Source organism: Embiotoca jacksoni, unplaced genomic scaffold (genome assembly GCF_022577435.1).
Source record: "Embiotoca jacksoni isolate LCO1_2020_lvr unplaced genomic scaffold, fEmbJac1.0.p SCAF_48, whole genome shotgun sequence".
NCBI classification, from domain to species: Eukaryota; Metazoa; Chordata; class Actinopteri; family Embiotocidae; genus Embiotoca; species Embiotoca jacksoni.
In genome coordinates this window covers 928,371-1,072,549 of record NW_027185401.1, presented here as the reverse complement: position 1 = coordinate 1,072,549, position 144,179 = coordinate 928,371, and the positions used below count along the sequence as shown (strand labels likewise).

Genomic DNA, 144,179 nt, shown 5'->3' with positions numbered 1-144,179 from the left:
GCAAAATCATTTGATCGCGTAAATGTATGCACTTAAGAGGTTCAAGTGCAATTTAAATTCTATGTTTCAACACGTTTCCCTTGAAACATGTTTTTTTTAACTGAAAGGCCCTTGGGGATTTTTGTTGTATTTATCAAATATCTTGTTTCCGTGTTAATCCCGAACGCGAGTGAGTCATCGGTGCCCTCGCTGCTGGTTCTGCATTTGGTTCCCTTTTAAACAGCTTGTTTGCATGTGAAGGTTTTCTGTACTCTGTCACAACACTTAAACATCTTCAGACGCACTGCTCTATTCAGCATGGACACACATACATATATATATATATATATATATATATATACATATATATATATATATATATATATATATATACATATATATATATATATATATATGTGTGTGTGTGTGTGTGTGTGTTTGTCATATTTTGGGGGGATATACAGTACATGAATTGTTTAAAATCAGCAGAAGGCTGCGATACATTATGCAGCTTAATGTAGTTTGATAAAGGTACTTTCTTTTCTCCTCGCTGTCTTTCATGAACTCCTAAAATGTATAATATATAATTCATGTTATTATTTTTGACGGAACATTTCCATGTAATGAGTCTGCAAAAATTGTTGAATCTCTACAAAAGACCTCGAGAGAGACAGATAGGCTGATTCTTTATCGTCATAAATGCACGACGACATTTTGCTTGGCAGCAGTCCTCTCTGCAACATAAAAATAAGCAGAAATATAATATAAATAAAATATAAGAATATAATAAGATATGCCTGTCTCTGGATAGAAACCTTAAACACAAAAAAATATTATTTCTTTTAGTTGTTTTTTTTATTTATCTTCGAAAACATTAAGGAGAACGTCCCCTCAAATAGTTGGACATTGGCAGTTTTATACCAACATTATGTTTTTTTTATTGATGATACACATAAAATACATACTTATGCTTTTACTTTCTTTTATTTTGGCGGCGTGTTCTTCTCTGTCGGTTTCCTATCAATTTAAGTGTATCTAGGTACGTAGGTGGCGGTTGGGAGGAGGTCTGTTCCCGTCAGGCCCATGAAAAGTAACTGGAGTGTGAAACAGAATTACAGGATCAGTTCTGCTAATGCATCAATCAGAATAAATGACTTTGCCGTTCTGTTTGGGTTTGTCGCTGTATTTACAGGTGCTTAAAATAAATGTGTCCCACCAAAAATACGTTGTTTTTTTTTTTTATTATTTTTTTATGGCATGTGAAGGAAAATAACTACCGCCTGAAAGAACATCACCTGAAAGGAAATTAAATGGTTCTTAAAAGCGACTTCATTACCACAGACAACAGGAATATACAAGACCCCAATAACGTCGGGAAAACCATTAGTCCTCCTCCGGCTTAATTAAGTAACGGTGATCATTTCTTAAGCTCCATTCAGACCGGATTTATTTCACTCGGGTCATTTTAACATCACCTGCGCCGGTCGGTTATTTTTAATTAACTTGGTGTGGAAATGGACGTTTGTGTGAAAATATATAGAAGTCAAATATGTTTCTGCTAATTGGAAAAACATACTAAAACCAACAAATGGGTCCAAAGTCCATTATATGGGCTGGTGCAGTCAGTTATAGGTATGTTCTATCGTACATTTGTTTGACATTTTGGCAATATGTACTCAACTTGTCGGTCCCTCCGAGACTTTTTATTTTTTTTATTTTTGTGAATATTCCGATTAAAACTTTTCTATTGACGGTTGGAGCAGGAGTTTTCAAAAAAGTAGCTATCCTCTTTTATGCAGCTCTCTTTTACATAATCTAATTAGTCCATTTTTGATTTATTTGTTCACATTTGATGATATATTGAGACATTCGTTCGACTTTGTCAATGGGCGTCGCCGTGACGATGCGGCAAAGTTTGACATCTCGCCGTGACACAGGAAGTTGATGTTTAAGGTCAAAGGATGCTTGAAACCTCACGAAACGTGTCACATACATCCGGCGTGGTGAGACGATACATGTGATATGTGTTTTGCGAGTGGGTGTGGCCAAACGGCTAGAAAGCGCCCCCTAAAGAGATGCCCCGGCGGCCACATTTACCTAAATTCACGAAAACCGGTGGACACGTGTATCACACCTAGATGCACAAAAAAGTTACATTGCACCATTACGTCAACTCAACATGAAGTCCGCCATTTTTTAATTTAGTTGCCATTTTTGGCGATTCGCACATGTTGTACTTTAACAAACTCCTCCTTCAAATTTTATCGGACTGACTTGAAATTGAGTCTGTGCCCTCTTAACATGTTTGGAAGTAAAAGTTATCATAGGAATTTGTTTTCGTCGATCGGTGTGCCCGTGGCGTGGCGGCCAAAAAGTGACCCAAAAGTCATACGGTAGCATGTCGTCCAAAATATGATATAAAAGTCATACTATAGCATGTCATCCAAAAAGTGACCCAAAAATAGCTTTTAGGTGACTTTTTGCTGTAGTATGACTTTTTTTTTTTCATAATTTGGATGATTTTTTTTTAAAGTCATTTCAAAGGGGGGAATCGATCCCCAAACCTCTTACTGAGAGGCAACAGTGCTAACCATTACACCACCAATCTTCCCAGGTGATGGTCTGCATTGTGACAAATCTTTGGCTCACTGCAACCTATAACTCCACCGTCCACAAATATTCATTCAAATGCAACCAAAATTGCCGCAGACATTCTTTGGATAGTAGATATACGTGTTTTCAAGGGGGTCTGCAGTAATATTAAATATCTTCCTGTAATGTGTAGTGTATGCAAAACTTTTTCAATTTCTCCAAACGTTTTAACTTCACTAAAAATTGAATCACCATCAACAGGCCAAGGTGGAATCTGAACCATTAATAACAACCTTGGTGAAGTAGAATTTTTTACCTGTTGAGTTAACCAGACTGTCGGTTGAGTCGCTGGAAGCTCTGAGTGAACTCCGTGAAACTCTTTCTCCTACCGCGGCTCCTCCTCCGGCGCCGAAGATAGTCCAGTGGTCTACAACACCGACTCCAAGCTGGAAACGACCTCATGAAGACACGGGTTCGAGCCCCGCCGAGGTAATACAACACACATGGTTCACGGTTTACCCGCCGAGGTAACACTCACAAGGTTCACGGTTTACCCGCCGAGGTAACACACAAGGTTCACGGTTTACCCGCCGAGGTAACACACAAGGTTTACCCGCCGAGGTAACACTCACAAGGTTCACGGTTTACCCGCCGAGGTAACACACAAGGTTTACCCGCCGAGGTAACACACAAGGTTCACGGTTTACCCGCCGAGGTAACACAAGGTTCACGGTTTACTGAGGGCCCCTTAATACGATTCACGGAGAGCAAATCCCTCTAAGGGTAAGCCACGTGGTTCAGTTTTGTACATGCAGTCATACTAATACCAAACCAAAGGTCAACAGTACAAAACAACAACAAATAAAGTCCAAAAGTGACTTCTTTTTTTTTCATGTTTCGGACATGATATAGTATATGACACAGTGGTGTTAGAGCAGTTGCTCAGTGAGAAGTAACTTGAGGCATGCATGTCCGTTCAGAAAATGGTTATACTCCAAAAAGTCATGAAAAGTCATCCAAAATATCCAAAATATGTTGTCCAAAATATTCAAAGAAAAGTCATACTATAGCATGTCGTCCAAAAAGTGACCCAAAATTCATTTTTGTATAGAGTATAGAGTATATAGTATATAGTATAGCCAGGGCGATGCGACTAAGTTTGATGTTTCGCAGTGACACAAGAAGTTGATGTTTAAGGTCGAACGATGCTCCAAACCTCATGAAACTTGCGTCAGGCACCAACTTTCATGAGTTTTTAAAGATGTTAAAGCCGCCAAAAAAAAAGCCTTTTTTTTTTAAATTTTTTTTTAAGAAGAATAAGGAACAAGATCGAGAAAAAAATAAAACTGCAAGCGGGAATATGCCAACCCTCGCATGCTGCACGTCGGGGAGCCGGCAGCCCCGACCTGCTGGATCCCCGACATACAGCTGCGAGGGCCCGCATATCACTGCTTGCAGTTTTAATTTTTAATTACGTTTTATGTTTGACAATTTCCTGCGGTTTGTTATATATATTGTATTTTTTAAAAGCTGAATGATCTCCCATTTACTGTTAAGAGTTCTTACTAGCTTGAGTCAGGCTTGAGTGTGTGTGCACTGCAGTCACCTCGTCGGTAACCACACCTGATGGGACTTTTCCTTAACGACACACACCTGCATCCGTTTAACTCACTCAGCTCAAGAAGTAGAAATCTCAGTTTTTAATTCAGTCGACACCTCACTGTTTGCTGGTTTATTTAAATCACAGTAATTTCTAGAATTAAGCAGATACCAACAATGCTTCTTTTTAAATTGAAATGATTAAAGTTGTAATGCAAAAAAAAAAATGCAAAAAAAATATATATGACAAACACATTCACATCAAAAAGTGTCTTTGTTACTAATCAGATTTTCTCTTCAGTTAAGCTCCATTAAAGTCCCGCTCGTTATTTCAGAATTCATGGTGGACCAAACTTGTACTTAAAAATGTGTCAACCTTGATTTAAAAAAAAATAAAAAAAAAAAAGTTCCAAACTCTGCTCAAGAGTTTCCGTGACTTTCAGCTCATCATAAATTCAGTTCATCGTCCTGCTGACCGGTTTGATAAAGCAGAGAGGCGAACGAGCACAAATCCCCGATGCTGATGGAGATATACCAGGTCACCGTCTATTTCTGTACGCACGACCAGAGCCGGGTGTCTAGACAGTCCACTGACCCAGCTCCTCTCGCACCAAAACCAAAATAACACCTCCACCGCTCATTCACATTCAGCACAAGTCCTGCGGCGAAGAAGGTTTTCGGCCCGTTTTTCTCATTCAATCTCCACTAAATTCGTGAAAATAATGACTGAGAAGTAAAACAGGACTTTAGACATCAGCCGTTGGACATCTTCACGTCTACAGGAAGCAAACAAAAAGTGACTTTGGATGGAAAGTAAGATAAGTTTACCCACCCGCTGTATCTACGAGGCTATTATTTAAATTATGTAGACAAACTCTACGTGACTAAAATGACTATATATTAGCTGAACACCCAACGATAAAAATATACTTCCACGGCCTCTAACATTTCCGAAAACGTGAGCAAACAGAACAGCGAAGTCGAGGCTTTGTAGAAAATGTTCGGGTTCCGACATCGCGAACACCACAAGAGGGCGCCGTTCGTACGCACTCTTCTCGCGTTCACGTTAAATACGACCCCATTTGGAGCGCAGCGTACGTAACTTACAGGGTCAGTTAGCTAAAGTGTAACTTTGAAAGTGATTTGAGGAGAGCGGTGAGACAGTAATACATTACTTTGGCAGGGAAACTTAACGTCCGTGTTTACCGGGAATTCAACTCTTGATATTCTCCACGGCTGAAGATCAGAGAATATAAACAGGAGGTTGGAACTGCTGCTCGACGAGGATTCGAACGCCACTTTTTGATGCGGCGGTCGTTCTCCGTACAGGAAATGAAGGCGGGTTTGATGAAGCGAGCGAGGCAGACGCACATTTTAATTCATTAAACCGACGATTAAAGCTGCATTAGGACACGGTCGGCTGCTCCACATCACTTCACCAAAAAAAAAAAAAAAAAATCCTGTGATTCGCTTCTGTAGATCTGAGCACCGAAACAAGATGGATTTCTTTTTATTTTTCTCTTCAAGGCGGCGGTTCTTAACACTCTGCAGTGACAGCTGACTGTGAACCCAGGATCCGGTCCAGAGTCAATATTTACAGGTGCGACCTTGGTTTTCGTGTCGATTTATTCAGCGGAGGACACACTCGGCGTGTGCTGCCGCATAACAACACACAACTCATCACGACAAGTCTGTGCGGCCTGAAGCAAAGGTTTTGATGAAGGCCAACAGGTAATAGATGAGGGTTGATGATGAAGATGTACTGCTAATAAAAAAAATAAAAAAATGGTTGCCTGCATATAGCTAGTCTTAACTTGATTTAAGCGTTCGCTTCAGAAAGATTTCGAGCCAATCACCAGAGTCACTACTCGCCGACTGGGTCGGATGAGGTCGCAGTTGCTATAAATAAGCTTACCCGTTTGATCTGTATTTCATCAGGTGACAGCTGAATAAATCTGTTTAAATATTTATGGTATAATATACAATCAGATTCCAGCACTTTATCATCCATGAAGGAAACTCAAGTCGGCTAAATGATTAATGAATTTCATCCTACTCAGACTCTTTCACTGCTGCGTTTTTTTTTAGTTTTTTTTTTTAGATAAATGACAATACATACTGAATTAAAATGGAGGCTGTACTCTTTAGTCACCTGTTTCCTAAAGCTTCGCCTCCCTGTTTAGCTGTCTGGTTGACAAATTCAGTGTTTCAGCTCACTTTGCACTTTGTTGCTAATAGGAGTTGGTAGAAAGTATGTATTTAATTAGCCTTAAATAAATTGGTCTTTCATGAAAGAAAGTACAATATTTCATATTTAATCATCCTTTTGCATGCAACAAAAACAACAAAAACAGCTTACTCTAATTTACTCAATAAATTTGCTTCTTTCCAATCACAGATAAATAACTTATATTTTATAAATTATGCCTGAATGGTGTGTTTAAACAGAGTGTGACAAATCCATTTACAGTAATGCTTCACAGGTTTTAACCATCTGAATGACACTTACTTACATACCTAAAATACATAAATGTCACATAAAAAAAAAAAAACTGCTTTTATTCCTTTTCACAGCTTATTTTGAAAATCAGCATTCCTGTGTAAACAGCTAATTTATTTTGGTGAACAAATTTCATAACTCAAACTTGTTTAAATTGTGCGGATGGAGCCGTGTTCAGGGTGGCGACGTGTTATCGAGGTCGCTCACCTTGACAGTGATCACCTGAGCGGTGAGGGAATGAGCCCCGTCAGCCGACGGGAGTAAAAAGGTCAGCAGTAAATGATGCCTGTAATTACAGGTAGTGTGACGGCATGATTATCAATTGAGTCGGTTATTCCCGTAAATTTGAGATGGCTTGTTTCTGCCCCCTTTTTAATGAAAATGTTTGCCGTTAAATTCGCCTAAATTTGCATGCACGTCTGCCTGCAAATTTTGGATTTAGCCAACATCCATCCACAACACATTTTCTGTTATTACGAGATGTCTTGCAAAACACTAACAATAAACACTGCATATTTTCGCCAATAAATATTTTCCTAATACAAAAAAATAAATAAAAATAACAGACTTCAGTCTGCAGAGAGCCTAAACCAGCCTTCATCCTCATGGTTTATTTCTCAGGCTGCTGACTGTGCGTCTGATTCTCCCTCAGCTGCTCTGGCACATTGTTCCTCGTGCAGCCGAAGCCGATAATTATGGCAGCCGGTTCACAGTTTCGATAGCAGTGCTTTGGCGCCGCGCGACATCCCAACTGTCAGTTTAATCATAGAGCGGGGGTCGACGACACCGACCACGCCGGGCCTGGCTCTGCCTCGCCTCATCCAACGCTACAAAAAATATCCATCAAGACAAGTCGCTGCAGCTGCTCCCTCTCAACCTCTTTGACTTCTTTGGTCTGAAAGTAGAATTTAACACAAAATGAAGCTTAAAGTGCGACTCTGAGGTGAACGGCGGGACAAGCAGATGGAGAGATTGTCAGATATAATTGCAGCTGACATTTGAAACATAGCATACAGTTTGCCATCAGGCCGTCAACTCTTAAGCGAAGGTGGATGATTTTAGGCAGATGAAACCATCTTTTATCGACTTTACTGCTTGAAATTCATGCAGATCGTAAAGTTGGAGAAGAAAGCTAAGTTTTCCCTGTTGTGGATTTTGCAAACGGAGCTAGAACTACACATTATTAGAGGTTTTGAAAGCACAATTATGGTAAAGTATGGTTCTCCTTTTAATTTTACTTGCAGCGGCTCATTAGGTAATGTTCTGCTCTGCAAATATCTCCATCTTATTGAGTAATTTCTGTCTATAATTGAGGCTTATATATGTTAAATTGCTTTTGCAAATCAAAATTGAATTGTCGGAATCTTGAAATATGAAAATAATACGGCGGTTTGCTGCTTTGAAAAAAAGAAATAAAATCAACAAAGTTTACTTTTGTTTTAATACCGTGCAGTGAATTTAGATTTCAGCCTCATGAAGATTTGTGTTTAATTTAAGAGCAATGGCTAAAGCAGACTCTTCTTACAGTGTGGAGGATATACCACCAAGTCATTTCATCCGGTGGGGTTCAACCAACTATCAGTAAAATTTATAACATTTGCTCCACAAATTAGCATCGATCTCGTCTGTAGACTGGCGCAACTCTACGTGACGTGGCCGGCACTATTTATTGATAAAGTTTCACGATCACTTTTAGCAGCGAGCTGCTTATCATGTTTAAAATAAATTAAAAAAAAAAATTGGAATTGAAACACTTTTTTTTTTTTACACAGCTTTGTGATGGATTGAAGATTTAAAGCTAAAAGTCTGTTCTGTTTGTTTTTTGTGGGTTTTTTTTTGTAGATTTGCCTGTCATTTTTTTTATCGTTAAACTCATCAAATCAATGTCTCGGATCTTCAAACACAATTTTTCAAAGAAGTTCAGAATTTATTTGTCACTCATTGGATTTTTTTTTGGAGCCAGTGACCATATTTGGATGAGCAAATGGGCGCCAGCCTCAGTGGTATTGCACTTTAAGGCATTTTCCACACTGGCTTTCCTTTTCAGACCAGGAGTGTACGTCTATTTTTATGTTCAGTCTACGGGTCAAACTGAAAGCGAGCACACCTGAAATTCGAAATGTTGAAGTGGGAATTCCTCCTCCCATTTTTTTTTTTTTTTACATTCACCTGTAAGATGTCACAAATTATAATAAAACTACCAAAACCAAGACCTGTTTTAATAAACTGGTATTACAGCAGACAGTACGGGGCTTTTGGGTGTTTATTTCTGAACAGTGGACTGTACACTGTGTTATTAAAGCGTTTTCCGTCATCTGCGGCAGCCACTTGAGGGGAAAGATGTGAGTAAAGATGCTAAAACGAGCTGAGAGCGTCATGTGAGATCAGACTGCAGCTCTTTCCCTTCGCAATGAATCCTGGTTGCTTTTTTTAAATTGCAGTTGGTGTTCAAAGGGGGCTCACCGTTCCTGGTTTTACACCGAGGGCTTTCTTACACACACACACACACACACACACACACACACACACACACACACACACACACACACAGCAGCAGCAGCAGCAGCAGCATGCCCAGTGACACATCAGAAGTGCTGTCTGAATTTCGAAGGCTCATTAATGGTCCGTTTCTGTCTGTGTTGATTTGATGGGTGTCACCCACCGCCGTGTAGTCACAGCAAATACAACATCCTGTCCTGGAGAGGGTCGAAAATAGCTGCTCATTAACTGGCTTCTCCTCCACACATCCACACACGCACACACACACACACACACACACACGCACACACACACACACACAGACACACACACACACACACACACACACACACACACACAGAGGCAAAGACATATACACGAAGCTGCATGTACCCACACTTAAAGACACATGTTTATTTTTAGTGTTTATATTAGATGTTGGGCGTAGTGACACGTGCATCGATAATGCATCTGGATTTGTACACACACACACGCTGTTTTTTTTTACCACACAGATGTGACTCATCATTCAAAAACAAGGAACCTTGACTTGTCAATAACCATCCATCCATTATCTTTACCTGCTTTAGGAAAAGGAGCAAGAAGTGGATCTGCCTGAGAATCCGAAAACACTATGCTCCCGCCCACCTATATCGAAACCCTGACCGCCCCCCAGGAATGTCAATCCAACCAGACAAGCCCTCAAACATAGCTCTCAATGATGGAATTACTTTCAGAAGAACCATCACAAATCTGATCAGAGGGAGGGACTTCAACTAACGACACCACAACAACATGTGCAAACAAGACTTCATTCAATCTGTTCGAAACTGAAATAACGTTATCATCCCAAAAGCGGCACTTTTAGATTACAGAAATATTCTTAAAATAAATCTATTTATTTATTTTAGGGACCATTTTTCATGTTGTTGCTTCAGTTTGTCTTCGACCCCTCCATTTGGAGCCCGCATCTGAAAACACTTTGTTTGGAACCGCCAATTAAAGGCTAAGATGACCTCTACCCCTCGATCACTAAAACAAAATGGGACAGAAGAATCGTGATTGGGCCTAAATCTGTACCCACAGACACTTAGGGTAGCCGAGTCTCTTGCTTTTGTAGTAAACCTTCATTGATTTGGCAGCAGGAAGCTGCAGACCAGCGGCGAAACACAGTCACAGTCGGGGGGGCACTGATGTCACTTTGGAAGACGACGTGTTTTGTCAGCTGCGGCAGTCGGAGGAGAAGAAGCTTCAGCATCGTCAGTGTTTGGCGAAGCTCCGGACACAAGACATGTGACACAGCGTGCGAATGCTCAGCGACTCTATACATCAACCTGACAGCATCCAGCCTGGGACCTTGGCAACTGCCGCCGCTGTGTTCAGGCTGAAGAGACGGGGAGCAGATAAAAGAGACTGCACCAATATGGGACAGTTTAGTTCATTTAAAGTTGTAGAGTCCTCATAAAAAACGCACAAAATAAAGCTTCCAAATTTATGAAGGGGTAGAAAAAGAGTCTGTTTTATTACATTTGACGAGGTACAAACCAAACCACATCATGACACACGAGAAGAAACCTTGAAGCCTCATTTTAAATGACCATTTATCATTTTTAAAAGCATGATAATCATTTTTATACTTCTGTACCGGCAATAGCCGTAACCGGAACACTACGTTGTTCTGTTCTTGTAAACATAATATCTCAAGAACACTTTGAGGGAATTTCTTCAGATCTGGCACAACTATTCAGTTGGCCCCGAAGCTCAAATGTTTAGATTTTGGGGGTCAAAGGTCAAAGGCTGTCACTGTGACCTCAATTTGACCTAATTTCTTCAAATTTGGCATCAACTTGAAGTTAACGATCATTGTGACCTGTTTCTTATTGTGAAGGCAATATCTTAGAAATACCTTGAGAGAATCTCTTTGAATGTGGCACAAACATTCACTTGGACACAAGAACAAACTGATTGAATTTTGGTGCTCAAAGGTCACTGTCTTCTCACATTGACACCTGGAAGGAATCTTTTTCAAATTTAGAACAAATGTTCACTTGGCCTCAAGTTCTTCTGTGCTCTCATGATTGAAGATGCCTGTGAAGGATCCATATTTTTTTTTAATTTGTTGCCTCTTTGCAGCAACATCTATATTTGCTTATATTGTCTGCTGTCAATCAGCTTTATTAGCCAAGCATGTGTCTTCACTGAATATATTATATATGTTTGGACAGATATGAATGTAAACTGAAATTTGAGTGGTTGGTGGAGGCAGACAACATTGAGGTGGAAATTTCTAGTTTTGTGTTCCATCCATCCATCATCTTCCGCTTATCCGGGATCGGGTCGCGGTGGCAGCAGGCCAGGCAAGCTGACCCAGACATCCCTCTGCCCCGCAACATCTTTCCGCTCATGACAGTTTTGTGTTGTATTTTGTAAATCCTTTTATAGACTTTGATTTTTGTTTTTATTGTGAAAATAAAACCCCTCTCGACGCACACAACCCGAAGTGTGGGAGTCAATTACAAAACAGGAGACCATGAAAGCTGACAGTTGTTGTGTGCTGAAAGTGAAGGTCAGTGAAATACAATTGAGTCAATTCAGGAAAACGTGTGAGCGTGAGAAGGCTACGATGGCAGCTATCATGAATTTTACATGTTGACTTCAACATCAACACCGGCACAGAAGTAAATACTCCTGTTTACCCCAGTTGATTTGTTACAGCAATGTATTACTGCCACATTGACAAAAATACTTGTTGTTGTGAGAAACTTTTTCTCATTTTTACATGATCATCCTCACTTCCTAATGACACACATTATATTTGTTGTTGACGCCAATTTATTCCGAAAATCTTTCCTTGTTACAGCAACAAATCACCTAATGTCAGTGACATTTTCTTATTGTTTAAAAAAAACAACATACATTGGTGAAACTAACTTTTCTGGTTTTAACATAACAAATTTGTATAATCACAAGAAACTTACGAGTTTTTAAAATTTGAAAATGGTCCGTTGTTGCCTCGAAACACAACATGACGTCTGTTTTTTCATACTAGAGCACATTCGAAGGCTGAAGCTAGAAAAAACAGTCAGTGACTAGAAATCTTTGATCTGAGCAAAGCGATTAAGATCAGCAAACTGACTTGCGATTTCCACCTCTACTCACAACACGTTGACTTTAACATCAATCTGTGGCAGCTGGTGCAACCGAGTCGGCACATCCAAATGTGCAATAGGTGCGTCGGTCCGCGGCTGCAAAGTGTATTCGTTTCACAATAACACCTCTCAAATTGTGAGATTCCTACTGAGACTGGGCTGTCAAGAGATGGAGTAGAAAGAGTGGCCGTGTCCTAGTAGGGAGCGAAGTCGGCGAGGGGGGGGTTGTTGAACGAATCAAACGAAGGCGTCTCGCAATTTTAAAGCTATTATTGTAAAGCTAATTTGTCAATGTGGCTTTTACACATTTTAATGGGAGGCTGAGCCGCCTGGTGATTGGTCTGTGGTTCGCTTTTGAATAAAACAGCAAAAGGACAAATGAGGAAATGAGCGCCACCTACAGGAGCTCAAAATTGATACGCGACAGAAAATGCTTAGCAAGGCAAGAAACGCCCACGTTGACCGATTGGCACGTGGTCTGCGGGAAATACAGAAACATCAAAGCAAGGAGCGCCTAACGCAAGAAAGACAGCGACTAAGATGGAGAGACTGTTAGATTTCTCCTCGATTTGATTTGAGCTGAGTCACACCGAGCTGTTGTCGAAATAAAACGAATACAAACTGGACCGTCCTGCAGTTTGAGCGGAAAATGAAACGCCGCCACGGGCGGCGCGGACGCCGCCGGCTTTTTGACGGGCATTACAGCTGATGAGCTTGGTGTGGAGGTAATTTGTGTTGCCTGTAAAAGGCAGCGACCTGTGAGAAACAGAGGTGAAGGTGGTGCTGATCGACATCATTATACAGCCGACCACCAGCAGCAAGCAGCAGCATCCTTGTTTTCATAACTCATGCGGGAGGGAGGCCTCTGAACGCCTCGTCCATACTGAAAGACTGAGAGGGAAATATTTGCTTCTGGGTGTTATGCAGCTGACGGGGAACTAAAAAATGTCTGGATGAACAATAGCTACTAAAATAGTTGGAATTTGATTCCAGAAAGTAAAGCCGTTTTTTTGCCTTTAAGATGGAAATGTGTGCCACCAGGAGATGTAACAAACATGCATAGACTTAAAACATTGTAAATAATCCATAAGCAAAAAGTAATATCAGGCTTCTGTTTCAAAATTGAAGAATATATTTATTCAGTAATGATTCAGGATTCCAAATCCGACTGAGCCAAGCTAAGGTTAGCGTTAAGCTAGGTCGAACATGATGTTACGTCGCACTGCGTGGCTAAACACAGACAGATTTTTACATCTAAAACATTTAAGTAATACTTTTTTACATTTTTGGAACGTGAAAAGTATGTGTAATTACTGTTGCCTGGTAAAAAAAAAAAGTTAATTAAATGACAATTTCTTTGGAATTGGGCTAGTTGGAGTCAATACTCTCAAGTGCCACTAGGTGGAGCCTCGCGTACTACAAGTAGTACACGTACAACAGTTTGGGAATCACCGATGTAGTTTCTGTGTCGCCTCAAATGAATTTAAGCACCTTGCTCAAGAGTGAAAGTCAATTCTAATGAGAAAAAATGTCAGTTTATTGTCATATGAATTTTTTAAACTATGATTTTGCTGGACATCCAGATGTTTTGTTAAAATCTAAGTACACAACGCACTTTATAAAATTAGTTTGCTTATTTCTTTTCCACACTGGTCCGAGGTCAAATCTTTACGCCTGAATGAATTATTACGAACTCTGTTCATTAAATCTATTTTTAAAGCATCGGCATCTCTTAACGTTACAGAAAAATAACACAGAAGTGAATGTTAACGAATATGTGTTTTAGAAAATGACAATTAAATGTACCTGAAGAGAATCCGACTCTGTTTTTGCAGTTAAGGAAATAAATCTAAAGATAACGAGGCTTCACTTTGCGTAATAAATTCACAAATATTTCCCAGTTTGTTCTTTTTGAGCTGATTATAAACTGTATTCCTGGATTAGGAGTTATTAAAACATCTGTCTACTTCGCATCAGGTCATTTTGGATTTGTTCCTCACTCGTTCTTCGTGTACCGTGTTGTAAAACCGTTCCCATGTTTCTCTGTTTACGCTTTCTTCTCTCTTTGCTCTGCTGCTTCTCTGTCTGTCATAGAAGCTGTAATTCAGCATGCAGACGCTCCACTATTTTCTTTCATCGATTCTGCTGCCCTGCGCTCGACCGAGACACAGTGCAGGACGTGCACAAACTATCTCTGTGCAAACACACATCTTTAACTTCCTCGAAGAGTAAACCAGACGAGTGTTCCCGTTGCTTTTCTTTCTGTTGTGTGTCTCTCTGGTCTGCACGCACACACACCAACAAAAAAAAACAACCTGAGGGTGAGCAAATCGGTTCAGGTGTTCTTGTTTTTACAGCACCGGCCGCTAATTCGAAAGTTTTATACGACCCTGTAGGTTTAATGGAGACCGCATGCCGTCTGCGGTTGAAATCAAAGTTAATCAAAAACGCTGGCTCGGCGTTGCTTTTTTGCCTTTTCACTCCGATGAGAGAAACAGGAAATACACATTTCAGCCTCACTGTGAATTCCCACAATATCTCGGCCGCTGACATAAAACTCTTCACAGGTTTTACTCTGTACCATGAATAGATGTTTTTTATTTCTCACGATAGCGAAAAAAGCCAACCTCAGTGTTATTTTCACAAAGGACGTTTTAACGAGGGCGAACGCAACCGCTGGTTTGAGGGGGGGGGGGGGGGGGGGGGCCTCTGTACCCGGGACGTTCCCATCATGCTCTGCTCCTGCCCTGCAAAAAAAAAAGAAAACGTGGCTTTGGTGAAAAGTTTTTTTGTTTGCGAGGCATATTTTTTGGTTGTTGCTTTTTTTTTTAAGAAACAAACTGCAGCAATTAACTTCTGCATAAACAATAATCATCCATATCTGTGAATGATCAAATCATGATGTTTTGAGCGACGTGCCCGATCGAGGAGAGAAAGAAAAAAAAAGAAAAGTCAAACTGGAGTCGAGAAACAAATTAAAGAGAAATTACGCTGCAGTCGGGGCTCGGGAGCGAAGAGACGATGCAGACGACTGCGCCGGGCGTCGCAAAATCGTAATTATCAATTTAATTTTTTTTTAGTTTTCCTGCAAATCGGCCTCTCAACTCGTCTTCAGCTCAAGAGGGACAATCAGCACCGAAAAGAAAATGTTTCATTACGGATCGCGCTGCGGTATTGTCTGATTACCGGCGTGATTACGGATGATTAACATCGCAACTCGAAAGCCAAACAACGAGAAGCGGCAGCCAAATGGACGACGAGCTGAGCGCAGCAGATTACAAGCGAGGGACTGGAGGAATGAGGAGGCAGGGAGGAGGGAGGAGGGGGAGGATGGAGGGAGGAAAAAAAAAAAAAAAAAAAAGTCCTCTGGATGACTCATCCCCTCAGGCTGCCTCTCAGATATGATGCCAGCACAGTTGGTTATTTGCAGCAGGCTCAAACCGCTGCGTTACCCTCAAACATGATCGCTTCCAGAGCGGGGCTGAGGCCTCTACGACTCCGGTATCATCAGTGTGCAAAAAAAAAAAATATCTCAACGAGTTCTTTGATCTCGTACAGAGGATTAAAAAACTTATATCGCTTGGAAAACATGAGGGTGATTTCTGTGTGTGTCTCCACGGCCGATCAGCTCGTTTCAAGACTTCTTTTTTTTTCTGTTAGGGTTATGTAATTTTTGCATATAGTACAAGTTGAAGGATTAATGGGGACATATTTTATGCTGCTCAAACCAGCATCCTGGTAGAAAGATACAGCCAAGTTTTGTTGATTATGTAAAATGAGAGCATGTTTCTCTGAAAACTAATTTGTCTTTTTCGTCTCGGTTGAAAGTGGAAGGTTTGCAAGCAAGATACGGTTGTAGGTCTGCAGAGACCCGTTTCACATTATCTTTGAAGTGAAGTCGGATAGATCTGATATGCCCTGTCAGAGGTTACGTCTCCATGACGACATCTTTATGTATGCCAGCATTTGATTGGTTGAATCTGAAGGATCACGTCGTGTGAAAAACCCCAGACTGTATATAAAAGTGTACGTAGCTTCCAGGTCTGAAAAAAAAGGCAAATGCAAAAGTGCCTTAAGCTACATTACCACTGAGGACCACTAGAGGTCGGCTCCATAAAGGCTCTGACTCCATAGACTCCCCATTCAATTTGTCTCGTGAAATACAAAGTCAAAACAAATTTTCCACAAGTCATTATGGTCTCGTTCGCCAAAGTCACTCCTTCTAATTCGTTTTCTGGCGGTTTATCTGAACATAATCCCGTCGTTAATTAGATATTAATCTTTGCTCTGAGTCTGGAAACTCAATTCGCATTAAGGTTTTACATCACTACTTTGATTTAAGTGTCCTTGGAAGTTTCCTAAAAAATAATTATATCATTATGTTAAGAAAAAGGGATAATTTGGTTAGTTGTTTTTAAAAAAAATAAAAAAATTATATCCTAAAAGAGCAGCCAGATCTCAGATGTACCTTACAGTGACTCATCAGACCTGTGCCCAGATTGGCCGACTGCAGCAGCTCTGTTAACTCAAACCTGCTGAGTCAAAGTTTTCCAGAACCACTGGAGCCAAAAATGCAGTTAGATTTCATTAAAGTGTGTGTGGGTGGGAGGGGGGACCAAATCAAATTTCAGCAAAGCCTTCATTAAAGATATGGATGTACATACAGGAAAATGTGACTTTGTTGGACGGAGTCTCTCTGCAGACTGAATAATGTATTCACTTCAGTTAGTATCGACTGCAATGACAGTTTGGAGACATTATGAAACATCCATCAAATAAACGGATTCTCGCTTTCAAACTGTCACCTGCAGTCACATCCCTCCAAGGCCAAATTAACTGAATGGCATAAAATCTATAACTGTGCATACAAAATACATTTAGCTGAAGCATGCACATATAAAAAAAAGATGTCATTGAATTGGGTAAAGTGGGGTTGTCTGCGGTGTACAATCATATGAAACAACCTATTTTAGTTGTGATGCTTTAAAAAAAAAAACTCGACCACATATAAAATGTTGAAGGCTCACGCTCTGCTCAGCTTCTCTTTAACCACAATGATATAATGTCGGTAGCCTGAATTAACCAAACTATCAAGGTGACGGGTTTGTCATTGAATGCCTTTTAACCCGTCTCCTAGGAATTAGTGGTTATAAGCTCAAATTCACCAGAAATACTCAAAGCACTTGTCAGCAGGGAAGATGGTGGTTCTTGGTTTAAAACGGATCACATCAAAAGAGACTCGAAACCATAACATTTAACCAAAACTGCAATCCTTTCCTAACTTTTTTTGCCAAAGTTGTTTCGCTATAACCTAACCACGAGCATAAGCCAGCCTGAAATTGTGCTACTTAGCAAAAAAAAACAACAACACAATGTCTAAGAGACACAGGAATGGTTGGATAATATATCATTTTGACCAGAAATGAATTGAAGTCAATGGTTGCCCCGAAATAAACGTAAGCCATATTGAAATAGCAGTCTAGAGCTACGCTAACATCTCTGCTAATTAGCAAAAAGTTAACAGCTGAGGGCTGACGGGAATGTTTTAATAACTTTTGCGGTAATTGGCCCAAAGCTGAAATTTCGACCTGATAATGGTGTCAGATGAAAGTTTCAAGGGATCGCCCAACAATGTTACAATTCATCCTGAAAAAAAAAGGACGTAAATAACTGTAGCAAAACTCTTCTAAGTGTTGATTGATTTAACTCAAAACTCTCCAAATATCAACCCAGTGGTGACTCTGGAGAAAAGGTTCCAGGGTCATGAAGATTCATCCTCTGAGTATAAAATGTCTGTACCGATTTCACGGTAATCCATTCGATGGTTGTCGGGATATTTCCGTCTGAACCGCTGCGATACGGCAATTTCGCGACACGCCGCGATGCGCATGGATTAAAACCGAAGCGCGCGCGCGCGCGCACGCACAGACAAAACGATATATATAATCTAATCTTCCTGAGAGCCACCGTGTTAATTGGTGCGTCTCCTTCTTATAATAATCTTTCTGTTCTCAGTGTGAAAAAAATACATTCCTCGCTGCTGCAGGGAGGGAGGGAGGGGGGGAGGCATGTGCAAACGCGGTATGTGTTTACATCCACATTCCCACGGCGACACGTCCGCGAGCACACGCACACGCACACCGCGTGCGCATGCAAGCACGCTCACGCACCCTCAGGGTCACGCGCTCGCGAGACGCCGCTCGCACGCTCGACGGTAACGGGTAACGTGTGATCGCATGTGAAGCGGCGGCGAGGGTCCGTGCGAGACGACGACACTCCTGCAAGCCTTTTCTCGTTTCCAAGCCTGCCTCCGATCTCGTCAGATAAACCGGAGCTGCGTTAAAACCCGCTCGACGCCCGGGGGGTTTTGTCGTCGACGCAGATGTCCGAGATTCTTCGCGCAGACAGTTTAAAGCCTCTGGATTTGTTTCAACAAAATCAGTGCAAATACCAGAATATAGGATGGACCCGAGCATAAGACAACCTCCCTTTCTGTAACAGTAGCTTTGTGTCTTTTTTAAGCAAGCAGATGATAGTTTTGAGAGCAAATTTCTCGGAATGTAATAAAAAGAAAAGTCTTGAAGTAGAAATATATGAGCTGAGAATTTGATTGTCTGGATTGCAAACAACTTCTCCCCTTTTAATCTTTTTTGGTTTTGTGCCCAGACTTTAGTATTTTGTTCGTGAAAACAGCCTCTTTCTTGTGTCATAAAAAGTTGTAATTGTGAATCAGACCTTTTTGGTTGCGAGTCAAAAAGTTTGGCTATCACTCAAAAACTTTTGGTGGCGAGTCAAAAACTTGGTTGCCGGTCCAAAAATTTGGTTGCAAATTAAAAACAAATGGTTGTCAGTTAAATACTTTTGGTTGCGAGTCAAGAACATTTTTTGCGAGACAAGACTTTGGTCATGAGTCAAAAAGTTTTGGTCGCGAATCAAAAATCTTTGTTGCATGCCAGTTTTTGGTTTCAAATTAAAAAAAAAGGTTTGGTTGTGAATAAAAAAAAATTGGTTGCTAGTCAAAAAAATGTGGTTGGTTTTGAGTTTTGATGTGCGCCACTTTAGTTTCCCAAATTTTTTTGTCATGAAGGGATGATTTTAAAAGCAAAACTGCTAAAAATGTAGCTAGAAAAATATGTTTATTCTAATTTTCTATGTTATTCTTTTACTATCGTCAGATTACCAGCTGAAATTACTGTTTCGCAAAACGCAATGTTATTTTTCAACTTAAAAATGTTAGCTCGTGTTTTTCTGGGCTGTTTTCACCAGCTGTTTCTGCAAAGACACCGACAGTACAGACTGGCAGACAGTTTAATATATTATACAGGAAGTATTGCTTCTGGAACTGTAGCGAAGACGTCCAACCGCGGTACAGCTTGATAACGTCAGCAGCGTGTGGTCCGACCCACTGGTGCTCTGATTACCGCGGCTATTTCCGAGGTCTGGAAAACCGGCTAACGTCGTTAGAAACAGGAAGGAAATCCAGGTTCCTTGCGCTGCATCATTTCTGTTGATTCTCTGTCTGATGCAATCATCTGAAGCTCGCCTAGAGTGGCACATCCTCAGCGCCTCGCTGTTGTCAACTTCTCCTACGAACCCGAGTTTCCCTGCCGTGGATGACAAGCAGCCTCGCTCTTGGATCATGTTTGACCCAGATTCAAACTCAGTCGGCGCTGCGCAGAGACGAAATAAGACAAGACCTCTATTCTTTTCGCTGCTTCTGTTTGTTCCATCCACTGATGAGAAGTAATCCCGCGGGGGATGAAGGGAGTCTGTCTGCAGATCCGCTGCCAGACTGAGTTTCCACACACATTTCGTTCTGATTTATCCTCAACAAAAGTCTTTTTTGTTTTTGTTTAACCCTGATGGGTTCAGAGCAGAGGGAAGCAGTTCTCTGTGTAATTATTAACCTGTATTTAACCAGAGAAAAGGTGACTGAGCAATAACGCACTCTTTTTCCGCCCACTCCCTCCGTCAGACCAACATTAACTCTTGGCAGATGGCCAGAACGATCCCAGTTTACTCAAATTGGAGCTTAGGAAACGTGAACAAAAAAAACCAACAGTTTTTACAGTCTTGTTCAGTCCCAGAAGAGCCATATGAAACGGTATGAAAAGCATGAATGGAGTTTAAAGGTAACCGTAAAAAGCAAAAAGCTCGAGCAAAAACAGATTTTAATGTGTGTTAAAAAAGGACCACATCACTTCAGACCACTTTATTTCAAAGCTTTTCTATATATACGGAGAGCGCTGATTTCCAAATTTAAATACTCAACAGCAATGCATCCTATTCCGGTTACTCTCAATAATCTGAGGAGCACCGTGTTTCAACAAGTTAAGTCAACAAAAACTACTTGGATCGAGTTCGGAAAAGATCGTGGTTTGGGTTACTTGAAAGAAATCCACGACGACTATTGGTTTATTTGGTTTACTCAAACACGGCTCTCCTGGGTGAAAGTCCTGAGTTTTGTTCCATCCAACAACCCCCGACCCTCTTTGGACTTTACGCTCTTTGTACTTGTTTTGGCACCTGAGAAGACTTCAAAGATCTGTTATTTAAAACTCCCTTTGTTGTATTCGTTGAGCATCTTTGTAGCTGAAGCCAAAAAACACCTGTTTTCGATCTGTCTTTAAAGAAACCACAAAGGATGTTGTTTTTCTGACCCGGACTGGCTTGGTTGGGCAACCGCATGCAAGGACCGCTTTCAAAGTATTACTCGGTTGTGCGCTTGGGGACATCTCGACCTTTAAACTTTAAAAATCCCTCACAGATTCTCCGAAGCTCAAACTTTAACACTCGAAAACCTGTAGACTTGGTGTCTTATGGTGAAGCAGGCCTTGCCGAGGTACTAAGACAGAGACAACTGGATTTAGGAAAAACTGCCATCATTTCATTTGCTCGCTCTTGTAAGTAATTAAGTGGTGTGTTTCTACTCCGAAACATATTAAGATCCAGATTCGCAACTTGCGGTAGAGAGGTCCCTCGGGGACCTCGTCTTCTGTGGGAGAAATGGACCAGAAACCAGCCCGCCAGAGGAATTAATAAAGTTATTACTCATGCTACTCAAACAACAACGCGGTTTGAACAAACACAAATAAATAATGTGGAATAAATCATTACACGGGAAGGAAATTGTCAGTGGTGAAGTGTGAAATGTAGATAGCTGCTGCGGTTTGACAAATGAGGTGGAAAAACGACCTTCACAGCGTACGCGGCTGCAGTCTGAGGAGAAGACGAGGGAAAAATGTGTCGTCAATGATGACAGACACAAGTGATGTTCAAAGAGTGAGGAAATCATTACCGCAAGCAGGGTTGGAGGTTCAAATCCCCCTACCCCGAGGACGCTCATTTAGACAACATACGGATCGTAAAACTTCGTATAGAAACCGGCACGCACGGCTACACCACGGTGACCAACTGTCACCGACCCGCGTTCACACTCTGTTTGACTAGTTCCTGTTTTAATTTATAGTCGTCAATCTCTGGTGTCATGCTCCTTAACCTCCTGCCATTGCTTAATTCCCCAACAGTTTCTGTTATTACCTGTGCCTCGTTCAACAATCACTCATTCATAGCTCTGATTTCAGACTTCCAGTAGTGTCCAGATTGTCTGTAGTCTGTCCTCCTCACAGTCGAGCTTTCAAGGAGTTCCTTATGTCTAGTTTTAAGGACTTGCAAAATCCGAAAACGGGTACTGAAAGATCACACGAGGAAAGGCCACTCGTATGACCTTTAAAGTTACGGAAGTTACTCCTTATAACTAGACATAAGGGCATGAGTACCCATTTTTTTGAGTTTGCCTTCACCTCGTTCACTGCCTTTTTGTGGGCGAACTTTTGCACAAAAAGTAAAGGGCAGGATTTTGAAGGTTCACTGGCTCTCCTGTGTGATCCCTGCTCTTCAGTCCAATTCCTGGCAATTATTGTTAAAACCTACAGATGTGAACTGTTTAATAATTCAATATTTAAGATAAAGTTGAATCATTTTATTGTTAATGAGGATGAGGCAGAGATAAAAAGCTCACGATCAGATGCTTCCGGAGCTCTGAAGTCAGGGATTCTAATAATAGCTTCTAATAACAGCTTTTTTTTTTAATTTTTTTTTTTTATGAATGATTCAAGAGCCGATTAAAACTTGGTTGAATGTGATTTCAAAGAACAGTATGTAGGTATTAGTGGCATCTAATGGTGAGGTGATGATTTTCAACCGACTGAGTACCCGTAGATCCACATAAATCTGAACACGCTGACAACAACCTGAGCATTAAGACTTGACCGGGGCAAGATTTTCAGGAGGTGGTGGTGATCTCTTATTAAAAAAGGGGGAACGGTGAAGGAATTGTCCTTCCTCATCGGCTTTCTCTTGACCGTTCTCATTCCCAGGGCACCAAATACCGCTGTTTGGTGACAAGTCATTGGCGTCTAAGACATACGCATACTGCGCCTCTAGGTGGCGTGACGAGGCGGGTTCGAAGAAGGTCATGTGAAGAAGTACAAAGAGGAAAAAGTCTGCATACGGTAGAAGGCCGGGGGCGGTTGAATTGGAACCAACCTAGGACTTGGGAGTTCTCCGTCACGATGAAGCAGAAATCAACGTGGATTTCTTTTAACCATGATCTTTTCCGAATCTTAACCAAGTCCTTTTTTTGGGGGGGGGGGGGGCGTAACCCTAAACATTTAACCCAAACCAATGGGAATGGGAACGTGTTGGTTTTCCCTCGACAAACAGCCGCCGGTTGAAGTGGTAAATACTCCTAAATGTCCGTTCCGACTATAGAAGGAGACAGTTTGGTGTTCTAAAACAACACGTTTTTAAAGATGAGAATCACGCCTCTCCTTACGTGGAAATGTGGAGCGTTATTAGGGAGGATATCAACTGTGCCCGAGGACGGACGAATTCAGAGACGGACCGACAAGATGCTGAGCAACACCCGTTATTTTTGACTCTCCTCAATCGTCAATAAGTATTTCTTGCTTCAGATGTCAGCTGGTTTTCTGAGGCTTCTTCCAGTAGAGTCTAATCAGCTCACAATCAATACAGTTAAATTAGATTATTATTCAAAAATAAATGAATTACTAAGTGGATGACTCATAGAGTTTTTATAGGATGTCTCAGCCTGATAAGCTTCGTTTGAATGCAGGACTTCTAGTTGTGAATCATCCCCGGTTAAAATCTCTGATATCAGAGCAGTTGTTCATTATTCATGGTCTGTGGAGCTGCTCCGGATGACATCATCACTACAAGCCAGCGTCTTCGCTGTTCAGCTGAATGAGGCACACCTCTACAAATTCACTGAGCTGTCAAGTTGAACAAAAAACCCCACCACCAAACAGACTTTCACTCCGGGGGAGGATTTCCTCGTTCAACTTCGTCACATCAAAAAGTACATTTATTAGGAACTCAGTCAGGAACTCATGGTTCCTTCATGACCTTAGGAACAGAAAATGAAAAAGAAATATCCAAGTTTCTTGTTCTGCAGCTCTTAAATGCCTTTTATGTTTTTTTAAAGCCAACATTCAAGACAAAATCTTTGAAGGAATCAGCACAAGTTCGAACATCCGGAGCTCCATGACAACCAAAGACATCCGCCGACGAAGACTGCGGTGCAGCTAAAAGATGTAGTGGACTCAACTTTTGTCATCTATTTTGTGCTTTTGTTCTCTAAGCTGAAAAACAGTGGCTCCTACACTTGTCTGCTAAAAGCGATGGTTGCACTCTGGTGTTACTTAATTGGAAATGTGGGCCTTTATTACGAGTCATGGTCCAATTACCCGATGAAACAACCTCAAACCGGACATGAGAAGAAAGAAAGAAAAGTGAAAAACGTCTTCCCACGCTCGTGGCAGGTTTTAACCTCCAGCGGGGGGACAAACGATGAGAATAAGAGCTCCTGCCTTCCAGTGTCTCCCTCCATTATTCAAGGTAAGGCCGTTTTTAGCTCTGGAGCTGGCTGGCTGCAGCTGTCCCCTCCCACCCACCCCCCCCCCCCCCCCACACACACCCCCAGCATCTCACCCCGGTGCAGGGACCACACAGCCTTGACACGTCGACAGGTGATGGCCGGAGGAAAAGGAGGCGGTCGTCCTTGACGACGTTAAAGCTCCGTGCATATGAACGTTTTCCTGTCATCTCGTCATTGAAACCTCAGATTACGACCTCGCCGGGAAAATTGATGAGCTGTCACGCGAGGAGGGTGAGGAGGGGGAGGGGGGTGGGGAGGTGGGGAGGCCTGACACCCTGATATGAGCAGGTCTGAGCGAAATGGGCAAACGGCTTAATTTCTGAGGGAACCGTGACATTTTTTGACGGCCGCTCAGACAGACGCGCTTCAGATAATGCATGCATGCATGCGGGGGGGGGGGGGCAAATGAAGGGTTTCACTCTATATGGATACATATTACATTTAAATCAGCACCTGAATTGCATGGCTTTACACGGCATATTAACATAAAGCAATTAAATCGGCTCCGGCAGCTAATTGTTTCGAAGGGGATCTGTTCAAGAAGCGAACGAGTCTAACTTCAAAACAGAAACACACAGTCTGCGATTATGTGCACTGATTGTGTGCAACCAAAACTTTTTAAAATTAAAAAATAAAAAGTCAAATGAGGTGACTTGCCATTTCTCTTTCGCCACAAGATTTCCCATTCGTCCATAATGTTTGGAAATGTCAAAAAAAAAAAAAACGTTCACCGGCATCTATTTTCTCTGGAAAAAAGTACAATGTTTTTACTGTTGAAAAGCTATACTCTAATAAAGGAACTCTCGGATGATGTTTATTCTTTCAAAAATAAGTGTCTGGTCCTGTGCGTGAGTCACTGTGTCCGTGTGGGTTGAAGTGTGCATTAATCATCTTACGACGTAAGAGTGCAGAGACCGCGGCAGGACACGGCGTTTCATATACAAGGAGAGGATATAATGATAAAAACGCACAAGAAAAGAGCAGGGTCGATGGGTTACTTCCTGTTAAACACGCACTGAAATACTGTGATGAGTTTGTATTTTTTTTGTCAAAATAACATTGCCCTCTGTGTGAGTTAAAGGGGCAGTATGTTTACCCGAGAAAACTTAAAAAAAAAAAAAAAAAAGGGACTCAACCTAACCACAGTATGTGTAGAAAAGCAGCAGGTTTGACGTTTTTTTCCACGTGTCCTATCCTGTAATACCACTTCCTTACCAGACGGTGGTACAGTGAGTCGCTGTTGACGTCCATGTCTGCCGCCAATGCAACAACAGAGGACCATCTACATCCGGGGGACTCCAAAAAAAAATCCATTATGGTTTTCTCCAACGTTGTCTATGTCGAGTTTTCTCTGTATAATAATAATAATATAATAATAATATAATAATAATAATAATAATAATAATAATAATAATAATAATAATAAACTTTATTTGCACAGCGCCTTCCATACAAGAAATGCAGCTCAAAGTGCTGTACAGTTAGAGAATTGCATGCAGTGTTTAACATAAAAACAGATATAAAGGAACGTTTAAAAATATAGAAAATAAAATTAGATGCATAAGAACAGAAAGAAATTATAAAATTAAAAAATACAGTTCAAATATAAAATAAGCAATATGTATTTCAAAGGTAATGTGAGAAACTTAATTAGCTCTTCTATCCATCCACCAAACGTAACAGCAGACAAACCAGGTATCCTGACCTTGTTTGACCAATTTTAAAAAATGGCTCTTTAATGCTGCTAATGACAACATTGTAAAAAAAAAAAAAAAAAAAAAGAAATATATTCTAAATGCAGTCGGTATACGGTGTTACTGTGGCTGTTGTTGTTTTTTTTGTTGCTACTATGGTCTAGGTAGAAATGGAGATAAACAAGCTAAAACATAAACCACAGGCTTATATGATAACCATTTAAATAAATAGCTGTGCCCTGTTAGGTGCAAACAATTTAAATGTACAAGGATTCGTTCTAGAAAAACAATCACTTACTAACAGCAGCGATAGAATATGTAAAATCCCTGGTGTTACACTGAAATATGTCCCCCCGTCCGATTCGTCTCACCTGTCCCCATATTCATGACAGAATCTTTTGGTTGTTGAATGCAATATCAATTGATGCCATTATTAAAAAAAAAAAAAAAAACTTTTTTTTGTGTTTTTTTTTTGAGGATGTGTTTGTAACATGAACTGTGGTTAAAGTAGGAATATATAGACGTGTGTTTTAATAAAAACAAAAAAATGTGGGCTCTGTTTCCGACTACGTGGTCCTAGATTTTGACGAGCAAGTTCTGACATCAGACCGGGTGGTTAATTAAGCTTTCGATTAAGATCAGGTGATGTCAAAACCCGCGACAGCAATCAATCGTAAAGAGTTTCATAAAAAGTATGTGCAAATTAGTGACATGACGACAGGCCCGGTAACGTCGACAGATTTCATTTCACTTTCATTTAAAGGAGAATATATTTTGACTTGCATCAGGCAGCAGTGAGTGTTCCTTATATAACTTGCTGTAAAAAATGTCAGAGCTGCGGCGTTTGGTTCTTTTCCTCTGACGCGCAGCTTCATTTGTACGCTGCACCTCGTCTTTGTGAAGACGTGGGAACCGCAGCTCTACATTTTCACTATCCCCCCGCCCCCACCCGCCCCCCACCACCCCTATCAGTTATGACGTCTTACTTCTAAGGACGAATAAAGGGCACGATGAATAAGCGGCCGGCTCTTCTTTTTTTTAACTAGTGCTTGATAGTGTTTTTTTGGGTGAGATTCAGTTGTTGTTTTTTTGGGGGGGGGGGGGATTTCAGTAATTCTCCTTTCCTGGGAATCAGCAGAAGAAAAAAGAAAAAAATCTACTGTAGAGACACGGCAGACGAAAAAAAGGAGGGTAAAAATAGACTGAATAGCAATGAGGCAACTTTCCTTCTTGCCTGGAGCTGTGCTTGAGTCAAAGTAGGGAGGGGGGGTGGTGTTGGGGGGGGGTCACTTCTCCTCATAAGGACCTCTCACAGCTCCTCAAGGTTTAGGAGGGAATCGTCTTTTTTTTTTTTTTTTTTAACCCGATCTAATCCGAGTCCAGCGAGCTCTGACATGCCTTGGCACCGCTTCTCTTCTCGGATAAGGAAAAGTGGGCCAAGATATTCGCGCACAGCAGGGGGCCCGGGAGGGTGTGGGGGGGGGGGCACACAGAGCCTCCACCATGCACCATTCCCTTCTCCAATGTTCTGTCTACATTTTGGTAATTTTTTTTTTTTTTTTTTTGGGGGGGGGGGGGATAAATTAATCTAAATTAATCCCATTTAAACCATGTTTCTCCCCCCCCCCTCCCCCCTCTCCCCTCTGGCAAGACAGTGCCCCCCCCCCCCCTTCGTGATTCATTTTGAAGTTTATTGATTGTGATAAACACGTGAGGGGCTTGTGAGTTTATAGATTAGATTCATTCTCGGAATAAACCTCAAATTCAAGATTTACTTGCATTATATAAAATCAGACGCGTCATTAACGCTGCGTAGAGAAAATGAAATGTTTGAAGTACATGTGGACCGAAAGTGTGCTGAATTTTAGAGGCAAAAACGCTGGAAGTATAACTACTGTTTTAAATTCTCGTCATCGTACGGTGAACAACTAAATTTTTTTTTTATTATTTTTTTTACCTAATTTAATGAATATATAATTGTTTTTTCTACGATACCCAGAGGTGAAAACAACCAAAAAGGTCGTCTTAATTCGGGGCCTTCCCGGCAGCACAAAATATAGGAGAAATATATGAATTTATTTTGACCTCCGTTAGGTTACATTTAGGCCCCAAAGATGGTTATAGGTTTGAGTTTGTGTTAAAACGCTGGATCTTTGTTGCTCGCGGTTGAAAGAAGACGTTGAATCAGGAAACAAACTCCGTTCCATTGGTGTTAACGTACAACGTTTCGTTGACCCATCCGTCCTCCCCCACCTCCTCCCGATGTGGATTTTAAAAAAAAAATTTTTATAACTATCTTGCCTCATTTTGTCCTTTTGCTCGTGCCGATAATTACTCTAACTTACTAACGACAACAAAAGTATCTCTATTGTGTTGTTTTCACGGGAGTACAGTGTTTGGCATGTACGTCATTTCCCGTGTTACATGTGACCCCCCCCCCCCCCAAAAAAAAACTTATTTTCTAACTTTCATTTTCTTTTTCTTACATTCTTAGACTTGAAGTCTTCCGCCCCAACCAGCTGACTTAAGCGACATCACAACTCCCTCTAAGTCTGTACAACTTTTCTCACGTGCAGTGTAGTCCTCCTCAAAATGTCCCCAATATTGACGTTGTCCAGCGCCGATCGTCTTGTTCGTTGGTCTCGTCCTTTCCCCGAAAGATCAGTTTGTTTTGAAGCGAGATTTGAATACAAGCAGACAAATCGCTGCTGAGTGAGTCGCTGTGCTTTGATGTACTCAGATGTACTCTGATCCAAAAGTCAGTCAATAAAGAAGAGACAAATGTAAATAAAAGGAAAAGGGGGGGGGAGGGTGTAAACAAAGAAAGGGAGGACAAGAAGGAAAGAGAAGAAGGATGTGAATGGAAGACATAGAAAAAAAAGAGAAGAAGAAAAACTGGGATGAGACAGACGGTTAAGACGAGGAGAGGGAGTACGCACACGCACGCGCGCACACGGAGGTGATTCTGACGTCAAACCGGAGCGCAGCTGACTCGCTCGCTCCTCCGTGCCTCTCAGTGACCAGCCTCGCGCTCTCTGCAAACCTAAACTCCACGCGGCTGCTGCTGCTGTCGCCGCACGCCCTTTTAAACACAGAAGAGGAGGAGGAGGAGGACAAGGAGACGAAGAAGAAGAAGAAGAAGAGAGGGGGGACAACCGGGAAGTCTGACGCGGAGACGGCTCACCGGAGCAGGAGGAACTGGAGGAGGAGGAGGAAGGAGGGCTCCGTTCTTCCCCCTCGCGCGCAGCACGGGGACATAAGGGACATTATTTACTGGACACTTTCCGTAGTGACGGAGCCTGGTGGCCTCGCGCGGTCTGCTCAAAGAGAGAACCGAGCAGGACAGTGACAGAGGACGGGCTGCCCCCCCCCCCCCCCCCCGCCGCCGCCTCCCCTCAGACAAGGTGTTGCGTCCAAAGCGCAGACCCCCTCGTGTCGGTGGAGAGGCACGAGAAGGAGGGCTGATCTGCGTCGAGGAGCTCGCGCACTCGAAACCGATCCTTCCTGCTGAGGCTCTCGCGCAACAACAAGTTGACCATTTATAATTTTCTGTCTTGAAGCCGCTGCATTTGTTTAAGAAACGGATTTTACAGGTTTGTTTGTTTTTTTTCTTTTTCTTTTGGCCTTCTCTCTCGGCTGTTGACCTTTACCGGATTAGTTTTTTTTGTGTGTGTGTGTGGCATCTTGTATGAACGTCAAAGAAGACTGGAATTAACTGAAAATTTGTGTTTTTTTTTGTTGTTTTGTTTGTTCTGTAGCTGCACGCGCAAATAGGAAAGAAAGGCAAAGTAGACGGATCCAGCTGTGCCAACGACGCGCGAGCCATTTTGGGGGTTTCAATTTAAAAAAAAAAAATCGTATTTTTGCGCCGTCTCCCAGAGCTGCTGCTGCCGGACACCGTTGATGGTGCGCACGGTCGGCGCACGGCGGCTCGAGCTGCTGCTTGGACACGCCACCCGGTGATTTTTTTGTTTGTTTGTTGTTGCCTTCAGCACGGAGACACGGTTCGAGGTGGTGGTGGTGGTGGTGATGGTGATACGCGGTTAATCCGGGAGATGCGTTTACACTCGAGTAGGATTTATGTGCTGTTTCTTCGGTGGAATCGTTCGCTCGACAATGACCTCCAACTGCGCTTTACCCCGCGCCGTGCTCGCTGCAACCCGAGAGAGATGCACGCGCCCCCGGTTCGATGCGCACGAGAGGACGTCGTCCCCCCAAAATCGCTGAGCTCACTCACGACCGGGAAGGGAGGGATAATATAAACCGAGACAGCGCGATAGGAAAAGAAAACCCCCCAAAAAACAACAGCAACGAGCGGCGGCGGTGATGGAGCTGTCCGAGGTCCGGTGCTCCAGCGCGAGCGAGGAGCTGTACACCATCAACAAGACCCCGAGCAGCAGCAACAACAGCAACAGCAGCGGCAGCGGCAGCGCGCGACCCAAACGGCTGCTGTGGCAGAACGCGGTGCGGCACATCACCGAGCAGCGGTTCATCCACGAGCAGGGCGGGGGAGGCGGAGGAGGGGTGAAGGGCATCGGGCCGGACGAGCCCTACGACCCGAGCACGGGCGCGAGGAAGCAGTCGGCGGGGCGGACGTCGGTCGGGGACCGGCACAACAACGGCGGGACCAAAGTGTTCCCGGAGCGCGCGAGCAGCGACCTGGGCTTCTTGCAGATCGACTGCGCGCCCAGCAACTCCGACTTCTTCCTGAATTGGGGCTACACGTACCGGGGCGTCATCTTCCCCACGCTGCGGAACGCCTTCAAGTCCCGCGACCTCGAGCAGCTCTACCAGCGCTACTTCCTGGGCCAGAGGCGCAAGTCGGTGGTGGTGATGAACATCCTGGACGTAGTGACCAAGCTCACCCTGCTGGTGCTGCACCTCACCCTGGCCTCCTCCCCCATGGACCCCATCAAAGGGACGCTGCTGGGCTTCTTCACGGGCATCGAAGTAGTCATTTGTGCCTTAGTGGTGGTGCGGAAGGACACCACGTCGCACAGCTACCTGCAGTACAGCGGCGTGGTCACCTGGGTGGCCATGGCCACGCAGATCCTGGCGGCCGGGCTGGGTTACGGGCTGCTGGGCGACGGGGTGGGATACGTGCTCTTCACCCTGTTCGCCACCTACAGCATGCTGCCGCTGCCGCTCACCTGGGCCATCATGGCCGGCCTGTTCACCTCGGGGCTCCACATCCTGGTCCAGCTGCTCATCTCCCAGAATGCACAGCTCTTTACCAACCAGGTAAGCGGTGAATCCCCCCCCCCCCCCCCCCACACACACACACACACCACCCCCACTCCCTCCTCTCTTCTCTACGCATCCTCTTCCTCCGCTGTCATATTTTCCCACATCTTCATCGCAATCCTAAAATCCTCTTCTTCTCTCTTTCTTCATCCTATTTTCCCATCATCCTCCTCCTAATCCCGTCTTCCCCCCCTTTTCCTATCTCTCCTCCGTTCATCCTCCTCCACTGTGTCTCCTTTGTTGCTCCCTCATAGCCTCACCTCCTCCTCTTTTCTCTTCATCTTCCGTCCACCCTTCTCATAATCCTCTTCCTCTTCACCTCTTACTGACCTCGTCTTCTTCTTCTTCTTCCTTCATCCCCCTCCAACGTTCCCTAATCCTCCTCTCCTTTGCCGTATTCCTTTTTTTCCATCTTTCCTCGCATTTTCTTCTCACATTTCCTCCTCGTCTCCTCGTCTCTTTCAAATCTCCTCCTCCTCCTCCTCCTCCTCCTCCTCCTCCTCCCCGTCGCCCTCGATCTCAACTTTTCCTCTTTCTCCACCTCCTCCGTCTTTTTCACCTTTGACCTCCGGATCCGTATATCTTCCACCTCCTCTTCACGTCCTCTCCTATTTACCCCCCCCATTTTTCCCCTCCCTCTTCCCTCCTCTTTATTGGCCCCTTCTTTTCTCTCCTCCATCACGTTTTACTTTCTCTGTTTGTTTCAGTTTTCACAAACTTTTTTTTAAAATCCCCACATGATGCTGTTTATGGAGGCCGTCAGCTGAGAGGCTTCACAGGCTGCTGTGTTGTCATGTTGTTTCCATGCATATCTGCTTTTATGTACGTTATTGATCCCGATACAAAAAAAACACCTAAAAATGGTAAGCAGTGTCCCCCCCCCCCAACACACACACACACACACACACACACACACACACACACACACACACACACACACACAACACACACCAACAGTCCTACTGAGTGTGAACAGGTTGTAAATCTGTTGAGTGTCTTTTCGTTGCTCCGTTCCAGCGCTGGTTTATTTATTTATTTGCTCGTTTTAACAATGAAATGCGTCAGTTTCTTTGGACGGCAGCCGTTGGTTGTGACTGCAGAGTCCCCATGAGGTTTCAGCACCGGGAGCTGTCCACCCGTCACAGCTCCAAACAGGTTCAGCACCCCCTACTGGTCATTATTAGAATACATTTTCACACTCAAGCAACTCTACCCATAGAGTATACCACCCGGGTACTCCATCTAGAACATATTTTGTCGTAGGTTTTTTTCAAAATAAATATAAAAATGATGAATTACAGATGAAATAAACGAAAGAGGTTTAAATAAATACCAGTTTGTATCTGCTGTAATTGAAGGACTCAGCTGATAATCCCGACGCAGCTCGTCACATGTTGATGTAAACAACTCTAAATCAAGCTGAGAACCAAAACTGGAACCCCCCCCCCCCCCCGCCACCCTGCCCCCCGCCCCGTCGTCCTTTAATGCATCCTGCATGAAGACTCTTGACATAGTTTCGTTGCTGCTTCGTATGTGATCGTCTGCACAATTTCCACGGGTGGTGTAGCTGTAATCCATGAGAGGTGTGTGGGAGACTACAAACTAAACTATCTGCAGGTTTTACATCCACGAAGTCTTGCTTTTAATGCATCAGCGCAGTTAACAATGAACGCTTTCTCCACGTGTTTGGTGTTGGAGTAGATCAAGGACGAACGGCAGGAAGCAGAAACTGTCGCTCTGCAGCAGCTGCATGTGTTGTGCATTCATAGAAAACACCCACCTCGAGGTGGCCTATTCAGTCGGTGGAGATCAAGAAGACGTTTATATCCGGAGCGTGAAAGTCTTCAATTACGTGAAAAAAAAAACACACAAAAAAACTCACGGAGGCTCTCAGCTGTGTTCATTTTAATTTTATTTGCTTTTTAAACTCGCCGTATTTTCTTGAGCCGAGTGTGAAATGTTCTCCGAGTGTGCGCCGCGTATCTCATTTTAAAAGAAATAAGCTCCCTCACGTCGACAGTTACAGATGTGAAATGTCTGGCCGTTTTCTTGCAGATTTCCCCAGAGCGACTCCAGACGTTTTTCGAGACGAGCACGTGACATGTGAGGGTTTTACACACATCACAAATCTGAACAACACGGTTAAACACGGAAATCCATCGGAACGTAAATACATAAAAAAAAAAAAAAAAAAACTGCGACACAAAGCAAAATGTTATTATGGTCTTAGTTTGTCCACTTCTGGTGCAGGAAAAACTCCCTTTGGAGAATGACTGGTGTGTATTTCCTGTTGACGTGACGCCGTACAGGCAGCGATTCGATTGTAAATCACACGAAACAAGACATTTGAAGACGTTGGTACTTTCTCACGGCCTTTTTTTTTTTTTCTTGTAAACATTTTTACTGACATTTTACAGACAGAATGATTTCCTGAAGAAAAAAAACAGCAATTTCAATCAGAGCTGCAATGATTTGTCCGTCCATCCCTTATCGGTACCCGCTTTATCCTGAACAGGATCACGGGGGGGGGGGGGGGGGGGGGGGGGGCCTTTCCCAGCTGACCCCGGGCAAAGGTCGCCGGTCCATCACAGTAAATTAATCAATTTGCTGACAGAAATTAATCTGAAACAGCAGGTAACTATGAATTCAAATGAAATCAAAGTCCCTTTGAATCAGTTTTACCGTGATGAAAAGCAAAAAAAGCTTTCAATCAAAATGTAGGAAGACCGTGGGAAGCAGAGGAGTGCAGGGTGCTGCAGCACCCCCTGGTGGATGGTAGAGGACCAGCATGTCCACGACGTAAAATTAATAGGAATAAAATGGAAGTCTTATTAAAATATTTATTCCGTTTTTGTAAATGCTTAATGGTGGATCTTAGGTTCAAAAACTTTTTTAGTGTATCTGGAAATGACACTTTGAGGTGAGACAGACAGGTCAAAGGTCATGGGTCAGGGGAAAACAGTTTTTCTTTAAAAAAAAAAGTCGTCAAGAACAGCCAATACGTTAACGGCGAACCGTTTAGCAGCGAGAGAGCGGGGAAGCTAACGTTTATCGAGCTAGAGGAGAGGAGGAAGCTAATGCTAACGAGGCTTAGATTGACATTTCCTGATATTACCGCTGCGTAAAAAAAAGAATAAAAGATTTGTAAGATATAGGTAGGTAGGTATATACTTTATTAATCCCCGAGGGGACATTTTTTCGCTACAGCAGCATACATACAGAAGCAATAAGATAATAATAGAAACAATAGAATAAAATAAGAATAGAATAGAATAGAATAATATAATAATAGAAAAGCAATAAAATAAAATAGCAGTAAATAGCAGTAAAAAATATAAATATAAAATATAAAATGCACAGTATATACAGTACAGTATATATCTATATATATAATATACAAACAAACCAAGAACCATGTTCAAATTTACGCAGGTCGCCACTGTACCGTCGTCCTAAACGTAGATCATCTTATTCATTGTTTTGATTTTGCTGTTGCCTGCGAATAAATAAATGCGTCAGCAGTCGATGCGCTTACCTTCAAGGTATTTTTGTAAGTCTTATAATCAGCGTTTTAATGTTTAAATCTGGCTTTTCCTATAAACCAGTGGCCCCCGCCGCCACCGATATTCTTTGAAATATTTTCCCGTGTTATTTATTCCTTTCATAAACAGATATTGCACGCTTCTCAAAAGCGTCCGCACACGCGTGTTCCCGCCGCCGCGCCGTTGGATCGAACCCGCTGTCGACATTCACGGGAATTAAACGTTTTCTAACATCCGGTTTGTTGACGCTCAAAAGATCCCCGGAAAAAAAAATAAAATCTGTCATATTATTTGCAGCCGCTGATATTGAGTGGGTTTTTTGTTGTTGTTGTTGTTGTTTGTTTTAGTCCAGCGTACGTGTCAATTAATTAGCCTCCGCTCTGCTGCGATAAGTCTCAGCTCGTGTCGTTATTGTAAGTATTAGCTCGCCGGGAAAGTCGACGGGCGGGAGGGGATTATTCCAGCATCGCGCGTTTGGTATCAAGCGACCTCAAAACGCTCCCGAGATCAGTGCTTTACATGTTCCGTCTTAATTCGGCTGCGATGACATGCGAGCGGCGGCGGGACGGATTAGGAACGCCTCATGCTGCACTCCTGCGGGGTTTAGGAAGACATCGGCACGCTGGGAAATCAAAACATCCTGAACTCCAGCGCCGCTAATCTGCTCTTATTAATTGTGTTTGCTTTTAGAGCGAAGTCAGAATATTACACACACATTTGGCTCGTCGGTTTCAGAAGAGGAAGGCCGGGATCTCTCAGAACCACGAAGTTCAAAATGAAAACGGTGGACTTAAATGCGTTTTGAATTCCAGCGTCGCCCGTCGGTTTGCGAAGCCGTCCGGTTCGGATTCTGGCCGTCGCCGTCTTGGCTCGTCCCGAGCGGTTTGAGACCGGAAGTGACCATATTCGGGCGAGCTGGGTGGATCTGACTCGATACTACGTCCCGCCCACCGACAGCTGTAACCTAACTGCACCGCAGGCCTGTCAATCAAACCGACAAGGCCCAAAAAAAACACAAGCTTTTTGAAAAAAAAACTGTTTTACAATTAACGACGGGATTATTTTCAGACGGAGAACTAAGAAGAAACTAACGACACCGAAATAACTCGTCTTGAAATTTGATTGCCTTTTTTTTAAAAACATTTTTTTTACAAGAGGAGTTGAATGGGAGTCAACGGAGCCGGGTGTTGTTGTTGTTGTTTTGGAGCCGACCTCCAGTGACACTCGGTGGTATCGCAGCTTTGAGGCCTCATTTTTTCAGACCTCTTGTCCACCTTTAACGTTGCACTGTCCTCGTTTAGCCCTCGTGTTTCGATCATTTGAGAGCCAATGACGGACTCCTCTCTCCCTCCACCTCCCGTGTCTCTCTCCTCCACCCCCCCACCACCCCCCCCACCACCTTCCTTGAGTCTGATTCTTCCTGTCAGACTCAGAAAATAGCCTCCATCGATCCGCCTCCGTCTCTTTAGCGCCTCTCCGGGGGTCCCCCTGTTGGCTCCCCAACATCCTTTTGTGTCCAAGCCCGTAGGAAAGGCGGCGGTATCGCTCCCCCCCCGTTCCCCCCTCCATATTCTCGCTCTCTAAACAATAAGCTCATATTGACCCACTATTTGCTTTTCTTTTCTTTTTCTTTTTTCTTCTTGGACTCCGAGCAGACTTGACGTTCCAGTCGTTGCCGTTATTGACGGTCGTCTTTGTGCAGAAGTCATTTAGCCTCCTTTTTACTCGCCGTTAAATGAACAGAAGGCACCAGTAAATAACAGATTAGCTCGTTCTGAGCAGTGGAGTTCTGTGTGTGTGTGTGTGTGTGTGTGTGTGTGTGTGTGTGTGTGTGTGTGTGAATGATAATGTGTGTTTTAGTGGCGTGTATCTGAGAACATTATGAAAACCAACAAAAGCACTGCTGCGTCTTACTCCCTCCGTTCACACACATCCGCTAACGCACACACGTTTACACACACACACACGTTTACACACACACACACATGTTTACACACACACACACACACGTTTACACACGTACACACACACACACACACACGTTTACACACACACACGTTTACACACACACACACACACACACACACACACACGTTTACACACACACACACGTTTACACACACACACACACACACGTTTACACACACACACGTTTACACACACACACACACACACACACACACACACACACACACACGCTTCATACCCGCCGATTAGCCATTCTTCAAGCTCGCTGCAGCTTCCTCTTTCAAGGTCAAACTCGGCTTACCTGAAGCGCCTGCTGCACCGAGGAGATAGAGGAGGAAAAAAAAGAAGAAGAGGGTGGTGGTGGTGGTGGTGGTGGGGGGGGGGGGGGGTGTGACTACATGCATGTTATTATTTTCAATCTCTCTGCCGTTGAAAAGAGCTTCTCGCCGTTCGCCCCGTTCCACGTCGTTCTTCAAAAAGACGTCCGCCTCGTCTCTCTCCAGGCATCGAAGCCTCTCACCGGTTTGCCGAACACCTGATCACACGAGCGAAAGAGCTTGAAGGATGTAAACTGTTCGAACTTAACAGATGAAGGACTTTTAACAAGCTTAAGCAAGCCTGTGTTGTCGCCCGGCAGAATTGGTGTGCTTGAATAGTCTCACAGCGCTCGGCAGCCACGTTGCTCCTGACGCCGTTTCCGGTATCTGACGTCTGACCTTTCTGAGAGTGCGGTGTGTCATTCAGACGACGTTTCGCCTCGCTGCGTCTCCACTTTCCTCCTTCTTGGTTTTTTTGGGTTTTTTTGCAGGAGCAAGCCCAGCGTCTTCGGATCGACTCAGCTCGATGGAAACAGAGAGGACTCCATCTTTTTTGGCCTCCTGTCCTTCCCTTTCCCTTCCCCTTCCCCTCACCTCTCCGTCACCCCCCCACCCCCTCCTCATCCTCCATCTCACCCGGTTTCATGCAGTTGATCTCGGACAATCTTGCCGTTACCAGACACTGCACTCAGCCGCTCTTAATATTTAATGAAAGGATCGGGGCCATCAGCCACAGCTTTTATTTTGGTTGTTAAGAAACAGTCTTGTTTTTTTTTTTTTTTGTTTTTTTTTTAGCTTTTAATGGCAAAGAGTTTTCCAGCGACAGCTCTGTGCAGTGACCTCCCAGGCGTTTTCCCCCCCAAAAATGACTTGGAAAGCTTTTACTGTCCTTTGTTCTCGTTCCTCTCGTCGCCAATAAACACAAAATCACAAGCTATTGGAATAAAAACACTTTTCTTCTGTTCAGAAAATCAGCAGGTGTAATTACAAGTCAATCATTCTGAGCAAGAAGATTTTATTTTTTATTTTATTTTTTTTGAGAAGAGATTCAGAAAATAATTTAAAAGCTTTTTTCCTCGTCATTTGCTAATTTTGTGTCAGGGTCGTCTGCATTTAATATTTCTTCATTTTCTCATATTGTCATGTTAGATTTTCTGACATATTAGAGCCGTTTTGCAAAATTGATTTGGGCAAAAACAAAGCGTTGTTTGCGGCGGTCGGTTTTAACCCTTCGAAGTTATTAGAATAATGTTCTGAGTTATTAGCACATATCACTGAGGCGTGTAGCCGGATTGTGAGTCCCTGGTTTGGGCCACCCGGAGCCAGTCATGACATTTATTTTACCGTCGGGCCCTGAGCACCTCATTCTTCAAATTGCTGAGTCATACAGTGTCCCACAAACACGGCTCAGATGTTATCTTGGCTGTAAAAACACATCTCTTATGACAATATTTTCTGGTGAGATACATGTAAAAAAACAACCAGAAAAAACATTTTATTTCTTTGATATAAAGGCTAATATAAGAAAAAAAAAATCTCTATTATCAAATTAAATGACGGAAAGATTTTAGCCTCGACTGTCCTGAAAAAAACAACAAGACGATATAGGAGGAATGGTTAGCCCCTATAATGATCCAAGCTGTGAGCTCATAAGTGAAGGTAGTGAAATGACCCTGAAAACAGCCGACGGTGCATCGTGTTGAAGACGGACTGAACGGATGGGAACTCGTTTTCCAGTCACGAACCTCCTCCGGACGTATTCGTGGACCTTCGGCCACCGTTTGTCACCTCGTTGGTTTCCGCGGCGTCGTCTTTTCAGCGAGAGCAAATGAAATAGTCTGTCTGGCAGTATTACAGCCCCCTGAGTCTGGGCTATAAAACGATATAAAAAAATAAAATAAAAAAAAGACAGAGCGTGTAGCGGCTCATTTCCTCCTTCCTCTCTCTCCGCTCTTTGCTTCGGGCTTTTAAACCTTTTTTTTTTTTTGTGGACTTTTAAGTGCCATAAGAGTGTCCCGACTAGATAAATCACACTTTGTTTAGTCCTAAAAAAAAAAATACAAAAAAAAAATACAAAAATGCCGTCGGGGGAGTGGAGGGGTATTTCCTCTTTCTTTCGCTGAAGTTTAGTCCTTTTGTTGTTTCGTATTCAAAGTGTTTGTCGAAACTTGGTTTTCCTGAAATGCAAATCCGAATGTGCCAGTTTCCCTTCAGCGGTGCTCAGCGGAGTCGAACCGACCTCCAAAGTTACCTGCGAGTCATTCCTTGTTTTTTTTTTTTGCCAAACGCTGACTCAGCGCTCCCCCCCATCCCTCCCTTTTCCTCCATTATCAGCCAAGGCAGCCAGACATTTATCTCAATGAAAGCTTCTCTTCGTGGCCTCTCGCCCTGAACTGCCGACAGAACCTAATTACCGGTTATTGTATCTCTACTGGTAAATATAAGGCGGCTTTTTTTTTTTTTTACATTTTTTATATGCGAACTGTTGCGACATTAATGTGAACAACCTCAGTGACTTTTTTGGAGGGGGAGGGAGGGAGAGGAGGGGGGGGTGGGGACTGGCTGCATCGCTAAAGCAAGGTCAGCAAAAATGCGCTTCGTCAGCGGCCCCGTGACGCATTTCTGCTGCACGATCGAACGCTTCCGATCCGGGATTTTAAGCACGAACTGTTTCGAAGCTTTTATGTCAGTTTCGGTGCAGAAAATTGATTCGAAGGATCCAAAAATACAGAAGTGGGGAGGAAACCGTGTGAATCTCCTGATACCTAACTGACATGATCACAAGTTGAATTCAGAAAGATTTTCCTGTGTGTTGATCTCCTCATCGTTGCCTCCGCCGCGTCCTTCCTCTGTTCTGTTTTGCATTAAAGGAAGTGTGGGGGTGGGGGTGGAGGGTCACGAGGGTTAAAGGATGGGAGGTGGAGTGGGAGGAGGAGGAGGGGGTTGGGGGGTTATTGATCGTCTCAGAACGCTTCATCTGTTTCTCAATGGACGCCGCGCTGAGTGGTCCGACCCCGAGACCTCTCCCGAGCGCACCGACGGCCAGAAGCAGGTGAAGTACAGTTGGACGGAGGGGCGGCACACGACCGGTGTCGTCGTGACGACAGCTTCCCTTGGTCCCGGTGCGGAGGCCCATCCATCCTCACGGCGTCAGGAGATCCAGCCCCGTGCACGTTTACGTAACATGCACGCATTTTTTTTGTTTTTAATCTGCGAGATGTTTGTTTGGTCGGTGTCGAGAGGAGAAAAAAAAAAACTGACTTGTGTTGGTCGCCAGAGTTTGAATGGAATTGGGAAAATAAAAATTAAAAAAAAAAAAGCTTTTAAATACGGTGGAAGAAAACATTGTACGGAAGAAGTACTGAAGATTGTACCTGGTTATGCATCAAAATTGAATCTCTGTCCTTGACCTTGTATTTGCACATCAGCTCGTTTGTTGTCCGTGCCAGTTTCTGTCTGGTTGTATCGTTTGTGTTTATTGTTATAACGACGTCAGCGTTTCCCCGAGGCAGACAGGGATCCGACGGGATCTCAGCCACGTTCTCGGCAGATCCACCCGGCGAGTTGAAAGGTCGCCTCCCTCTCAACTAAAGCGCGCTCGACATAAAGCTTAACAGGTGGAAGCATCGGCGAACAGCAGCGGACAAATATCGAGCCGGTACGGCAGCGCCGCTTCCCCCTTAAGCTGTTAGCCCGGTCGAAATAATGACGATGTCAGTGGGTGTAAAAACAGGATGTGAGGATCCAGATACAAATAGCGTGTAAATCTATATTACAAGTGGGATCCTGAGTTACATGTGACATGGTTGCATGGTTTGTGCTGCTCAGTTTTTTTTTAATTTTGTTTAAATTTGTGTGTCTGTTTGTAGAAAAATATGTATAAAAGTCTTTATTAGCAATTCAATAAGTCCTAATTTAGATAAATGTAGCACTTCAATTTCAGTCGGGTACTTCCTGTTGATTATTTAAACAATCAAGTATTTTTCTGTTGTTGCTGAGAAAAAAAAAACGCATAAAGCTGGCGAGAAACAGCCTCGTGATTGTTTTACACTTTTTAGTTTCTGTTTTTAATTGAATGTGTCTGTTGATTCCCGCCTTTCATTATTGAGTATTATTTACTCGATTTTAGCAAAGTTACCACGCTTTGTTTTTAAGAACCGTAAAATGAACCGATCAATGAATACAGACCGGCTCCACCTCGTGTTCTGTATTATTTATTACAAAAATATGTTTCTCGGGATGTTGAGGAGCTTTCTGAAACGTAAAGGTTAGAAAACAGCGTCCGTCGGATGAAAGCTGAATCTCTCGCGTCCACCGAGCGTAGATTTTTTCTTCTGAACCGCCGGGACGCTTTCTGCGTATCGAAAGCGGGTCTGATGCGCAACAACATTTGTCCGGTTTGAGTGTGAGAACATATTGAGCGAAGGTTTTAGAGCTTAGAGCGATGGTGCATGATTTTCGGCTTATTCTTCACGTTGAGGATGATTTCAGACAGGATTACCTCCCGGCGGTAATCTATTCATAGCGCCGGGCGTCAGCCAGCAGCGCTCTCCTCCGGAGTCAGCGTTTAACGAGATTACGGATGGATTACTGTTATCTGTTTCAAATGTGGAAAAACAGCAGGTATACGAAGGAAAAAAAAAACCCAGAATGAACGCTGTTCAACGGCCAACGTTCGGTCGAAGTGTTCGAGTAGCTGAAATAAAAAAAAATAAAAAACGTTGTTTAACCTAAAACATCAGAGATATTAGGGACATATTACAAAAATGGTTTCCTACATATAGAACTGTTTTGATGACCGGGCGGAGCAGAAAAAGCAGTCGGGGGTCTGTCTTTGTTTTAATTGGCTGTCAGCGGTACGGCGGCCGCCGAGGACAAACTTTGTAGAAGAAGCAAAGACTGCAGAGAAACTTTTAAATATTTCCTGAAACAGACTGTTGCCAGCGTGGCCGCGTCTCGTATCGATTTATCCATCAAAGACAGGTTTTCTTTTTTGTTTTTTTTACAGCCTGACCCTGAATCCCTGTCTCCACCAGAAGCTCTCACAGACGAAATTTTAAAAGGCATCTTCTGGCATTATGTACGGGGCTCGATCTACTATCCACAGACAACTTTAGATCCCGTCCATATGAACGAATGTTGGGGCGTTCGATTTCCGACTGATCACCGGAGTTTGAATCCTCGTGGGGAGACTATTTCAATTCATTACCATTACGAAACTCTTTACTTTCATGATTTTCAAAGGGGCACGACTTCGCCTCGATTGTTAAGATGCAAGTACAACTTCACTTGTTTGAGGCTTAACATATCATTTTTCACCACTAGGGGGGGAAAAATACGATACACAGAACTGTTCAGGTTTCAGGCTGGCATGTCAGCAAACAGCGGTCTATTTCCACATCTAACGGGCACAGGAATCTTTTTGAATGAAAGTCCAATAATAACTCTCCTTTCAGCTCTGATTTCGCTCCCTACCAACCCTCCCTAACTTGTATTTGTGCTGTTTGGTGCTGAGCTCGTTCTGTATTATGAGCTAAAAAAAAAAAAAAGGGCTAAAAAGCACATTTAAAGCTGCAGAGTTGGTTCAAATTCAGTCAAAGTCGCTCGCTCCAGTTTGCTGAGATGTTTTGCGGCGTACCGACACATCCTCTGTGGGGGTTTTTTAAATTCCAGTGTAGCGTCGGGACAAACTGGACCGTAGAGCAAAGGATGTCGAGACTTGCGGCGGCTTGTCATCTTGTTTGTGTGTGTGTGTGTGTGTGTGTGTGTGTGTCCCGGGAGGGCTGGTCTTCAGTCGGCTACAGTATCATAGACTTATTCCACCTCTTCCTCAGGCTGTTGTGCTCAAGCTGTCCTCTGGGATCCGTCGCCCCGACAGCTTCGGGAATAACCCTCAGCTCGGCTTTGAAGCAGCGAGCACGGCTGCCCGCCGTGCAGCGAAACACTCTGACATCACGAGGTCTTCCTCAAACTGTTTTTTTTTGTTTTTACTTCTTAAAGGGACATTGTGAATTGTGAATGATTTGTGAATGAATTTAGATCATTTTGCCGCTATTGCTTTGTTATTTCGGTCCTGAATTTTTTTAAGCGACCAGCCGTTAAAAGTCAGGTGACTTTCGAGTAGATATTTTAAGTAAAACAATTTCTCAATATTCACCGGGAACTATCCGATTATCTTTTGTTGCTTGGTGGCAGCTTGGAAAAAAAACATTGAGGTGCTTTATTGCCACCTTCTGGCAGTAGTAACGCATTACTACCAGGCGGTTGTAAAAACAAAGAAAAATAAAAAAAATTCAGACAAGATGATACTCGCATAAAATATTAGTTTTTTTTCTGATTTAATGACCCCAAAAATTCTAAAATCTGTCAAAAGTCTTTAGAGACTAAATTGATAAAAAATAAAGAGTCGATTCAATGAAATAAACATCTATAGAGGCTGGAGTTTGTATTGGATTCTGCTGAGTGGTCGCACATTATGGATAACTATCATTAAAACTGTAATGATAAGTTAAATGATGGATGGAAAATTAATCAGTAAAAGCCAAATATTCTGTGATTTTAGCCTCAAATATGAAGATTGTGTGTCAGTCAATTATGAATATTTTTTAACGGTTGGACAAAAACTGTGTTTATAGATATTATGGAGATTCTTAAAAAAAATGGATCAACTAATTGAGAAAAGGATTAGCAGATTAATCCATAATGAAAATATTTCTTTTTTTTTACAGCCATAGTCTTTACAAATATGATAATTTGTAGTTGGAGTTCAACCATTTCTTCAAATAAAGACGCAAATTATTATTTTTTTCTGCATTTTGAAAAACTGTCCACTTCACAAAAGAAATTCATGACTACTTTAGCAACAAAAAAACAAAACAGCCGTAACAGGTATTCACTATGAACACTAAAAACCTAATTGGTTGACGTACAAAGTGTCTCTTGGACGCCGGAGACAGAAAGTCCAGCGTTATCCTTAACGATCACATGTTGTTTTTTTGTGTTTTGGAAAACTCCCTCCGTGACCTTGGAGTCGAGGGAGATTTCCGCGAGCGTTATCGATGTATTGTTTCGTAGAATGACGTTGATGAATCTCGATATCGTGCGAGGGAAGAAGACACAGTGCGTATCGATCGGACGTATGCGACGAGCTTTCAGCGGACTCATTTTCGGCAGCGATCCGTCAAAGTTGCTCGGCGAGCTGATGGAGCTGCTTGTTCTCTGCTTCTTCCTCTTGCTTCCCGCTCAGAGGGAGGAGGGGTTGCAAGCGAGACGTTACGTCCATAAAAGTTGGCATTAAAGAGACGAGCATGCTGCCGAATCTGCGGGCCGAGCCGCGGGAGGAAAATGTCAGGATGACGTGCTCGGGAGGAGCCTCGCCGAAGGGCCACGCCGGAGGCAAGAACACGAGTATCGGTTCTCGTGTTCGATGCAGAGAAGGTTTGTCAGAGGTGGCTGTTAATAAAATTTTAAAAAAGCACCGCTGAGGTCTGATAATGAGGCTGTGCTCCGAGGGCGAGTATTTGCTTTAATTTAATCTTTGCATGTCCCTGTTCACAGCCGCATACTTGCGATTCTGTAATTTAGTACGCAAACATTGTGTCTCTGTACATCAGGATATGTCGGGTCAGAGCCTCTGGAGTTGTTGCATGGATGCTTGGAAACAAAGACTTCTTCTCTGTCGGGAAGCTGCACAGTGTTTCCTTTCTGCTCGGTGGAATGTTTTGACAGGTCTTTGAGTTGAGGTTTAAGTCTGTTCAAGTCTGTTTTGTCATATTGTAACCGAGGGGCCACCGACAGTGACGTCACCCGTTGGTTTGTGAACGACCATTATGATTTCGGATTTTGGTCGGCGCCGTCTTGCTAGTTCGGAGCGGTTAGGACCCGGAAGCGACCATATTTGGGCGAGCTGGGGGGGGAGGAGCGAGCGGTGGATTTGATTGGAAAGCCGACGATACTACGTCCTGCCCACCAATAGGCGTAACCTGACTGCACCGCAGACCTGTCAATCAAACAGACATGTCCTCAAAAACAGGTCTTTTTGAGGCTTATTTTCGAATTAACGGCGGGATGATTTTATAGATGGACCGCCAGAAAATTTATAAGAAGGAGTGACTGTAGCTGACAACACCCAAATAAATATTTATTGACTTTGGATTTCATGAGAGAAGTTGAATGGGAATCTATTCTCTCAAAATTGATTAAACCTGCTGTCTATCGTTGTTCATCCCTGACGAGCCCCCATGTTTTTGCGCATTTACATCTTTAAGCTGCCACGTGTCTTTTTTTTCGAAGTGTCGAGGCTGGCGCAGGCTTCTTCCCACCTCAGCAGCCTCCTCTCTGATTTTGAAATGCGTCAAGTTAATCCAGCGCTTCATCATCAGCTCGCTCCTGATAACACATTCAAAACATATTGGAGAACATCTCAGCTTTGATCGCTGCCTCTCGGAAACGAGCTGCTGTAACACACACACACACACACACACACACACACACACACACACACACACACACACACACACACACACACACACACACACACTCTGCAGACGTTCTGTTGTAAGTCCAATTTACACATGCAGCAACAGCTGAGCTGTGATGCCGGCAGGAGCCAAGAAGAGCTGCTGTCAGACTGACAGGGTGAAGTGTTTATGATTCAACTGGCAGATCGGCCTGTTTTAAGGTCTTTATACCGTGTGATCCGTTGGTCTCCGTCTCTTTTTTAAAACATTCTCTTGTAATCATTGAGGTGTAACGCCATTAAAGCATCGCAGCATCTCCGTCGACACAGCGGTGTTATCTCTGGAAAAAAAAGAAACGTCATCGTTTTTGCTGTATTTCTCATTGTGGGATTATATTTGAAAGGAAGTTTGCTGTTTCAGCACAAAATAGAGACGCTCTCCGGCGATAGCAGGTGAAGAATGAGTGGAAAATAATCCTGTGGTGACTCATGTTGGCTAATTTTAAGAATTGTTGTTGATTTTTTTGGACCGGAGGAAAGAAATCAGCTAACAAACGTCTAAAAAGCGCGTCTTCTAGCGTCACTGCTGCTCAGTTTCGCATCACGAGTTGACGGTTACTCCTCAACGAGCTTGTGGCACAAATATTCAGACAGATGGAGCTCAAGATGTTGGCGTGTATAACTGTCAATCACAGTCGCTCCATGCAGTGAAAAACTTCTATAAGTTCTGTAAGATTTTTTTTTTCCAGTCAAGTCAGCAGTTTTACTCCAGTTTATTGTTTATATTGATTATATGAAATGCAGCACCGTGATGTTAGCAAACACATGTTGGGGAAACTGCCGTCCCCGTGACCTCTCCACTAAACACTGGAATAGGTCAGTACTGCAATGCTTTCTCAATCTAGATGACCAAAATCCATTCAAATATCTGCTAATTTAATTGCAGTTAGCATGTAGACAAATACTTGATAAAATCTCATGTAAATTTCTTGAACTGCATTTTCTTTTTCAAATTAGAGCAGTTTATATCAATCCACACCAAAGTCCATTCAAATACAAGATGACTTCAGGAACTACTTGTATAACACACAATGTGTAGCTTTAAGAAACTTTACACCTTTGTGTTTGACTTTATGTTTCTTTCTTTCTTGCGGAACCCTTTTATTCGTCACATATTTGACACCAGAATATACGTTTGATAGTTGGGAAATCACATATGTCCTCAGCAGGAGAAAAAAAATTTGTAGGATATAACCTTCATTTATCTCCCCCACACACACCCGCTGAGCTGTTTTCTGCGTTCCTCTCCGCCTTCACTCGTACCGTCGTGACTGACGAAAGGAAAAATTGGCAATCGTCTTCGCCGACCGACATCATATATTGTCATGGTAACGAAACGAGTCGCATATGGGTCACATATCGTGGGATTTATATTTGGAGCACAGATCCGTGCGGTCTAGAATGGAATAGACCCCCCCCCCCCCCCCCCCCAAAAAAAAAAGGTGGCTTAATGCTGAATGATGTTCTGAATTGGGACACTACGAGCTGCACTGGGACTTTTTGTCACTGAGAGGGTTTGAGCACGGCGGGAAAGCTGGCGTCCTTTATTGTCCTCCACCAGTGTCGCACTCTGTTTTTTGTTTTGTTTTTTTGGTCCAGCTTGCAGTATATATTGGCTTGAATTAATAAAGCCAATCCAGGGCAGACAGAGTATGACTGACAGCTGTGGGTGAGGGCCGGGTGCTTGATGATGGACATGGTTTTTATCTTTGTTTTCTAATTTAAATTTAAAAAAAAAAAAAGTTTAGATGATTTTCCATGTTTAGTTTTTCCGTGATTCTTAGAAACTAGTTTTACACCAGTAAAAGTAATAATAATGTTCTTGCAGCCTGGATTATTGTTATTTTTTAACTCATTAAAAAAATGCAAAAAATGTAATTGTTTATTCGACTATCATCTGATCTTACTTGGTTGTTTTTACTGACGCCTGGTTGTAAGGCAGCAGCACCACCAGGTGGTGGCGGTGACGCCCCCGGAAGCTGTTTGTTTTGAAGTACAGCGAGTGCTTGAGTGCGTGTAAACCTCATTTCCAATGTTAAGACCACATTTCCCACAAACCCCAATTGATTTCGGATTCAGGGGAGCACTGTTTCTAAACGGGAAATTATATTCCGTTAATAGAGCGAGTTTCGTTTGGGAATGCTGCTTTATGCCGTAATGCTTTCAGCACAGCTTCTGTTAAGGACATTTTTATTTTGTAGAAAATATTTAGCAAAAATTGCAAGCTCCTGTATATCCTAAGGAAAAAGCTTGAATTTGCATTAATTATTTGCCAACGCAAATTTCCTGCAGGGACTGATGATTCACATTAATTTTGGCATCTTTGTTCAATTATGTCGCAGCGTGTAGTAAAGCTGAAGTTCTTTTTTAAAACCCTAAAACAGCTCCGATTGAGCCTTTTTTGGTGAAGTTTCCAACATGCAAACTTGCAAAAATGTGATTCATTTTCTCTCCTGCTAATTTTTTTGGCACTTTGAACTCATCGGAAGGAAACGCCGCACTTATGATGAACGCTCGAATGTAGAACTTGGAGAATTTACCGGCAGTCGTTTGTGAAACAGGAAGCCGACAACGTGTACGTGTAAAATCTCTTTTGTGAAACGGGACCTTGTTGTTCGTCATATGTTTACCGGTCAGATACCATCTTAGGTCCACGTGAGGAAGAAGAAAAAAAACCCGCCTCGAGCTTTTAACCGAACATATCGGTAGAAAAAGGGGTCGACATCTGACAGCTCGTCCGCCGAAACAGAACACGCGCAAAGCTTAAGTCCGCAAACATCAGCCCGCCGATGAATTATTAATTGAAGGCCGTGCACGTCGTGTTAAATTTGAAAGGAAGGCGATGTATTGTGGCGGGCCCGTGTTGACCGGGGGACATTTCCACGGAGTTGCCCGGCAGATAAACGGCAGCACGCGAAGCCCGAGTTAATCATTTTGCCGTCCTCTTCTGCACCTCGGAGCACGCGGAATAAATCCCTTCGTTTGGCAGCGGGGTGTTTTCTGCACCGGCTGCCGGGAGGTTTTAGCTGCTGCTGCTGCTGCTCTCTTATGTTTCCATACAGCTGTCATCAGATACTAAAAGCAGGTTAAACCAAGGCGGCCCGACCGGATTTTTTTTTTTTTTTTTTTTTTAAGTCCGCCGATGTTTTGCTGTGACTCCCGCTCCAGTGCGTAACGTAATTCTGTCACCGTGAATGAATGTAATCCAAGAAGTGCAGTCATTGTGCAGGACGCTAACTGATAGCTGCGTGATATTGGTACGGGGGGAGGAGGAGGGGGGGAGATTGTGGTTGTTTGTGTTTTGCTTTGTTGGCCGATCTGGCTGACCGCCCCGCTCTCTCAGTTTGTCGGGTTAAAGGGGGCCACTCACTAATTATCCCGCTGGTGTGATGAGCTCAGAAGTTTGTCACGTCAGCTCACTCGTTAACATCCGCGACCTTAAAATATCCCTGAACGTTGAGGCTTGAAGTTCGGCGTAGATTGTTTTGTCGGCAGTGAGCTTGGAGAGTTTTTGTTTCAGGAGAACAACGTCTGGTTTTGTTTGAACAATCAGGGTCATACTGGATCCGTGATTGTTTTTGAAAGCCCGGGCCCAAAGTAGGAAGCGTGGCGTCTCCAGGGGAAAGTAAGGATGTCAAACGTTAGCGTTGAAGACGCTCCACTCCTTGAAAAGTTTGCGCTTGATCAGCGCTAGAAGCTGTGGAGCAGCAGGAGGAAGGGAAGCACCGGAACATGTTTTAAAAACAAAAACAAGACTCTCCTCTTTGCCGTGTCCCAAAACTACACAATGTTGAAGATTCAAATCGTTCTTCTTTTTTTTTCCAGGGTGGATGGATGGATGGATAAAACGTACAGATTTTACCATGAGAGATTTATTTTTTTGCCCGCTGTTTGTTTACCGACTGTCAAAGGTGTTTTTTTGTTTTTTTAACCACGAGAATAATTGTTTTGGAACTTTGACCGTGTTAATAGTGTAACCATGACAACGACAAGTCCCAAAAACCTTCATTATTTAATTTAATTAATTTTTTAAAAATTGTATTCACTTTATTAATCCCCGAGGGAAATTTCTTCACTACAGCAGGGGGGCTCTCGGGGGGGAGCTGCTGCAGCAGGCTGCCACTAGCCACTAGTTCAACCCTAACTTTAGTTCCTGGGAGTCTGAAACGTCGAGGGTCGTACAAGGTTCGATTTTTTTTTTTTTTTTGTAAGGTGTCCAGGTCTGGGAACTCTGCAGCGTGAGAGGAGGAACTTTTCATCCACATCGAGTTGTTTCTTTTGTGTTACATCACAGACAGATGCCGTGTCGTCTGTCGGTGCTCTGAAGAAATTCAAAAGCAAACGAGCTCAACTGAAAGAAAATGTGGACGGTACGGGAAGAACAGAACTCCTGTGTTCAATTCAGCTGAAATGTTTCGGAGCCTACAGCTCCGTCTTTCCACGTTGTTGTTAAATGTTAAGCGCAGACTTGTAAACCGACTGCCAAATGCGTGTGTTGTTTTTTTGCGCTGCCACTCACGCTTGAATCGAAGTGAAAACATTATGATAATCATTACTATTATTAACCCCGCTCTGATTATTTTCCGCCTAGCTGTTTCTAAGCCGGGCCTCTTCCCGGCCCGCTGCTCTTAATGAGGCCCTTGTTAAAAACATCCACATCACTGGCATTTCCCCCTTTCGACGAGCGCACCGGCGGTTCTCCGACACCGATGCCCTTTACGACGCTGCTTTTTTCCAAAACAACATGGACGCCGCCCCAGCTGCCGCAGCTTATGGGGTTTTAATTTTGGTCTCCGTGGGAGGAGCACGGGCCCGCGGGGGAGGGAGGGAGGGAGGGAGGTGGAATAAGAAATTGAATCAGTGTGCTGATGTCGTCCTGGGAGAGATTCACAATAACACACAGTAACACACCGTAATGCACTGGGAGGCTCCTCAGCTCCGCGAGATACAGCGAAGAGCCTCGGGCGGAGGGGGGGGAGGAGGTGGGTGAGGAGGGGAGGAGGTGGGTGAGGAGGGGAGGGGAGGCTGGGAGAAAGATGGCTGTGTATATGTGCATGTGTATGTAGCTCAAAGGAAGAATCCTCTGATACTCCTACACACATTCAGTTTCCAATGTGAAATTCACTGCAGGAGATTTTCTTTATTTATTTTCTTTGCTTTATGCTAAGATGCAGGGTTTCCTGCAGCAGGAGCGTAGGCGGGCCGCCTCCGCTGAATTAATGACATCGTCAGAAGAAATTTCAACAGTTTTACTAAATACAACCTTAAACGTGTCTCGGTCAGTGTCAAATTCTCCCGAATGTTGTTTGAGCTGAACGGTACGACGACGTGTCAGCGTTTGACAACACCAGTTTTTGTTTGTGTTTCTTTATTCATGCTGAACGGTGAAACTTTAAACCTAAAAGCTCAAGTTCGGGGTGTTTTATGACTAATTTAGAAGCAAATCCTGGTTTGTTTAACGTGGAAACTCGGCGCCTGCAAACACCTGAGAGCGGACTGAGACTGTGGGAGTAATCTGGAATTTAGTTGTGCGTCTTTTTTTGGAAAAATATTTGCATTATGATAGATTCTGGATTTATCCATGAAGGTCGAGGTGCAGATATCGTAATGAAGAATTATTAAGCAGGTGCTCAAAATACGTAGGAAACACATTACTATTCAAAGTGTTTTTTAATCTTCCACTGTGCCTGAAGGGGGAAGGGGGGGGGGTTTCTCTAAATGTGTAATCTGCCATGTTTTTTCCCCCCATTTGAATTTGAAGTATCTTCACGTAGATAACCGAAAAGGCCTGTTTATTACTGATATAAGCAAACCTTTGAAGAGTCCGAGGAATTCAGAGCAGCTTTGAAATCGAGTACCCGTCCCGTATACGTCTTACTGCCTTACTGCTGTTTTACTCAGATCTTCCTTCGTATGTAAGAAAATTTGAACTGCAATGTGTTAAAGGCCACAACACTATCAACAAAAGTACTAAAAGTTTGTACATTTGCGCGTCAAACTACTAAATAAGGTGCTTGGTTGCTACGCAACAAAGTCCCAAGGAAACTTCCCAGACTGTTCCTGTTGCGCGTGAACGTTTCATCGCTTGGTCCACGTTAGCATCTTTGTTACGTGCGTTTTGGCGCCCCTCAGTGCCCGAGGCAGGTAGTTGACGTGTAAGGTTTAAATCTGTGTTACTACTGTTATATCGAATTCACTCTCCGCTCTGCTACTGAAGGTTTCATCGCTGGTTTAAAAAACAATAAGGACGCTCAATTTTTTTCTATAAGCTTTTTTTTTACTTGGGTCCTTCACGTAGATTCAAAATATTTGGATTTGGATTTGGCGAGTACCCGTTTGCTACGTAACAATACCGAGTATTATATTGGTACAGTCTACTGATGACCGTGATTGACTGATTGAGCCGTTTCTTGATTTTATCGATGAGAGTAAAACAGTTACAAAACGTCCGACGCAAATATAGTAAACGGACACCCCCGACCGCAGTGTCCTCCACCGGTTCCTCCGACCGCTAGGCCCTCCTCTCCGCTAACAGTCGGGGAAACCCCCCCCCCCCCCCAATATCAGCTCACTCTCAGCAAAAGCATCACGCCGTCAAGAGCACCAGAAATAAAATAAAAATCCCCGCTCTTCATGCTCTATTTTTCTTTCCCCCCCCCCCCTCCCACCCCACACCTCCCCCTCTTGAAATGTGCTCTTAGTGGAGCAATTTTACTGCAGAGGGAAACATGGTCAGAGCACTTCAGTGCCTCTCTCTCTCAGCGACGGACGACATGGAACTGTCTGTTTGAGGTTTTTATCTGCCGTGACACAATTCTGCCTCGAGTGTAAGAGTGAAAGCCTTTTCTGTTTTCTCCAAAAAAAAAAAAAAAAAGCCAAGACGGCTGCCGGGGGTTGCACTGAAACGGGGTTTAAAGTTATTTGATCACCGATCGCTTTTGATTTACTGAGAGGGGGGTGGAGGGGAGGGGGGAGGGGGGGGAGCTCATGGTAATGACGGCAGATATCGGCAGAAGTTCAACTTAAAGAAAAACACCAGTCCTCGATGCCGGAGTTGCAAAAAACACCACAATCGTGTCATATTCGCTCGAGTTTAACGACGCACGTCGTGTTGAATTAAAAGTTTGTCTCACACGATGTCATGTCACATTAGTTAATATAACAACAGGCATGTTTAAAAAAAAAATTATTTTTGGTATTTTGTGCTATCACACAGCATTAGTAAAAACCTTAGACAGACGCTAACGGCATTGCCGGCTGTGGGGGGGGGGGGGGGCTTGTTGGGGCCGGACCCGCCCCCAAAAAATAAAAAGATCACAGAGCAACTTTTATATTGTACCTGCCACAGAAAAAAAAAAAGCACATTTTAATTAATTATTAATTATTTCACAATAATCGGTAATAGTATCGGGCCCTAAAACAAAAACAACACATGGGTAAATCCATCCACACAGTTCTGAGAACAGGTCTCACTTCTAAGTGAAAACACCTGCGTTGGGTTTTTGTTTCACTTTAGAAACAAAACATCATAAAAAAAAAAACACAAAAGAAAAAAAAACTACTTTTGGTGGCTGTTTAAAAGCCAGGAAATCTCATCACTCTGGGGCAAAATAATTATGATTTATGGATGGACGACCTTATCGGCCGCCTGCAGATCCGGAGAAGACTGATCGGGTTTTTTTGTGCCTTTTTTGTTGGGGAAATAAAAATTAAAAAAAAAAACGTTCCCAAGTGACCTTTCGATAGAGACACGGATCCTGTGGAGGGGAAGCAGATGCTCGGGACCTGTCCAGACGTGTCTTGTGACTGTAATTACTCCCCAAACACCCCCCCCCCCCCCACCCCCCTCCGGCCCCGCGAGAGTTACCGCTGATAAACACTGTGTCGTTCTCCCAAACTGACAAAAAAAGAAAATGTTTTCGCTTCGAAGACCTGACATCCTGGGTGTGTTAGAGAAGCTGGAAGCAGCGAGGTGGGTTTTTTTTGTTGTTGTTGTTTTTTCTCCTCTGTGATACGTGTTCAACCTGTTTTAACGCTTGCATCATGTAACGCTCCAGCAGGCGGCAGGAAGCCGCTGCATGTTGCAGAGTGTTACATCAGCCCCGGCCCATCCCACGTTTTTATTTTTTTTTTCTTCTTCGTCACAAGGCTGAAGAAAAGCCTTCAGACTTTTACAGACAGTCATCTTTCAAAGAATTAAACCGGGGCGGCCGGTTTCGTCTGACTCACTTGTGTTTTGGGGTTTTGCTGGATTTTCTGTGTGAAATTGTACCTCTAAACTATAAATGTGCCGCTTTTTTTTAACAGTACACACAAAGTGGCAATTAAATGCGGAATAACAACTTAAGGGTCAACGGACTCAAATATTACCATCTGCCAAACATCTCATTCTTGTACTAACGCTATCCTCGGACACAATTCAAGCCCTTTTGATTTATTTAGCGCCACGTCGCAACACAAACCTTTCCAAAACCTTGATAACTCGTGAAAAAAATGTATTGACTTTATTCGAGAATTTGGAATGGGAGTCTATGGAGGCTTTTTTGGAGCCGACCCCTAGCGGCCATCGGTGGTACTGCAGCTTGAGGCACGTTCCGCTTCGGACACATTTTTTCAGACCCGGAAGCTACGAACACTTTTTAAACACAGTCTGTAGTTCAAATTCATCCTCGAAGGTTCCTCGCAGCGCTCGTGAAGCTCTGGCAGGACAGCGGGTTGTGGAAATGTTTTTTTTTGTTGAACAGGTTGAGTAGAAGCCGTGCGGTTTCAAGTGTTCGCTCATTCAAGGATGAACAGTGACCTGGTTTTTTTCTTTGTCTTTTTGTCTTTTAAGTCTTCTCTGGTTTCAGATGTCCTCGTCTCCGTTCAACAGACGTCTTTGGCTCACCGGCTTGTCACAGCGGCTCAAAGCCCCACTCACCTCCGACATGAATATTTAATCTCACTTTGACACGCTTTTTATTGCACATCAGGGGAGAAACTTCAGACCTACAGGTTGTTTTTCGTCTGTGTTGTTTCTTTTGGCTCAACTTTTAGAAATGTATGACTTCTCTTGGATGTCGATCAATCAATCAATCAATCAAACTTTATTTATGGAGCACTTTTCGAACATTTTGGTGCTTTTCAAAATGCTTTACAGATGACTGACAGGCCAATAATAAGTTGTATACCAGAAAAATGTATATCAGAACCATTTAAAAAACACGATTTAAAAACAAATTAAAAGGAAAATAAGAACATTTAAAAACCACTTTGAGACCAAATGCACGTGAGACGATAGAGATTAAAAAAAAAGAGTGTTGAAATAGAGTGAAAAAAGAACTAGAAACTTAAGTAAGAGGAATTAAAAATATGTATAAGTAGCTAAATGGATGACAAACAGGTATGAAAGTGGAGGAAATAAAATAAAGAAAAGCAAATAGATACAAAATAAACATTTAAAAGTAAATATGATACAAATTAAAATGTCTAAAAGCCGGTAAAAACAAGGCTGAAGAGGTGAGTTGTCAATTCACATTTATCCCATCATCCTTATTCCATTAAACAATATGAGTTTGGCTGCCATGCTGTGAAAAAAGGGGGGTCGCGTGGTCAAACAAATCCTCTTTGGGTATGAATGAGGGCGGACACATTATGAACAGAGGAGTCTTTATCCAGATGTGACGCTGTAAAAAAAAAAAAAAAAAACGGGACGTCTGTACATCTCTTCTGTCACAACAAACGCACAAATGGAGTTACGGAGAGCGCACCGCCGCGATGACCGGTCGGATAACGCTCCGGACAACGGCGGTGAACACACAATCCTTTCATCCTGCATCACGTCAAAAGAGCCTCGGGATGTTTGTGTTTTACACTACATTAAATTACATTTCTTTTAGCTGACGCTTTTATCCGAGGCGACTTACAATAAGTGCATTTCAACCATGAGGGTACAAAACCCAGAACAACAGGAATCAAGAAAGTACAATTTCTTCAAGAAAGCCAAACTACAAAGTTCTATCAGTAAGTTCCATTTTAAGATACTAAAGTTCTACTATTCAAGGTGAAGTCTGAAGAGGTGTGTTTTTAGTTTGCGGCAGAAGATGTACAGAGTTTCCGCTGTCCCGATGTCGTTGGGGAGCTCATTCCACCATGTAGGTGGTAGTTTAAAATGAGCTCGTGGATCTTAAAAGCGTGCAAGAGCGTACATCTTTTCTCTGTGACGCCATTCGTGACCTTTCGACCTGCTCGGATATTTTATCTCCGAACAGGTTTGTTTAGAAAAGTCAAAATCTCCTCAGACCCTTTTCACGTTTTTTTGTTTTTTTTACCTGCATGGAAGAAAAAAAATCGACCTAAAAAAAGTTCCCTGCCCGATTTTTTTTCAAAATAAGTCAATTCGAACTGAGCGTGCGATCTCACCTTCTTTATCTGTGTGTGTGTGTGTGTGTGTGTGTGTGTGTGTGTGTGTGTGTGTGTGTGTGTGTGTGTGTGTGTGTTTCAGGTAGCGGCTCAGGCTGTGTTGTTCATGTGCATGAACACCGCTGGGATATTCATCAGTTACCTGTCCGACCGCGCTCAGCGTCAGGCCTTCCTCGAGACGCGGCGCTGCATCGAAGCTCGACTGCGACTCGAGACGGAGAACCAGAGACAGGTGAGTCCACGAAAGACACAAAAAAACAAAAACAAAGACGCCGCTCACACACAAACACACACACACACACACACACACACACGGTTAAAACTGCTGCTTGCGGTGCCCGTTTCATCTATCGTGTATAGGATGCATTTACCAAATATGGAAACTATTTAACGTCATTGCCGAGATGTTTTTGCACAGACATTCATGGTCCACAGAGGATGAATCATGCTCACTTTGGTTCCCCTGATTTAAAGTCCAGCGCCACCAAAATAAATACAAGTTATCATTTGAAGGTGAAATAGCTGGTCAAATTGTTCACTTTCTCTCGTGAAATATCTCAACATTGGCGCAAAATTTGGTACGGACCTGGAGGGTGCCCAGGTGGTGTATTTTACTGACTTTGAAAATCCCCGGCCTTTTTACTTCTTTGGTGCTTTGGAGAAGATTGTTGGGAGCCATTGGTGTCCACACAAAGACAAAGCAAATGTTAGCGTGCTAAATGTCTTAAGTAACATGGTGAACATTGTGAACATGATATTTGTGAGTAGGTTAACATGCTGAAATCATCTTTACATTCAGAGTCCATTGACTTTTTTGGGGGGGGATTTAGCTTCACGAACTACTCCCGTCAAATGGTTATTATATTTACACTATTTACACAGTTTATTGGTGGCTTCACTACGACTTTAATGGTGGACAAAAAGTGCAGGAGAAATAAAACCATTTACTTGAACATAATGTTAACCCCCCCCCCTCCCCCCCATTCAAACTCTAGCCTGTACGCTGTAAGAGATATCGGACGGTGACCTCCAGATGACCTTCACCGAGCACAAAAACACAGCAACACAAAGCCAGAGTAATGTTGTAAAGAACACATTTGAAACGTGCTGTTGTTCGGTGATGAAGCTCAGCGTGAGGACACTTCCATGAAGGAAGAAAAAAAACACACAAAAAAAAGACAAGAAAATTGATGGATTTCAGTTAACAGGGGCCGAACGTGAAACTGGCACGGACTAAATGAGTCCTCTGGGAGGCGGAATAACATGGCCGCCGCATCGATCCCGGGCTGTCACACACACTGTGCATCAGTGCAGTGGTCACGCATGCACACACACACACACACACACACACACACACACACACACACACACACACACACACACACACTCCCTCCCTAACGAGATAACACATGCACACAGTCTGAGTCAGATGGGTGAAGGAGTATATACGCAAACACACAGCAATAGACCTATTAGACTGTGTAACTAAAACACACACACACACACACACACACACACACACACACACACACACACACACACACACACACTGACAGACAGTGAGCTTTGTTTGCGCAGGAGAGTGGATGGACAGCGAGGCGCCGACAGGCCGCTCTTACGGTGCTCGTGTTTTCCTGGAAGGCTTCGGCTCTGATAAATCTGCGTGATGGTTTTGTAATGGAGGCCCCCCCCGCCCCCTCCACCCCCCCCCACCCTCCCCCACCCCCAGAGCGCCTTAATGTCAACCAATCAGGGTCTGCTATTTCCGTCAATATCCTCGAAGTACACAGCGCCAGGTTCGCTGCTCCGTAGTCTGTTGCGTTGCGGCCGTGACAGTAAGCAAGAAATCAGAAGCTGCTCTCATCAATACTTTCATGTAAAAAAAAATGGATCACGTGACTAATTGGGTTGTGAAAATGGGGGTGTCTCTGCCGGCGACTGTGAACTCCGTCTTGCATTTTTGATGGCCTTTTAGCCGGTTGTTTTTTTTGCTTTTACGGCCCAAAACTTTGCTGTTGTGTGGTTTGCTTTGAGTTTTTAATCAAACGAGCGCCGATTGGACCCGGAGTGAACTTCCTGTTCTCGGCACCAAACGACAGACAGACACAGTTAAAGACTTGGAAAGTGGAACATCCTGCAGCTAAACAATGAGATATTCTTCTTCGGTGGTGGTGGAGACCAAACAAATATAGCTAAAGAGGTGACTCATCGCGGCGGTGATCATGTAGGTCTGAGTCTCGATATTTAAGAGGATTATCCATGTCGGCCAAGTAAATGAAATAGATCGGCATCCCAGGTGTTTTTCTGTGGAATTAAACACCAATGATCTGCACATGAAGTGATATTTCTTTTAACCGAGAGCAGAGCTGCATTCAGAAGAGACCGCAGCGCTGGGCAGGAACGTTTTAATGAATCACCACCAAAAATAATGAAGTTATCTGATGTTAAAAAAGAATGAAGTGAAGCGCGAAACAACCTCCGAGTCATTTCTACCGACGGGAAGCCGTTAGTCCGTTCAGATGAAGCTTTTGATGTTTCAAACCAGAGATAATTCTTCTTTCTTCAAGTAAGCAAAGAAAAAGACTGAAAAATAGATGAGTGTTTCTCCCGACAGCAGTCTAAATTCAGAGAACACGTGTTTAATGTTTTTGGAATAAACGGGTTATAAACGTGGATCAACGTTCGACTTTTTTTACCCCTAAAATCTCCTTTACGTCAAACTGAAAATCCACCACGAGCAGCAGCAACAACAACAACGAAAGCGGGACAGAAGGAACAAAACCAAGAGTTTCCTCGTAAAACCTTGAAAGATAGAAGTTGTCAGTGGCTGCCGGAGGCCTTCGGCTCTCGGCGAAAAAAAATCAAGCTGCGCTAACGACTTTCAAAGCTAATCTGACACTGAGTCCGCTGGCTCTCAGCTGTCCAAACCAGGGACCATGTCCAGTGGAGCAAAACACGCTCCACACTGCAAGAAGTGAAGCTGAGCGAGTCTCTTATGCTCGCCGGGGCTGAAACCGTTGGAAGAAAAAGCACGGCGACATGATGCTCTTTATTAGTTGTGCAAAAAAAAAAAAAATGTAAACGCTCAAATGCTTACTTAACTCTATTAACATAAAGTCCCACAGAAGAAGAAATCAGAAATCATTTTTACTGCAGGAATCATCAGTAATTTTCTCTTCCTTTTTTATTCCTCTAAATGAACGCCGGTCGTCACTCCAGTCAAAGTGCTCCCATAAAAAAATCAGTCGATTTCTTTTCGATAAATATCAGCGACGTGTCATGAACGTGAAGTTGGGCTACTGCTGTGATTTTTTTTTTACTTCAGAAACTTTTATGTTAAAACCTCTTGATAGTTGTAGCTCCGTTCCGTCTAATTTATCGCAAAAAAAAAATTCAAAGAAAAACGTTTACTGAACAACTTAAAAAAGTACACTGTCACACCGTAGAAATAACGATGTCGCTCCCAAAGTCTAATGCAGCTCTCTGTTTGGCACCTGAACTTTTCTTTTCATATATTTTTCAGAACTAGTTCCTGCACAATGAGCACGAATCAGAAATTAAACTATTACTCATCCTGAAATTCAAATGAACTCATGTTAAACACTTGTGGCTTTTACAGAAGTCCTTTAAAGCTGCTTGAAGTTTAGAACCGTTTCTAAAATGTTAACTTGGCATACAATCTAGTCTGCGCTCTTTATTGAACTTCTGTAACGTGTACACTGTAAAATACTCAAAGCCATCATTTCTCCTTCATTTTCACAGGAAATAATAAAAAAAAAAAAAGAAAAGTCATCTGGTGGTCCATCTGAAAATGACGGTGGCCCTGAAGGTCAAACGCAAAAACATTTCACAGAATACAAAAACATTTTGGTTTTCCATTCAGGTTGAGTCAGATCCACCAGCTGGCTCCTCCCCCAGCTCGTCCAAATACGGTCACTTCCTGCTCCAAACCGCTCTGCACTGGCGAGACGGAGAAGACCAAAAATCGGATGACGTCACTGCCGATTGGTTGGAACTTAACGTGTAGATACTCCAAAACCTTCCTGCATTTAACACACACATAAAAAAAATATATATATATGAAATATAATTTCTTTTTAATCTGAAAGCACTGCGAAAAAGCAACGTTGCGTTCAAATCGAGACTCTCAGCGTTTGATATAAGAGGGGGAAAAAAATGTAGTTAAAAAAAAAACCCGCTGCGGCAGTTTCTCCGACACGTCGCAACACCGAGCTCCTCCGAGAGTCTCCAAACTCTTTCAGCCTGGATTTTAAAAGCCACGCTTCTTGCAGCGAATCTCCACCGCCGAAACCCCCCCGGAGCGCTCGGTCGCGACGCGGCAGCCGAGGCATTAGCGACGCTCCGCTGAAACGCTCGCCTGTCTAGACCGCAATTTTTTTTTGGGGGGGGGGGGGATGCACCGCTCCGCTCTCCAGCGCAGATACCGACACACAATCCCCCCCCCCCCTCCCTCCCCCCCCTCCTCCCCTCCCCTCACACCATTTTTACACATTTCACACACTCGGGCTGAGTTCATAGTGGAGAGTCAGCAGGGAGGAGCCGTCCAATCAGCTGCCGGTCCTCCCACGCGCAGCATCACCGGCTGTCAGACACCAGGAACATGGAACACGCTGCATCTGAGAGTATCGTGGGATTATTGATTACACAAGCAGGAAAGTAAATATTAAAAATGAATATGAAGTGGGTCATTATTAAACAGGAATTCAAGGTGTTTTTGTTTGTTTGTTTTGTGTGCTACTTAAAAAGCTGCTGCTTATAAGGATTATTGTTTTGAAGATCCCAGTAAGACAAGAAATGATATTGTTGGTTTTTTTTAATTATTGATTACACAAACAGAAAAGTAAATATTGAAAAATGAATTAGAAATATAAAGTGTCTCATTATTTATCAGGAATTCAAGGTGTTTGTTTAGTCCTCTACTTAAAAAGCTACTGTTGACTAGGATTATTATTTTGAAGATCACGGTAAGACAATAAATTATAGTGAACTGTTTTTTTTTTTTTCATTATTGATTACACAAACAGAAAATTTACATTCTAAATATGAAATTAAATTTTTGGATTCGCTAAAAATACTCTTCAATCTGCTTCATAGTAATTTGATTATTTTGCAGAAATATTTGTCAAAAACATCCATATATGAGTGTCTTTGGGAGAGTAAAGCACTGGCTTGTCAAATGCCATCAAACAAATAAAGTGAGGGCCAAACTAAGGCACGCGGGCCCCAAACTGGGCAGCTCCGGTTTAAAGGGTGGCGATCACAAGCCGTAGCTTCGGCCCCGACGACAGATTGTTAAAAGATTGGACATTTTGGTCAACCGCTGCTGCGTCGTTTTAAAATCTTTTGTCTTGAAGCTTAACGTAGGATTTGCAGTGTTGACGGCGTCGCCGCGATCAGCACTCGTCCTCCGTCTCTGTCTCTCCACTCCTGCTGGAGGTTTGAAGAGGCTCTCCAGAGCTCTCAGACGGCGTCACGCAGCTTCACTCGGCGCACATGAGGGTGCTTTTTTTTAAAAAAAATTCTACCGGAAAAACGTACCCATGATCCAAACAGGGAATAAAGTCAATTTAGTCATATTCAGAGAAAGAAAACAGACAATATGGGTAGTAACTGTTTTTTTTTTTTTTTTTTTTTTGTATTATCTTTCTTTAAGATATAAGATAGTTAACATGCAGCTCAATAAAACTATATATATATATATCTTAACTCATAGCATCCACAGTTCATAAACCACATCTGAACTACGTGTATCTGGCGACTTTCTGAACGTAGCTTTACATTATGTTCAATTATTCTTTTAGTAATTTAGTTCTTGCTTTCTGAAGAAGTTGAATGTAGTGTTATTGGTTTTTACAATGTTTTTTGTGGTGTACGTCGCCATGCTAGCTTAAGACAAACTTCTGCTTTTATGCTACACATTTTTTTATTTTAAATTTTTTTTGGTGAGTTGCAGTGATTTCTTTATTCTTCGGAAATGTCAAAACGGATCATATTACAGAATAGATTGGCACAAAGTTAAAGGGCTAAAGAACAGCTGATTGGTGCAGGTAACAATCACACGGTCAGATTCACATGAAAGCTTTATTTCTTTTATGCTTTCAATACTTCGTTTCTGACTTGTGTCTCCATGGTAATTCTTCTTTTAATCTTTAACATTTAAGTCTACAATACTGGATATTACGTTTTGTTTTTATAGATTCGGTAATCCAGCTTTGTGTAAAACGGAGATTGTGTTACTTGGAGAGAAATTTTTGAATCCAACTCAAAAACTCAGCAGCTTTGACATCTTGTTTACAATAATGCTTTTTTTTTTTTTTTCATAATATATATTTTTTTTTTCCAACATAAATGAATAAGACCTTACAGTAACATTACAGCTGTTGGGGACTATTTGCAGTGGCGGATGAATCCACGTTCGGTGTTGTCGTGCATATTTGGTGGCAGCAGGATGGTGTGTGTGTCAAACTGTGTGAACATGGTGATGAAAGAGCATGTTGACACGGTGCAACGGTGTGACACGTTTGCGCACGTAAATAACACGTTGTCGTTAAGACGCACGCGTCCTCAAAGAAGGAAGATCGTGTTGCTAACGTGCAAATTACCGTCTTTGAAATTTGACTGGAGAAAGTAAATGTGTTTGAATGGCAGGAAATTGAACCGATCTCACGCCCCCCTCTCGCCCCGCTGGCAGATTTATTAAGGCTGTGCTGAGAGACCACCTGACCTCGCCTGGACTCTCCAGTTGTTAAATCTAAACTGTGCCTCTCCTTCATTTTAGTGTAAAAGTATCAGAATCCTTTTTTTCCGACGCGAGCTCGCCGTGCAGCTGAAGTCACCTTCTATGATTTTTCTGGTTGCTTCTAATGTATTCAGTATCTGAAGGAGGCAGTTGCTTTGGCGTCGGTGCAGATCCCCGAGGCCAAAAAAAAAATTAAAAAAAATAAATGCTGAGGGACGTTGCAATCGCTCCCACTCCAAATCTGTTTCTGCTTTTGCCAAGTGGCACCGCGTCAGTACAGAAACCAAAAGACGGACTTGGTTGGTTTTTTTTTCCCGTTGTGTGTTGTTTCTGCGCGACTGGAGGCTTTGGAGGATCCAGCTCAAGGAGCTTAAGCTGGCAGAGTCAAAGTCATCGTTTAAATCGGGGGTTTTTTCTTACAGACAGGCCTTTTATGTAATTTGTTTTTTACAAGCTTTATTTCTTTTATGCTTTTAATACTTAGTTTCTGACTTTAAATATTCCTTTAATCTTTAACATTTAACTCTACAATACTAGATATTGTGTTTTATTGGTCACAGCTCCACCTATGCTGTTGTTATCGTAAAAAAAAAAGTTAACTGTAAAAATCGACACCATTTTTGTATTCTGGAAAAATAGAAGAAAGAAAGAAAGAAGAAAGCAAAGGAAATGTTTGCAAGGACTGATGCACTAGAATATATAATAATATAAGATATATATTTATACTACAAACTTCTTGAAACAACTTGATTGTTTGAAAGCAGCTCTCAACGGGGGCAGATTAAATTTTTTTTTTTTTTGCACCTAACAGAAGTCTTTTCAGACTCTGTAATCAGTGATTGAAGTGGGAAAAAAAAAAAAGTGTTCACATCTTGATGTATGATCCAAATCAACTTGCACAAAGTATGATGTGGAAACTGAAAACAGTCTTAACAGTGAAAATAAAAGAGACATCTTGTGTCCCGCAGTTAAGCTAGAAAAAGGAAATCAATTTGCATTTAGACTCTAATGAGTAAGAAGGAGTGAGAGGTGGAGGATTTACATGGAAAAACCAAATCAAACACAAATTATTATTCAAAGTAGAATTTCTTTTTTTTATACCTCCTTAAACATGTCTGAATGGGAGCTTTACATTTTACATTTTGATTATTCACAGTAAAAAAGGATTCTAGACGTTGCCAATTTTCACAACATAATTTTATTCAAACAACGGGGAGAACCATTTCAGTTTATTAAAGTAACAAGACGAGGTCCAAACCTAGTATATGCCTGGACTGTGTACGAAGCGCTTTCAAGCTTTCAATTAAAAACGGGCTTTTAATTTGAAAGGAATGCAGGAAAACTGACTTTTTTTCTCCAATTTCCTAAGGAACAATTATATATGATATTATCATCATATTTGACGATAGCTCAAGATGTTTAACGTGTCTGGGAAGACAAAACAACTATTCAAGAAGAATAAAAAGTTTAAAAACTTTACTAGGGAGCGGACGCCAACGTTCGCTCGCTGCTTTCAGCCTCGGGTGTATTTCTCGGTTGGGAAGGATTTGACCGTCAAAGCTCTTCCTGTGTCGTCCGTCTGAGTCTTCTTTTGTGATCTCTTCGCGACCTTTCGGAGCCACGACGACATTATTTGTAAGATTAATGTAACTGAAACGAGCCGCCGAGTACTAATTCGATCCATCTTTCTCCCCCCGCCCCTACAGGAGAGACTGGTGTTATCAGTCCTGCCACGTTTTGTAGTTTTGGAAATGATCAACGACATGACAAATGTAGAGGACGAACACCTCCAGCATCAGTTCCACAGAATCTACATCCACCGCTACGAGAATGTCAGGTGAGGTTTGCCGGTTTGGTCGCGATTCAGGCTGAATTCAGTTTTACTTTCAGACCGAAGTTTCCTGTTCGCTTTTCTGCTGTGAATGAACCTCTTTAGTCTTTTTTTTTTAAATTTTCACAAGCAAAAACCATCAACAAATCCTCATCGTGTCTTTTGATTGAACATTTTCCCATTTTAACCTGAATTTAACCAAGAAAATTCACCAGAGGTTTCTTGTTTACTGAAAATCTACTGTCGGACACACTGATACTAACTAATGGAGACATTCATGTAAACATGCAGGTGCTCAAAAATGTAAATATAAAAACGTATTATGAGTACTTTTTTTTTTTTAAGAACTGGCCTGAATATTAAAGTGACATTTCCATATTTTATTCAGCATTCTTTTCGCAGATGTTAAAGGCTTCACAAACCTCTCCACGACGCTGTCGGCGCAGGAGCTGGTGCGAATGTTGAATGAACTCTTTGCACGTTTCGACCGTCTCGCACATGTAAGTGATTTTTAGCTGTTGTCCCCCAGAGGCATGTTTGTGTGCTTAAAGGAATTTCTTTTTTCTTTTTAACCCCTAATGTATATTTTTAATATCAAACACTCATCCATGCTTTGAATGATGATTCCAGTTTGCTGTATTTCCCATTAATATGTCTGTTTTGTCTCTATGGGTCGTGCTAGTTTGTACAGATTTGGGCAAACGAGTCGTTGCACAAAACAGCGTGTATCGGGGCAAAAAACAGATTTATTTATTTATTTATTTTTTACGTAAATCATTTACATTTTTTGTTTTCAGTCTGACTGAACGTAAACACCGAAATTACCCGTCTTGAGCGGCCATTTTGCAAACAGCAAGGGATACTTGCCGGTTAAGCCAATGATAAAGAATAGGCAAAAACAAATAAAGCCCAATTTACTACCTTACCTACCTCGATAAAGAAACCTACCAAATATACGCTGGATTCCTAAATAGCGTGGCAATATTTGCCAGGAAATAACAGGATGTTTTTAGAGGGCTTATAAGGAGGAGCCGTGATTTCGAGTTTACGTATAGTCATTTAAAAAAAAAAAAATCTAAATCGTACACTTAATATGAATGTTTTCTTGTCTTATATTCCTTGTTTATTACCATTTTTTTTGCTCCTAAAATGCTCAAAGCTCAAAGCAAGCCTGCCAGTTTGCAATTTTATAACAAAAAAGGATGCGAGATTAGATGCTACGATACAAAACAGGAAAAACACGCAAAGACGACTGCAGCCGTCAAAAAGTGTGGAATCGCTGGATTATTACAGTGAGCAGGTCGTTCGTGAGGTTTCTGTTGAGGTCTTGATTTTGATGATGTCATTAGAAAACTGCTGCAAATGACATCAATTCAAACTCACCGTCACTTTATGTTCAGTAAACGACAACAAATAAAACTATTTTTTTTTTGGATACTTTTCCATCTTCCGGTCGGTTAAAAAAAAGTAAAAAAAATGGACCCAAAAACTTCTTGCGAGACATTTGCCGTCTTTAAGGATCTCTTAAAAACAACGGGTAAAACAACGTGCTTTATTGGAACCAAATGTTTCATTTCATAGCTGTCTATCAAAAGCTGTATTTTCTGTCCACAAACAGTGATGTTGTATATTTAGACAGATTGAAACACAGTTTGCTTTCTATACTATTGGTTTTTCTTAGATAAACAGTAAACCCAGATGGGACTCTGCTGCTCGGTTAATTGTGTTGTTTTTGGAGCTCAGAGCTCATTTTTTTGTTGTTGTTCTGCGACAGCCTCAAACGCTAAATAAAGCTACTCCAGTCGCTGGATAAATATTTCATTCAAAACAACAAGAGTGAATATCTGGTTTCAACTTTGCCTTATATTCCATTCAGGGCAGAAAGAACCCGATATTTGTTTATTCATTTCAACATTTTCTGCTTACATTTCTCTCTATTTGTTTATTTTTGTAAGTTCAGATGTATTTTATTACACTTTTTTTGGTCCTTTTCTTTATTTTTTCGGGGTTCATTACATGACTTTCCTCTTTCATGTTTTAATCCTGGCTGCAGTAATATAGAGCGTCTCCGTCTGTTGCAGGAGCACCATTGTCTACGAATAAAGATCCTGGGAGACTGTTACTACTGTGTGTCGGGTCTGCCGGAGCCCAGACAGGACCACGCTCACTGCTGCGTGGAGATGGGCCTCAGCATGATCAAAACCATCAGGTACCGCCATCTTTCTATTATTCTATTACACCGCCGCTCCAGTCACTCCCAACTGAAACATATCGACGACTTAGATTTTTTTTTTTTTTTTTTTTCATTTAGCGCTGTGATGTGTGTGTGTCAGCTCGTCTTGTTTTTTTGTTTGTTTTTTGTTTTTTTTTGGCATGGTCACTGTTAGCTAACCATTCAATAGTTATTTTCCAGATGGGTTACTCCAATATTGCCAGTAGTTTGTTGGGGGGGGGGATAGTTCCACGCCCCGGGGGAAGGAGGAGGAGGGAACATTAATGTGGTTCATGGACTCAGACACAACTTCAGTTAATATTATTACTTTTTTTAGGGTGATGGTTTGATTACCGAACGATGTAACCCCCCCCCCCTCCCACCTCCCAATAACACTGAACACGTGAGATAATGAAGTCACTCGATCATAAAACTTATGACTTATGGCTCCCCATTTCTGGGTGTTTTTTTTTTTTTGACACAACATAAGCTGTGCTTTTTTTGTTGTTGTTTTACCTCCCGGAGCTGTGGTGTCACTCTCCAATAAACGGGGCCAAATCAACAGGCCAGATGATAAAAGCTAACTTCCTGTTGTTTGCAGAAGGCCCGGCGCCGCACCTGTTTCATTCATGTCACGCTGTGTCTTTTGCTTCACATCTCTCTCTCTCTCTCCGTGCTTTTCATCTTCGTCCTCACAAACCAACATCTTTGTGTGAACCGGCAGAGGGAGCGTATCGGTGTTGCAGGGATCAATCGCGCTGGTGTAAAAACCCTGAGACCTGAGAACGGTCAAAACAAACAAAACCCCCAAAAACTAGAATATTAACAGATTTTGACGCATCTATTGTTTAATTTTAACGTGAAGTTCCCATCATGCTTTGGGTGATGCAAACACAACCCTTGTTTAAAAAGTGCACTGTGAATTTATTTTTTTATTTCGTTTTTATTTCAGTTTCAGCAATTCATACGATGAAATTGAATTTTTTTGTGTGCTTTTTTTCTATTATTACAGCTGTATATATACATATATATATATATATATATATATGTATATGTATATATTTGTATATACACATATATGCACATATACATATTTCATAGACAATTCAACAAAAAAGAAAATAAAGAAAACAGAAAACAAAATTTATCTCCAATTTAATTATCAGTCAGTACTTGGAATAGAATAAAGGATTACAAACAATAATCCAAATGTCAAACAACAACAACAACAACAACAAAACAAAACAGAAAAACAAAACAAAAAGAGGGAAACTAAGGATGTGTGTATTTTAGGGTCATCACTCACACAGAGAAATATTTAACCGCCGTTCTTTCTTGCAAATACATCAAACGAGAGAAGCAGTTTCACTGCGACTTTAAAGGAATCCTCCTTAAAAATCTCTTTTACCCCTCGAGGTCCTGGACAACCTCGCTGCTATCTGTGAATTTCTTTTTATCTTGTGTCTCGCTGCAGTCGACGCAGCAGGCCTGTGATCTGAAAAAAAAAACCAAAAAAACTCAACTCCCTGCAATATTTGTATTTGCAAGAATTTTGCCTCCAGCTGCGTTCTCCAGCTACAAATAATGCAATTTCAGGTTTGGACCGTATCAGACGTCCACGCGTCACGGCAACGGGGAAAAAAAATAAATATATATATATATATATTTCCACCGATGGTATCAACTTTTTTTTGTAATTACACGACACGGCTTTCTCAGATCTCATAACCTCCGTCTGACTGTGTGACTGTGCAATTATCAGTTCATCAGAAAGGAGGTTTTCAGCAGAAATGAAGTCCCACAGATCAGCCTCTTATCAGCACGGTCGCTTCGTCTTCTTCTTCTTCTTCTAAAAAAAGGCTCAGCGACGTTGGAGGTTGTGCTTTTGAAAGCCTGCGGCTGTTTTCATCATCCGCGATCATGCTTTTGTCGCCGTCGCGTTTTGACCCTCTGCGCCGTCGCTTTCAGCGTGACATTGCTGGGGAGGAGAGCAGGGCCGATGTTTGGAGGAGAGAAAAAAAAAAAGAGGGATTAGCGCTGGATAAGCTGTGAGATTTGTGCTGTATACTATGAAGTCAATATGGCGGGCCGAGTACAGGCTACAAAGCGGTTTGTGATGTCCAAACGAATTCATCTCTACCTGCTTGTGAGGACAAACTAGACAGAAGAAACACAAACAAAAAAAAACAACGCTAACCCAAACCTGCTATTTGAGTGTTTGTATAGATCGTAGGAAACAATTTTAAGTCTCTTTTTCTGATGTATTTTAAACTTGAATAATCTGCACTCATTGTTTCGTCATGAAATGCATTGAAAAGTTTAACGAGGCCGAGTTAAAAGAAGTAAAGTGAAGTTTGTTTTAACGTTATTGTCTTTCTAAAATCTCCTCGTTTTCTTACTGTCCATCAAACATATCAAAATATGTCAAGGTATTTTTCTGCAGAAATAATTTCATTGATGATATGACAAAAATACAGAAAAATGTTTTGTTATTTATTTTTTAAGAACATGCAGGTGCAACAAATACGATAACCTGACTCCACCACAACGGGCCTGTCAATCAAACACACAGCTTTCTAAAGCTTTTTTTTCTAATTAAATGACAAGATTATTTTCAGATGGATGGACAGAAAACTAATAACAAGGAGCGACTTTTGCTAGTAAAACCAAAATAACTCATGGAAAAAAATGTATTGACTTGGAATTTGATGAGAGAAGTTGAATGGGAGTCTATGGAGCCGGAGGCCTTTTGGAGACGACCTCTAGTGGCACTCGGTGGTTTTGCAGCTTCAAGGCGCTTCCGCATCAGAACCGCTACGAACACTTTTATATACAATCTGTGGATGTGACAAACCTTAATTGTTGTAACAGAAATGAAATATGTCAGTTAATGTTTTGCTTCCTGTACAGCAAACAAAAACCTCTGGAATAAGACCTTTAGGTAAAAAGCAGCTTCCTGAAAAAACCCTTTAACAGGTTAAAAAAAAAAAATCCTTCGTAAACGCATGTTCACTTAGGATTCACTGGTGTGTCTGTGACCTCTGACCTCCACGGGGAGGTGAAGAACTCCCCCCCCCCTTCTCCTCCTCCGCAGTATCACATTCATCACCGTCATCACTGTCGCAACCAACCGCAGTTTGTTTGAGTTAATTTTCACACCCCCCCCCCTCCACCCCCCTCCACCCCTCCTTCCCCCGGCGACCAGTTCAGCAGTCGACTGACTTTAAGCACCTGTCACAAACTCCCAGGATGCCTTTCACCTCGCATTCATCGCCGCCGTCATGAAGCATGAAATGAGACCGGGAGGCAAGAACGGGTGTGACAGCTCCGTCTGCTCTCTTCACAGACTTTTTTTTAAATTTTTTTATCAGCTCCCAGTTTTGTCCTGCTTTTATGGTGTTTCAGGGATAATAAAGTATGAAATGAGAAACAAATTTATTAGCAAGTGTGAAAAGTCTGCTGTTTTTTGTTTAGTTTTTTTTTAGCTCTTTTGTCGAAGTGACGCTGATACGCGTGAAATGTATTGTGTTCATTTCTTGGTGGATTTATAAGCAGTGTTTTGCCAGCGAGCGTTATCTGTGTTCTGTTTCACCAAAGGTCAGATTCATGTATATTCATTTGCTCAAATTAATGCACGCAGACACTCTTATTTCACAGTTTGACCCAAACTTACCCCTCCCCCCCAAATAATTTAGACACTTCCAAACATGTACTCCTTCGAGTCAGTTAGATCCATTTTTTTTATACAGCACTGAAAATATGCACGTGTAGGTGAATATTTCACGATTCGCACCATTGTGTTGTTGTGTGTTGCTGCCGCCGAATGTTTTCTGAGTTTGTTTTAAATCAAAGAAATGAACAAATTAAATATTAAACTAGATTTACCTCCTCGCTGTTGCATGGCTCTGCTAACAACTCAAGTTGCAGTTCACGTGCATATCTGTCCGAAGACATATTAAACTCACAGTGAACCTGACCTTTGACCTTTGATTACCAAAATCTATACATGTCATCCTTGCGTCTCTGTGAACGAAGGTCCCTGAGGGCGTTCAGAAGAACGGGAAAGACGTGAGGTCGCAGTGACCTTGAGATTTGACCTTTGACCTCCAAAAAAAAATCTGAACAGTTCATCGCTGATCCAAAGGAAATATTCATGACAAATTAGAAGCAATTTCCTCACGGCATTCAAGACATAGCCGTTTCATTCATGTGGTCAAGTATGTGATGAAAGAGACAATTAAAGCTTTTTTTTTTTTTCTTCTTTTTTCTGTTTGTCGTTCTCCATTTTCTTGTCTTCCAGATACGTGAGATCGCGCACGAAACACGACATCGACATGCGTATCGGGATCCACTCGGGCTCGGTGCTGTGCGGCGTGTTGGGACTCAGGAAGTGGCAGTTCGACGTCTGGTCCTGGGACGTGGACATCGCCAACAAGCTGGAGTCCGGAGGCATCCCGGGGTGAGGAAACCAAACGATTTCTCTGCAGGTGTTTTTTGTTGTTGTTTTTTTTCCTTGGATTTGATCGACTTGCAAGTGGAGGCTGGAGAAAAAAACAAAAAGATGCGCGGCCGAAATTCAGCCGCAGATGTTGTGATTACGGTGACACCAGCGGTCGCCTTTAAGAAGTTTGAGACTGCTGGAAGGAAAATTGGCTTCAGAAATGTGGGAATAAATTTGAGTAATAATGGGATAATTATCATCAATTTAAAGTGTATTTCTGCCTAATTACCTTTGTTGTTTCTCCATCTGTTGCTCCGCTTTGGCTTTGAGAAGCCGGGTGGGATTGCTGGTTTTTAACATCCTGCCGGCCGTCTGTTTCTGAGCCTCACTTTGAACCCCGACTTGGGCTCTTTACCTTTACAGGTATTTCTGATCCACAGCGCTGAAGATCTAAAGATGTGATCTCATCCAACACATCACACACCCTCCAATAAGTGCTAGACTTTTTTTTTTTTTACCTGTCACCGCAGAGGATTTCATTCACACCTGCACATTTTTCCCTGATCGGCCCGATCTTTGAAGGTTGAAGGTGTCCCGGTCACTGAAATCACCAGTTGGAACTCTTAGGTGGAAACTCTGGTACTGACTGTCCGTGACTTTCAGTATATTTGTGAACTGCAGGGACAAATACAGGTGACAAATTAAAAAGCAATTGTAGAAAAATAACAGGGATGTCAGAGGCTTTGACGATTAAACCCCATTGAGATGCCATCAGAATTAAAAGGGAGAGGCGGTGTCTAGTACAGGACTGCCCCTCACTTGGGTCTCGACACTGGTGGTGGTGGTAATGGAATTAATAAAAAAACAAATGTATACAAAATTATGGACGAAAAAAACCCAGCAACAATTCAGCCGTTCTCACGTGAGCAAGCTGGAAGGAACAAAGTCATTTTTCACTGGTAGAAAAACTCCAACAGTAGGAAACTGAATTACTTCTACTATCCACGAGGTAAAAAAACCCAACAATTAGTATGGTTGAAATCTTTATTTTTCTTTCCATTTCAGGAGGATCCACATCTCCAAAGCATCCCTGGACTGTTTGAACGGCGACTACGAGGTGGAGGAAGGCCACGGGAAGGACCGCAACGACTTCCTGCGGCGCCACAACATCGAGACGTACCTGATCAAGCAGCCGGAGGAGAGCCTGCTCACGCTGCCGGAGGACATCATGAAGGAGTCGGCCAGCTCGGCCGACCGGCGGGCCAGCAGCGCCACCTTCAACGAGGCCTCCTGGAGCCCCGAGCTCCCCTTCGACAACATCGTGGGGAAGCAGAACGTAAGTAACCCGCCGCGGCGCTTTCGCCACGCCGAGTCCCGAACGTGCACTTTATCACACTGCGAAAAAAACAACAACAACAACCAAAAAAAAAAAACGTCCATCCCGACGGCGAACTGGTTCTGCGGCCGAGGATTAAACTGTTATTTTTACTCAAATGTGGGGGGGTTAAAAACAAAACAACAACATCATTTTACGAGGACATATCGTGGTGAACGCACTTCTACCAGGATGTGTCGGCTGCCTGTCAAACTGTTGAATCAAACTGAAGAAGAATCATCTTAGCGAGCTTGTTTGTTAAAAATAAGAATTTAAGCCTCACTGCAGGACAAAGTTGTTTCAAGATGGGCGTTGTTTTTTTTGTTGTTTTTTTTGCAGTGCATGGGAGCCCCTCGGTTGTCTCGCCTGTTTGTTGGTCGTTTTTGTCTCTCTTTGTTTTTTCTTGTTTTTTTTCCTAAGGGGACGAGTGGACGGCTTACTGTGGAGAGAATGTGTTACCATGGTAACGCGTCGCTGTGTGTGTGTGTGTGTGTGTGTGTGTGTGTCAGCCTGCCTGTTGATGTGAGGATGACGAGCTTTATGACTGCGTGGCTCATTTTAAATCCAAGTTCTTTTCCATCTTTTTTGGGTTCTCTCTTTGGGTCTCTGGAGGTCGACTGTGTTTCAGATCAGGGCCGATTATCTACTGTCCTCAAGTCAATTTCACATCTGTCTATTGAGAAATAAATGAGTGCACGCTGGTTGCGGGTTGGGTTTCAACCTCCGGAAACAAAGAACACATGGTTTCGTTCATCTGCGCTTGCTGATTTTTACAGATCAGGTCCCTCGAATCGCCTTCGACCGATTTCTTCCTCTTAATGAGGTTTTCCAAACCCGAGCGAATCAATTTAGGATTTTTCACATTCATTATTTTTTCGAACATATGGTGTTTTTGCAGATTCTGTTTTTGGATTTATTTACAGTTGAATAACCCGAACTGAGCGCTGAGCGTACAAGATTGAAGAAAATTATGGAGGACCGTGACCATTCACTTGAAGTGGAGATTCAAACCATTATTAACTTGATTTATTAATTTATTTGCACATGACATGGTTTTGTATTGGAGAGGTTAAAAATTCAGAGTGCGTTTGTGTTGCATTGGGCCGTCAGGGTTGGTAACCCAGAACTGATAAACCAGCTCATAGACGTTTCTCTGTACATGTGGTGTCCCTCAAGGTTCGTTTCTGGGTTCTTGATATTTTTTTTTTTTACTGCTATGCAGATGATGCAAAAACTTTACCGGGGACCACAACTGACAATTATTCTCATTATCGATTAATCTGCCGGGATTTTTCATCCTCGATTATTCGATCACTTGTTTGGTCTTTTAAATGGTCAGTATAAATGAATGAAAATGCCCATCTTACTCTCCCAGGTATCAACATCATTGGGTTTTTTTTCACAAAAAAATCCATTCAGAAGCTGAAGTTTTTAAAACGTCCTTGAAATTTCAACTTTTGTCTGTTTTTCATGACTTCTTGATTATTCTTATTCTTATTTGATGGCAGATTTTTTATTTTTTTACAGTGTTCTTTTGATTATTAATCTCCTCAATAACATAAAGCATTTGACCTATTTCTTTGTTCCATTCAATGAGTTTTGCTCATTTGAGTCCCAGTTAGGCTCCATCATCATCATCATCATCATCATCATCATCATCATCATCATCACCATTTATTTTTATTTGCTAGAAAGTTTCAAGCAGTTTGCTTTTAAACACAGGACCACAGAGATTTGACCTCTGAATTTAAACCTCATCCATAAAGCAGTGAACACACACACACACACACACACACACACACACACACACACACACACCCGTAGCAGTTGACTTGCTCAAGGGCACGTCAGGCATGGATTTTCCTTTTTATTTCCTCTCGATTTCTTTCTGTCACAGGCTGTGAAACGGAGAAATTGAATCCTTTTACTATTCTGTCTTTGATGAGCCACACGATTTAAGCACTTTATCCCCCATTCTGCATTGTTGAACTTTTTCTCTTTTGAAATCGGTGGATTGGATACATATTGAGTCTGTATTTAATATCAGTCTTTGTTCTTTTACTGGTGAAAGACTGTAAAATCGCTTCGTGACATATATCAAAATAATGGGAATAAGAGAGACAATAAAGAGGCAATATACAGGCCGTTATTTTCATATGTCAACACCTCGCTGAGTATTAATGTTGACACAGTTCAGGTTCAGCTTTTTATTTATTCGCTTTTTCCCGGGCTTCGTTCCAGAACCCCCAAAAAATGGTTGGTCCCGAGCCCACACGAGTCATTCACAGACTACACGGAGGTATCTGCTGTCCCTCGCAATCAAATACATGTCGTCATATGTAGTCACTCAGAGGGGAGAGTGTGTGTGGGGAGGGGGATCTGCACATTCAGGACAAAATTTGCATCCGCCAGAATGCTTTGAGGTGTGTGTGTGTGTGGGGGGGGGGGGGGGGGGGGTCTGTTGGCGGACACCCAGCACCTTAAAAAACACGCCGCTCACGGCCGGGACTTTAAAGCATCGTCACGTCTCATCAGGAAAACTGGAGGGAGGGAGATTAATTAGCTTCATGTTTTATGTTTAAAAAAAAAAAGTTGGCAGGCCATTTAAAAAAAGAAAAACCTGGACGAAGCTTTCGGGGGCGGGATGTCAATTTCGATCTTAAAAGTCGGTGGAGACATTCTTACGTGTCGCCTTTAGGGGGCTTTTATAGTTTTGACGGTAATGTCAGAAAACATCCTCCACCTACTAAACTAAGCGAGACACTTCAATTTCACAAAAGTTTAAAACATGTTCCCCTCAAGTCTACGCACAATATAGATGTGAGTGTAAAATCCATCACAAAAGCATTAAGTACAAACGGATATAAAACCTGCAAATTACAGAGTACATTATCTGCTTACTTTATCATAAAAATGGCAAAAGTATTAAACAATAATATTATTCTTGTAAAAAAAAAAAAAAACAAGAGCAACCCTTATTTATTTAATAGTTTTATAATAATTGGAAGTGGAGCAAAAAGTTAGAATTTGCTACCAGTGAATGTTTTCTACTTTTTAGTAGAGAAATAAATTCAATATAATTGTTTTCACAATAAATTAAAAAAAAGTCCTTTTTGCACCGGTGACAATACGAACGTATCTTCGTATTAATACAATAATGTTCCTGCAGCCACGAGCTAGCGGTGACCTCTGCGTTACCTCTCGTGTATGTATGTATATATACAAATCTATATATATTTATATTTATCTATATACGAAGATGTGCGCTGCGGCGGTCCTGTCAGCAGCTTATAAGCATTTGATGTTAACGCCGCGTTTGGATTCGGGGGAATGTTATTTCTGAAAAGTGCCACTTCTTTTGTCTCCAACACAATGAAAGCCTGTCAGGACAGTCATTTCAAAAGTGGCTCTTTGCATATCAAAGGCTCCTCGGAGGAGTTTTGAAACGTCTTTTATGTCATCGCTTTGGCTCCGCCGTTCTCCCTCTCCGGTGGGTTTCTGTCCTCCGGGTCCCCGTCCTCCCTTCCTCGTCGGTCTGATTCTGTTTTCAGCATCGCTGGATTTTGAGGACAAAGTACAATATAACGGTGCGCGTCAGTCAGACACAGCGTATTTTAATTTTTCTTCGGTTCAGCGGGAGCGAATGAGAACTTTTCCAGTTTGTTTTAACTGCAGCAGAATCCCAGAAGTACCGCGGGATCTAAAAGTTGCGGTAATAAATGGAGGTCGGCAGACGAATCAATTCGCTTCAGCGTCGCAATAAAAAAATTTTTTATGGACACCTTGATTCCTGTCTCTAATTTATTATCTTATATTATCTAGTGTAATTACAGCTAACAATTTGTATGGTGATGCTAGCTCGTTAGCATGTCAGCATCGGCGCGTGAGCAAAGTGAACCGGAGAGCTGGTTCTTTATTAAAAAAGGGCAGTTTCCCGCTCACAGTAAATAAAATCCTCGCGTTTAGCGGCACATGCCGAAACACGGTAAACAATACAAGACCGAGAATCTAAGAGGAAACGTGTTGAGCTCCTGCATGCATGCGCGTTTATGTTAAATGAGCAGTTCAACATTTTAAGAAATAAGCTTATATCCCGAGTTGGATGATTTAATATCTGCAGCAGAATATATTTAACTGGCTCTGTTCAAACGCAAAACGGTTTTAGGTGATTTATTTCTCGAAGAGAAAAAAAAAAGTTATCTAACATCTAAAGCTAAACTGAAGCTGCAAAAATCTGCAAAAACACCCCAAAAAATAATCAACTTTAATGACTATAGTCACGTTAAAGTTGACGTCGCTGACTTCGCTCATCGGTACTTAACCTGACTTTGAATCTTTTTGTTCAGTGGCTGCGCGGCAGATTTAATTCAAGACGTGTTAACGCAGTCTACATACTGACGTGGGCACTCGAAGCTTCTGTTGTGCATAAACAGCTGGTTGAAGACATCCCATAAACAATAATAACCGGAGATTCGTCTCAACACACAGGCAACAGGTCTGTACGGACAACTGCCATAAAAAAAATAAAAAAATAAAAAACCCTGTATTTCGTTCCTGTGCCCGAGGCATGATTTCCAAAATCTTTCTGTTGTTGTTTTTACAGTGCAGTACGCTGATCAGCGCAGAATAAAGGACATTACGATTACGGGACCCGTCGTCCACGTCGAAGCGAAACCCAGAAGGTTCACCCACAGAGAAGGACTTTGTTTAGTCCCGCGTGACGAGTCCTGAACTCTGTACTGCTCTCCCTCTCCGGGCCGGTCTGCGCCGGCGGGACGGCTCTGTCTTTACCTCTTTCATGCTTCGCTGTGTACCTGCTGGCTCCCATGATGCACAGCACTGTCACAGCGCTTTCACCTCGAAGGAGGTCGAGCGCTTTTTTTTTTTTATTTGTTTCTTTTTTCTTTTTTCCTCCTCAGAAGACCCACTTACTCTTGAATCTCTAAAACTGTGGGAATCCAGGCCGAGAAATGTTTTTTTCACATTTCGTTTTCGGCTCCGACGCTTTAACTTTTAACGTTTTGGAAATGAAAGGTTCGGCGCGGCTCCATCTCACCTCCTCAAGCTCCGCCCTTCGACCCCATTCACTCAACCTCGTTTTGTACGTTCGCTTCTCGCCCGTGGTCCCCAAACACTTTACGATTTACAAACGAACGCGCAAACAAAGCGAATGAAATAATAAACAGCCACATTAAAATATCAGAGTCAGTTGTAGCAATCTTGGCTGAAAGCTGCATAACTGAGGCCGGAGGACGCGCCGGCTGCCGCCGCTTCACCTGTTGCTGCGTGGCGCGTTGCCATTTCCCCGTCTACGCATGACTCGCTCTGATTGAGGGAGCGGGGGTGGGTGGGTGGGTGGGTGGGGGGGGGGGGTGTTTGATTCTCCAACCTCAGGATCAAGTGGCTCAACCCCACTCCACCTCCTGAGCCACGCGGCCGTCCTCACGTACCACGTTTTCACGGCAATCTGTCCAAATAGCCATCGGAGATCTTTCACTCGCCGCCGCAGCGTCGGTCCAGATCTTTTCCCCCCTTTTTTTTTTTTTTTTTTTTCTTTTTGCCCCGAAGCGAGTTTGTTGCTTTACGTAACCGTCTGCCTTGCAATCCTTCGAAGAGCACCGGCTCCCAAAACGAGAGACAGTGTTGTTGCGGTGAATTCTGCTTTTCTGCCGTTTAATCTGTCACACTACCAGACAAGTGAGATATCAAGCACATGACAACAACAACAACAACAACAACAACAAATCCTCTCGACATTACTGTGTTCATGATGTCAGATTTGACCAATCTTACCCCCCCCCCCCCCCCCCCCCCTCCACCCGCACCACTGCCTTTCTGGCCCCTTTTTTTTTTTCCCCGGCATCATATGTTGACATTCCCAACAGGCCAATGTGGTCTGTTGTTAGTATGTATACATACGTGTAACCTACCCCCCCCCCCCCCCCATACCGCCCGCCTCCATACGGCCATGCCACCGTTCGGGGAAACATCGCACTAGCTCGTATGAAGAAGGGGAAAATGCCAGAGATGGGAAGCATGTGCCCTTTAGGGCAGCACGCTTCTGTAGGGACAACGCGCACGCCAAAAACGATCACGGCAATGCGGCTCATGGCGCTACCCCCCACCCCCGCCCCGGCGTCCGCGCATCATGAGTCGGAGGGGCCGAGGCCTTATTGAGGTTACGAAGCAGGTCTGTGAAGCTTTAGATCCACCTTTCTGATCCGGAGCCGTGTCTCTGATCCCTGCTGTTTCCAGAAGAGGGCAAAAAAAAGCTTTTATTTTGAGATAAAGTTGGAGAGGCCCAGATTTTTGTTCTCAGATAACCGATGTGTCGGGGTTTGAATCCTTTTTGCTCGATGAAAGATTCATGCATCTTAATCGAAACTCTGGAAAAAGAAAACCTCGCAAGGAAATCCCTTTCATGTTTGAATCCTTCTCTGAAAAGTGAGGAGAAACTTTAAAAAAATTAAACATAAATCCAGCTTCAGATACTGATGATGAATTATCAATCAGAGATGTTCAAAGAATTTCCGCGCTTATTCTTTTATTCTGTTTCAAGGGGCTGATTTTCTACCTACTTTTCCCTAAAATGGCTTTGACATCACGGGGGGGAGGGAGGGGGAGCTTCCTCTCCATGTTGCTTAGAGGAAGATCGAGAGTAAAAACGGCATTAGTGATCGTGAAGCACGGGGTTTTTCAAAATAAAGCACTTTGTTGTTTCAGAAGCGCTGCTTCTCTGTTCAGTTTCTCGCTGCAAGCTTTTTGGGGTTTTGGACAATTTTGCCCAGCTCTTATAAAACCATAACTTGATGTTTGTACACGTTTTTTTTTTGTACGACTCAAACACAGACGATATTACAACTCAAATATCTATTTGCAGATCTCTAATTAGCCTCACGAAGGGTGTCGCATCCACTCATAATTCTATTGTGGCCTCCGCGGACACGAGCTGAGATTATTCCGCGGTAAGCCGATAATAAGGTCAACACGTCGTCACCCGAGCCCGACCCCGGGGACACGTTTTGTTTTTGAAGCGGCAGCGCGCTCATCTGATTGCACGAAATTGCCGTCCGATTGTCTTCATTCTAATGAAGCTCGCGTGTTTTTTTTTTCTTCCTGTGGCTACACCACATATGTTAATCATTCGACGGGGAGGCCACACGTTTCAATTCATATGCAAGAGGGGATTTGGTTGAGTTCAACTTCAGTTCAGCTCCCTCTCCCTTATCGTCACTGTGTGCTCAGAGGAAGAAAAAATAAATAAAACAGCTGCATTCATATTCAGCTTGTTCTCTGTTTCGGTAAATATTTATTGGGCAAAGAGGATTTTTTGTTTTTTTCCTGATTCAATCTTGTATGTAATTTACATCCCATTTCTTTTCATCTGCTAGTTTTTGAGTGCATCATCCTGGTACTTGTAGCGCACCGCAATGTTTCTGTACTTGATAGTGTGAACGCACCGGTGCCCTCAAAATAGCGTGTTAGTACACGAGTACGCCATCGGGGGAGCACAAGCTCCGCCGACGTTGATGAATGCTGCATTTTCTTGTGAATTGCGAGACGCTGAACTATAAACCTCTTAAGTTGCTGTCATTAATAATGTCCAAGGCAGCTGTGATTGGACTGACATTTGCGTGTAATGATGACATGGACAGTCTGAATGGAGATGACAGGTAACAAAGAAAGAAAACAACCAAAAAAAGAATCCCGTAACCATTTGTTTGAGAACATCAATTCGTTTAGAGCCTGAAGATGAATTTTTAATGATCTATCTGAGCGTGATGGATTTCACCCATTAAGGCGTTAAATAAAGCGAGGTGAGGCGAGAAGCTCGGAGATATATCGAATTTGCAGACATCTCCATCATCACGCATTTCTCTAATAATCGCTTTAATGGCTGCCGTTTCTTAAGGTCTGAACGCTCTTTAAAGAGGGGTAATTTGTCTGAAGTTGCCGTGTGGCTACTTTTGACTCACCGGTAATAGCGGAGCGATAATGTCAACGGCTCTGAGAAAATCGACTTTTATCCTCGCGTACAACCTTTTATCACTTTTAGCTCAAGGGCCTCTCTGCAGTGAATGGGATTAACGGGGAGCTCATCTCGACTTCAGAGTGCAGCCCACCAACGGACATTACACGATGAAAAGGAACTCATGGAGGAGAGGCCGGTCATCGGAAAAAATAAATAAAGCAAACTTAAACCGATCTATTTAGGGTGTTTTTGTTCATGAAAATATTGGCTTTAGGAATGCATGCTTAATGTAACAAAAGTGTAATTTAACAGTTAAGTGAAAAATAAATGTGGACTTGACCTATTTCTAAGGTCTTGGCTTTGGCTGTTGTCTGTAGTTCAAGTAATTCAAGTGTCTTTCAGCTAAATTTTCATGTTCATTATTTCGAATAAATGCCTTCGTTTAAATAGCCATGAGTCACTTCAGTACCCTCTACGTGGTGGTGTAGTTGAGGAAAACGCACCATTGTAATCCTACAAAAACAAAGTTAAAGAAAAGTCTATGACCTTCGATGTGTATTTCCTTCAGTGATTGAAGGAAGGTCGAGGGAGACCAGAAGCAATGAAGCGTAAGTGAATTAAAGCCTCTCGAGACCCTGTTTAAGAAAAAAAACAAACCAACTTTGTGTCATTTAATTACCCCTTCTTTTTTTACAACGGTACACATTAATGTCTCGAGAGGTCGGCTGGGTTGTGGGTTGTAAAGTATTTTAAGTTTGTTTCAGGGAAACATCTCGAAGGTTATCGCGAATAAGCGGTTCATTTAATTCTGTACATTTTGGCCTCGGACATTTTTGGGGGCCTAAACTTTTTATTTTTCCTCAGCTGCGTTTCATGTCCTCCATTTCATGCTTCACATTTTCTAATCTCCATCTGTGTGTGTTGTCGTCTCCTTGTCCCCCCCCCCCCTTTCCGATCACAGTCATGCACATAAATTACAGCGTTGTCATAATGTGTGCATAATTACGAGCTTTGTCACCACTAACGTCGGTGCGACGCGAACGTGCTTGCGAGAGTGAATGGGGGGAAATGCATGACTCGCTCTGAGCTGTCTGTCTGATGGCGAATGTTTGCATTTTGATCTTCCCTTTTTGTCTTGTTTTTCTTCGTTTTTGTTTTTTTTCTTTTGTGGATGTAATGAACGTAACCGTGTGTCTGTTCTTTCTTTTTGCATTTGTAATTTGAATGAAACAACAACAACAACAAAAAGGGGGCGGGGGGACAAGCAGGTTTATTCTATGTGCATGTGCTTTCCCTCTAGACTCTGGCTGCCCTAACGAGAAATTCGATAAATCTGCTTCCAAACCATCTCGCACAAGCTTTGCATGTCCACTCTGGTCCTGAGGAAATTAACAAGCGAATAGAGAGCGCCATCGACTTACGGAGTGGCGATAAGTTGAGAAGAGAGCATATCAAGCCTTTCTCACTGATGTTTAAAGACTCCAGCCTGGAAGAGAAGGTAGCTGGGGGTTTTAGAGAGATAACTGTTTTGTTATTTTGGGTTTTTTTTTCTTTCTTTCTCTCTCCCTCCTCATTCTTATCTATTCTTAGATGAAGATTTTTCAGGAGCAAAAACAATTACCAATATATATATATATATATATATATATTTTTTTTTTTTTTTTTATCCTATCATGAGTAAACTAAAGGCACTTTCAAGATTATATTTTGGTATAATAGCCCCCTCGTCCCCCACCCCCACCAAAAAAAACAAAAAACAATTAAGTGTTTTCAATTATTTTACATGAGTCACTTTAACATTACACACATTTTAATGATGTAACTGTATGAGGTTGTGAAAATTTATGGGAAACAATACAATGCAGATGCATGTACTGGTCAAGCAGTTTTCTTTTTCGCTCAGTACTTTCCTCTATTTGGTCTTCCAGTGTACGGAGTCTGAAATGTGCCACCGTGATGACTCTGGACTCACATTTAAAAAATTCTATATATGTAATAATAAAATAAAGTTGTACTTTTGTTTTTCTTTTTACATTAAAGGCTTTAACATTTTGTTATTCCAGAGTAGAAATTCAGTTCAATTTTGTGACACCGCATTAAAATTTTCAATTAAAGACACAATTAAATCCTTAATTAGCAATTATCATAGAATTTAAGTAATTCATACAGCCATCAAACATACATAATTATAATCAAGTTCTATGAGTTTTAGAAAGTAATCTGTATCCTGAGGAAGACCGTGAGATGGAGCTGAAATCTTTGGGCTTTAAGTCAAACTGTTCTTCTCCAAATCAGGAATCGGGAGTTCATTAACAACATTTCAAAAGCTATTAATGTGTGAATTAGATTGAATGGAAATATTAACTCTCTAATTATGACGGTGGCACACTTTGGACTCCGTACAAACGTGCACGAATCAACAGATTGTAGCTGTGTCTCTGAATGACATTAACATCTTCACTGAGGTACTGCGAATAAGGTGCTCTGATATCGAAAAACTTTTGAACTATGACTCATGTTTGATTCTGTTCGCTTTTGCTTTGATGAGCACAGACCACTCAGACAACACTGATGTTTTGCAGAAGCCCCTCCCCCAATCAGCCCCTTTAGTTTACTCATGACCGCTCGTCCATGCCATGGACCTTTTACAGTTTTGTGGAAGAAGTTGACATGTTCAACTTTTTTTTCTTCTTCTTCTTCTTTTCCTTTTTATGGGAGCACACTGCATTCACTTCTGATATGTTTTCTCAAAATTATGACTTCAATATCCCAAAAATTACAACTTAGCATCTCTTTTTTTTTTTCTCTAAAGTGCGACAAGATACGAATCTATGATTTTTAAGTAAAGTACTACATTATGAAAAACTGGATCACGCTATTGATGGATTGTGCTGCTGCAGAGTCGAAAGCTTCACCACAAATCAGTCGAAACTATTCTGTATTGTAAATATATATTGATTAGGCAGGACTGTGATAACATCCACCTGAATTTTTTTCCACTAACAATCGGCTGTTGGTGATTTTTATCGATCTCAAAGGTACCCGAGGGAAAACAAATTAGCTTAATTTCCTCTTTTTATTCGTGGCTTTGGTAGGCGCAGGTGTAATAACATAAAGGAGTTTATTTACAGCTGCAATTTTTAGCCGTCAACAGCCGACTCCACCAAGTGCATGTGGGCAAGTTGTTTCTATAGCAACCAATTGCCACAAACTAGCCTAAAGTAGCAATTTTGACTGATAACTCAGAGTTGGTAATCAGCGGGTAATTATCCTATAATTATGAGGTGTTAAGTCATAATCATGAGATATCGAGGTCGTAATTACAAGAAAGTGTCTTTCTTCGGTGAGTGCAGTGCGCTTCTGTAGCTTTTAGTCCTTTTTAACCCCGTTTTTTTGGGGGGGTTTTTTTTGTTCCAAGCTCACCTTTGACCTTTGAGTTGATCTACATATTGGCCCTCCCCCTCCACCCCACCTCCACATTTGTGTTTCCCCCTTGAATCCTACCGCCATCCTCAAAACCTTTTTTTTTTTTTTTGGGTTGCCCTCTTTAACTTTTCTTCAGTAAGTGTGCAGTGATTTGCTGTTGGCCTCCCTCATCTTTTTTTTTAATTTTTTTTTTTTTTTTTCCAAAGTTGTGACGAAACGTGAAGAATCCTCTTGCTAATTTCCCAGCACCCTTTGAGAAAGAGACAGAGCGAGGACCGGGGGGCAGCGGGGGTCACGGGGTTGGAAAGTTGAATTTGAAATTAGTTTTTTCGTCAATGACAGCTTTCTTATGGAAATGACAACGCTAAAGTTGTCAAACACCAGACAGTTCTCTCCTTGGATATCAACAATCACCCCCGAGACCACGAAAAATAACTTTGGTTGGCTCAACAAACCTCACATGGATAAGGAAATATTCGGTTAAAGTGCATAAAGATTTCTTCACACGTGCATTATTAACTCAAATTTCAGTAAAAAATTGGCAATACTCCTTTAAAGTGCATTTTACAGTAATAATCCAACATTTTGGAAAATAACTTCTGAGTTCAGTGAGAAATTTAAATCGACACTTATGATTGTGTTTAATAGAAACCCGCAGCTGGAAGACAATTAGCATAGCTCAAAGACCGGAAGCAGGAGGAAGCACCTAGCTTAGAGCTCTACAAAAGTACACAAATATACTTTTGTAAGTTTTGTTATTATAGTTCATAAAATGGAAAAGTGTTAATTTGATTTATATTTCTCTTTGCGCATTGGCTTAACAAATGTGTTTTGGCGTTGTTCGTAGGTGTGTTTTGAACGCTCGATTGCGCCAGCCGTTTCCGCCTGCTTTCTGTTCGCTCACTTTAACCAAGACACGACACAGATATCGAAACTTCTCATTTAAACTCCGGGAAAAGAAAGTTAATCAGCGCTTTAACCAAAGTGTTACCCTCTCTTTGCTTAACTTAATTCTCGCTGCTGTTTTGTTTTTTTTTGTGGACGTTTTGCTGCCATTAGCGTTGATACCGAGAGGCCGATAAAACAAAACAACAACAACAAAAAAAAGCATAGAATATTTCCCTAATCTAAATTGTAGTCAGCCGTCTCCCGCCTGAGTTTAGCTTCGCAGTTGGCTCATTTTTGACGCTCTCCGTTTGTGTCTCTGACTCAGCTAACTAGCTTAGCATTGTGCTTGCCAGCTTTGCACCTTCCCCGGGACCCCCCACGGCTAACCCACCAGCTCCTGTCTCTCTCTGACGCTTGTGGTTGAACCGTCGTCGCATGCATCTGTGGCAGTGCTTTGGTGTGTTTGAGGTGCATTTTTTTTTTTTTTTTCTACGTGTTCAGTCTTCTCCGTTTGTCTGAAAACGTGTTTCTCCGTCTTCCCCCCTCGCCACCTCTTCCTCCGTCTTTCTGCTTCTTCTTCCTTTCACGGTGCAGTACTCCCAGATGAGGGACGAGGTTTTCAAGTCCAACCTGGTGTGCGCCTTCATCGTGCTCATCTTCATCACAACCATCCAAAGCCTGCTTCCCTCTGCCAGGTAAGAGAGACCCGTCAACAAAGCGGACGTTAACCGAGAGCTATTTTAACTTTTAACGAAGTATTTTCATTCAAATTTGAAGATGTAAAATTAGAATTTATCGATATTCAAAGATAAATGTGTATTTACCATTGTACTGGATAAAAACAAAGAACTGCTTTGTTGTTGTTGTTTTTTTACCCCGTCAGTGGCGGTTTGTTCCTTCGGTTGGTCGGCCAATACGCCACCAAACAATGGGGCAAGGGAGGGAATTTTCTTCCACGTTCTACTACAGTAATAATTAAATCAGCTGTGACTGTCCCGCCTCTGAATATCCTCATCCAATCAGCATTGAGTTGTGTTACGTGGAGTACCGCCCCCCCCCCCCTTTCCCACCGCCTTCTTTGTTTTTTAACCATTTTAAGATTTGCTTTGGTTTCAGTTGACCTAATGACTCATTGCAGACATTGTTGAATGCTAACGTAACAGTCATTTTATTCTCACGGTGAAACGTGACTGAAGTGGACAGACATTTAGTGGAAACGTGTTTCCAATCTTTCGGAAAGACACATGAAAGGATATTTGTTTTAGAAAATTCAGTTTGATTGATCAAAATTTCTTATAATGTTGGCAATCGTAGTCTCAAGATTGATATTTCACAATAGATATAAAGGTCACAAGTCCCAATCATGAGGTAATGTCTCCATTATTTTCTTTCTTCAGTCATTTCAAGGTTTTCTGTAAAATCCTGCATGTTCAAAGCATCTCGATGCTCGACATGAAGGAAAATGTAGGCGTACAAAATACAAAAATACAGTTTTTAAGTTGAAATAGCTGTTCAAGGAAATCGTTGTTCGAGGAAAATGATCAAAACTTTAAATTTACGATTGTTTGTTTTTTTTCCCAGAATGTTAACCATGGTGATCCAGTTCTCGATCCTCATCGTCCTCCACTCCTGCCTGGTCCTGGTTACGACGGCGGAGGACTACAAGTGTCTGCCTCTGGTCCTGCGAAAAGCCTGCTGTTGGATCAACGAGACCTACACGGCACGAAACGTCATCATCTTCATCTCCATCCTCATCAACTTCCTGGCGGCCATGATCAATATAGTGAGTCAAATTTCCATTTTCTATTGCAGTTTTTTATCAGGCCTTGAATACACACGTTTATACTTGTTCGTAGGACACATTCATTGATTTTGGTCTTTTCATGGGATTTGATGGCAACGGGGGGGGGGGGAAAGAGAGTGTCACTTTAAAATATCGGTTCCACTGCAAAACATTCAAATGTATTCCTTTTATTTTGACACCCTTGTAATAGTTTGGAAGTTTAATGACATCAAGAACCAAATTAAAACCACAACCCACTACACAGAGGGCTCAAGTTACACCGAACCAGACCCTAAAAAGCGAACTGAAAAGTAAATTGTTTGATGTGAAGTAGAAGTTGTAAGCATTTTGTGTTGCGACGGGTGAAAAAAAAACAAAAAACGACTGTTCCTCTCATAACTTTGAGATTAATTCAAAAGCCGTTTGTTTTTTGAAGTCTGAAAGCATGACCTCATCGACCCCAATTTACCTGATACGGCGGCTCTGTTCATCAGCGGGGGGCCGCCTGAAAGACACAAAAGATTGCTTAACTAAAGCGCATAAAACATGCTGCTAATTAAATTTTGGTGTTGCGAGGGCTCTGATTGCATCTCGCCGAGCACATTATACGACCCGGAGGCCTCGGTTCGCCGAGAAAAAAAAGGTGAGCTAATCAAAGAAAAACAAGGTGTAATCTCAGAGAGAGAAACCTTCGCACTGATGTGGAAAGCCTGGTGCAAATTAATGCAAATTTGAGACCAAACTGCAAACTACAAGAGTCACCGAAGACCAAAGTTCACGCAGGTGGGCTTTTTCAACGTGTAACCAAGACAACCGACTTTGCCCGCAGTGTAGTATCTTAAAAAGAAAAACATTAAAAAGTGTTAATGCTCTGATTATTACAAGTAGATTTTGTAGCGCAAAACTAAACGCTGTATTTCAGCCGAAGTTTCATACGATGTGCGGTCAAGAAGTTTAGCGACTCCACCGACAGCAACCCGAAACTGTTCTTGATTTAAATCTGGCCGCCAAACCCTTCAAAGTCGTATCGTTGTGCAGCACCGGCCGCTTGGAAAGCTTTTCTGCGATTTTCTGTACTGTTTCAGAGCGGTGAGCCTTCAGCTTAAACTTAATTACGGGGAACAAATTATTCAAAGTCGGTGCAAAGACGCGAAAGTACCCGAATTTGCGTTTGGTAGTATGAACATGTTATTCTGTCTCAGAATGTGCTCATGCAGTCTGGGAACACACTTTTAAGGAGGCGGGGCCGCGAGGACAGAGGCCACTGAAGTACCTTCAAAAAATACAAAGAAATACAGAAAACAAGTCTTGAAGTCTTTTTGCACTTTTCATAAAAGAAGCAAATCACATCGTTGGTTCTCAGGAAGCTTGATTTGAAATCCCGACACACCCAAAACAGAAAAATACCTTGTTTTGCAACGCTGTCAGCTTTTTGCAATTTAAAGCTAAATTACATGTTGTCCGTTTCGTTTTTGTTCACTTCAAACAACCCCCGAAATATGAAGTCCATCGCTTCTCTGAATAGCAGCTGCATCGAAATGTTAATTTATATGAAAATGTTTGCGGGGTTATTGCTTTGAGAACGTCAGAACGCCGCGTTTACCCACGAAAAATCAGCCGTGAACGTCTTGACTCAGAACATCTTGAAAGATTAAAAATAAAACTGTACTGAGAGGGAATTGTTCGGAGGGTGGGGGTATTTTTCTACACTCATCCTGCATCGGTTTAACACTGTAACGACAACAATAATCCTCCCCCCTTGTCGGTCTCCTCGCAGCTGTGGTGCGACTTCGACAAGTCCGACACCTCAAGGAACCAGACGTACAACGAGTCGGCCTCCATCCCAGACATCTGCTTCTACCCAGAGGTACCGACTTAAAAAAAAAACGAGTCAGAATTTCTTTTTTTTTTGTTTTTGCAGTCGGGTCCATCCACCATCTGTTGTGTTGTCGCCCCCCCCCCCCCCCCCCCCCACCCCTCCCATCCCCCCTCCTCACTTCTGCGACAGCGGCAAAATGATGAATTAAACATCCTCGACATCTGCCGGCGCCCAGAGGGAGGTCTCGCCTCAGACAACGGGCGACTGATGGAGCCATCAGAACGTCACAGAGAAAAATATCCATTATGTTTGCTTTGCTCACACAAAACGCGGCTGATTGATGGACTCAATAAGGGAGCTGCATTTTTATAGCTCCGAGCTCGGGGAGGGGAGTTGAGTCATGCGTTTTTTGCCCGCGCGTATACATCACAAACTTATTTCCTCCCGAGGGGTCAGGAGAGTCTGATGTGTGCAAATAAGACAGACAGAAGAGGGATGGACTTTTTCTTTTTTTTTTTCTAGACGAGACAAAACCAGACTGGAATATTGTGTCCGACGCGGTGAAAGAGAAAATGTTTCTGACGAATCCGCGGCGGAGTTTTAATTTGAGTTTTATAAAGCGGCGTTCCACCAACTTTATACATAAAGTTCAGCTCATTAGTTTGTGATTTAATGATTTAACAGTGAAAGATGTTTCAGTTTGGACTACAAGTCGCTTCACCGGCTGAGAAGGATCCAACGAGGATGACTGCGACGCTCTTGAGTTGCATTATGGGAAAATGCGGGATTTACTGTTTTAGGTCAAAGATATCTGAACATCTGTTGTTTCGATTATTTTGTAAAATTGTTCCCTGAATTACTGACTAAAGATTGTGGGAATTCAATGAGAAATTGCTGGAATACCACTTACAAAAAAATAGTATTGCATATTTCACTTTGAATGCTAATGCCAGTATGCTAACAGATATGTGGTAATATCTAAACCATTTAAGGCGCATTTGAGGGCGTGTCCAAATCCACTTTTTGCTACTCTGACAGCAGATAATCGGAGCACAAAGTGAGGCTCGTGGTACAAAAAGGAGGTTGTTACTGAGCCCCTTAATTAATCACAGGTGTGTTTTAGGTGTAACCTGAAATAAACCATTTTTTATCGATTTTTAGTCGTAAGCCACATTTTAAATGTTTCAAACACAGGATAGACCTGGTGAAAGTTGTCCATGTGTCTCCCGTCTCTCCCAGTATTTTGTATTCACGGGCGTCCTGGCGATGGTGACGTGCGCCGTGTTCCTGCGGCTGAACTCGGTGCTGAAGCTGGCCGTGCTGCTGGTGATGATCGCCATCTACTCGCTGCTGACCGAAGCCTTCTACACCTCGCTGTTCGTTCGCTACGACGCCGTCCACAACAACACGGAGTGAGTGCCACTTTTTCTGCAGCATCTGAAGTCCGTCTCCGTCCAGTCGACTCTCTTGATTAGGTTCTGTAGCATCTGCTGCGTATGTTTTTATTTGAAATGGAGGGCAGAGGTGAGAAAGTACCTCCGTCGCGCTGACGAGGTTCAAACCAACATTATACGACCAGTAGTTCCGACCCAGCGATCTGATTGGTCGACTGTACCTTTGGACCATATTTCCAGTGGTGGAAAATAGAAAAAATATAGTAAAATGTTATTTGAGGGTGTAAATAAATTTTCTTTAAACTCTACCATTTTACAGTCTGACAATTTGTTAAAAGTGTAACTTTTAAGTTCAGCTCTAAACTTTATCAAATGACCTGGATTTTTAACCAAGAAAATCTGCATAACCCCCCCACCTCCCATCCAATTTATGTTTATCCGTGGATGTCAGAGATTCTCAGGTCCTGCGTTGGTTTTCCTTCTGGCACCGCTACTTCCTAAAGACATCAAACCAACTCTCGCTGTCACGAGCTGATCCTTTGCACCGCAAAAACAAATTCTCTCTTTATTTTTTCCACTTGTTTTGGGAGTTTAGCTCTTTACTCCATAAAAAAGAAAAAAAAAATGCCCGGAGCAGCATCTCTACATCTCCGTGAGCCGGTAATCCTCCGTGATTCTCAGATCAGCCGCAGATCCTGCACTACTTCTGATCCTCCTGCAGACCGAGCTGAAAACACGGAGTTATGGAGGTTTTTCTTTTTTTTTTCTTGTTTAACGTCAGGCCTCTGCTCTGTGTAACAAGCTGAACTGGCAGATTAGGAGGGTGGGAAAAAAAAAACAGCAGCTTCTTTTTTATATCATGCTGCAGTTTATCTATTATAACATGTAGAATTAGATCATAGTAAGGACTGAGGAAAATGAGAAGCAGAATGAAAACATTACTTTTAACATTGTCAGAATTACACCTTTTTTATTTTGCATCAGTGAAATGACAGAACCAAACACTAAAAGCTCTTTTCTCTCTTTTGGCTCCAACAGAAACTTCCTGGGAACCAAAGAGACGTCTTTGCTCCTGATGGCCATGTTCCTCCTCGCTGTGTTTTACCACGGCCAGCAGGTGAGACTTCAACAGTTTTTATCGGTAATCAGACTTTCACCATACGAGTAGTAGCTCATAAAGTTGATTTGCTGGTGTTTTCGGTTTTTCATTCCTGCCAGTTAGATTGGAGCTGTAAAAAGTAAGTGCAGTGTCCAAATTCCTTGGGGCAAGTTAAGGCTGTTGCCACATTTCTTTTTTGTTTTGCTTGATCAGCATCCATGTTTCCCGAAGGAAGCCCTGAAACAGCTGTTTCTTATTATGTGACGGGATTATTTTCAGATGGAGCGCCAGAAAATGAATAAGAAGGAGCGACTTTAGTGAGCAAAACAGAGATAACTGGTAGACAAACTTTTGTTGACTTTGAATTTCTTTGGAGAAGTTGAATGGGAGTCTATGGAGCCGGAGGCTTTTTGGAGCCGACCTCTAGTGGCACTCGGTGGTATTGCAGCTTTAGGCACTTCTGCATCGGCCTAAATTTTTAAACCCTGAAGCTACGAACACTTTTATTTACAAGTGTATGGTTTCGGCACATATGGCGCTTAATGCTGATTGGTCAAAAAGGCTGCTCCAAACCCGAGGTCTGAGGATGCAAACACTAGAAACAATTCTCTATGTAGCGTGGCCTGACTCATATTCCCTGCGGGGGGAATTTTTGGGATCTGGTAACACCAAAATGAAAAACTGTGAGAAAATTCACTTTTCGGCTGAACTGTTTTGTTGTGCAAACAAGCTGTGACAAAAAGGGTTGCGTGTCGATGGCGCTTTAAGAAGTTGCGAGGCCAAAAAAAAATAAATAAATAAATAAAAAGATTGGGCAGTGAGCCTTTTAATACCCAACAGCAGCAGTAGCAGCATTACCGCCGTAATAGCAGAGAAAAACATCCTGTCAGGGTTTATTGCTGCGTAATATGTGACCTGAGTGTTTCCCTCTGACAAAGCAGAGCAGAAGCAGACCACTTCGTTTCAACACGTCCGATCCATTACACGAGCCGTTTTTCTTTTTATTTATCTTCTTTTTTTTTATATATATATAAAGATGCAGCCGGAGTCAGCAGCCCGAAGGCAACTGGTACCCCCCCCCCCCCCCACGCCGCTTTCATGCTCTCTCTATGGCAACCTTTGATCATGCAGTTCAGCGGGCCCGGCGTCGGCCAGAGATGGAAAGGGAGAGGGAGACGGCCCCACGTAATTGAAGGTCTTTTGTGGCCTCGGTGAATGTAGAAGGCAGCCGTGTTTGAAGTCATCTCGTGGCATATTGATTTTCTCTGGGTCAATTCGATCACTTGTTGGGCAAAGCGGAGACAATGACAGTGTGAGGCGCGTAAACGCTTGGAGCTCGTAGAAAGCCGTTCGAGCGTCGGGGCCGAGAGAAAAGAGTGCAAATAAATAAAAGATGCTGTTTACTCTCAGTGCAAAAAACGTGATCCTTTTCGTGAACTCTGCGCTTTTCATTTCAAATAACTTGTTGTTAAGGTTTTTTTTTAGGGTTCGATGTTTTACAAATCTGTTTTTTTGTTATCTTCTCATTATCGTAGATAGATCCAAATTCGGGATGACATTTTTTGTTCTGTTTCTTGATTTCTTCAGTGTTTCCTTTTACATTGCTCTTTGCTAAACACTTGAAACAAAAAAAAGCAGCAAAAAAAGCAAGATGTCGACGGCCAAAATCTGAACTCGAGGCTTCGTAACGACAGTTTACAAACCAAATGGGTGACGTTACTGTCGGTGACCGCTCGGGATTGACTCACTTTTGGAGCCAGCCTCAAGTGGCCATTTGAGGAACTGCAGTTTCTGTTTGGTAAAACACCACTGAAATCACCACCAGGTGTCAGCAAATCAAAACGGCAGTCTTAAAACTTTCTTGACCGAGTACTTGTACACTGGAGGAGCTGAGATCCTGCAGAAACACGTGTTGATGAAGTATATCGAGGTCATAAATCAACGTATTAAGAAAAAGCTGAATGAAGCATCATCTGGATTTTGGCCTTTCAGTCTTTTGTAGCCATAAACTCGCAGCAGTGTCGTCCATTGTTAAGAAAATACATGAACACGGAGGGGTGCTGACACATTAGCGAGCGCCTCTTTCACACTCCGACAATAAAATCACACACTTTATGTGATTTTATTGTGTTGCGAAGAAGAGCCTACGAGATGAGAGGGATGGAGTGGGGACCGATTCACTCTTTTATTCTTCTTTGCAGCCTCTGTCATGACGAGCAACTCTCATTTAGTGCTTGTTAAATACGATTGTTAATTCTTCGCTTAACAAAAACACATTTTCCCCTCAATACGCTGATGCTCAAACACTCAGCGAGGCTTGAAAAATCCTCGATGAAAAGATGATTGGTGTGTAATTTTAATCTCACAGGGAAGGAGACTCTTCTCTCTAACTGTATTATTGTGCTTTTAACTAGAAATAAAACCAGTTAATGGATTCACTTCAGGAGTTTGTTTGACTAAGCTTAGAGGCTTTTTACATCATGATGACCTGATGAGGTCGTTGTTCACCGAATGTTGCGTCCCATCGGAGCGGAAATTACAACATCAAACACGGTGAACGGCAAGCGTTTTAGTACAAATATGCAGAAAAAGCTCTTATTTTGAAATAATTACTTTGTTGTTGTTATTTTTTTTTTTAAATCTAGTTTTCTGTTGAATAATTGTTTTTAAGATGCAGTGTGTGTGATTTAAGAAAATCTAACCAGGCAGAGGTTCGAATATATTACTCATTAGTATATAATCATCTGAAACTAAAAATTGTTTTGTTTTCCTGAGCTTAGAATCAGTCCTTCATATCTACGTAGGGGTCCTCTTCCACAGAGCTGCCACGTTTCTACAGGAGCCCAAAAGGGTCAAAACCAAACGGTGGAACTAAAGAGGGACTTTTTTGCGTTTTTCACAAGTTGCACAGCCACCGTTGATTCATGCACATCTTAAAAACGTTCTCCAAATGTCTCATATTGCCTAAAATACTTACTAAATGTAAAATATTCAAACCAGCAGCTGCAGTTGTAAAATAAATAAAGTGTGGTGAAAAGCGCAAAATTTCCCTCAAAAGTGCAGTGAAGGTGAAAAGAAGTCCTTGAAAAAGTACTTGCCATTTTTATTCACCTGGATTTTTGCCTTGTGTTTAATATCCTCTTATTCGAACCTTGGGTGTCAAATCAGAACATGTAACTGGAGATTATCCTGCGGTAAACACGTGTGTGAGGTGACGGCAGCTCTCACGTCAAGTAAAATGTTGCACGGGGGAGGGAGGGGGGGAGGTACCGGGAGTCATTTTATTTTCTTCTCTCGTACTCGGAGGTACTGCGGAGGTCGCGTCGGTTAAAGACTGAGCGACCGCGTTCGTTCACCGGCCTCCGTCTCATTATTCTCACGCCAAAACGGGGTCCCCCGCAGGCTTCGCCTTCTTAATTAGAAAAACGACGGGTTTTTTTTGTACTCACTCGTATGATTAAGCCACTAATTGATAGCACGATTAATCACAACAACTGTTTCTGCCGAACGGCAGACAGAGACGCTTCAATCCTCACAGGCCCTCGAAGTTAATTTTCAACATCAAGGATGATTTCTTTTTTTTATTTTATTATTCCTCTCCTCCACAAGTACAAACTAAATGGTACCGACTTTTGTTTGGCTCTAATGTATTCAAATGACTTTGTATTAATTGTGCATTCAAAAAAGCAATTTGCGTTGCTTATCGGAGTCGTTTTCCCACACTTCAGATTGATCGTATTCTCGCGTTACATAATTGATCCGGCCTTTAACGGATTCTTTTAATTTAGCCGCTTGTTCCCGAATTGCGGCTTAGCCTTTTCCATCATCTAAATGACATAAACAACAGACTTTCCCCTGAAGTTTTGCTTAAATTTTTAAGCAACTAAGTAATTACCAAAGGCCCGTCTTTGGCTGAGGCCTGTCTGCAAAGTCTGGAAAGGGGTACGCACAAAATAAAAGAAAGGAGCAGGGATTTTCTGGTTTCAAAGTAGCATCAAATATTTAGAGAAAAAAAAGAAGCTGGTGTGTATTTGTCCTGGTTGTTAAATAACCGAAACAAGGCAGATAAAAGTGATGAAAGACCAACTTAGTATACCTCTGAACTGTGTGTGAAATGCTTGCTAGCTTTTAATTTGAAAGGGACACAGGAAGTCGCGCCCATAGACGTCAGCACTTACTGTCAGACCTCCGACGTTAGAATATCTCAGAATATCTTCTCTGCATATGAAAGAGGGCAAGTTTTTGATCCTTGACAAAATGGCTTCTATTATAACTGAGTAATTTATCCCAATACCCCAAATGAATTACACAAATGTAAAACATCAAGTAATGCAAAATCACAAAGTTAGCACACTTAACATAGTTTATATATCAGAAACACCGAGATGTTACGGCGAGACTCCTAACTTTTTTTTTTATTTGTTAAACATTTTCTGTGTTTTTTTGTTTTTTTGTCTTCAGCTGGAGTACACGGCCCGGTTGGACTTTCTGTGGCGCGTCCAGGCCAAAGAGGAGATAAACGAGATGAAGGAGCTGCGAGAACACAACGAGAACATGCTGAGGAACATCTTACCGAGCCACGTGGCCCGACACTTCCTGGAGAAGGACCGGGACAACGAGGTGGGAATTTCTTTTTGAAAAAAATGATTGACTTTTTTTTTGTTTTTTAGGTATTATTATACTTAGTCTTGAAATTTTTTGCCTTATTTTTTTCCATAAGTGTCTCCATCAATATTAACATATAAGAATAACTTCATTATTATCCAAGATCCATTCCAAGCGTATATTAATTAACTTAAACCAGTTGGGAAGGCAGGAAATCTAATCTTAAGGAAAATTAAGGTTTATATCAAGTTTGATGTTATTGTTACCCGTTGGTTTGAGAAAGGTCGTTATTAAAGCCTCAAGTTCAGATTTTGTCCGGTGCCATCTTTGCTTGTTCAGAGCGGTTTGGAGCAGGAAGTGGCCATATTTGGACGAGCTGGGGGAGGAGCCAGCTGGTGGATCTGACTGATCTGATTGGAAACCTAACGATACTACGCCCCGCCCACCGATAGCCGTAACCCGACTGCAGTGGTTGCAGTCAGGTTACGGCTATCGGTGGGCGGGGCGTAGTATCGTCAGGCCTGTCAATCAAACAGACACGCTCCCCCAAAAATACATCTTTCTGAGGCTTATTTTCTTTTGAGATGGACCTCCAGAAAAGTAATAAGGAGCGACTTTAGCTGACAACACCTAAATAACTCATGGAAAATTTTTATTGACTCGCTGAATGGGAGTCTATGGGGGCTTTTTGGAGCCAACCTCTAGTGGCACTCGGTGGTATTGCAGCTTAAGGCGCTTCCAGTGTCATTATTCAGACCCGGATGCTACGTCCACTTTAATATAGTCATTGATCTGAAATCATTGATACAGAAACATAAGACTTAAGTGTGGGACCTCTTTTTATTCAGCCGCTGATACGTACGAAGGTTAATGTTTTCGGTAACGGTCCACATCTAAAGCGCAGTTCTGACTCTGGAGCTCAATATTTTGAGTTTTTTTTTTTTTTTTTAATAACACAGCACCTCCTTTGAGACATTTGCACGCTTCACCTCGTTTTTCCTCCATAGACCTGCTCCAAAATTAGTCCCTTGCGTTCATTACAATGCGTTCAACCAGCCTTGGCTTTCCAGGCTGCAAAAGAAAAGAAAAAGGCTGCGTAATTGCTTTTCAAAGAGCGTACAGAGATGAGAGGGAGAGAATCGGTTCATTCAGCCGAAAATCTGTGTCGAGTCGGAGACCCTTTTTTTTTTTTTTTTTTTTTTTTTTTGGGTGGCGTGCATTCGATTTGATTTTAATAACATGTTGTCAGTCAGTGGCGGAGAGGACATTGATTTATGTCTCCGTCGCTAAGGTGACTCAGCACAAAGTCAAACGGTCCGGTTTGTTCGCCTTAACCTCTGCAGCCCCGGTTCTTTTTTTGGTACTTTTTTTAATTTCCCCTTGAATGGAGCCGCTCTGCACTTGTTTTTCAGATCCGACCCTGCTTGAACTTCACACGCGCTGCGAAATCTGTTTCCCCAAAAAAATCATACTGCAGAGCTTCCAAATCCTTGAATGCAGTTTTTTTTTTATTAACTGTTGACCGGAGGCTCGAGTACAGCTGGTCTTGTGCTCATGTTGCTTCGCGGCGGCGGTTTTGGAGCTCAGTATCGATTGTTTGGCACTGAGGAGAGTTGGTGACAAAGGTGGACTGACCTCATCCTGTGAGATTGCAGCATCACCGGTATTATATCCGTGTTTTGATGATTTCACTCCTTTTGAGTTTAGTGGCAAATTAGCAGGCAGAGTAGTCCTTATGAAGCTATTGAAACATTTATGGGTGGGACGGTAGGGCGGTAGATGCGTGTAGTACATCTGCGAGTCCACTAGAGGACAGCGTGTCAGTGGGTCATATGTAAAGGCTGGCTGACAACTTTGTGTTCCTCTGTAATGTGCTGCCAGCAATTAAGATAAAAGACGAGACACCATTTGGATGAATCTATTTAAATATCCAACACCAGGATATTGAGACATGAAAATGGCTTTTTCATGTCTTTCTTTTTTTCCGATTCAGTAGATGACTGATGGTATTTGGTCGGAGGACACTTATCACGTGCCGGCGTGCGATCGCCGTATCGTCCTCGTGCGTCCTCCCTCGGTATCGACTCCTCCGATCTCCCAAAAACAAAAGGTGGAGCGCCGGATGAATTATGAATGAGAGCTGATATCGTTCTGCTCCCGTGGCGGTTCCTAATTAAAAAGGACATGATTAAAAATGCATCCATTAGGATGGTTTGGGTCCTAATCACTCGTTACATTATTAATCAGGCTGTTTATTGTTCTGTGATTTAGATACCGCAGCACTGGTTTATTAATAAGGCTCCTCCACCCGCCGAAGAGGTTTTCAATGATCTGTGAAATTAATCGAGCTGAGTGGTATTTATTATCAACAGGTAGTTTTTGGATTATTTGCAATATTATTTGGGTTTCGGTGCCCTGCTCGAGGACGCATCGGCAGGATGTGAAGGTTGCCGGTTGCCTATTAATGAAGAAGTATATTCATTTCCGTCATTTGATTTTTTTCTGTTTGTAAAATAACATGCAAATTAACTTCGCTACTCTTTTCGCTGCTGCTTTTTCTAACCTGGTGCCAATTGCCCACCGTGTGACCATGGCAACCGCAGAAACTACAAAGTACTACTGGAGGTTTCACTGAATTGAAGAGAAACAGTCAGAGTTGTAGGACAATAAACATATACGGTAGTGAGGTATCCAGATCCGAGTTCCAGACTAAATCAGAGCTATAAAAAAAAAAAGATGAACTTCATCTTTGTCACGTGAAGAGTTGGAAAACCGTCTGTGGCAGATCAGAGTAGCTCTCAGGGGAAACAAGGTTGGAGGACCCCTGACGTAGACAGTCACCACATCCCAACCGAAACTGAACAACTTGGAGATGATGAGGAGGAAGTTGTGTTCTACTTTTATTTGTTGTCTTTCTTTTCTACATAATAGAGAAAAAAAAAACTTGTGAAGTTTGTTAAAGAGGCTCCACTTGCTGGAAGAAACCCCCAAATAAAACCTGACTTACGTGGTCGTAAAGAGAGACAGAGAACGACCAAGGAAGTCCAACTTTCACCAAGTTTCACTTTGTAGCTCTGAAGACATTCGACCGAGCTCGTTAAGTGCGTTTAATGTCAGTGAGGATGTCACGATTAAGTCGGTGTCTTATTTTCACAAGTGTGTAATTAAATTTAAAAGGCGAGCAGAATACAGAGAAGGAGAATGTATTATTAACTCGAAATGTTGAACTGTGTCTGGACCCTATGTTTACCTGCACATTAATAAAATACTCCCCAGAATGACACATTGAATTACTGCAGATTACATTAGTATGTGTGGACATGCTGTTTCATGTCAGCAGGGCCCGCTGCGCCGCTTTGGTCACGTGTCAACATTGCCCCCCGGTGGTGGAGACAATGTAGTGCAGCATACAATATGGTATCAACCCCGTCTGATACTGCAGTACACCTGCTGAGCAACAAACAAGACTCTTCAAACCTCCGTTTTTTTTGGCACAGATACAAGAATGAATGTTTTTATTTTTTTAAAGGTCCCCAATTTTATACTTTTGTTTTTTTATTTGCAGACTTGACATCCAAAATATCCAAAAGCTATCAATATCGTTTAATATCTCCTTTCTTAAGTTCTTCAGCTCTACCTGGAACAGAAAGCTTCGTTTCTGCGTCTTTAAGACGTTTTGCGATCAACAACCCTCTCTTCTGATTGGCTGACTCTTTTCTGAGTGACACACCCCCAGGTCAACCGCAAGCTTTCTTAGGTCTTGTAGCCGGCTAGCTCCGTAACAATATGACCGCTCCATGTTTTTTTGTTTTTTTTTTAGGTAGGTAGGTATGTACTTTATTAATCCCCAAGGGGAAATTTTTTCACTACAGCAGCATACAGAAGCAATAAGATAATAATAATAGAAATAATAGAATAAAATACTAGAATATAATATAATAATAGATCAAATAAATAAAATAGCAGTAAATAGCAGTAACAAGTATAAATATAAAATATACAATATAAAATGCACAGTTTATACAGTACATTATATATCTATATATATTATATACAAACAAACCAAGAACACAGTCAACATATATACAGTACAGTATATATCTATATATCTATATATATTATATGCAAACAAACCAAGAAACACAGTCAACAGTGTTATTGTTATGTGATGGATTTTGCCAGAGGTGAGTTATTGTACAGTCTTATTGCTGTCGGCAGGAATGATCTCCTGTATCTGTCCTTGTGACAGCGGAGCTGGAGGAATCTTTTAGAGAAAGTGCTCCGCTGCCCCTGCAGCAGGTGGTGGAGAGGGTGGTCAGGATTATCCAATATGGACAATAATTTGTTCAGCGTCCTCCTCTCCACCACCTTTTCCAGGCTGTCCAGTTTACATAAAAGGTTGGTCAGTAGGTCGTGCTAAGGGTCGACATATGACATGAGAGTGAGTTTGTGACATCACAAACCTACAGAAGTCCAAACGGCACCGTTCCTAAAGACAGGCACATTTCCGTCGACAAAGCGTTTTAATTCCTTGACAGTATTATAAAATATTATAATTTATATGATAAAAAAAAAAGTAAATTTTGTGTTGAGGTACTGTTTAAAAAATAATCATCAATCTGTAGTTAATCAAAAACTATTCATGAAAACATAAACTGCAATTTGACTCAAAACTCAAAACATCCTGAACTTCAAATAAATCCCACATTAACAAAAGCTTTTTATTTGAGAGAAATGTGACATACGAGGCTTCGCTTTGTGACGTCCGTCCCCACAGGAGCTGTACTCGCAGTCCTACAACGCCGTGGGCGTCATGTTCGCCTCCATCCCGGGCTTCGCCGACTTCTACTCCCAGACCGAGATGAACAACCAGGGAGTCGAGTGCCTGAGGCTCCTCAACGAAATCATCGCCGACTTTGATGAGGTGAGACGGCAGACTTTGAAGTACACCTACTACTTCTGCTTTTTAACTTCTGAGCGTGCGGTTGAAACGGCCTGCTGGAAAACAGAGAATCTGGGCTGTAAGAAAAAGATGCTTAAGAAATCTAAAACAACTTTTAGACAATTAAAAAATATTGACCACATCTTTAACATAAACTCGGTGTGTATAAAAAAAAGCCGTCCCAAAACAAAAGTCACAGCTCTCCAACATCTTCCACACACGACTTGACTTAATCGATTAAATCTAGATTTGACACATCTGGCTAATTTAAAAGTTTAAATTCATCATATATTTCTAATACAGGGTTGAGTTACATCCTGACCTGTATTTATCAGCTCTGAATTCAAGCTCTCACATCAGAAGTGAATTTCAGGTAGATGAAAGAACTCCTCAGTAATTTTACTCCACGCTTCAGATTCAGTTTTGAACGTTCAGCCCGAAGTTTCCGTAAAAAAGTCAAACTGCACATGTTTCGGTTTCCCCGTGGACAGACTGCAGTCGACTTTTTTATTTATTTTTTGACAGAAAATGTCAAAGTCTCCTTAATAAGAGCAGAGACAGATAAGACACCAGCTGCACTCCCTGCGCTGCCCCGGGCCAACGCTCACTCACTTTCAAACACTTCTTCCCTCAAAACACGAACCGGCGTCGGGGGGGGGAAGTCTCCTCCGGAGAGGCACGGAGTGCGACATCAAGAGTGGCTCGTGAACGTCGGCGTCGGATAAGGAGAGCAGGACGGCTGTTTTTTAGGAGGCAAATTAGCACATAAGTAAATTCCGTTTGTACATGAATCTGAATAATTCAATCACATTCTTGTGAAAAAAATAATAATCAAATCCGTCCATGTTATTTTTGCACATTACAACCAGCAGTGACGTCGCCTGATCGTTTGTTGAATGGCCGTTATGAAGCTGTGAGTTTGGATTTTGGTCTTCGACATCTTTGCTAGTTTCGGAGCGGTTTGAAGCAGGAAGTGACCATATTTGGATGAGCTGGGGGGGGGGGAGCGAGCTGGTGGATCTGACTCTATCTGATTGGAAACCCGACGATACTACGTCCCGCCCACCGACAGCTGTAACCTGACTGCACCACAGGCGTGTCAATCAAACAAAACACCCCCTAAAATGATGTTTCATATGCAGAGTGGTTGAAGGTGGGATTACGTCGACCACAGATCGAGAGTTGGAGTCATTTCAAACTGTGGATGTTTTCAGAAAGAAGTTTTGCGTGATCAGAAAAAACAAAGCACTTATAGGTGTTTTGTAATTTTCTCCGTCACAGCTGCTGGGCGAGGACCGTTTCCAGGACATCGAGAAGATCAAGACGATCGGCAGCACCTACATGGCCGTCTCCGGTCTGTCGCCTGAGAAACAGGTGAGAGCCTCCAAACTCATGACACATCAGGGAGTTATTTTTCCATATTGAAGTATTTTAGCGAATTTAGCCTCGTAGGATTAAAAACTGTAAATGCTCTATATAACTATAGATTGTATTTGTTTTTTCTAAATATCTTAACACCAACCAAATTGTTCCTATACTATCCACTAGTAAAAAATGTTTTTGCCATTTCGTACCAAATTTTCCTACTTTACATCCACACTGACCTTCTTGTTTTAAAACATAACTTTTGCTACGTTTACTCAGGATTAAAATCCCATTAGCTTTTACCATTCGCAGCCTCTATGTGGTCGGCCCCTAAATAAATTCTCACTTTTTCAATGTGAATTTTACGTTTTATTTCACCTTTTTCACCCTAACCTTTGTCCACACACCTGCCTCAGTTGTTTCCATCAAATGTGTGCCCACTGACAGCGTTTGACGCATTAAGGGAACGTCTGTAAATATTTGCGTTGAGCGATTGTAAATTGTAGCCACAGAAAATAACCCGTTACGCTCTCCCCCTCTAAACTGCATGAAAAACTAAAGATTTGCACCATCATTTCTGAATTTTACAAAAAAGTATCGTTCAGAAAGTGCTGTAGAAAGTCTGTGAACGATACCGAGCCCTAACACTCCTCTATCGTGTTGTTACATAAAGATCTCTGACATCAAACACCCACTGACTGTCACATCATCAATCAATATGAGCTGAATGTGTCACACATTATCAGAGCATGTTGTGGATGAATTATATACCCAAGGTGACGATGAGGAGGCCTCAGTTAGATGACAAAAGTGAGTCAATGTCTTGTGACTTTTGAGCCCCAGCAGGGCCAAAACTACAAACTTTAGATTTTTGAAACTTTTTGTTCCACATAATAAATCTCTCAAATGCATCAAGAGTTACTTTTAAACAAGACGTTTTTCAAAAATTGGTAAATACCAGCTAAAGGTTGTGAAATCAAGGCGAAGAAACTAACCAGTGACAACTTTCGAATGTGTTGCGTTTTCATACCCAACGTGAGGATTAACGCTGGTGTAGTTACATAGTCTGTGCACAGCCTTTAGTTTTAGTCATGATTTCCATATCTGTTAGGGAAACATCACCAAAGTCGAGAGGCCACCTGGCACTGCTGGGACTAAAACGGACGTAGCATCAAATTGCGTTGCGGTTGAGTATTTGTTGAACACATTCATCTTAATAAGGCCGTTTCTTACTGTCTAATTGAGAATTTCCAGGCTGAAGTAAATATTGTAATATTTTATTATTTCGCTTTTCTCACATCTCACTGCCCTGGTGATGGGGGGGCAGAAAGACTTATTGCGTCTTAAAATGTTCTCCCTGCTTGTCCCTCATCTGTACAACCCACGAGTGATCGATTCGTGTGGAAATTGGTCACCTGAAATACAGGAGTAAGGTCTTCGGTGACTTCCTGACGTCCGAGTGACTCAGACTCTTCTCTGCTCTTCTTCCTCGGACTCCCGCAGCAATGTGAAGATAAATGGGGTCACCTGTGCGCGCTGGCCGACTTCGCCATCGCCCTCAACGAGAGCATCCAGGAGATCAACAAGCACTCCTTCAACAACTTCGAGCTGAGGATCGGTAAGAGCTTTGTGTGTCGTTCGGCAGATTTATACTTACGAAACATGACACTCATACAGTTTCATGCGTTTTCTTTTCATTAGAGTCAGTAAAGTGGTTCATGTTTGGTGATGTTTTTTTTTTTTAAAACATTACAAACAGAAATAATTAAACATAGACAACGGGGTGACCGTTGGTATTGTTGTAGGGTGAGAAACTTGGGAGTTGTCAACACGCTGTCATGTTGGAGAACCCCGTTGCCATGGCGCCACAGTTCAGGCGGTTTTGCGGTCAATGTTTTCCCCTCAAGACCCTCAGAAGGTCGCAGTTTTCTGCCCTCTCCATCACAGTGTGTAAACTATAACATGAACTGTGAACTTTTAATGTATATAATCATAAAAACCAGATGAAATCAAGACAAAAAAAAAATTATTGATTTAATGTCTTCAAATCCAAAACAAGTGTCTCAGAGGACCGGTCTCTAACAGTCCTCTCCCTAACGACTGCTCCACCTGTGTGTCTGCGGCAGGTATGGCTCACGGCTCCGTGGTGGCGGGCGTGATCGGTGCCAAGAAGCCGCAGTACGACATCTGGGGGAAGACGGTGAACCTGTCCAGCCGGATGGACAGCACCGGCGTGAGCGGCAAGATCCAGGTGCCCGAGGACAACTACCTGATCCTGAAGGAGCGCGGCTTTGCCTTCGAGTACCGCGGCGAGATCTACGTGAAGGGCATCAGCGAGCAGGAGGGCAAGATCCGAACGCACTACCTGTTGGGCCGCGTGCAACCCAACCCGCTCATCATGCAGCCGCGCAAGATCACCGGCCAGTACTCGCTGCCGGCCATCGTGCTCGGCCTGGTGCAGTCGCTCAACCGGCAGAAGCAGAAGCAGATCCTCAACGAGAACAACAACTCGGGCATCATGAAGGGCCACCACCACTACAACCGGAGGACGTTGTTAGCGCCCGGATGCTCCGAGGTGGGAGGGGGCCATCACGCCGAAACGCCCGATAAGACCGAGCTGCCCTGAAGAGCAGGCTGGAGTTTTGTTTGGTTTCCGCGCAGAGTTCTCCGAGGCAGAGCTGCTCCCTCAGGCAAGAAGTAGTCCCGGTGGTTGAGTTTAAACCTCAGTGGGTGAAGCTAAAGCGCAACGCAAGCGCGTTCACGAAAGTTCGTCGGGAGTTGTTGCGGTTTTAGCTTCATCGTAACTGGAAGCGTAGACCGGTGTCAGTCCCTAAGTTACCGTCCGTACTCCTGTTTTTCTTTTCCTCAGAAACTAGAACGAGTTTAATTTCGTGCTCACCAAATGTTTTTTCTCAGTTGGACGAACAACAAATCAACAAGAAGTCTGTAGGCAGGATTAAGGTCAGGGATGTTCCCTACCAGAGCGAGAGCACTTGCCCAACAAGAAGTGTGGCTAAGATGGATAGAGCTTCCTAAAGTGTGGCGTCAACACAACTAATAGCTTGATTGCGACTTGTTCGGGGCAAAATGAAACCTCCTCCTGGGTTTGGTTCTATGTAAAGGTGTTCTGAAGGCTTTGAAGCCTCGCAAAGGTGCCGGATCTCAACGTGTCGGAGCTCGGGCACGTTTGAACAACGACCTGCTTCGCAAACGCCGGCTGGGTACCGATCAAATGGCGGCAGTGCTTGCAACATTTAGATCAATTTACCAGTCCTACAGAGGTCTCGCTCGCTCATGGCTGGATCGCAAGTGTGGAGTTTGTTTCGTGATTTGTGAAATGAGCGAGGACAGGAAACGATCTGTTGTTACAAATTTTCACCTCACAAATTGCGAAGAGGTGAATCGGGCGTGTGAGGGTTTGGATGACGAGGTTGGGTGTAAAAATGGGTACGAAGAAAAACATGAACGCTGTCCGAACGGGAATCCACACAAGCACTGATGAGCCAAAACATCATGACCGCCGAAAAAGTCTGGAAGACTTCTGAAGTCGCCCGGTCGCATCGGACGCTTCCTTTAAAGTCCTGTAAGTTTGGAGTTGTCCACGTGGGTCCGACTTGTTCCAAAAACCTTGGCCAACACTCCGCTGCCGGTTCGTGGTTAATCCCTTTCTCGGACCGCTTCGGTACTCGCGGCTTCTGACTGGAAGTGTCCACAAGGTTTCCGAGGTTTCCCCGTTGTCCGACTGTAAGAATTCGGCCTTTGACAGTTTCTCAAGTCGTTACGCGTCCGAGATGTCCGCAGACCTTTGACGAGCGCCTCTGAGGCAAGATGTTCGGTATCTGTGAGCGGTCGTGAAAGGTTTTTGGCTCATGAGTGTCTGTGTCCTCGTCCCCTTACGTTCAACACGTTGCGTCCTCGGAGGTACCCTTTCTCAGTTTTTGAACCACTACCAGCGCTACGGAGCGACGTTTTACGGTGTGTCTTCCCGTTTTGGTTTTGTTCTCAGACGTACGTGCATGCGGGCGATGTCGCTTTTCACACTCATCAACAGATCGCCAGGTTACGCACCAAGAGACGAAACCCCCTCCCTCCAACCTCCCCCCTCCCCCGAAAGGCTGTAAACCTTTCGTTCGACCTCCAGGAGACACGCGCTGCATTTTAGGTGAGAAACACTGAATGTAAACAGGGAACTTTGTTTACAGAGCATCTTTGAGCTTACAAGCCGAAGGGGAAGGCGGGCTATCCGGTTGATGAGATTAGCGGGTTACGAGGCTACCCGGATGAGGTTCAGGTCAAACTAGTCGGGAAAACTAGCCTGCTGATCTTTACAACGTCATGAATGTCATGTTACAATGAATGAAGTCACATGTTTTCATCAAAGTTACTTCCTTCCATTAAATCTAGGTTTTACCTAGTCATTCAAAATAATAAAGAAAAAAAAAAATTCTCTGGCTCCTCCCACTGTCGTTTAACTCAACCAATGAGATTATTTCTGCCTCCTGAACATCTCTGCTTTCGATGAATGTCTGAAGGAGTGAGACTTTACTTCGGAGGAGGAAGATGGAGGTGGTGGTGGTGGTGGAGGTGGTGGTGGAGGTGGGGGAGGGACTGGACGGGACCACTGAGTTCTGTTTCCACCCGCCCTCATCTGTTCGATGTCTGTTCCACCGATCCCCCTGCCGACTCTCCGACGCTCCTCCTGTCGTTTCCCCTTTTTACGTCGCCCGGCCACCCACCCACTCTCCCCCTCTCCCCCCTACCCCAAAAAAAACCCAGAAACCCCCGTCCCGCTCTGACCCTCGCCCGGTGTCAATGTTTCTTTTTTGTATTTCTTTTATATATGAGAACACAATAAAAAGGGGTCTAATTTTTTATATAAGCCACGTGTCTGGTTGCCTTTTTTTTTTTTTTTTGGTCGCATTTTCACAGCTCGTCTGATCATCAAGGTTCGATCGGAAGAAAGGAAACATTTTACTCAATGCTTTTGAGTTATTTTAGGAATATTCCAGCAGTGAGATCCTGCCGTGCACCTGTACCATCGCCGCATCACGGTGAGTAGTTAAACTCCTGACAACAGGTTCCTTCGTTACCACAAACAATTACATGGTAGTTTATTTTGATCCCAGAGAAACCAATAGTGCTGGTTCTGGCCTATTGTGGATTAGTTCACCAGTATTTCTTCATTGTATTGTAAAAGTTCGATCGAAAACTGCAGCTGGTTTTGGGAGTTGCGAAGCCACGCTGTCATTTTTTAACGGCTAAACTTTCATGCTGCGATCAAATGGGGTCGTATTTAGTGTGTACGCGAGACGGGTCCAAAAGAACGGGACTCATCGGAGATTTCCGCGAGCCTCGAGTTCACAAGTTGGGACGTGTTTGTTGACGTTTACGGAAAAAGTCAAGAGGCGACGGAAGTTCATTTTCGGTTGGATGTTAAGCTAATATATCGTAATCTTAGTCACGTCATCGGCATGAACCAGTGGGAGAGTTGGAAAGTATTTATGTGTGCATTTTTCGAAAACATTATTGTAATCCATTGATCAGACGGGTTATAAAAACAACATCCAACTCCACCTCCACGCCGGAGGAAGAACTCCGCCTTCCTCTTCGTAAAAAAAAAAAAAAAAAAGCTTTTGATGAATCACATCGGCAGACGAGTGCGACGAGAGGGAGCCGGAGACGGATCCAGACAGCTGCTGGATGATCCCGAACCAGCTGGGCTCTGAGCCGACGGTTGATTATCTCCGTCAGATTTGATCGTCTGGACGGTTCGTCTGCAGACGAGAAGCTTCGCTCCGAGCCGTATTGATCGCGTTAATCGAGACAAAAGGCCGACAAACGGCCCCTCAGGTGGTCCTGAGATGGAGAGAAGGTGTCTTCAATCAGCTCGTCACGGGACTCCACCGACGTCAGACTCGCGCACCTGCTTCCTGTTAGCCCATCAGTTTCCTGAGTATTTATAAGAGCTCGTTTCCACCCGCTCGTCCCCCTGAAGCGCTGCACCTCTCTGGATGTCTGCATTTCAGTTCCTGCGTTCCCGTTGCGTCAAAGAACATCTTGAATTTAAGACGCGTGTTGAATTCAAATTGATAAATATCAAGACTCTTACGTTTGGCTTGAACCTTCAATCTGCGAAAACTTAAAGCAAAGAATTGAACCTGCTTCCTGTGCGAAGGGGAAAACCGTCGGCACACTTTAATGTGCAACTCAGAAATCGACCACAAAGCAGACGATCAACATAATCAACCGGCAGCAAAACAAAGAAAATGAAAAGCGCATAAACGGAATAGAAATACCCAAAAGAAAAAAAAAAAATGTTTCTTCTCGATTAGTATTTTGTTTTGTGGGTCAAACTTTTGTTGGCCGTCGTTGTTCCCAGACTCCCAGTACACTTTTCTTCTTTCTTTTTTTCACAGCAGACATTTCCACTTGTCGTTGTGCAGGAAGCTCACCGGTGTGTTTGATGACGGCTCTGCTCCACCTGTTGGAGGGCCGGCTGTTGTTGCAGGCTGCTTCCCCGTCAGCGATTACTGGAACACTTCATAGAAGTGAAACCTGTTCAGTACCTGCAGCAACAAGTCAAAATGTCTGCCAAAGACGAGGCAAAATCACACTTCTTTGTATTTTGTTTTTTTGGCCACCTAGTATTTGATCTGTGGCTGCTTTCTCAGTTGACTTAATTGCCTCTGATCTTCAGTTAAGACGACGAGAGGAAGAAACTTGCAGAAAAGTCACTAAAATAGTGCAAATAATGGTTTGACTTCATGTTTATTCTCACTATCAACAGATATAAATATCCAGTATTACATGCATTCTCTATGCAAACTGATATATGCTGGAGCTCTGCTCGTTTAAAAGCCGTTTTGGTAAAAGTCTCCTCCTAAATTTGATGTCAAATGCTGCTTTGTTTAAGAGACATTTTCATTTATAGATTTAAGTTGAGATTTTTGGTGGTATCTTTTACATTTCTAATAACCACAACTTCCCCCAGTTCAAATCTTTGTTGCATGTCTCCCCATTTACTGATTTTGAGAAATGTACAACAAATAGGAAAGAAAAATATGTTATTGGTTTACAACTGGAACAATTCTCTTCATGCATAAATGAGTTGACCACATTAGAGGAGATGAGCCGAGCGGCAGACAGAGACACGTTGTAGTGTGTACAAACATCCACTTGGTGGCAGCAGATTCCCAGTCAGACTCCTGCAGTGAGCTCTCAGCCTCAGGTGGATAAACTGTACCGAGTACATGAAGCGTTACTGTATGTAGATATACTGTATATTCATCATCCTTCTGTGGCTGCGGGAATATTTCACTCCTTTCATCTGTTGTCGCGTCATCCTCATTCCTGAGAAGGCAGTTCAGGACGGAAGGGAATCATCTACACAGATTTAACATGTAAAAACAGGAAACTAGTCAGGACATGATATTAGAGTTTATAGAACATTTTAATGAATGGCAACACATGCAGTGTTTCACATAACAACACATATAAAGGAACATTTAAAAATATAGAAAAGAAACGAGATGCATAAGAACAGATCGAATTAAACACAAATACAGTTAAAATATAAAATAACTTGGACAGTGAGAACATGATGCCTCCAGCCTTTTTTTGTGTGTCTGAGTGCAGATTGAAGGTTTCTTATTTGTCTCCATCGGCATCTTTTAAAGCTGCATCAAGTGATTTATGACCACTAGGGGTCAGTAGATAACATAAGTGTCCTTCAGGCGAAATCTTGAACGACATCAAGAGATATATGAAGATATTTATGTCATATACATATATAAATATACACGTTTGAGTCTGTAAGTCACCTTCTCTGGAGACCCCGAAGATCTACGGTTCGAATCCACATGTGGACAATTACAACTGGTCAACAATGTTGGTAATGTGTTCATTTGCTTCTCATCTTCTACTGCTTGCAGTCTGGACCCCGATCATTACCACTAGCGGTATATATTTCTGGGCAGTGCGGTGGTCCACCGTCGCCTCACAGCAAGAAGGTCCTGGGTTCGAATCTTGAAAGTTAAAAATAATCTATTTTTTTAACGATTTTTGACATTTCAACATTTAACAGTTGCACACTGCAGCTTTAAATTTTTCCTCCCGCTCTTCTCTCTCTGCTTTGAAAGTGGTCTTGAGAATTAGAGACGTAATTTGCGGATAAATCAGTAAATGAAAACGGATGGACTCAGAACATCTGACCGCCACGACGGACGGTGACAAACAAACGCTGTGCGTTCAGGAGAGATTTATCGTTTCTCTCAGCCCGTATGGATTTTCTGTTAGACATGTAGGAGGAAGAGGAGGAGGATGAGGAGGAGGAGGAGGGAACAACGGGAGAGGCAGAGATGTGGAGAACGGAGTTGCTATGGTGACATCAGTATGTTGAGGCTGCAGTGTGTGTGTGTGTGTGTGTGTGTGTAACTAACTGACTGAGCTCATGTATGAGGGAGAGTGTCGTTTCGCAGGTGAAGGCGAGTTTGCTGGATTTTGGATGCTGGAGGTATTTCTGTGCAGCAGCGTCACTGTCTCTTCTTGAAAATGCACGTAAAGTATAAAAAAAAAAAAACCCCGTGGCCATATGATGGATGTCTTTCCTCTTAAAGGCACTCACACAGGTGTTCACTTCAAGTTGAAACTTCATGAACCTTTCGGAAAGATGAAGGCGGAGCTTTCCCACAAATACAAAATTCAACAGCACAGTCAGAGGTCATAGTTTTACATTTCCACGTTTTTTTTGTTTTTAGAGGGAGTTTCAGAAGATAAAATAAGCAGTAACACTGCAACCTGATAGAATGGCCGACGGTGTAATACACACACCCGTCCACTAGAGGGAAACCTATCAGTGTCACGTCTGCTTACGCAACATGTACCCGTGTTGCGTTTTGGTTTTTTTAGGAAAACAAAACCACGACAAAATCCATGTGATTGGGGTTATGAAAAAAAAAAAAAAAAAACTACAAAAACAGCACTTCATCACCTCCCAGATAAAAGTCCACGACTTGTACCAGCTAGCCACGCCTCCAGCTTCCTCACATGGACTTCAACGACCTTCGTACTTCATCACCTCTGTCAAGTGCTGGTTGTCACATGACCTCTATCACGTGATCCTGCCTCTGTTTATGTACATCCCTTCCTTCCAATATCCATACTATTTAGTAGAGAGACCTGAAACAGTCGCTGCAGCAAGAAGTAGAAATCTCAGGATGTTTTCTTTTCTTTTTTTTGCCTGGCTGAAAAATGTTGGAGATATTTTTTCATGTCGCACATTTTGTTTTTAGATTCAGGATCCCAAGATGTGCACATAAATTAATGTCAATCTACCAAATCAAAGACCGAAGCTGTTTGGGAAAAAAAAAACCTCACTCACTCACAAGACGTGTAGAATATTTCTTCCAAATTGTCTTCTAAAAAAGTTTTCACTTGAAATATAGATTAAAAAAAATAAATAAAAAAAAAAGCAGCCTCAATAAATTTTTAACTGAATATCATTTAATAAAAAGAAAATCCAAGGAGAAGCTGAATAGAAGTCAATGAATTGGCTTTGAATAATAAAACATTCACCAGGAGAAGGTCAAGTTTTAGCTCTAGCAATAATTGTTTCATCCAAACATCCACTGATACGTCTAGAAATGAAGCTTTGAAGCTGCTGCGGTTGTTTATCGGTTAAAATCCCCGAACATTTGTTTTGACGACACGCTGTCAGTAAAGTTTGGGCTTTTTTAACAGCAGCTTTCTGGTAGAAACTTAACACGAGGCGACCAGGAAGCAGACCACAACCGGAGACAGGGTGTAATAGATGTCATTACCCAGGCGGCTTCGGGCTCGGTGGGGGTCAGAGGTCGCAGTCGGGGCCGAGCTCCTCGTGTTTCAGCTCATTTTTTTCTGCTCCCAGTGATTTCAGACCCGACTGACCACAAACCACACTGCTGCCGACCTCCATTTTCCCCATCGCTTCTTTTTTTTTTTTTGTCTTATGTTGGCTGGTTCAGATCTGGGCTTTTTACTACGACTCACAGTTATCGAAGTTAAGTGACCTCTAGTGGTCGTATCGAAAAAGACATTCAGATGAAGTTTTTTTTTTTTTTACTTTTTATTGGGTGTGCCGTTGCCATGGCTACTGCCGCACGGTGAAAAATCAGCACTGTTTTTAGAAGGTGATGTAAAAATAAATGTAAGCAGGTCTGACAAACGTTACGTCCGTGCGCGGTGGGAAATGTCGTAGGAACGTAGAGTGGGATGGTGCCGACAGTGAGTTTAGTCCTCCGGTTATCAAATACCGCAGCTAGCTACGCAATTTTATTGCAATTTTATTACAGAGGGTACTTTTTTTTTTTTGTCACAAGTAATACCATTAAATGGTAACGCCGTCGTGTTTTTGCGTAAAGTGTACGGAAGTTTTTATTCATAGCGTTTTATGCGTCGTACCAAAAGATTCCACAAGAGGGCACACCACAGAAGGAAGGCACGTGAGCCAACATTCAGGACGCATACTGGTTGACGTGAATGTGTCATGTAAAAAGGAAGTATCTGTGACCTAACACACTGAAGCCCCCCTCCCTCCCCCTCCCCCGCCTCATCTCCATACTGCCCCTACAGGTCATCTGTATATTGCATCTTGCTTTTACACGCAACCAGCGCTCAACACATAAACAATATACAATACCTGCTTCCTCCTGTGGATATGAAGAGTACATTTAAGGAATGAAAACACAACTATTCTTAGTTTCTGGTGATTATTCACAAATGAAAACATAATCATGAATATTATATTCCAACTTCTGCGGGCAGATCGTCCCGAACCCTCCACACTTTTTCCCTAAAAATGATAAATGTTCAATTTTCTCAGCTTTGCAGCCTCATCGAGTCGTCGTCTCGGCTTCGAGAAAAATATTGTTTTACCAACACGCCCTGTTTTTCTCCTCCGTGTCACACACACACAGATTGCCAGGGAGCCCGTGGCATCGCAGCTGAGCTCGGATTATTACCTCAGAGCTCGAGAGCCTGCTGTCCGAGCAGCCGAGTCCAAGTGACGAGCGTTTCATTCACAGCGAACAGAAACTCCCCGCGCAGAGTTCGCTTTAATCGTGAAACGGGGAGTTGATCCTCCGTCGGGAAGTCACCAGATGATTCCCTGATCAAAACTGTGTGTAATGGAAGTGATGACAGGATGATGGTGCGCCCCACCTCCTCACCCCCTACCCCTCAACCCCACCACCACCACCTGGCTGCCACCGAGAGGCCCCCTGGTGACACAAACGGAGAAGCGATGTGACAGCGGGAGTTCGTGTCAGAGGAGCTTCTCTACAATCTGCCAGTTAAAAACGGTTAAAAATACTCGGGTCAAAACGAACCGAATATGAATTGGACGTCACGTTCACCATGGCAACCGCCTCCTTCCCCGCCGCTGATGCTCCTCTCTGTTGACCACAAAGAGTCGACTGCCATCTGGGCCAGCAGGCGGAGGGACAGGAGAGAAGTGCACACACACACACACACACACACACACACACACACACACACAAAACACACACTCCAGCGAGACACACGCATGCATAAAAATCATGTTAATATGCCACAAAGCAGCACCGAGGAGCGAATGCACAGAAGCTGTCAGCCAACACAACCTTCAGCCCCGACGAAGTTAAAAGAAATCTCAAATGACTCGCAGACAAAAACTAAATTCAAATATGGATCGTTTTATTGTGAAATACAGAGCTGAGCGAAAACCAGATGGATTGACAGAGACACCTTCATTTTCAAATAAAGTCAGTTATGACTCTTTTGTCTGAAAACAAACAAAAAAAAAATGACTTTAGTCTGCAATGCAAGAAAAAGAAATGATCTGCTACACTTTGTCTCTCCGACGGCTTGTAAACAGTTTTAAAAACATATTATTCAGAAAAATGTGCTTTCTTTTGTCTTTTTTATAAAATGGGAAAACAAAAAAAGGTCAAAATTAAATCGAGCCGAATCGGGGAAAATGGGCTTCAGGTTCCTCGTTTAGGAAACTATATAAACTTTGGTTTACGTTGAGGATATATCGTGATTTTTACCACAATCTTTCCATAAACAAACTTTGCCAAACATAACCATTAATAAGTCTGGCAATGCCGTCGCTAGTAAATGTTATACAGCAAAGAGCACGTATTTGAATTAAAACCAATAATTTGCAACCTGCAAAATATGCTAATTAACATTGTTTCCTGAATATTGTACGAATTATTTCCTTCTAAACATATTTACTGCTGCACTTTAAATACATAACTCCCGGCGTTGTTCCATGCATGTATTTTCAGTGTCCAATGTTTTATTCGTGTTTTTTTTTTTTTAAGCTCGGTGTACTTGTGTTTTACACCCGAAGTGTTTTGTGTCCTCGTTCGGCAAGTTTTATGAAAACGGTGTGATTTATGAAGGTGATTTATTTAATGTCCTAAGTTTTTTACAGTTTATTTGAAATGCCATAAAGTTGAAAACCAAATTGACCTCCATCAGACCTTTTGATCGCAGCGTCCACACAAATTCATATCAAATATCATATCGCACGGACACGGTGGTGATGATGATGGTGATGATGATGGTGATGATGATCGCGGTGGTGCTGCGGGGGGTCACTGACACAAACACCCACGTCCCCTGCACCACCCCCCCCCCCTCCCTCCCTCCCCCGAGACCCAGCGCCCTACATTCAACCATCAAAACCCACCGTTACATAAAACCACCGCCACCACCACCACCACTACTACAAGCCGGCTTGCTGCCTGTTGCTAGGCAACAAGCCCCCCCGAGTCCCTCCCATCACAGAGTCTCCCCTGGCCGCGTACCTGAAAGTGCTCAAATGGGTCAACGAGGACAAAAGAAGAGAGACGGACTGGAGGGGGAAAGAAAAAGAAAAAGAGAAAGAAAGAAAGAAAGAAAGAAAGAAAGAAAGAAAGAGATGAAACAATAACAAAACAAAATCATTAAACATGTCTGCGGGACTGCAGCAGATCTGCACTCGGCATAATGAGCAGTACGAGTCTACAAGGACTCAACGAGGAAGAGAGGGAAGAGGAGGAGAGAGGAAGGAGAGAGGAAGGAGAGAGGAAGGAGAGAGGAAGGAGACGAGTTGTGGCTATCAACAAAACGAGACGGCAGCTGCCTCGACATTTCTAAATATTCACTCAATCTGGTGTTTGGATTGCTCCCCGAAAAAAATAAATCCTCCTCAGGTTTTTTTCATTCAGGTTGTTTTCTGGTAACCGTGGAGACCAAAAGCACCGATTTACATCATTTTAACACTGGCAGTAATTTAGATTTGTTTCCAATCAGTAGCATTTTTTGGGGGGGTCGTTTTCTGTGATTGAACGGCACGAAATTTGAAAAACTTGTAACTCGGTACGTCGTAAAAAAAAAAAATTAGAATCGATTTTCCTGAACTCATGAATGAAAACCAGCTTCTCTGTATAAGGGTGCCAGTTATATGACTAACAGATATCTTAGCGGTAATCTGCTAATCAACCACATAACGATCGTCCAATCAAACGACAAAAGAAGCTCCAGCTTCTCTCCGCTTTCATGTTTCAGAATCATCGTCGTTTCTTCTTCACGCTCTTTGTCCCATTAAATGTCTTTATATCTCCGATTAGATGATAAATCCTTCTTTCTTTTTTTGTTTTCCTCCTCTCAGACTGAGGTTGAACTCTGGATGCTCGGACCCCGTCGTCACGCCGACGTCATCACTCCGAGTTCGTGGCCCCGCTGCCTCACAGACTGGGAGCATCTGGAGTTCACTATTAATATTTAGCATTATGTTTATACTTATATTAATATATAAGTCAATTATTCTGTATATTGAAGGTGGAAAACAGCAAATCCTGCATTAAATCCTGTTAAGAGATCGTGACGGGAAAACGTAGCGGCGCCTCACACCGTGACGATGCCTCACACGAGGTGGGTTTTTTTACCGGCAAAAGTTTTTATATTGCGCAGATGTTTGGTTGTGAAGTAGATGGAAAATGTATGAATTATACATTAAGAAGTGCAGCCAATATTAAAATGAGTTTTCACCCAGATATATAAACATTCAATGTGCATATATATATTGTTTATTTTTGTTGTTGTGAAGCTTGTAGTCGCCCTTCAACAACCGATCACGGGCAGGATGTTCCTCTCGCTGATCCAATCTAGCACGGACGATCCGACCGCAGGACGTTTATAAAGACGGACCCGTTGTACAAAAAGTCCAACGAAAATTAGCCGATACAAGCGCTCATGTGGAACCAGAGTCCACGCAGCTGTGACTGGTGGGCGGAGCCATGATACCGAGGTCCCGCCCCATTCACCCATCTGACTCTATTTCTGCGGCTGTTTTATGGCATCAAATAACTAATTAAAGTCAAACCTGTTAGAAAAGTGAACGCTTGGATGAAAAAAAATGATTTGAGGTGTGATTTATTTGATTTTTTTATTTTTTATTTTAAGCTCATGTCCCCATCTGCTACATCGAGTGGGCGGAGTTTATGGCCTATACTGCAACAAGCCGCCAGGGGGCGTTTTAGATGTTTTGGGTTTCACGTTTGGGAACGTGTTCTGCTCATGTTGTCTGTCTTTAATTACAGCCTGGCTCACCTCCCCAATTTCAAACACGTAGTGCTGATCTTCACATCGACCGAGGCGAGAGCAAGAAGAGCGGCGAGTTTCCTTCAACGCGGCACAAACCCCACAGTGGACAAGTTAAAGTACAAAATGAAATGTCACCCGTGAGCATTCAAGTACGTGTATCTTTGTAAAAGTGTAACTTCGGTTCAAATCTTGACATGTACTTGAAAATTAGCGCTAACGTTAGCAAGCGAGGCTAACCAGCCTCCACTTTCTAAGAGTTGTAACTTCATATCATCGCTGTTCCTCCTCAAATTTGTAATTTGGCAAAAGACACATACCGTACAGCTGAAGGTATGTAGAATTGAAAACATAAACCTTCGTGTGTTAAAGCAGTAAGAAACTCTAAAGGGGGATGACTGTAATTTCCAAACTTGTAACTACAGTTAACAGAAACATCAAAGTTTTAGGTGCAATTTGTATTTAATGGCACAAATTAAAGGGCAAAGGAATATGGATATCATCAGCCAGTCGGTCGAAGTCAAATAACTGAAGCCAAATTGAATTTCTATTGTGTTTTATCGTCAGTGTACATTATCTTCAAAGAATCTGCAGATGTTTTATTTCCGCTGACCGTCCATCACTCCACGACGGACGATTTCCAAAGGTTACAATCCACCTTTCAAAATGAGAAAAAGGTTCACAATACAGCTTTCATGGTTTTTCACTCAAAGATGATTTAATGAGAATTTCAGCTTGATTTGAAATTAAAAGTACATTTTTGATTAAAAAAAAAAAAAAAAAAACACATTCGTCAGTTTCTGATGAACAGTTGTGTGAAAAAAGAAGGAACCGAAGCCTCGAACATGATATTACACACAAAACTGTAAACACACACACACACACACTTCATCAGAGCTTCCTGTCTAACAAACCCTCATGTTGGATCTCAGGTCGCTCCTTTTAACTCCTGCACGCCGACAGATCTCTACGCCGCCTCTGAATTATTAACGACATCCCTCATCAATGTTTGATTCCGCATTTTACGATTCGCTCTCCTCGCTCATGATATACTCCTTTTGAAACGTACACAACCCCCGATGCAGCGAGTCCCGGGTCCGTGATTAGCGGGAGTGTTGAAGTGAAACAACACAAACCTGTGGACGTGTTCGGTTTATTGGGTTTACAGGTGGTTTGATTGGTTTCTGCTGTGGAAAAAAAAAGAAGCATATTTTGTTCCTTTTAAGGCAGTAATATTGAAGTAACCCTGATTTTATTCCTTTTTTTTTATGTGGTTGTAAAATTTGTATTGTGCAAATGCAATTATTTACTATGAATCTTGTGTCTTCAATCTAAGACATTTTGCTCTCTCAGACCTGTTTTCATTGACAAAAAAAAAACTTGGCATCGACAGCTGTTGATGAGCTATCTGCTAATATTAACATTACAATCAGCTGGGTCACGGAAGTTAACTTGTGTGTGGAACATGTGACAGAATAATTTCAAATGAGACACTAAAATAAATAAAAGTCCAACATCCAACCGCTGGGTGTTAGCGTTCGTTTATCTGCCGCTTTGATGCCTCAGTTGCAGCATTTGGTTTATTTTTATGGGCCGAGAGTGACCATATTTGGAGTAGCAAGGGGTGGAGCTTACTTGGAACCCAAAGACACCATGCCCCGCCCACCTATACTGGAAACTAGAATGACCCCAGCCGCAATTTAACAAACGGCACCGTAACGACTTGCGGGAAACATTTACTGACTTTGTACTTCAGGAGAGAAGTTGGCGCTTTTTTGAATTGCAGTCAGATGTTTTTTGTTTTTTTTTAGCCTAGTGGCCCTCAGTGGTATTGCACTTTAAGGTGCTTCAACATTCGCTTTACGTTTCGGACCCGGAGACTTTTATATTTTGTGTACAGTCCGAGTTCTTTGTCATATAACAGCTGAACCATCCTCAGTTCAGACATGCAGCTGTATGTACTGATTTCCTTTTCCTTCCTTGTACTAGTTTCCTTTTTTTTTTTTTTTTTTTCTAATCCAAAGAACTGCTTGAAGTTGACACTCTGAGCAACAGTATTAAAAAAAATATTACTGGAGAGTCAAGTCAGTTTAATTTACCGGCCCAAATATGAAAAAAACCCAAATTTGCCTCAAGGGGCTTTACAATGTGTTTGAATGCTTCGACCTTTAGACCCGTGATAGTGTTCGAAATCTGTTCGGAGAGTTTTAAAGAGAAGATCAACATCTATTTGTTTCACATGGGGAAATATGAAAAATTGCAATTCTGCATTTAATTTCCTGTTTGGAGTAATCTTGGCAAAAAAATCAGACTCGGGAAGAGTTTGAGTCGCAGTGTGAACGCAACCTGAATATATATATATCTGCAGATCATAGTTTTCAGATGTAAAGCGATTTGAAACTTTTACTGTAAGAGGTTTACCTGAAACGACTTCCTGCCTCCTACTTTTCTGTCTCTCTCTTTCTCTCCGTTAGACAAAAACAACACAGCAACCTTGTTAATTTCCTGCCAAAAATAACTTCCGCTTAAGATTTTGTGACAACAGTCCCACCACGGCCTGTGATCATACCACTCCACTTGAAAAGCGCTGAAAATAGTTTCACCCTCTGAATTTCTGTCACTTCTCAGCCTATAAACCTCTTAAACAGAAGCAGTCGGAGACGAGCGGCACCCTCCGTCCCAGGAGAGACACTCGAGGGAGAATTTGTGAATCTAGGACAGTCGATGGCGCTCTGGTTGACTGACGCAGGCAATTGAACAGCAATCTGCTGTAATCACTGAGCTTAGCTATCTATAATTCAGGAGAGTGAGGGCCGGATGAATCAAAAGACAGGCAGACTTTCTGTAAAGAAGGAAGTAATTTGGCAGGCGCCTCGGTCCTGCTCGATGAAACAGCGAACAGCAAAAGAAACCTTGAATTAGATTCTGATGAAATCAGGCAGAATTGTGGAATTAGAAACAGAATTCTGTCACAACCTGCTAAGAAGAAAATATTCACGGAGATCGGAACCAGAAGCCTCCCGACGTAGTGATTAGTAAAATAGTTTGGAATATTAATGCACAAATATTTGATAGGTTTATGTTTTTCACCTTTTTCAAACCAAAATTACAAAAAAAAAAAAAAAAAAAAAAAAATTTTTCGATTCTATTCTTCACGTGAGGAATTGCGATGTTTCCTGGTTTGTTCAAAAGTCAAGTGTAGATTTCTGCAGTTAGCTGCCGCTCCGCAGGAACATACTGCCTCCATCACGGTGAAAAGATTTAAATTCTCTTTCGCAGTTAAACGGAAAGTCTGAAAAGTACTTGGGTCAGCTGTCATTTAACGGCAGCCGTCCGAGCCTTAAACTTTCTCAAAGTTGACCGTCTGAAGAAACACGTTCTGCCTGTCCGATCTGTCCGCCGTGCGCAGCTTTACAACGCAAATCAGACACCACTTAGCTCCCCCGCATCGATACCCTCCACTTAAATACACAACAGCACTCACGGAGCGGCTGACGCTCGCTCGGATGGAGGACGAGATCAAATAAAATGAACTTTATTGATCTCTGCGGAGAAAGTGGGTCAGTGCGGCGAAGCGAAGGAGGCAATAAGAAAAGCAATCGAACGTGAAAGAAGGTCTACGGTAGCGACGCCGCGAGGCCGCGAGCGTCATTGCGACGCAACGGTATGATTTTGTACTCGAACTGGTTCGTGTCAGCCGAACGGCTGCGATCAGAGTATTTCAAGTAACGTTCAGCTGAAGTGAACTTTTAAGGGGAAAGAAGAGAACCCTCCATTATTAAGCTGCACTAAAAACAATCTTCTAAATTATGATGGAGTTCGTGTGTGTTTGATGTGGAAATGTTTTTTAGCTGTATTATACGTCTACGTGTGTTTCTGAGCATATACATTGAAAGCACAGGAAAACACAAGCGTCCTGTAGGGGGCGTATCGTTCAAAAAGTAAAAATATTTTAATTTTATACCAATTTCATAAAATCCATTTTAAGAAAAAAACAACAACAAAGAATTACATATTACAATACAAATCGTTAGTTTTCATGCAGTTTAGAGGGGAAGAGCGTAACCCAGGTTATTTTCTGGTAGTTACAAAATTAGATTCAAGCTTTAAAGATGAAGGTGTCAGAAAGACTAATTCACCTGCGAACGGGTCTGGGTACGATCCATAAGGGAATCATTTGCAGTTTTATCCTGAGCAGAAATAGTTTTTGATGGAAGCTCCGCCTTCTTTTCAAACACCAGAGTGATGAGGTGCCGAGTGTTTATTCTGCGCTAGGGCTGAAATGTTCAGGTTGGGTTTTTTCACGGTCACCAAGAGTTAAAAATGTTAAAAATGCTGCGCTCGTCACTGTAATTTTTTTTTACCCAGCCGTCCAATCACAGTGAAGGAGGGGCGGGACAAAAGCACGGTACCGGGAACATATGAGCAGCAATGGTCTGGTGGAGCCCGGCTCATTCACGACTTCGGGCAACATTTTGCGTTACGATTCGGGAAACCAACAGAAAAATACCTGGAAGTTGTAAAAGGAACCAAAACGTTAAGCTCGTATTGATCAAACTTGAAAATCTGCTGGAATCTCAAAGACAAGATTTTCTTAAATTGTCGACTTATTCACAAATTCTGATCCCGTCATGAGCCGAGGTGATTGATCTGGTTCAAAGTCAAAGGAACACTAACGTTACTTCCTTTAAGGATGGTGGATGTGTGAGCCGAAGTTCGATGGCCGTCCGCCAGGCGATTGTAGAGATGTTTCATTTCGAGCCAAAGAGTTGGACCGATTGGCAGACGGACCGACGCGATACCCTCTCCTACGCATGAACAAGTACAATTTTATTGAAATTCATTATGCAGAGTAAAAGCACAGTCAGCCTGTCCGTTGGCTTCGCTGTCACTCAGATGAGCAGCTTTTATTATTAGTTTAACGTCGATGAAGCGGAAAGTTCTCGTCCGCCAATAAAAGACATTTCACATGCGAACTAAGAGTCTCGTGTTTTCAACAAGCCGAGCGAGGAAAGATCAAAGATTTATTCTTTTTTTTAATCAAAACCCACTCGGCTCTGTCTGTAGTTTTTCCTCAGAATCAGGACTACTGCCGTTGTTGCTTAGCAACCATTACCACCCATGAAAATATAATGAACAAAAGTGAGAGGATGCTGTAATCTTTGTGCTTCCTGCAATGAAGCAGACTGAAAATAACTCTTATTTTTCATGACTCTACTGACTGTTTCAGGTTGAGCAGAAAACCGAAACACTTCATCAAACATGTCCGCGCGTTCCCGTGAGCATCTGTAATAAAAAGAAAGGCTTTAATAATGCTGGAATTATAATGGAATCCTACTTTAAAAGCTCAAGATGGTGTTTTCAACCGTTCTAATTGACCTCTGCCGAGATTTATGTCGAGGTTTATTTATAAGTTGTCCGAACTTTAAAGGTACAACAGTACGTTTATGAGATATTAGGAAGTACGGCCGTACATCAAAAAACGTGGAGACATGCGTATAAATAATATTGACCTCCTGAGCTCAGTTTAATCCCTGCGTTGATTTATATGAATAATGGCAGGTTGGTTTTTTTCCTTTTTCTGTATTACCACAGTTAAATTAACCTTTGACCTTTTTCCTCAGATGGAGAATGTCATAATTTTATCTCAATTGACATTTGTGTAAAATCTTGTCCTAATTTGCTTTTCAATTGTCGAGTTATTGCCGCAAACCTGTTTTGTGAGGACGCAGTGGCCTTGACCTTTAACCTTTGATCACTAAATTCGATTCAGTTCTGACGCGACGCACCTCTTCGAGACGTGAGAATGAGATTTCTCAACCAAGCCGTGTATTTATTTATTTTTTTTCATTTCCATTTTTACATCCCGCCACTAGTAATTGGTCCGAACCAATTATTAGACATTCCTTAAAAAACGGGGAGCAGCCTCGACGTAAAGCAGACTTCCACTTGATGCTGCAACAGCTTGAATTGAGTTACTCTGTCCTTCCTTCTTGCAACTACTTGCAACACACGAGGTGTTTCCAGACGGTTGGTGCAGTCGGAGAGTGTTACGGCTACGTTGAACCCGTCCCTCAATCCCAGTGTTTCAAAAAAAAAAAGTATTACATTTTATTTATACTGCGTCAAAAGTTGACGATTGAGTTTTGGTTCAAACTTGCTTCAGGGTTAGGTCTTCAGTTGTGACGGTTTGGGTTTGGGTGAGTGGCAACGAGAGTCCCCACGGGGATGGTGAGACGAGAACGCGTGTGTTCCACCTGAACACCTCGTCACCTCCACGAGCAGAATTCAAACGCCGGCTGATGCAACATTAAACCTGCCACCAGCCGTCTCCACCAGCCGTCTCCACCAGCCGTCTCCACCAACCGTCTCCACCAGCCGTCTCCACCAACCGTCTCCACCAGCCGTCTCCACCAACCGTCTCCACCAGCCGTCTCCACCAACCGTCTCCACCAGCCGTCTCCACCAGCCTTCAAGAAAACTGCCTCAAAACGGCCGGTCTCTTTGTCTGTGTTCTGATTTTTTGGGGTCTAAAATGTGAACCTTTGCCGACACAGAGCCAAAAAGCTTTGAGAAACAACATCCTGAGAACAGAAAGCAGTTGAAGTGGGCTTTAATTGTTAGCACGTACATGTACAACACGACTGAAGGAAACCCAGATGAGGGCAGTCGCACTCGAGTCTGGACTGATGGTGTGATTGTTGTCTCGGGAGCGTTCCGACTCCGACTCGGCTGACGGGTCTTCTACCCGTACGGAGCGTCTCAGACCCGCGGTCGACTCGAGTGGACTCGGCCGCGGCTGCAGGACGGCGAACATCGGCGCCGCTTTACAGACGAAACGAGTCGCGCGAGATCAAATCAAACTACGTCGGTGTAAACCCGCGTCCTCTCGGTCTGAGTCTCGTTTGAAATGACGTCGATGTACCTTTTTTTTTTTTTTAAAAAGTCGATTTATCGGCCAGCTCTCCCGCGACGGTCGCTGCGGCCCGCACGGCCCGAGTGCCGTTTGGCCGAGCTCCCGTTTTCTGATCCAAAGCGCTCGGAGCTCTCCGGGGCTGAAGAGGCTCAGCGAGTCGATTGGTCTCTAAGTGGAAGACAAACTGAAGCTTGTTGATGCAAACGAGCCAAAAATAAACGCTCTCTCTCTTGTTCTAAAAATGTTGTGATGGGCGTCCTCAGAGGGGAAACTCTGCAGAGCGCCAGCTGAAGCTAGCAGAGCAGAAAAACAGCTTTAACTGCAACAACCTGCCAATGAATGTGAATGATGTCACAAACCAGACGTCATGCTTGAAAAGGGGGAAACAAATTCGGTAGTCATGGAAACAAAAGAAAAATTTAAAAAAAACCTCTTCTAAAACAAAAACGAATCAGTCATTTTGGCAAATGCCCCAAAAAAATTAAAAAAAATGTGTTTTTAAAGAATCACATACTGTATGTATGTTGAGTCCATTGCGATGAGGTCACGGTTACTTAGAGTCCACAGAAGGAGGAAGTCCAGCCGTGTCATCATTAGCACGTTAGCAGCAGCTCCATCTGCGTCCGCACGGGAGGCGTTCAGGCGCAGCGCTGCCGTCGGTCCTGTTGGAAGTGCTAAAAGCCCGACACACAATCGCTGCAGGTAGACACACAGTGAGTAAACTGACGCATCACCTCCATTCAAACTAGATATTGCATGTGAATCTACGAGCTGCTCACCTCTCTGCCATGTTTTTAACAGTTTCATAATTCTTCTCCCGCCCGGGAAACGCGAAAATTGAAATGCAAACATGCAGCCGACATACAGTCCAAGATTTTAGCGTCGGCCCATCTTTGTTGCATCAAACTGAAAGTGTGTTTGAACATGGACGATGAGAAAGGATTTCAGCACGATAACGTAGTCACATTTGAATGTTTGTTCGATATGAAGCCGAGTTGTTTGATGCCAAATACTCTGCACTCTGCTGTGGTTCTCTGAAGTACAACAAATAACCTCAATTCTACAAGTTTTCAACATCCATTTAAAAAAAAAAAAAAAAAAAACGACTTTTCTTCTTTAAAACAACAAAACAAACAAAAAAACAATACCTGCATGAAAAGGTTTATATTACATTTACGTTTGCATTTCCTTCATCAGTCCCTCCGTAAATACTCCCGGCGAGGAAGAACTACCGCGTGATCACAGTCGGCGAGTTGTTTTCACTTTCGGTTCGTCTCCGCACCGACGACACCGAAACACAACACGCAAAACCACCGACATATACATCTGATAAATGTGACTCAGACACACTGCTGCGTCTCCTGGGTGAGCAGTGAAATTGCCAAGTATGAGGTTGCCATGACGATCTAGCCGATGAAGCTCGCTGACTCCCCCCCCCCCCACTCCCCCCCGAGGCGAGCGGCATCGGCGGCACACAAAAAAAAAAAAAAAAAAAAGGCAGGTGGCCTCGGACAAGAGATGCGAAGAGAGGGGGGGGCGGAGGGGAGGATGAAAATTATAACAATCACGGCGCTCCGGTTGCGCTGTTTCCCACACGGAGCCTGACGGATGCACAGACACCCCGCCGGGCAGGACGGAGAGGTGGTTAAAAGAAAAGACGCAGCGAGCTGGAGGACGTTCGGCTGACGAGCGTCTCCGACGGAGCGGACGCGTCGAAGCCTTCCTGCTGTTGTGTTGAATTCCTCCTGCAGTTTGATCCAAAAAAAATGCACACGAGCTACTTGTTGAACTCAATTTCCCCTTCAGAAACCGGATATTTGATGTTTCCCCACCGTGCCGACCGCACACCGCTACATTTCCTGAAAACAAATTAGTGCGAGCCAACAAGTCAAAAACAGAAAGTCTGCCGTTCTTTAGGCTTGGTTACCATGACGAATTCTGTCTCCTAGAAATTACCAAATTGAGAAATTGATTATTCCGAGTTCCATCGATTGATCCGATTTGATGCCCACGGGAAGAAAAAAAAAATCGCAGACGCGCCAGGTCAGGAAAAAACACGCGTAACTCAAGTCCCGATGTCGATGGTGCGATGAAACTCGGGACATTTACTCGTGAGGGTTACCGCTTCGCCCCGCTCGGTGCACGTCGCGGCGCTACTCACCGTTACCGCGAAACGGGAGCGGCCTCGGAACCGTTTGATCGACCCTCCTCGTGCAGCACACGCTGCGGATGTGAGGAATTCTCGGGAATAAGTTCTTCGTTAGGTCGCAGAATGTAAATATTAACGCGACGTTCAGGCTTCGGAACGGTTGCGGATGAATAAAAACTGGTTTTGACTCACGGCTGTGCAGCTGAAACTGCCGGTTTACAACAGAGAGGTTGAGTTGACTGAATTGTTTCTCGTAGAAGAGCCGACAGCAAAGATGAATGGGATCTAATATTTGCCCCGGAAATATTATTATTACCATTATTTACCATCAGTCCAAGGAAAGCAAGCAGCTGTCATTAGGAATGCACATATTTATTTAGCACACAGGGACAGTATATGCAGCTAAATCACACGACGCGTGTGTGAATTACCGTATTGAATTTCCTCCCGCGGCGCTTGCACGTATTAATGCTGCGTTAGCTTTTTTTTGTTATTTTATTGACTCGTCTGCAGCTCTGCCGCCGTGACAAATCCCTGCACATTTGTTGTTCTTGGCGACCGAAGTGGTTTTAATTATTCAGAGGAGAATGTGTGAATGTGGAACAGACGAGTGTTGTGAGCGTTTCAAACATCACAATGGATCAGGGGATCTGTTTTCAACTGGGACTGGGGTTTTGTTTTTGGTTTTTTTTTGTTTTTTTCCTGGACATGCGACCCTTCGCCTCGGGACGTACGATGATAGAAAATATCCAGTAATATCATCTGTTAATTGTTTTTTTTTGGGGGGGGGCCGTTGAACTCTTAAAAAAAAAAAGTCTCGCACCTTAAAAACACTTCACAAAATATGTGGTCATCACTGAGGACGGGGATTTCTAAGGAAGATGAAAACCCTGAATGGAGAACATGACCGACCCGAACCGGACGTCAACGCTCAACCTCCGATAACACGAGCGCCTCTTACCGTGCGACCCGGCGTCCACATTTAGGTCACGTTACGGCACAGGCTTCGGGCGAGAGGACGGAGCGTCGACCCGACGGTTCAGGAATGAACCTCCGCCCCACCGAGGAAGTATTTTCATCCCCGCCCCCCCAAAAAAACAAAAAAAACTGTGGCTGCAAGTGAGCTCGAAGCGACGTTGGCTATCGGCCCTGACGACGAGCCAACGGGAGCTTTTTCTGAGCCGGAGAAATGTTTGTACAACTGAAAACACAGCACGACCCCAATCTGCAGCAGACGAAGGGGAATTTTTGGGAAACGCAGTCTCGCCTCGGTGTTCGTTAAATCTACAGAAAAGCTGAATAGTAGCACTTCTGTTTTTTTTGTGGGGGGGGAGAAATCAAATGCACACTGTGAACATTCGGATGTCGGAGACCTGTGTGATGAAACAACAGCAAAAGCCTTTATAAGTGTTTTTACTTTGAATTTCAAGTGTCAGAAAAGCACACACACACACACACACACACACACACACACACACACACACACACACCTTCTCCGACCTGTCACTTCGTTAATCGTCTTGTGATATCTAAATTTGGAAAATGGCGAGAGGACGACGGGTTCATGCGTAAGAACGTACCCGTTCGTCATCTTCATCGCCGTTTGATGACGACGGTTTGAAATCTCTCCCTCCATCTTCAGGGAGGCAAGAAAATGATGTGTGCCGTAACGCCGGGATAATTTAATTACCAGTGATCAAATTGGCTCTTTATCTACGGAGATCTGAGTTTGTTCTGCGGATATTAAGCGTCGAACGGGATTCTGTTCTGCAGCTCTTAAAGATCCGCTGGATAGCTTTGCCGTTTGAGTTTCATTTCCACGTGTCGGTAGAGGACAAAGTCACGTTAAGTCAGTTTGCGGTCCCTTGAAAGTTGGACATTTGGATTGCAGAGACAAATTCAACCAAATGGAAAGTTGAAATTGGAGTTTCGCTCCCGCGTTTGTTGAATTTTAATAAAATAACCTCGACGCATCTGACGGGTCGGTTCAGTCGCAAAGTCTTCATTCAGTCTCTGGTTCAAATGACTTTCTTCAGTTCGGTATGAAGCGAAGTGACCACCGCTGCAGCACGGGCCTGTCAATCAAACAGACACCCCCGCAAAATAAGGCTTTTTTTAAAGCATATTTTCTATTTAATAACGGGGTTATTTTCAGATGGACTTTGTGGAGAAAATTTACCGACTTTGTATTTCATGAGAGAAGTTAAACGGGAGTCTATGGAGGCTTTTATGGAGCCGACCCCCAGTGGCCATCGGTGGTATTGCAGCTTAAGGCACTTCCGCATCGGTCTCATTTTTCAGACCCGGAAGCTACGAGCACTTTTATATCCAGTCCGACGGACAACCCGAGGACCAAACATACGTCTCTTTGAGGCCTAATATCTAATTAACGATGTCATCGTTTTAGAAGAAGTGTGTTTAGGAGCGATTATCGGGCGTTTTTTTTTTTAGGTTGACTATCAAAACCTCGACGGTATACCGCCGAGCGTTTGTCGCCACTTGTCCAAGACCGCCGTCTGTCCCTTGACCTCGACCGATGGCTTTGAGTTGCCGAAGCGTAACCATAGAAACATGAATTATTCTTTTAGCGTCACATGAGCAGACGCGTAGGGACCGAAACGGTAAACAGTTTTAAAAACACACACACACACACAGTTGGTCCTCCAGGCTCGGTCGTGCGAGGGTTAAACGAGACAGTACAAGATGTGCTTACTGTACGCGTGTGCACACGGGTCGCGTGGCCGTCCCGCCGCATGTGTGTCTTCAGCGGCGTGTTTGCGTGTTCATGTACATGCTGTTCATATGTCCCTGCCTCTCTCTCTCTCTCTCTCTCTCTGTGTATGTGCTCCATCCATCAGCTGCTCTCCCACACGGAGGGAGGAGGGAGGGAGGGAGGGAGGAAGAGGGGGGAGGTTGGTGCTCTGCAGTGGATGCACTCGTGCCTGTTGCTAGGCGAGAGCCGGCGCCGCGGCCGCCTCCGCAGCCAATCGCGACGATGCAGGAAGCTTCTGGGGGCCCAATGAGGCGGCGCAGCGACGAAGGTTCTTCCTGGAGTTTTTTTTTTTTTCTTTCTTTCTTCCACTGATTTCTCAATGGGGTTGTTAGACGTCGGACATCAAAGCAGGTATCTGGAGTTATTTTCAGACCCCCCCCCCATCCCCCCATCCCCCCGCCTCCACCCACCCCCATCTTTTGCCTTTTTTGTTTTGTTTTGTTTCAGCAGCGGTGGCATCGGGTTCTTTTGTTGCGGGCCGTCGACGGCGACGCCTCCTCCTCCTCCCGCCGAGGCTCCTGGGAGTCATTAAAAGTGATCGTTCCTTCTTCATCAAGCGAAGAAGAAGGTTCATCAACCTCCAGGACGATAAACCCAAAAACAATTCATGTTATTCCGTAAATGTCGACGCCACACGGAAATTTGATGTTTTTTTTTATTTTAAATACAATATTAAAAGCCATGGGTTAATTTGTGGATCCTTTTAATGATTTTTTTTTTGTGTGTGTCATTTACAGCAGTATTAATGTGAAAAGATGCCATACTAAATAATTAATGCTCAATTTATTCTTGTAAAATAAATTAAGTCGTTAAACTAATGGTGTGTCATTTGACAAGGACCATTAGGGTCTTTTTATAACCCTACATTGAGAAAAAAAAAAAAAAAAAAAAAAAAAAAAAAGGGGGGGGGGTTTGGAGATTAGATTTGTTTTAATAGCATTTTTCTGCCACTATATTTAATTACATTTGCACATATTAGAAAGCAGGCGAGCATGTGGGAGGGATTTCAGATGAGATGGACTGAAGTGTTCCCTTCCTCCATTAAAAGACGGTTCAATGTTTTCTTTCTTCAAAAAAACACATAATTGCAGCATTTAATGTAACACAACCTTTAGTTTAAACATCAGTGAATCTGCAGATAACGTTCAATCGACTAATTCATTATTTGATGCTTAAACTGTCACATTACATATTGCACACGTAGCCGAAGTGTATAAGGTTAGCAACAGTCCGAAAACCCTGAAATATTTCGATTGTTGTTGCAGAGGAATACGTGCATCTTATAGGAGCTGAATTTTTACTTCAAAATGTATTTAACTGATTAGTAAATGATCACAATCTCACTCCAGAAGGTTTTAAGAAAGTTCAGAAACAAGAAATTGGCCCAGACTGATAAACAACAGTAAATTAATACTTAAATTGAAATCTCAGCACCAGGCAGCATATATAGTAAGACCAACAACACGTCCTTTATTTAACTTTTAACCGTCGCCCTCGTTCCTTCGGCGCCAAACGAGCGCTCGAGCTAAACCCGCTTTAAATATTCAACACATTATGTAAGATTACGCAAGAAGGAGGGAGACGGGGGAAACATGAGGGAGATCATGGGAAACACTGAATATTTTAAAGGACGCCCTCACGCCTCGCCGGCTCCGCGGGAAGGAGCTGGAAAATGACTGCAAACGCACATTTCCTCAACGCTGCTCTTACTACTCGCTCAGCGGTGCGACGTCGAATGTAACACGCTGCGGGCCGAAAGCGTGTAATAGACACGCGCGTCCACGACGGCCAAACGTGGACCTGTCACGCGGAGCTATCTCGCGGTTTTGCCGTAGTGGACGGGGCGTGTCAATTTCACGCTCCGCCGTGATACCGGGGTTGAAGATAAATATGCGTCTCGTCAGCAAGTTATTCGCTCCTTCATTTTCAAAACGCTTCGCAGAGGGTTTCCTTCATTTCAGTGACGGTTGTGTCACGTTACACTGTACTTACTTCCCCCGTGTTTTGTGTTACATTATCTCCTACCCCCCGCCCCCCACCACCACCACCACCCTCCCAAACCCTCTCCCCCGAGTCTGACGCGTTTCTGATTAACATCACACGAATGTGTGGTGACAAACATCCTGACATATCGGCCCCGACAGCCGACGAACAGGGCCGCTTGGAAGATTCGGCACATTTGGCCCGAAGAACCCCCCCCCCCCCCCGATCGAGAGTATATCCACCCGTCAGGAGGATCCGACTGATCTTCCACAAAAGCCTCGCCTCCATCTAGCTCCCTACTCTCTCTTCCCGTCTCTTCCCTGTGATCCTCCCCCACAACGCCTGGCTTTGAACAGCTGAGCGATGGAGGCTGGGTAAAGACCTGTTCACAGTCAGCAAGCTAAATGACACGGACGCTTTGAAACCAGTGCCTACAGAGTTCCCCACGCAGGCTTCAAAGGACGGTGGCATCGGAGAGGGAGAAAAACAAAGGGATCCGAGAGAGTGGAGAGAAAGGGACAAATAAAGGGGTTCTCGGTACGAGAAGAAAAACTCTGCGGCTCGTCCTCTCGCTCTGTTTGTTCAGGTAGACTGTCGGACCTCGGACGAATCGGCTGAAAGAAAAAGGCCGATGTTTTCCGCCCGACGGCTCAGGTTTAGGCACCAAAGTGCAATACCACCGAGGGCCAGTAGGGGGCTGAATCCAAAGGACTCAATACATTCTGTCCATCTGGAAATAATTTCATTAATTAGAAATTAGGCCTAAAAAAGTGGTGCAAGTTTGCGGGGAGGGAACGAGGGGGGGGGGGGGTTCTCCTCATGTGTGTTACATGAGGAGAGGACTTTTTTTTTTGCTTTTTTTTTGTTTTGCTTTGAGACGTTTCATGTTTAATCAACTTTTTACCTGTTTGTTCTCAGACAGCCGCCGCGTTCGGTACGATCTGACAAGCCGTCGTGTCAGCGAACGAGAAGTCCTCCCATCTGACAGCGTTGCGTGTGTGTGTGTGTGTGTGTGTGTGTGTGTGTGTGTGTGTGCGTGTGTGTGTGTGTGTGTGTAATTATTGCACGTCTCATCCTTTTATCTTGCACGCTAACACTGATGAGGATTGATGGACGAGGTCTGGAGGGAAAAAATAGCAGCAGAGACAAAAGTTACATTTGTCTTCCTTCATCGTTTGCTGTCGTCAGCCAGATTTGTGTGTGTGTGTGTGTGTGTGTGTGTGTGTGCGTGTGTGTGTGTGTGTGTGTGTGCGGTTCTGACTCGCTTCACATACTAAAGGTCAGAGCTTCTGCTTCTGAGCATTTTAATATTTCTGACAGACAGAAGGACAGACTTTAGCTTCGCTGAAGTTTTTTCCGAATACAAACCAAAAATAGGACACAAGACTGCGACGGAGAATTGAAGCATGTGCGTCCAGAGCGTTACAGCGTCTCCCTGTACTTTTACACATAAATCATTTTACTCTTTCTTTAAATCTTTCTCAAAAATATTGTATGTTTTTGTCCGTTTCTTTTTCCTTTCTCTCTCCTGTCGTTTCAGGACCAGCCCCTCCCGTCCCCCCCCCTCCCTCCTGTCCCGTGTTGCCATCAATTAGTTCGCCTGATTATCCTCCACTCACCTGTTCCCACTTACCTCATTAGCCGCCCTATATAGAGAGCTTCACAGCGCCCTGGTGCCTTGGCTTTTGTTTGCCTCACCCCTTGTTTTTTTGTTGGTTTTTTTGCGCTAAAACAAACTTTTAGTAAAGTCAAAAACTCCCTTTTCACTGCCAGTCTGCATGTTGCACTTCAGGGTTTGTGGTTGTTTTTTTTTTGCAGAAATTTATGTTGCAAAAAAGAACGACAAACAAGCCAGCAGAGAGAAGGTTAACAGGTACATGCTGCATCAACATGAACATCTTGCTAATTGTCTAAATCAGCAATTGTGAATCGGTTACTGTGAACTTGTGCTTGATTTTTAGTGTAAGTCAGTAAACAGAGTTCAGCGTGCGTTTGGGCTTCACGGTGTGTTCATGAGCAACTGGGAAATGGGAAAATCGGTAAAATACAAAATTCACAGCATGAATAAATGGGGCTGCACTCCACTTGGGACCATTTCCAGTCATTGCATCCTAATAGGCGTCGACACGCTGTTGTTTTGTTTTTTTACACCATCAGCCTCGTTTTGGGTTGAACGGTATGAGGCCTTGTGTTAGTTCCCCGGGATCCATCCTCTCTTATCTAGCCTTGTTGTGGCCTGAGTAAAGGCAGGAGGAAGGTATTAATGGGGGGGGGGGGGGGATGCCATTCGAAACCGTTGTAAATCACAGCAGTCAGATTAAGTCCTTGATTTACGGCCCGTCCCTCGGTGAGACGCCGGGAGGACGAGGAGAAAGAGGAACAGATAAAGACATCCATCATCGCCGTTGGGCGAGGGGGTTCGTTCCTTCGTGTTTGCCCTCTCTCCGGTGTCCCCGTCGATATTTCTCTTTTTTTAGGGGAGGGGGGAATTATCGCTCAGCTGGAGCGCCAACAACCTCAGCGACACCAGTGTTATCTGCATGAACCCGGTCAACTCCGACAACCCTGGGACTCCACATCGGTGCGTCGCTATCTCTGAGAAACGGACATCTCTACTTTAAATGATGTTCGACTGCTGCTGCATTGTCTCATGCGGTCTTTACATTAAAGATCGACCTTTTTTTTCTTCTTCTTCTTCTTTTTCTTCTCTTCCCTCGTCAGCACTTTCTTCTCTCCATTTTTTTTTCTCAATTTAATTATCTCGGCCAATCAACTGTTAAAAAAAACAATTTCCAAGAGGCCATAAAGTCACATCTTAAAACGAGGCGAAACCTCGTCTCGCTTTAACGGGTAATTGTTAAAGAGTCTCGTAACACTTTTCGCTCGCTGCCTGTTTCCCAACACTTCAGAGGACGGTAGATCCGTCACTGGTCTAACCCACATTAAACACCCACTTAAAATAAAAGTCTGTCCTCGTATTAGTGTCTCACTCCAGAGACTTGAGTGCCGTGTTAACTGTGCCAGGCGCTTCGAGTGGTGAAGTATCGTGAGTCACTTTTGTCCATGCGGGCAGGGTCAACACGTTGTAACGCGTCGTCCAACGCTTTTGGTTTTCGATCAGCTACCTACCGAATACGTCACGCGAGCAAAGCCGGTGGCGCGTTTTGTACCCCCGGGGATCTCGGAAACGGTGGCGATCCTCGATTCTCGTCATGTTTATCGTTTACGCGAATAAGGACGTTCTGGTAATATCCCCGTTTCTCTGGTGCGCCCTCTAGCGGAGTCCTCCGGTACCACAAAGAGTGCGGAGGCAAGCAGCGTGAGCTGTAACGGTCACCAACGCGAGCGGTTGTCGCCGCCGTACGAAAGAGCGTAACGTTAGCATTGCCATTTTGAGCATGTTGGCGAGCTCACGTGCGTATGAGTGCCGAGCAGTTTTCATATGAACGCACTCTTTCAACTGAAGTGTATTTTCTGTTTTATTAACCCGTTACATGATGGTCTAAATGCTGTGAATATAACTCGTAAATAAATAACATCTGTTAAACTGATTTTTATGGCCTACAAACATCTCAAAAAATAACCAGACTAACCCTGAAAGTCACCATTTACTGTAATTACCGGAAGTATACTATGAACTCATCCTCAGGTTATTCAATTTTTAAGATAAAAAAAACAAAAACATCTTTGGTGTCCTCAGTGTTGTAGGCAGCATTTATGTCAGTGGTATGAAGTGCATGAAAAAAAAAAGTTGACTTGCACAAGATCCTCAAGTTTAAGTCAATTTCTTACATTTTATTACTGTTGCACCATTTATACAAGTACATATAATTTTGAATGCATCAATTTCCATATCATCTTTTTGTTTGTTTGTTTGTTTGTTTGTTTGTTTGAATGAACGTGTGGTGTGGGGATAGCAGTGGCGAGACATGGAATGAAAATATCAACTGTAGTTGCCATGGATGCAGACTGAGAAATTATTCATTTTTTTTTTTTATTATTTTTATTTTTCCACTTGACCAAAAAGACAGGACTACAGGTTCACCCGACCACGGACATGCAATTTTACTGAGTCAAGAGAGGAAGGAAAAAAAGTGAACCGAGTGACACACGGCGCTCCTCGACTGTTTGTTTTCTGCTACGGTTTGACAAGTGCGGGGAGGAAAACGATGTGTGTCACATGGATGGAACTGAAAAGATGACGGACGGATGGCTGATATGAATAAATACGTATACATGCATATATGCAAAGGCGGAAAGAAAAAAAAAAAGTTTATTTAAACGAGCTCTGTAGTGAAGTACAGTTTTGGGTTGCTGGCCTTTTAATTATTTCTATTTAATCCAATACATTTTAGAGTTTAAATAATTACTTCTTTTTTTTGACAGTTCACTTTGCAAATTTAGATTTTCAGATGTTTCTTTTCCTTCGATCCTTCCATCGTTTTCTTTCTTTCTTTCTTTCTTTCTTTCTTTCTTTCTTTCTTTCTTTCTTCCTTTCTTTCTTCCTTTCTTCCTTCCTTTCTTTCAATGTCCCTTCATGTCTTTTCAGCTCATTTAAAATCGCCTCTGCTGTAATTTTTTTTACTTATTTTCTTGCTACTTTTGCTTGATTTTAAGACGTAAGCACTTTTTATTCCACCACTGCATAAATGTACGTATACGTCATGTCGTGTGTATTTCTGATAATAATGGAAAAATTGCATGGAGGGTGAATATGACTAAATCAGAGGCTCTCTTCCATGCGCTATAGGCTTTTTCATCCCGTAATGACAGCATGACCTATGGTTGCCATAGAAACATGGACCACAGCACATTGACTAGGTTGCTGATGGGTTTTGATCATTGGCTGAACCCCCTCCCTTCCCCGACCCCTCCCCTTGTTGTTCTTCAGTGGTATCAGACTGCAGATGACGGAGAGCTACGCTGATTCAGAAGGCAGTAAAACACTTCCTGTTACGGTCACATGACGCCTGCATTGAACAATATGATGCCAATTTCAAATGGATGTACTGCTTAGATAGTGTTTTAGTTCAAATTGTTGTCAGATGTTTTTTTTACATTATTCTGTTACAAACTGGAAATAAAACATGTAACGTTCCCCAAACTTTTTCTGTACGAGTTATGCTTCAGTGGGAATATCTCTCATTTTGTTCATTATTTTACTTCCAAATTTGGTTCAGAAATCTCCCAAAGTGGGGAGCTTTAACTGTAAAAGTAACCTCTGTCCACTGCGTCAATATCTTTTGTTTCTTCTTAAGTATGTTTTGCTGCAGATGCTTAAGAAGAAAGACTTTAACTTGCAGTGTTTCCGTCTACTTTGTCGTATGCTGCTCAGTAGTAAGTAAAGGTTCTTCGTCCAGCAACACGGGCCAGAAATGAAAAACCAATCACGGGATGTTTGAGTCTGTCTTCTCAGACAAAAGCTTTAGTATCTCTACTGTAATTTGGACAGAGGATCAGAGATTTGCATTCAACTTTCTAAGAACATTGAAAGGATCCTTTTCAGCGAGGCTTTGCAGACTTAATAAGCATTAAAAACGTTAAAAAACCACTTAGTTCACTTACAATATACCTAAGGGTTTCAGTACAAAATGTAGAAGTTTATCTGAAAAATTCCTACGACTGTTTTAATACGTCTAAGAATGTGTTTTTGCTCTACAAAGCCGGCCGTTTTTTCCTCCTTTTGAAATGTCTTGGAAAGCCTGAACGTTCTCGTTCCTCTCGAGGAATTTTAAAACTCCCCTGTAGAAGTTTGTGGTGTTTAGCGAGGAATAATGGGCAGCAAACACAACCCAACAAATACTAAAAAGCTTGGGGGGGTGGGGAGTGAGGATGAGTTAAAGAAAAAAAAGAAACACAACCACAACTCCACAGCACCGGAAAAACTGGAGGTACCAGCCCAAAGCCAAAGAACACGTTACTCTGAAGAGGAGGATGAGTGGAAGGAGGAAGGAGAGCTGAAGGGCGGACAGATTCAACGGGAGTCCAGCTGGTGAAGTGGTTTCTAAACCTCTCCCCCTCCGTCCATCAGAGCCGTTTCCCGAAATTTTAAGACGTCCACGGAGCAGAGGGTGGATGGATGAACGCCGGCGCCCTCTGCGGGCTGAGATGGGAATCGGGTCGCAACCTCTGGACCGTACGAGTGAGCGGTGACGATGGGATCGTGGGGTGACGAGGCGAATGGCCGACACAAACTCGTATCAAAGTTCAAATACTACAGCAGAAAAAAAAATAGAATAAAACATAACAATAATAATAGCAATAATCATCTGCAGCGGTGGGAAACTTCTCCAGGTGGTTGCTCCAGTCCTCCTCATTCAGCAAATCATCGTTGTCGTCACAATTATTATTATTATTGTTATTATCATAATATGGTGGGCTAGTAAATTTCATTTTCACGTTTTTTTTTCTTTTAATCTTCATCGTTGTTGAGTTAGGTAATTTATTTCTTCATTTCCGAAAAGAAGCTGTCCATTAATCTTGAACTGCTACGGTTTGATCCTTGCTTGGTGCCTCTGTGGCGTTCGCCTCCTTGGCGGGAGGTTCGGCGGCTGGTGTTGAACTAGGCGCGGCGGCGGCGGCGGCCTCCTTTGGTGGCGCAGGAGCCGCCGCTGCCGCCTCTGTGGGCTTGGGGTCGGGGGAGGCAGCCGGGGCCGCCTCGGCTTTGGCTGCTGGTGCCGCGGGGGCCTCAGTCTTTTTGGCGTCGGCCTCATCTTTGCTCTCGGCTGCCGGGGCGGGCGCCGCCGCCTTCGCCTCGGGCTCCTTGGCGGCGGGGGCGGACTCCTTGGCCGGGGCCGGGGCGGCTGGTTTCTCCTCGGCCTTGGCGGCTTCTGTTTTCGGCTCGGCGTTGGCGGCGGGTTTCTCGGACTCCTTGGCGGCAGGAGCTGCGTTCTTCTCCTCCTCTTTGGGCGCCGCGGCGTCGGCCGCCGGTGCCTCCTTGGCCGCCGTGTCGTTCGCTACCTCCTTGGTGTCGGTGGCGGCCGGGGCCTCGTCTTTGTTGTCTTTCGGTGCTTCGCTCTCCTCGGCAGAGGCCCCCTCTGCTTTGGCATCCTTGTCTTTGGCCTTGTCATCATTTACGTTGTATCCCTTCTTCTTTTTGCTGAGCTTGCCTCCCATTTTGGATCTCTGGCCTCTGAAACAGAAGGAGGGAAAAAAAAAAGGAAATTTAGAATTGTAGAAATTCACCCATGCATCTCGAAGGACGCGCGTTAAGAAGCAAGAACATCCAATAAAATAAAAACAAACAAATGTGAGTAAAAAAAGGTTTCCCTTCGTGGTCTAAATGAATCGATTCATCGCATCAGCCGCTTCTCGACGTACAGACTTGAGACTGCAATTCGAAATCTGGCTTGTTTGCTTAACATTAGGAGCTTCTACACCACCTGCAGAGAAGATATGCATGAAGCAGTCATGCATTTATGGAAGAATTATCTCTCCTGTTGCATTTTTAATGCACTCTCTGAACCTGAACCGCACGGAGCATCGCAGCATGATATTTCCATCTCTAAAATGAGGGGAAGTAACGACCTTCAGTGGCTGCAAAAAGAATAAAAACTGAAAACAGTCGTAGCCGTTGGAGTCTGTGATGTCCATATTGTGAAAGATGCCTGTATAGCAAAAAATGCGACGCGTATTTTTGGACAACGGAGACTCGAGCACATTTTCTTCTTTCTCACCTTTCAGATCAGAAAGAAAGTGCTTCCACAGCCGAGACACCAAGAGCAGGAGGAAATGAAAATATCCGTCACTGAGACAACACTCCGGTCAAATCACCTTTTTAAGTTCAAGCTGGAGCCGGCTAATTGAAATCATACCTCACAGAGACGGTGGAAGTAATACTGTTGAATACTCTTTACATGCTACACACGTGAGTTCGACCTGCAGACTGAGTTCCTGTACTCATCGGATATTCATCCTGATCGACCGATGAGTCAACAAGACTCTCTGCTAGCATGAATGATTTGTGTTTCTCTCTGCAACATAACAGCGTCTGTGTTTGAAAGAGATCCTTCGAAGTGAATCAGGGACAACATAAGAAATTCAATGAATCCAAATGATTAAAAAAAAACATGTTCCTTCTTGGTCTTGGTGGCATTTAGCATTGGAGATAGTTTTTTTTTCTTTTTTTTTTTCCCTCTACTAGTTTTTAAATGTCTGTCCTTGCAAACCTGTCCCCGAAAAAAAAAAATATATATATATATAATGAATATAATGCCTCATGGCAGTAATTCCATTTCCTCCCAGTCTAAAAAAGCTTTTACAGGCATCGAGATTGGTCTCTGACATGTTTGCCTGCAGCACAGTACAATGGAGACGAGTTGAGTTTTGCTCGGAGCGCTTGGCATTAAATGATTCAACAGCAAACATCTGCTTTCAGAACTGGTTCCTTACAAACACGGGCAACTAAAACCAAATACATCCACGTTGAGAGACAGAAGTTCATTGAACAGAAATAAGCAGACTGAAATTTACTAGAGAAGGATATGATCAGCAAAGAAAATGGAAGCTTTTCCTGGACCTAACCACACGGCTTGGTGCTAAACCTGAAGCCCATTTCAGACCAAAAACTCAGAGACAAAACTATTTTAGAGCATTGTGACAAAAAGACTCCAACTGCGAAAAAAAAAAAAAAAGCCTCTCGTCTAGTTGCTTTGTTGTAAACGTGGCAGCTTTCGAGTAGTTGCAAGTTCCAAACACAAAACCATAAAGTGCAATGCCACCGAGGGCCACACGGGGTTGTCTACAAAAACCTCTCTGGCTCCTATAGACTCCCATTCAACTTCTCTCATGAAATACAAACGCGGTCCATTTTTTTCCCTACAAGCCACAATGGTGGTGTTAGTTAAAGTCACTCCAATCTGAAAATAATCCGGTCATTAATCAGATATTAGACCAAAAAAAAGAGTTATAAGAGGTAAATATAGGCATCTCACAATTGGTAAAACCAATACATTGTGTGCTGTGGACCGACGTAACTGTTTCACATCATGATGCGAGACTGATTTGTATGTTGATAAGGAGTGTAGGTCATCAGTCGTTCAGCAGGTTGAAAGCAGTGCTGTGTGTGGGTAGGCTCAGCACACGCACACGCACACGCACACACACACACACCTGCGGATTCCTGGCTCACTCTTTCAGCTGAACATTTTTTCATGAATATCACCATCTGTCTGCTTCACGGGGGAGAGGACTTCAATACCACAACAAATCAGGCTTTTCAGAAGCAAACACTCGAATAGAATTTCTTGTTTCATATATGAAGTCTGCATGTTGATATTTCAGACGTACAACAGCAACCAGCCCGTCTTTTTCTGTTCACAAAGAAACGCCCAAAATAGCTGTTGTCTAGTTAAAAATCTCTGAATCATCCACTCAAAGGAGAAAAAAAAGACTGAAAATCTGTTTTTCAACCTTGACACTGTCTTGACAAAGAAATACAGTTTATTTACTGTCTGTAAAAACCAGCAGCAATCTTAGTTTTATGACTAGAAAGCACTCAGAGCACCATCGAAATACGAGCCAAATACTTTTATAGTGGAAAGTGTCTTAAATCATCTCTTGGATTCAAAGCTTCAATTAAACACTCAAATAATCATGAAATTCATGCGTCAGTTCTCCTCCATATTAAACTAATTTTCCACGCAAGTAAAATTAGTTGAGGAAAAAAAACTAAAAACTGAATGAGTCTCAAAGAAAATAAGATTATAATACGAGTGGCACATGGTATTTTGTAATGCAAATATTAATGGTGTTAGTAAAAAAAAACTTTTAAAATAACAAAATTGCATTATACGAAGGTTTAAAATATAAATTAAACACAAAGTTTTCAAATGTGGTGAATTTGATGGACTAACTTCACGACACCATATTCTTGATTGATGTGGTTGACACCAGAGTCACCTGTTTGCTGCGCCACCTGTTAAATCTGTCAAACTGCTCTGAAATCACGTGACCATCTCCCTCCCGAACGAAACCCCGAGCTCTTACAGATTCTGCTGGCTACCCGCAGATCGGGTCCCACGCGAAGGGGACGGAGCCGGCGCGTGAATCCGCTCAAAATGCAAATCGCCTCGTCGCCGCCGCCGACTGAATTACTCCACTATTCATGCAAAAAAAAAAAAATCCTCGCGAGCGTCCAACAGTGGGTATCTGCCAGGGCCGCCGCTCCTGCCGCTGCTTTATACGGGTCACAATGGAGGTCTTCTCTGCCGCATCACATCATTTGACTCCCGGCCTGTTGCTGCCAGTACAATGACTCACAACCATCTGGGCCAGACAATGGCCATTCAAGCCAAAGGCACGCTTTCTCGCTGCTGGGCGTGTGGTTTTCCGTGTTTGAAGAGCTCGGGCAGGGCCGAGGCAACCTGGAGAAAATGCGACCCCCCCCCCCCCCCGCCTCCTCCCCCTTCCTCCTCCTCCTCCTCCTCCCCCCGACCCCCCCGCGTCGCACAAAAGACTTGATTTAACCTGCGAGCTGCAGTCAGGGACGCACAAAGGCCAGCGTGAGCGGTCGGTTATGAACTTCCAGCATCGCTTCACGTGGAGACGAGTTTTAGGTGGACGCTTCGAATGAAGTGAAAGCACAAATGGACTTGATAATGACTTCAAAAAGTCGAATGACGCTTACAGCACGGAGGAAAAACAACACAACTAGAAGGCGGTGATTAGATGTCAAAGAGAAAAAAACAAACCTCTTTAACTCCGTTCCGCTCCAAAGACGATCTCTCTTCATTCAGTATTATGAAGTTAAACGGATTTTCTTGACCGTTCGGCTGCACCAACGAGGACTCGGCGTCACGCGTCTCGATCCATTCAGACACAGTTTCATGGACGCGGTTGTAAAAAAGTAAATCCTTTAACACTGAACTCAATCACTGTGAAATCATTTCTTATTCTCGGACCAGTGTTGACTTCACAAATGTGTCTTCACGAACCGAAACAGGTGAAATTTAAACCTTTTTCGACAAACTAAACCCGTATGAAGGAAACTTTTTGGTTGATAGAAATAGATGCAAAATTGTCCCTTAATTTCCAGTCCAGGATAAAAAAAAAATAGTTTGGGGATAAAATGTCATACTTACAAATTGTTGTGCATTAGATCTCTTTTTTTTTTTTTCTCTCTGAACAAACTGGGCTATTTGAAACTACAGTGATGTCACATGACCTCATAAAAGGGAAAAACTGCTTTAAGAAATAAGCTGAAGATATAAAAGAAAAAGGCTCATTTTTGGACTCATAGTCGTGGACATGGAGACATGTGGTTTGTCCATACAACACCGCAAGGACTACTAAGATTTATGTCCCGTTAATTAAAGTTTTTGTTTTTTTTCCCTGTCCCAATGAAGTTTGATGGACTATTCATAATGATAACAATGAGTCCAGGGTGTTACTGTTACTACATTTGAACACGTATAACACGTTCTTTTAGATGAAAATGAAAAGATAGGAGAGAACTTGGAGTAGTAATGTCCGAAAAAAGTAGCTAGATAGGATAAAAAAAAAATTTTTTTTAAAAGGTTGTATTTAAGTTGAGACTTTGCAAATTACTGTAAGATTTAAGAGGTCAGAAAAACGACAACGTTGTTCGACTGTCCTGACAACTAAAGAGCATCTTAACGCCACTGGAAGTCTCGTCTTCGCTGACCTGCAGTTCAACCTCACATAAATTATGCAGAAGTGTTCTCCAGAGTGTGTCAGCTCGCCCTGACATCACCGTTTGTGATTTTATTTTGTATTTTTTTAAGCCTGGGGTACACGAACCGTCTCCTCCCGACCGTTAACGCTGGTTTATTTAACGCAAGTCCAAAGCTAACTCAAGCAGGTTAAATTGAACTAAAAACCCGACATTTGTTTCGAAAAGTCAGCGATAAACATCTTTCTTTGCGATTTAAAGGTAATTATGGTCAGATCACACTTCTCAAGTTCCTTTTAAGGACACTGCACTTTTAAAACGCCGACCTCGGTGAAACCTCGGTGCATCTTTCCACGGAGGTCCATTTATTTTCCCTGAGATTAACTCCACCTGCTCCTTCTTTTTTTTTTTCCCCTCCTCCAGTTCGCTCCTCTGTTCAGCAGTCGTTGACTCTCCAATCTTTCGACCTCGCGAGCTGCCGAGTTCACAAAAACGCACGACTGATTACGGCGGCGCTCGGTGAAAAAGCATTTATACGACGTTATTAATCGACCGTCGCGGTTTCGTGTCTGGCGAGGACTCGATCGGCGTCGGGAGAGGGTTTTTAAGATGAACAAGGAACAGATGGCCGAGTTCCTCCGACTCTCCCCATCTCCGGCGAGTCATCTGTCACGCCCGGCTCGGCTCGGCTCGGCTCGGCTCTATTTCCCCTCTCTACGACTCTAATCATCCCTCCATCCCCTCCTCTCCACTACAACAGACATCAATGTCTCCAGGACTGGATACGTGTCAAACACGACCCTAAACCTCCCCCCCCTGTAGTGGCGCTGTCCTCCTCCCTTTGATGATCTCTGCTCCCCTCTCGGCACGTTTTCTTCAGCAGGGGTCGTATTGCCGGGGCCCTCCCGGGCCCCTCCCGGGCCCCTCCCTGCTCGGGGCAGATGGACGTCTCCAGGAGGTCCCGGGGTCTCAGTAAAATCCTCGGCCCCCTTCGCAGCAACGGCGAACCTGCCCGGTGCGGGGCGGGGCGGGGGGGGGGGGGGGGGTTCTGGGTTCCCGCCAATCCGAGATGACACGTTAAAGGTTAAAGCGGTCACCGTCGGACTCCCCCCGTCCCGCTCAGACACGCCGACTCCGTTTCCCGCGTCAGCTGGGAAATCAAGCTGACGGCAGAAAGCAGGAGGAGCTGCTGGAGCGCTAATGGCAGACTGTATATAAAAGTGGACGTAGCTCCTGGCTCTTCAAAAAAGAGGCTGATGCGTAGATGCCTTAAGCTGCAATACCACCGAGTGCCACTAGAGGTCGGCTACGGCTCCATAGACTCCCATTCAACTTCTCTCATAAAATTCTCAGTCAATAAAATGTGTCCATCAGTTATCTCGGTGTTGTTAGCTAAAGTCACTCCTTCTTATTCGTTTTCTGGAGGCCCATCTGAAAATAATCCCTCATTCATTGGAAAATAAGCTTCAAAAAGACCTTTTTTTTTTTGTGGGCGTGTCTATATGATTGACAGGCCTGCGGTGCGGTCAGGTTACAGCTATCAGCGGGCGGGACGTAGTGTCGCCAGGTTTCGTCAGATCAACCACTCTGTTCGAACAACATTGTGTTCTTTCTTTGCATTTGTTATTTTCATCACCAGATCTTAAGAGAAGCAGAAAACATAAATTCCCGTTTCCTACTTATCAGATGTTACTTTTTATTTTTTTATTTCTTCTCTTCCAAATTAAGTTGTTGTAAAAAAAAAAGAGGCGTTACAAAACTTCTCCAAGAAATCATATGTGACAATGACCCATTAAAAAGTGGGCTCGAAATTACACAATCGAAACACTTTGCGAAGTTGGTTTTCCCTAAAAAAAAAACAACCCGATGTTGAGGAGCTCCAGCCCGGGGCCTAAAAAAAACAAGACAGTTTCAGCTCCGGTGTCACACTGACCTCCATTAGCGAACAGTTCTGCCTCATCAAGACTGATACTGAACAGATCTGCAGTCACCACACATGGAGCTGCTTCAGCTGCTCTCTGATTTAGACTCCATCAGTGCTCAGTCAGCCACTTCTCCACCCGACTGCAAGAATCTTATGCCTACCTGAACACATCCTGTGTCAATGAAAGTGTTCCAAGAAATACATAATCAATTCAACTTTACATATTTAAGATCACAAAAGAAACGATGCCGTATTTTCCACCTGCTGAATCTGTTCTGCAGCTGTTGTGCTGCTCTGATGTTGTAACACTGCACATCCTTCAAATAATTTAAGTAACTCA

General features: G+C 43.0%; 2 protein-coding genes and 1 long non-coding RNA gene across 5 annotated transcripts in view; 1 reads left to right on the top strand and 2 right to left on the bottom strand.

The window, feature by feature from the left end:
• Nucleotides 1-28,950: 28,950 nt before the first annotated feature.
• On the top strand, nucleotides 28,951-106,421 carry adcy8 (adenylate cyclase 8 (brain)). 3 transcript variants are annotated; one of them, XM_069170214.1, is made up of 19 exons: nucleotides 28,951-29,543; nucleotides 29,709-31,191; nucleotides 56,023-56,172; nucleotides 64,407-64,537; nucleotides 64,920-65,031; nucleotides 66,613-66,740; nucleotides 71,044-71,202; nucleotides 72,250-72,520; nucleotides 81,832-82,029; nucleotides 85,440-85,540; nucleotides 86,427-86,628; nucleotides 88,406-88,495; nucleotides 89,687-89,859; nucleotides 90,880-90,958; nucleotides 95,402-95,560; nucleotides 100,323-100,469; nucleotides 101,769-101,861; nucleotides 103,356-103,470; nucleotides 103,979-106,421. In XM_069170214.1, the coding sequence occupies exons 2-19, from the start codon at nucleotides 30,277-30,279 to the stop codon at nucleotides 104,476-104,478; spliced, it is 3,723 nt and encodes a 1,240-aa protein (XP_069026315.1). In that variant the 5' UTR covers nucleotides 28,951-29,543; nucleotides 29,709-30,276; the 3' UTR covers nucleotides 104,479-106,421. The 3 variants fall into 3 exon arrangements, with proteins under 3 accessions (XP_069026315.1, XP_069026312.1, XP_069026314.1); XM_069170211.1 differs by lacking the exon at nucleotides 81,832-82,029 and having other exon boundaries at nucleotides 28,952-29,543; XM_069170213.1 differs by lacking the exon at nucleotides 81,832-82,029 and having other exon boundaries at nucleotides 28,952-31,191.
• Nucleotides 106,422-108,604: 2,183 nt separating this feature from the next.
• LOC138210871 (uncharacterized) lies at nucleotides 108,605-124,785 on the bottom strand. The gene is made up of 3 exons (XR_011179293.1): nucleotides 124,158-124,785; nucleotides 123,893-124,074; nucleotides 108,605-109,235 (listed from the first exon to the last, which is right to left on the bottom strand). It is a non-coding gene; the product is annotated as an uncharacterized lncRNA (long non-coding RNA).
• Nucleotides 124,786-134,052: 9,267 nt separating this feature from the next.
• The window catches only part of basp1 (brain abundant, membrane attached signal protein 1), a 44,352-nt gene continuing 34,225 nt past the window's right edge, over nucleotides 134,053-144,179 (bottom strand). Inside the window, exon 2 of the mRNA XM_069170215.1 lies at nucleotides 134,053-137,415. Within this exon, the coding sequence (XP_069026316.1) occupies nucleotides 136,758-137,399 (642 nt within the window). The 5' untranslated portion in view covers nucleotides 137,400-137,415 and the 3' untranslated portion in view covers nucleotides 134,053-136,757. The remainder of the gene's footprint in view (nucleotides 137,416-144,179) is intronic.

Excerpts from the sequence above, each read along its gene's own strand:
- adcy8 (XM_069170214.1), top strand. The coding sequence starts at position 30,277 with ATGGAGCTGTCCGAGGTCCGGTGCTCCAGCGCGAGCGAGGAGCTGTAC. Across the intron at positions 56,173-64,406 it reads AGACGGAGAACCAGAGACAG|GAGAGACTGGTGTTATCAGT; the intron begins GTGAGTCCACGA and ends CCGCCCCTACAG. Across the intron at positions 65,032-66,612 it reads GTTTCGACCGTCTCGCACAT|GAGCACCATTGTCTACGAAT; the intron begins GTAAGTGATTTT and ends CGTCTGTTGCAG.